This window comes from Pogoniulus pusillus, chromosome 11 (genome assembly GCF_015220805.1).
Source record: "Pogoniulus pusillus isolate bPogPus1 chromosome 11, bPogPus1.pri, whole genome shotgun sequence".
NCBI lineage: Eukaryota > Metazoa > Chordata > Aves > Piciformes > Lybiidae > Pogoniulus > Pogoniulus pusillus.
In genome coordinates, this window is record NC_087274.1 from 22154347 (window position 1) to 22298525 (window position 144179).

The 144179-nt window shown below is 39.2% G+C and overlaps 1 protein-coding gene across 2 annotated transcripts; it reads left to right on the forward strand.

Moving 5' to 3' along the window:
- The first annotated feature begins 2865 nt into the window (after positions 1 to 2865).
- Positions 2866 to 55714, forward strand: RAB28 (RAB28, member RAS oncogene family). Of its 2 annotated transcripts, XM_064151437.1 has the most exons (8): positions 2866 to 3274; positions 9518 to 9614; positions 13025 to 13113; positions 19027 to 19156; positions 44416 to 44519; positions 47474 to 47551; positions 53706 to 53806; positions 54721 to 54806. In XM_064151437.1, the coding sequence occupies exons 1-7, from the start codon at positions 3197 to 3199 to the stop codon at positions 53799 to 53801; spliced, it is 672 nt and encodes a 223-aa protein (XP_064007507.1). In that variant the 5' UTR covers positions 2866 to 3196; the 3' UTR covers positions 53802 to 53806; positions 54721 to 54806. The 2 variants fall into 2 exon arrangements, with proteins under 2 accessions (XP_064007507.1, XP_064007508.1); XM_064151438.1 differs by lacking the exon at positions 53706 to 53806 and having other exon boundaries at positions 2873 to 3274; positions 54721 to 55714.
- The last annotated feature ends 88465 nt before the right edge of the window (positions 55715 to 144179 follow it).

The window sequence follows — 144179 nt, forward strand, 5'->3', positions numbered from 1 at the left end:
TTCTAAAAACCGACATGCTGTCTCTTTTCTAGACAGTCAACTGCAAACACTGATGTTTATCTGTATTGAGTAATCTTTGTAGTTCCAAAATCGTGCTTTAACACAGAAATGCTTATTTAAATAGATCAGATACACGGTCTCAAGAAAACCTTAAGCCCATGAATGCTGTATTCAAGGCAAAACAGTTCTTTCTATAGGTCACTCGTTTAGTTGATGATATAAACCTTTAATAAGCTTGAGTGATTTGTGGAGGAAAACTGAATATAGTCTAAAAAGAGAATTAAGTTTGAGGGTGCATATTGTAATACATAAATTTCTCTGTCATTTTTCAGATGAGAATAAATGTAGCCTGGAGACTTGGAGCACCTTCCTTCCTAACCATCCTGCTACTGCACATGCAGTCTTAATCCCTCTTGATTTTCATCTTGGGCACTGAATAGAACCCTGCTTCTCCCAGATGCACCAGGAAGCTTCGACTTCATATTTTATGTTCTTTCTTAATGTATCTGAGAAAGAATTGGCAGAAATATGAGCAGTTCCAGAAGCAGCGGTTTATCAGTCACATGTCTGCCCTGATGTGAGATGTGAAGCTTTTATATGCCTAATGTTAACTGTAGAACCATTCAATACTATAGAAATCATAAAGGAAAATTCCACATTTGTCCCCGTTGCTTGTCCTCCCAAGAAGTGCTGTTCATCTGAGCCCCAATACTGATCTTGCTGAAGTTTCCAGTTAAGAGAACTTGTTGGATAATTAGACTAAGAGATGATTTGAAGTGGAAAAGAGTTGATGAGTAACACGCTTAATTTGTTTTGAAGTACGAAGAAAGCGGCAAAGATGTGTGTCTGGTTTTCCATTAGAAATTAACATCCTTTCTGCTTTTTTTCCTTCCTTTTTTTTCCCCCCTCTCCCCAGAATGACATTGGCAAAGCATTTGGCCTCAATTCTGCAAACACTTGTATAGATGAGTAATAAAGAATCTTCTTGATCCTGCTGAAGATTGAGTAAAATAGTGTACTTGTAATACTGGAAACTTCTGAGATATATTTTGTGAAGGAAACTTGAAAGAGACTGAAACAGGAATGATTTTTATCCAGGCATTACATAAAGCTGTAGGACTTATTTACGTACTTGATACACATGCATAAAATGAGTGCATAAATGAGAGAGGATGTTTTGTGCCCGTTGCATGAGTTGGTAGAGCACAGACTCCCCTCGAGCCCAGCGCTAATTGCTTCTGTTTTAACTAATACATTTTCTCTTGTGTTTGGTACTGATTGGCCTGTGCCTAAGATCATTTATAACAAATTCTTGATGACCCCAATTGATCTTCCTTGCCCCTGGGTGACTTAGGTGGCCTGTTGGTGCTCTTCAGGAAACCCAAGAGTGTGGAACACACACAGTTAAGTCAAAAGCAAGGAGAAACAATAAAAAAGAGCTCCCCAAGGAATGGCCATAAAGTACCCCTAATTCTAGGTGCACGAAGACCCAGGCAAGAAGTTGCTGGATTAGGGGAGTGTTGGTGGTGGGAGGCGCTCAGACAGGGACCTCAGGAATACAGGTTGGTGAATGTGTAGACAGATTGGACCTCTCCAGTATTAGAAGGGCATCAGTGGTGGGAGGCACTCAGATGGGACCTCAGGAACCTCAGGATGGGGCGAGGTGCTGGAAAGGCTAAGGGCTCCAAAGGACAAAGGAGCAAGAAGACATGGATAAATATACCTCCTGATAGTCCATTGATGGTAATGGTTTCTAATTGAAGAGATGTAAAATATACTAAAAATAGAGATAAAGCAAAAATGATATAATATTGCATGACAGAATGGCCAGAGGAAAAGATAAGACCCAATGATCTTTATTGGCCTTGATATGGATGGGTTTGTCAAGCTCTGGATATATATGCAAATAGTAAGGAACTGTTTAGTGAAGAGGAAAGTGATTATGCTGCCTGCTGGAAATGGCATATTTGGTCCAAGGATGTTATAAAGGTATTAAAAATTAAGACTGAAAAGCAGGATGACGATCAGGATGGGAGGAAGACTAAGGAAAACAAGTGGGATCCTTTAGATTCTCTTCCTTCCACATCCCCCCCTCTAGCACCCCCTTGGCTGGTCATTAGGCCGACAGCACCTCCCGCATCCCCTCCTCTACCACTGCCCCCTGATGATGGCACCTCCCTTGGTGCCACCCCACAGATACCCTTCTAATCCAGATCCAGGAGTGAAACCAAGACGTAAAAAGGGCGTTAGAGTGGAACCGAGAGAAGTTAGGGTGTTAAAACTAGAACAGGAGGCAGATAATAGCTCAGAGAGCGAGGGGGAATCACAGGAGGCCACCACGGGAACTACCTGACTATATCCTCTAAGGGAGATGTCACTGGGAGGAAATCAAGGGGGAATAGCCTGTGTGAACGTTCCTTTGAACTCTAGAGAGATAAGGGTATTCAAGAAAGAGATGGGAAAACTTCTAGACAGTACTCTAGGAGTACCAGAGAGGTTTGACCAGTTTCTGGGACCAAACACCTATACATGGCAAGAAATGCAGTCCATCATGGGGATTCTCTTCACCTGAACAACTAATTCTGCCCAATTCTTGTATGCTAGTCCTGAGGGGATAGGAACATTAGAACGTGACTGTCTAAGCCGCATACAAATGCAGACCAAGGTCTGTTGGGACTTAGAAGAGACAGAAACAGCGAAAGGAGAAGGACGCTCCGCAGGGCTGGGAGGAGGGCGCGGCCCCACAGCACACGCCCAGCGCAGCCACTACCCCGCCCCGCGCCCCCTGACCCCGCGGCTCTTGGTTACCGCGCGGGGCGTCGCTTCGAGGCTAAGCGGCAGCTGCGCCGGGCGGAGACTTGGGCAGAACCATTTCTCTAGCCGCTGGCAGGGGGAGGCGGAAGTGAGGGTGTGGTGAAGGCCCCCTGCTTGCGTCCGCAGCAGGTGTTGGACTTGTTGCTGTAGCGCTCGCCCGCCAGCTATCCGCTCCCCCTTCCCTCCGCCCTCGTTGGTTTCGTCCCGTGCGGGCAATAGCGACGGCGGGCGCACGGAGAGAAGATGGCGGCTACGGCCCCTGCAGTGCTGCCGGCTCTGTGACCGCCGTGCTCTCTTCTTTCTGCTTTCTCCTCCTCGCCCCTGCACCCCATCCTTCCCGGTTGCCCTTCGCCTCGTCTTCCCTGCAGGGCGCGCAGGGACCATGTCGGACTCGGAGGAGGAGGAGAGTCCGGACCGCCAGCTCAAGCTAGTGTTGCTGGGGGACGGCACCACTGGCAAGGTCAGTGCTGGCCTCCGTCGGCAGCCCCTTTTCTCTCGCCGCGATGTCCTGAGGCCCCTTTCCGGCCTTCTGCCTCAGCGCTCATCCTGGCTCTCCCGGTGAGGAGTGGGCAGCCCACGGCTGCCTTTGAAATCGCCCTACCCGGCGGCGTGACGCCGGCTGAGCGCGCCTCCTTCGCTCCTGGCCCCGCACCGCTTCTCTCCGTTGGCTCCCCAGCGTGTTTGGGGCGGGTTTGTAGCGGAGAGTTAGGACGGGCCTCCATCGCTCCCTGGCTGGCCGGCAGAAGCGGATTCTTCGCCGGGGAGCTTCTCTCCGCGGCCGCCGGTATCCGCTCGTGCTCGGCGGGGGTTTCTGTACCCCTGCGGCACCCGAAGAGTCTTGGTCAACATACAGACGTGTACGACTTTAATCCAGTTCTCTTTAGCCTTAATAAAAGAAGCCGCTAATAATGTTATTGCTGCGGTGCTGCCTGGTATGGAGTTTCTCGTCGATCGCCGTACGCTGTTGATGGGTGGCGAATGGTTTGGCTGCGGTTGCTGGAGTAGCCCGAAACTGTTGTTGGTGGCTGCCAGTGCCCAGGAAGGGCCTGGGGTGGGGGCTGAGGTGTTTCGGTTCCCTCCGAAACAACGAGCAGGAAAGGTTGTTTAGCAGGATCTCCGGAGTGTCTTCTTTTCAGTTTCAGAGCTAATAACCTCTGCGTGTGGGTAGAACAGAGTTTGTCCATTTGAGTTACTGTTTCAGAGTTTGGAAGAACACTTCTAGGTCAATGTAGTGTTTTTTTTGTGGTGACTTGTACTCTCCCCCCCCCCCCCCCCCCCCCCCATCTATAATAAACATATTTGAGTAATGTTGTAAAAGTTTGTGAGCAAGTTACACTTTTTTAAAAAAGAAAAATGTGATGGAGACCAAAGAATATAGATAAGAGGCTGCTTTTTTATCCATTAGACTAGTCACTGATATTTACTATGCATGTGTGGACATATCCATTACCATATGTAGTCTGAATCCTCTTGTGATGTATGCTTGAAAGTAGTAATTGTGTATTGGAAGAACACTTTTTTTCCCCTTTGATCTTTAACTTTTGAAGATGCAAGGAGGCAGAAGGTCTGCCTGCTTCACAGGCCATATGAAAAGTAGAAATGGTATTAAAGGTCATGTAAATGCCTTGGCTGCTATTGGTAGAAATAAGTGGTGTAGTGAAAATACATGCATGGTTTTGCTCTCTTACTTTTGCGGAGCTCTGTGAAGAAATAAAACATTTCTTTTTGGTCTCAAGTGATTCAAAACCCAGGCTAAAGTGATACTATGTTCGCCTGAGTCAGTAAATGCACAATTCCAAGCAACTATGTGATGAGAGGTTAATAAATGCATAGGATTGACAGCTGAAGTGCTGTTTCACTAGTAGCGTTCCCCAGGAGTTTTCCATTCAAACTGAGGAATCCTTTTGCTACTGCTGTTCAGCACCTTGTGGCAAGACCTCTTGCCAAACATGGATTTTCAAGCATTCTTGAGTTTTGATGTATATTCCTGCTGATTCCTACCTCTCACTTGGGAGCTGCCACTCACTGAATCTCCTGCTGGCTCTAGGAGCCCAGTGCCTCAAGTGCAGTTTATTTTGCATGAGTAGCAGCTGTGCTATGGTGGGCTGCTTTTCCTCCTGTCCCCCCTAGATGATGCTGTAATAGAGGCATCTTCCAGCTGTCCTAATGGCCCAGCAGCAAACTCTTGCAATAATAGATTTATTGTAAAATCCTCTAAAAATAAAGAAGTGATTGGGTAATGGAATGGAAGGATAAAATGGACCTAGTGCTATTTAAAGCATCTCAGAAGACTAAATTGTTGAAGTTCCTCTCCTTTGTGGGCTGCTCATTCTGCTTGCTTGTTGAAACGTGTATGTCTATATGTTTTCAACTCTCACCAGTCTGCTCTACGTCTGGTTTACAGCTGGTCTTTGCACACACACGTTTAGCCTCTCATGTACTGTGTAAGATGTTGGGGTTTTACTTCCTCTTGCTGGAATTATCAGACAGGAGGAGCGTAGGAAAAAAATTAACGTATCTTCAAAATACTGTATCTTGTGTTTTGTGTGAGGTGTTCACATCTGACTTATTTTCATGTGTCACCTGTCAAAAACCCTCAAAATAAAAACACAAAGGGGGAAAATTATTTCCTCCCTCTTTGCCATCTGGTATTGTCCCTCAGTTTTCCAGAAATAAAAGAAAAAAAAAAAGTCTGAGTCAGCTGGCCAAAGGTGTGAACTTGCTTTCTCTTTCCTCTCTCGTTATTTAGAAGCATTATGATTTGGGTTCTGTGTAAGAGTTGGTGTCAGTTTGAAAACAAACCAGTGTCAGTTCAAGTTGAGGGTAATGTTTGTGTTTCCACTAGCTAGGAACGATACTATTCCATGAGGCAAGAGAGGGATGTTGTGCCTCTGTTCATTAGTTTTGTGGTGGTTGAATGAATAATTGGATACTTAGAATGTGAAGGGTAAGCAAGAGCCAAAGAGAGAATTTAAAAGAGAAGAAGGAATGAGGGGAATGAGACAAAGTGGAAACTTAGTATTATAGTTAGAGATGTTAAGGAAGTGCTAAATTGTAAAGAAAAGTTGAGGACATCAAGATTGGTTAGGAAGAAGATAAAAGGGAATAACAAACTAGGAAAATCATCTGTCAAGAAATCAGAAGTGGGGACAATGTGAGATGAAAATAGCAATTATTAATTGCAGTTTGCTTTTTAGTTTTGGTGACACCAAGGTACATATGTACACAGAGCAGTGCTGTGCATCTAGATTTTTAACCAACCTGATCTTCCTGAGCCAGAATTATTGCTCCATTAAAATAAATGAGCATTGGTACTAATTGAAGAAACCATGCTATGGTCCAACTGTTTCTACTTCTGCAGCACACAGATTGGTTTTTGTCCCAGTTTAATACAGCCTGCTCTTACAAGCCCCCTGCTCCCCACACAGATGAGAGGGAAAGTAACACTCCCCCCCCCTGCTCTAGGTTGACATAAAGAGTTGAGATTAAGAGTTCTGCTGAAGTGATACAATGCACAATTACCTTAGCCTGTTTGCAGAAGAGTGCAGTGAAATGCAGGAGCAAGGCGGTGTCAGAGCTGGCTGCTATTGCTTGTTCTGTTTGACTTTTTCCCCTCTATTTACTCAATATGCAGGTGTTTAGGAGCAGCTTGTCAGCAGTTTATATTGTCAGTTGTTGGCACTGAAAGCAAGAAATTCTTACCTGACTTGAGAGGTTTAATTTCATCTTCGTGTGTTTCCTAAAAATCTTACCAAATATCCCATTACAGTTTGCCCTTAGAATACTGCCATTTTTTGTGTATTATTGCTTACTACTCTCTTGATTGCTGTATTGTTAGAACCCGCAAACGTTTTTGGTTTGTCTGAAAGGAGGGAGTTTGTAACATCAACATTCAATAATATATGTTGCTATTCAGAACAGCATATGAACATTTGCCTCGAGTTATTTAAGGCAAATGTGTGAACTTGCCGTGGCCTAATGGAGAATCTTCTGTGACAGTTGATGGTGTAGTTGTCTTAGAAGGAATGTAAAGGAGCAAGGCCTTCTTGATATCACGCTATCCTCTGATCTCTATGTCAATGGCTGACATTTTATGAATGGAGCATAATCTGTTTGGGCTGCAGTCACTGATCACTTGCTTTTCCAGCCACAGTTCTACTGAACTGTTATGCACCTTTCCTTATTTTGCACATGGGTTTTACTCAGCGTGTCCAACAGGCAAGCCTGTTATGCAGCATCTTTTATGGCAAGCGTGGCAGGAGACAATTTTAGGATTGAAGTCAATATTTGCATTGTAGGGGTACTTAAATATTTATGGGCATAACATCTTTTGTTTACTGTTGTGTAGAAGTGTGAATTGTTGCTCTTAGTATTTTTGTGGATAAATGCTTGTTCTGTGGATAGAGAACTCTGGTTTGTTAATCCAACACCACCTTTGAGATCTAACATTTAGTAGGAAAAAAAGTTAAAAAGAGTTAGTCAGTGATTTTCTTCTGCAAATTCCTGTGCATTCAAGAGTGCAGGCGAGGAAAACTTTGCCATGCTGTTGATTACTTGCTGCTCTTATTGGTTGGCTGTTAATTGAATGTATGTTATTTGTTTTTACTAACACTCTTGGAAGTCCTTGGTGAACATTGAGTGTCACAGAGTGATAAAGCTAATATTTACTGAGCCCTTAAAACAAAAAGGGAGTGGTTGCTTATTTAATGGGGATCTAAATTAGTGTGTGGGAGAGTATAGAATGCCATGATATTGTCAGATGATATTTTAATCTGTACTCCTGAGTACTGGTTACTTTCAGAAAAGGAAAATTTTAAGGAGAAAACTGTATTGTGTGTTATTGCAACATTTTTATTCTTGCATGCATCCTTAAGGACAGATTAACAATACTGTCTTTGTAGCCTTGACATGCTAATTATTGTCATTAAAAGAATCAGTTCGACTGACTTTTTCAGTACTACTGTCTAAATCTGTATTGAGTTTTATTTTGTGCATCTTGTTAGTAATACTCTTACATAGCTGCAGGCAGAAGAATTTTCTCATGATTCATGCTCTCTGGTCTTCACCCTTTGCACAGTGATATAAATACATAAGTATACTCACACTATTTCTAGTTTACTTGCTGTTTTCTCCTGTTTATTTATTTATACTCCTCTTGGGACTTGGGTTCAGTGAAGTAAATGAAAATGCTGCTGTAGTCTTTAATTGATTCTTTGGGTTACTTCCTAAACATATCTTCTGATACCAAAATATCATTTATTCTATATATAGAACAAAGATAGGAATCTAAATGTGAATCGAGAGCCAGCAAAGAGTAATCTTTTGTTATTTACTTCGTAGGTAATTTAATAGTGAGTAGATGCTTGCCTATTGATAAAAGAGCTTTAATGCTCAAGCTTTGCTGATCACGTTTTCATACAGAAAAGAGTAAGTTCCTTTTCCTTCCTGTCTACATTTTACATTATTAGCATCACTCAGATCTGTTCTAACCATGCTATTAATGGAACTTCCCTATTCTCATTTGTCAGAACTCTTGGCATTTTGCCATGGCATCTTTAAATGCACTCTAACCACAGTTTCTATTGACAATTGATGCGAGTCATCTCTTTGCGTCTTGAAGAACAGAAAACTGGAAAAAAAAAATCCTTCTTGCCTGTTTGGGGTTTTCTTACTCAGTGTAAGCGTTTTGCGAGGCTATTAGGCTCCCCACCTCCACCCCCCTTTATATATAAATTCATATTTAGATTATTTTTTCCCTACAGTTTATATTTTCAGATGTCAAGAGATTTGGAAGTGTATGCTACTAATTTGGTGTGGCATGTATCTTATTTATGTGAGATGAATTTTTAATATAATATTTATTTTTCCCCAATACAAACTTCTGTATTCTCTATGGTTGTACCTCTCCTTTCTTTCCTTTCTTTTACCATTAGTTTTTTTTATTCTTTGCTTCCACTTTTCCGTTTTTAATTTTTTCAATAGAAAACTTTAATTGTTAAAGACCATAAATGTCTTACACAGGTTAGTTGTGTATCCTTTCAGCAGTGTGTAGTAAAAGCTGATTATTAGGCCAACAGTGTAATGGTCTAATTTCATAAATCACAAATTCAAACTAATGTTTCCAAAGTCCTGCAAATGTGCATCCTTAACATGGGCTTAGTTTTTCCTGTGTGCGAGAAAGTACACTTCCAGTCTGAGACATCATGAAATACCTGATCCTGAAACCTTGACTCCTGCCCCATTCTGGAGCCTCTCTGGAACTAACTGTACGGTGCAGATATCTGTTCCCTCCCAGGAAGCTGATCTGGGATCATGGTGTTTTGTACCAAGGAGGACCTTTCTTTTGGGAAGGAATGGTTTTTAAAAATATTAAATACTCTTAAGGTATGGAAAGTGTTACTCAGATTTGTGTCGGTTTGAGCACACTAATGATAACTCATTCAAATCTGTGTAGTGTTTTGTGATCTGAATAGCATGGTATCTTTGAAGTACCAAGGAAACCTGTGTCTTGCTGTGCTTTTACATAAATTAGAAGCCTTTGCCGCCACTTCTCATTATGTTGGAGTTGGCTGGAATGCCTGGCAGTCCAAATCCATGAAAGCTGTCATCTAAGAAGTGTCTAACTGTATTTCATAGTAATGGTTTAACATCAAGTGCTTTTCTGCTTAAAATGACAACTTAGTTTGCTGTTGTTCTGTTTTAGACATCCTTAGCCACACGTTTTGCCCAAGAAACATTTGGAAAACAGTACAAGCAAACCATAGGACTGGACTTCTTCCTGAAAAGCATAATGCTGCCAGGTAAGAGAATGAAGCTAACACTGGGCAGGTATAAGACTGAGAAACAAATTCTTCAAAGTAATGTATACTAAATAAGCCTAGTACAGTGTCTTTGCCATAAAAGTTAATTAGGTTATTAGAGAAAACTTATTAGTACATTCTTGCCACACGCCAAAGGGTTATGCATTTGCAACTTCCATCTTTAAATAAAACATTAAATTCAAATGAAAGGAATGCTGTCTATGTTCATGGGTTTTACTATCTGTCCTTGAGTGTGTTGCCTGTCCATGTGGATAGTGTAACATGCAACAATGAAAGGAACTGTAAGTATATTTCTTGAGAAAGTATGTGTGTGTTGAATGAGATTATTTTTTTTTTCATAAATGAAATATACAACTTGTATTTGAGTTGTGTGAGAGAAGTATAATGCAGCTATGGATTTGCAGTGCTCTAATATGTGAATGCTGTTTTATGCAAGGCAGCATGAAATTGCTGGCATTTAATAGACCACTAAAATTTAGGGTCCCTCGGCACTCATAAAAATACAGTTTGAGCATTCAAGATGTTTCACTTCACGACGGCAAAGAAACTATTTAGATGCCAGTTGCAGCACTCTGCATGGAAAATGCAAAGAAATAATTAAAAAAGAATAGTTGCTGGTAGAAGTTTATCTCTGAACAATTAGGAGTTTGATTTGTGCTTGCTCAAAGTGTGAAAGTATTTCATTAAATACGATTTCTTCTGGCTTCAGAAGTTAGAAAAAGTATTTGTCATTAAAAGCTGTAGTGAGATCTGATAAAGTTGATGCAAGTTTTGTAGTTCTGTCTGTTTTTTCTTTTGAAGGGTGAGAAGGGAAGCAGACTCAGAAATGAGGCTTTTAGCTATAACTTGAAGTCATAAGAAAATATATACAGTTCTTGGTCTTATTTTGTTAAAATTATATTGCCAATAATTCCTTGATTATGTTTATATATTAAGTGAAACAGAATAACCTTTTCAGACTATTCCTGCATTCACTATTTTGGCTTGGCCATTTCACTGTAATTTTTAGTATCTGGTGAGTGATAAAGTACCAAATTTCAGTGCTTATTTCTCCATAAAATCAACGGAATAATTTTTATTATTGTCCTGCTCATGCCTCTAAAAATACCAGTGTGCATAATACTTAACAGCAGTACTTGCAAGCGGAATGTGTACACAAATCATGCAGTGTGCATGCTGAGAACCTGCATTTTGCAGGTTTTTTCCCAGCTATTAGTACATTACTGAGACTCTAAATATTCTTGAGTGGAAAATTTGGAAATTGATCAACCATGGGTTCATTAATGTTTTGCTTTCTTCCAGTTTATTTGTAATGAAAGCAGGATGTAGATGGAAATAGCATCAAAGCACCAACAAAGTCTGTAAATCTATTTTCCTAATTTATCATTATTAAAATAGTAACATTCCTGAAATGTATTCATAGGAAGAAGCATTTCTCTGTAGGTTATAATTTTGATTTTTTGCCTGTGTGTGTTGAGGTGTATATGAATTTCTGTGATTTATAGGTGAGGTGAACCGCTGATGGGGCGTGAGAGGGGAAGGAAAAGGAGTGTGAGGGGGGTGACATTTCTCGATACTGGAATTGGAAGCAGTACTTTAGTGGATTTGTCTAATTTCTTGATTGGTTCTGGGATTGCAGAGCTGCTGTTTGCTTGAAATGTTAATTCATACTGCTGCACAGATATGATCATCTGTGTGTCACCAGGAAAAAAAGCTTTCATTTCTCTTATTTAGTAGGAGAATTGATGAATACAGATGCTTCAGCATTTGCATTTTTCCCCCTTCTTTATGTGTAAGTAAAGAATTTAGGAGTTAAAGTCACCGATTTCTAGAATTGCACAGGAGTTTACATTAGGCCACATTAGAAATGTGTTTTAGCTTGTCAAAGTACTGTTTTCTAGTATTTCTAGATTTCTAGAATTGCACAGGAGTTTACATTAGGCCACATTAGAAATGTGTTTTAGCTTGTCAAAGTACTGTTTTCCTGTCTTTTTGGCTTTTTTAAAATAAAAGCTCTGTTTGTCTCTAGTTGTTTTAGTAACTGATGCAGTTTTGCAGTGAATAATGTAAATATTTTACATGGTGAAACAATGTACTTTAATACAAATAGTGAATTCTTTGAGTAATTTTGAACAGTATGACTTAGTGTTCAACTGTTGACAAATTTTCTTCATGCAGTTTGGTCAAAATATTTTTTTCTGAAGCAAATAATTTTCAGTATATTTATTGATGCAGTATCTTGTATAGTCTGGATGCAACCACTGTGGTTGGATTAACAGCCTGAAATATTGGGTTCTTTCTCATTTGACTCTGGAAATTGTGATGTGGAATTTGTTGCAATTTTGATTTTTTTTTACACTAGAAATTAAGGTAATGGGAAATTGTGATTATTTTTTGAGTCTAGAGAATTGTTACTAACATGCAAGTCATTTAGGTTAGAAAAATTTTCATCAGACCTTTCTGTGTTAGAGTTTGGTGCTTCCAGGTAATCAGTAGTTTTGAACAGTTATCACTGTGCCAAATGAGCCAAATGATGCTTTTAATATGGTTGTATGCTTGTGCTGACATTCATTGCTGTGTGTATATGTTTAGTCTGTGGGTTTCTGAGTTGTTAGCTTGTAGATGTGTGACTTGCAGGATATGAAATATTTTGCATTAACACTGATTTTTGTTACTTTGTTTCTGAAAACCTGTTCAGATTCTGCATAGTTTAGAGACTGTTTAAAGGGGGAGCTGTTCGTAGTATAGGTACTTTGAAGATTAAATTATGCAAACATGAACAAATATAGTTGCTTGCTTTGGGGGGGTAGGTGGAGTTAATAATCGTAGTTTGCATCCTCATCTTATATATGTGCCAGAATTTCCATTTTTTAGTGCCAGCTATATAATTCTTTTAGTCTAAGAGCATCAATACCAAAATGCAGTTACTGTGCAGATTTTCTCTGCTGCTAGATTTGTCAAGATTTGGAGGTATTAGGGGGGGAAGGGACACAGAGCATGAAAGAATGTGGTTAAGTTGTCATTAATTGTATTATGTTTCAGTTCCAAGTACCACACTATAGAACTTTGTAAAGTTTTACTCCTTTCTTCAGTGAAGTTGTGTAATTTTCATTTGGGAATGTTTTAGTTTATGCAGTTTCAATGCTCTTCTGTTAATATTAAATATGTTAGTATTTAATTGCATTTAATGACTTAGCTGAGCACAGGTGATTTTTTTTAAAATGATACAATCATCTCTGTGTTGAAATGTAGCTCCTATTTATTTTTATACTTGTAAAAAGCTGTTACTTTTTTTATACTATCAGGGGAGGTAAGAGAGTTCTAGTATATCTTTAATTTGTATCTAATTTTTCCAGGTTTTGCAATATCTGTGCCATTTTCTTTTTCAGGAAATGCAAATGTTACTCTTCAAGTGTGGGATGTAGGGGGGCAAACAATCGGAGGCAAAATGCTGGATAAATATATTTATGGAGCTCAGGTAAGGTATCAAAGATGATCATTGTATCAGGAATAATTATGTCAAATTGACTGAAACTTTCTTCTTAAAATTACACATTTTTTACAGGTTGTTTTGTAGATCTGAGAAAAGTTGAATCTCTGCTTAGTTGCTACTAATACACCAAGTTTAGTTTTGGAAAATGGTTAACTTCTTAGAGTTGCTTAAAAGGCAAAGCAAAGGTGCACGTTTGTACATTCAAATAACTCTCAAGAACAGATGTATGCTTCCATGCTTTGTGTCTTAAGAAAAGCAATCACAGTAAATAGTAAAGGCTATTTGGATATCCACATGGTAGATATAGTGGCTGCTTTTAGAACAGATGCCTCCTGGGGGGAAAAAGTAGAAGGAGGAAATTAAGGCCAATCCTACACTATTAAACTCATACATTCAACTGGGGTTATAAGAGGGCAAACAAAAGGAGGCAACCAGGTCGCTAAATATTTTTGTTAGGACTTCTATTCAGTGAAAATTAAATTTATCTTGAAATTAAGTAAGCAACTTAAAGTGAATGGTAGGATTAAGCAAGAGGTAAATATTAGAAAAGTATCTTGAATTATGAGATAATTTAGGAGGATGCCAAACTTCTTAACATAAGTGAAACCTAAACTCTGCTCTTGAATTTGGAGTATGTAATGAGAACAACATGTATAACATGTTTTATTATATAATGTTTATCCTCAAAGAAAACAGATGCTTCCAAGCCATAGCAATGTGGAATCCTAAAACTTGTATTGGACAGAAACACTGTAGTAATAGGACAGCATGGGAATCACTAATTAAGGAGATTTAGATTTATTAATAGGATAAAATCAAATTTATCAGCTTAACATTTTGTCACATTAAAGTGTCTACATGTTTTCAGCTGTTCCATCTGTTTTATTGCATTTTCTTATCTTTTTAAATAAAAACCATTTGCTGCCTTGTTAAAGCAGCAGGAGAAAGCAGCTTCCAAGACAAGGAATAATTTGATCAATCACAAATTGTTGCTACATGCCTGAAGTAAACTCAATGAGGAAATAAAAGGCTGTTAGCTTTTTTTGTACTGAATTTGATGATAAACTTAGGAGTTTCTTATCAGCAATAGCAGGTCAAAAAGTTAGTATCAGTGTCCCAAACTCGAGGAAAAATTGATATGGGTAAGCCTAAAGTCATGGAAGTTTAGTTTTCAGTCATTCTGAATACCTTAACAAAAAAACTATGTAAATCTTGTCTCCTTTAGTCTCCTCCAAATGCTCATTGTGACCCTATTTTTTTGACGAATGAAGGGCTGCTCTCTCTCCCATCATTGCACATACTGCCAGTGCCTGTAGTAGGCTTCTTATTATCAAAGCTGACTTGTAACAAAGTATGTTACAGCACCTGCTAAAGACACATAAAACTATGTTTATTTTCATCTATTAATGAAACACCAGGAATAATTCTGATGAACACTGCTCTCTGCTCTTTTCTGTGCAGAAGCTTATTTCATGTTGAACTTCTGTAGCTTTGCAGAAGAAAAAGAGAAGTACAGCGAGTAATAGTATTTAGAAAGAAAAGTCATTTTAAGTACAGGTAAAATTTCCTGTGATTGGACAGCAAAACAGCAAAGAAGTAGCTGGGAAGGGCTAGCATGGAATTAGCAAGGATAAATTGTGCCCAACCAACCTGATTGTGTTCTGTGGCTAGATGATTGGCTCAGTGGAGAGGAGGACAGTGAATGTCATTTACTTTGACCTCAGAAAGGCTTTTGACATAATCTCCCATAATATTATTGCAGACAAAATACAGAGAACCTGACTGCGTGGGTGAACCACAAAATGACTGAGAAACTGAATGGACAGCTGTATTCAAAGGGAGATGATCCATAGCTCAGTGTCTTACTGGTGCCTGGATATAAGTTGTGTTCCTTAGGGGTTGGTATTATGGTGATATCTTTTGTTAATTCTTTGAACAATGGAACAAAATGTTGTTTGGAAGTTTGCAAACTATACCAAGTTGGGGAGGAATGGTCAATATGCTGGAGGGTAGGGATGCTATTGAGGCAGACCATGAGCAGCTGAAGAATTGGACTAAGAGGAACCTTGTGAAGTTCACTGAAGACAAATGGATAGTCCTGCGCCTCTGACCTAATAAACTTTTGCAGGCTGGAAATCAGCTGGAGAGCATACAACAAAGGGTTGTGAAACTGATTAATGGGCTGGAGCATTTCTTCTATATGAAGAAAGGCTGAGAAGGTTGGGACTGTTCATCCCAGCGAGGGAAAGTCAGGAGCATCTTACTAGTGTGTATAAATATCTGAAGAGAAAGTGTAAAGGAGATGGACTCTGGCTATTTTTAGTGGTGCCCAGTGACAGGACAAGAGGCAATAGGTAGAGAACCACAGGAGGTTCTATCTGAGTATCAAGAAACACATTTTCTCTGAGAGGGTGACCAAGCACTGGCACAGGTTGCTTGGAGAGGTGGTAGAGTCTCTATCCTCTGAGATACTCAAAAGCCATCTGAATGTGATCCTGTGCAACTGGCTATAGGTGACAATGCTGAAACAGGTGCCTTGAAGCAGATAATCTCTAGATGTGCCTTCCAGCCTCAACCATCCTGTGACATGGCTTTGGAGAAAAGAAGATAGGGGTCCTACTGGAAAAAAACAACAACAGTTGAATAATAGTCATCAAAGCACACTTGCAACAGAAAAGCAAACTGGGTACTTACCTGCTTAGTAAGAATGAGATAAGCAAACCAAGGAAGGTGATTATCATCTTTTCTGATGTTTTTGAGGTTAGATTTGGTATGGTGTGTTCAGTTTTGCATTCCCCAGTACAAGAAAGTCTTTCAAATATTGAAATAACTAGTGAGAGTTGCTACAAAAGCAGTATGTATCCTTAATGGTGTGTTGCACTTGGTCAACAGGTGTAGTGGAACTGGGATTTTAAACATCTTGTTTGTAATTTCACAAGCTGTCCACATACATATAGAGTAGATTATTTGGGTCTGCTGTAGAAGTCATGTTCATCCGCATATATTCTCCAGTGTAAGTCATTCAGATTTCAGTACATATGTAGAATAGCTTGCAGCATGTGTACAGTGCATCATGCTGTTATCCAGTATTTGCAGATACTCATAGCCTTGTATGGATTTCATCTGGTTCATTATTGTGAGGTTCAGAAGTCACAAGTGTCTGAATTCTTGGTTTTCCTGTTCAGAAATCCAAATATAAACAGTCGACCTACTTAAGAAATACCATGACCATCTGGAGATTGAAATTTTGAATTTACCATAACTGAGGTTATCTGCATTCTAGACTTCACTTGATCTTGTTTGAAACTCGATCAGGATACCAGAGGGAGTAAGTAGAGCTTCCACCTATACTTTATGGCAAGCCTTACCACTGGAGGTTTCCTTCTCTTTAAATGAGAGCTGAGTCAATTCTCTAGGATAAATGTTATTTTGTTAAGTTACTATTAAGGAGCTATTTCTTTCATTAAGTTCCCTGGCTTGTTGTACCATCTTTTAAAATAACAGTGCCAGATATGGTGATGGGAACCTACTTAATTTGCTTGCACAGTTGTGGAAATTGTAATTCCCTTGTTTTGAAGCAGTTGCTTTTTTTCCCACCCATTTTCCCTCTGATGTTGCTCATACAGAAGAACATAGCTGCTGCATCCCATCTTGGTAGCTGAATTTCACTGATGGGTCAGAAGAACAAAGAGCTCTTTGATCTTTTTGAATAAAAGGTGCTAATAACCAGTTTTCTGTCCATGTTGTGTTGTCTCAGATCTGAGAGAGGAATTGTATAGTTAGTTACCACAGCTGAACCGATAGACAGCAACTCATTCAGTCACGTGTTTGAGTGACTTTATCCTCAGTATCAGCAAAGACAACAGCTGTTAAATGTATGTAGAATGTAAACTTTTTTACAAATGAAAACATAGCATTTCTGCAGATGTGCAAGATACCATTCTCAAGTTACTCTGATAAAATCAATATTCTTTGAATAGAAAAAATAGGAACTTATTTCATGAATATTAATGAAAATCTGAAAGTTAATTCCTTTGTACTAAAGTCAGTCATAGGATGAGGGCAGCTGAGGATAAACCTGAAGAAGAAAGCATATGGCTTTAATTAGTGTTTTTTGTAGCTTTCTTTTACTGTGCAAAACTTGACACTTTTCAGATGTACATTGTTTAGTGTGAATATATTGTCTGGTTACAAGATGTCCATAAAAGCAGTTCTGTTGTGTAATAGCACTGCTGCCTTTGTGTGGTAAGTATTTCAGGACTGCTTCCATCTCCTACCTGTAATTGCTGCTCCTGCCCATATATCTAGTTTAAAGTATCTTTAAAAGCTGGCATACTTCCTAACTTACCTTGTTAATAGAATAAAGGTACTGCAGACTCTACCTTCTCTAGAGACCAGCAAATCATTTCTGCAGCATTCTGTTTCCAGCGACCTGTTTTTGAAAATACTCTCTAATTCCAAAACAAAAAGCACTCACATATGCACTAATAAAGGCAAAATATCTCTAGCTAGAGTGCAATTATGCAAGCAGGGACTATTTGCCATGTTGCTGGAGACTAGAGAATTAACGTGCTGTTCTTGGCATGTTGTCTGCCATGTGTTTCAAACCCTTCCCATGACAGGGAAATGCTTTACTTTTGTGTAAAAAGGGTAATGTTAGTTTTCTATTGTAATTCCTTATGCCTAATAGGGAAACGACAGCTTTTATCTTCAAGTTCTATACTACACATACTGTAAGTTTGTGAAAAACGTGGATTTTTATGAAAGCATTGAAGGGATTTCTCTGTTAAAGAAAGTGAAATAAATTTTAGCTTTGGAGTTGTGATGAGTCCTTCATTAATTATCTAGATCATACTAAGTTGCTTATAGAATACTGTTATGGCACAAAACAAAGCAAGAAGGGTTCTGTATGAGCTGAATGCTGTGCTTCCATACTTTGCATCTCTAGGATGTCATACCTGCCACCTTTGCTGTGTAAGTATAGCAAATCTTGGCAAGATTCCTAAAAAGAATAGTGAAGGAAAGAATATACTTTAGAGGTAATGCTTTAGGTCACGGAGAAGGGCACTGAAAGGAAGTTTTGGTGAGCTAATTGTGAACTGTGATGATTTCTTCCACACCATATCTGCTGTTAATACCCTTTCTTTCAAAGGTGTAGGTAGGCTGCATTTGGCTGGAGAGCTAGCATTTTGATAAAGAATTAGTTAGAAACAGAGCTGGACAGCCTTAAATGCTCAGGTTCTATTAACTTTCTCTTGCGTCTAGCTCTGATGAGACTTTTCAGTGCTGAGGACGGTTTAGATAGTCTGCTCTGCTTTTCTGCAGCCTGGGGAGAGAACTTGGCTGCTGCTGAAAGAAGCATTCCACATGCTCTTTCTCATTTATAACTTTCAGCCTTATGTCTTTTTTTCCTAGCTTTTGCAATACCTGTCCTATAGCTTAAGTTTTTTCCACTGAGCATTTAATAACATCAGTGTTCTCCTTAGAGCAAGGCTTATATTATGAAAGACAAATACATACATGCACAGGCATTTGAGCAAGTATAAAAATACTCAGAAGTTAACTGAGATACAAGTGTGGAGTCCTTTCTGGGTTTTCCATAAAGTATATGCAGTTTGGAATGATTCTAATATAACTAATTGTGCTCTGTACTGAATTGCCATTTTTTTTTGTCTTTGTAGTTCTGTTAGCATCTGATTTTTGGAACACATGGAATTTAGGAGAATCACTGTAATATGTTTATTGTGAAAACTTAATTCCTTTATTTCTCAAAGGATACAATCCCATCATGTGTTAATCCCCTGTTTTATGATAATAATAACTTAGATCAATGCAGATTTTACTATGCTAAAATATTTTTACAAGCTGTAACATTTTAAATTGTATCTCTCTATTTAGGGTATTCTCTTGGTTTATGATATTACCAACAGCCAGAGTTTTGAAAATTTAGAAGACTGGCATAATATGGTAAAAAAAGTGAATGAAGCATCAGAAACACAGCCACTTGTGGCCTTGGTTGGAAATAAAAGTAAGTTATGCACACTTAAATATTAATGGAAATACTCTGGATGTTGCTCGCTGTTGAAACAATGGCACAGGGTATGTAGCTGTAGTAAAAGGAATCTGGAGACTGTCTTGTGTGTTCCAATGACATATTTGGATGTACGTCTTTATTCTGGTTCTAGGCAGTTAGATGGAGGGTCCTGTTGCATTATACTTTACCTACTCTGCAGCCTCTGTCAGTGTTTTCTGTATTTGAAGAGCAGCATGGAAGTAGAGAGATCTCTTTCATGCATGTTTGATTTGTTAGGGCTTCAGGATCTAACCATGGCACACATCTAGAATGCAGAGAACTAAGAAGCATTCCTGTATCTAATAACTGGTCTATTTCATGATTCTATATGCTAGGAGATTGCTAAATTACCGCTGTGTATTATTTCAAGTAACTATGCTGCACTCCAGGCCTAATACTTATGAGTTGTTAGGCTTTTTTATGCTCTCTGAGGCTTTGCATGAGGTTAATTTCCTGTTGTTCTGGGATTTTTTTAACCTGTCCTCTTTTTGATTATCAAAGTATGATATAATGGTTCTCTACTGACCACCAAAATGTGCCACTTTAAGTAACTATCACATGGTTAGTTCCCTGATTAGCTGGAATCCAAATTCCCTAATTTCCAGCTATGAAATCTTAAAGAAACATCCTTATTAGCATGCCTGAGGTCTTGATCTTGGCTCTCTTACCCTTATTCTATTGAAGATGATTAAAGCAACATAAAGAAATGATAGAAACAAAGTGGTGGAAGCAGCTGTGGATTTTTTTTATCACTGTAAAAATGTTTATTTGAATGCAAAACCCAGATTGTTGGGTTTTGACTTTCCAAGTGATTTGTATGCATGTCCATATCTTGAGCAAACCTGAAAAAAATGAGCTCCTGCAGCGAGTCAGTATTGTTTAACAGCATGTGTAAATAACATAGAGACTGTGGTGCTGTAACTTTTTATGATATTAATTATGAAAGACTACTTATTTTCTTGGAAGAAAACAGAGAAGCTCTTAGAGTTACAATATATAAATAGCACTTCTGAAAGTATAACATAGGCAGCGTTGTATTCCAGCAGACCAGAGTCAATAATACAGATTCTGTTGAAATAGAAGTGAAAAATATTTTTCACTGATTTATATTTTGCCCCCAGTTTGGACTTCCTAGCTGGAGTTCTGCAGATCTTATGAAGTATTTACAGTAAGGGGCTGGAATGATAACTGTAAAGGTAGAAAATCAGACACTGATTTCCATTTGAAGGAGTTTTATTTCTGTTACATGCCTAAAACATATCTACTTCTCCTGTGTATGTAACTACAATTCTTTATAATCCAGATATTTTCTTGGGAGCATGTGCAAATAGAATGTGGTTTTGTAGAATCATTTCCATGTGAAGGCTGACACTGACTAGTGAAGGAGCTTTCATTTCATGAAAATAGCACACCTTGTTTTCCATCTGAAGCTGTGCGTAAAGGAAAAAAGACTGTTGCTCTTAGGTGATCCTCAAGGATATTTGTTGTGCACCCAGAGCATATAGGAGATGCTGTTTGCAGAGGTCATTTTTTTGCATGATAAAAATGAAGCTTTTAGAAGTGTATTGCTTTTCTGAGTTCTAGAATAAAAGAATGTCTCGGTACTTTAGTGGCCTGTTAGAGCTAACTGTAGTCAGGCTTCTATTGTTAGGTACGTTCATACAGAAGAGCATATTATGAAAGGATAAAGACACGAGTAGTAACGAGTTCTTCAGGTGGAATCACTGCTCAGAGTAGCTCAGCTTCTTTACTCAGTAAGTGATGAGAAACCCGTGCACAATGCAAAAGCAATAATAGCTAAATGTTTGGTAAACAACAAAAGGAATTGTAAAATTGAATGAAGACTTTTTCTCTCTTGTTAACTGTAAGCCATGATATTTTGATAATCCTAAAATTTACAGATGGCATTGAATCTAAAATTTAGCTTTCCTTGTAAGTTCACCTGCTGTATTTTAATCTCATTTAATATGAAGTATGTCTGAAGTGTACTTTGTTGCTGAGACCCCTTCATTTGCAGCAGAAATAAGGGAGTGAACTTTATTGTTAAGATTAACAAATGTTTCTGAGTTTCAATGCAGTAACTTAAAACTTTTATAGCTATATTGCTGGCAAACACTTTGACTTACATTGTGTACTGTAAACAAAACTATAGTTAGCAAGGGAATTAATTGCATATTGTGAACTGAGAATCTTTGCTTAAATTTGGTATTGACAAATTTCAGTAACACAATGGATCTTCTGGTTGTTAATGTGAATTAGAGAGGTTTGACTGTTTGTGACTGGTGTCTGTCTTTCCTTGCTACCTCGACTACTTTATATACTTCCCTCTGCTCTAATCTATAAGCAGTCTCCTCAAGTGTCATACCCACATTTTCAGTGGATATATTGTAAACAAAAATTAACCCAGGTTGCATGGGAACTACAGTCACTTTGATTTATAGCCACTGAGATGGTCTTAGGGTGGTGGTTATCTCTGGCTTATATAGAGGGTAGGAATTATCAGGTACCAGTGTGTAGTGGAAGGAGGAATGATTCCTATTCTTAGAGATATTAACCAGATCCACTCCTCAATAAAGACTAATAACTCAGATTTTTAAACAGTGGTCATGACAGATAAGGGCACAGAGGAGAATGCATCAACCCTAATTAAGAATGTTGACCATTTGTTCTTCTTAGCCATGATTAATTGACCTTGGAGTGCTATCTCTTAACAGGAAGTGGTATGCTGTTACATTGTGATGTTTAAAGGTTACATTTTAGTGTACCCTTTAACTTGCATTTACATACAACCTAAACTGTTTTTATCTGTCTTATCTGAGTGCTGAAAGAAACATTTTCCATCCCAGATACGAATGAATGTTTGGTGTACTGTGTACTAATGTGATTCTGGTGGCTAACAGGATATATCCATTCTGCTTTTGGACTGTTTCTGCCTTACATACTTAGTCTCCCCTTGGAGAATTTCTTCATTAATGCTAATTTTGAGATTCTGGCTTACTAAAATTCAGAACTGTGCTTTCATTCTCTTATGCCTTCCAACCTTTTTCATCTGTGTTCTGTTCTTATTTCCTGTGGACTTGCACTTGTTAGGTCCTTCACCTCCAATCAAGACAAGCGTTGAGCAGCAAATGCAGACTCCTGTTGTTTTGAGTCTTGCTTGATTATACTAAATTTCCTGTATGCCTCATGCATGCTCCTGGGATTGGAGGGTAAACTACTTACATGTAGAGACTGCCTTAAAACGAAATCCTTGTCCTGTGCTACAGTCAATTTAACAACTCATTTGAATAAATGTAGAATGCTACTCTGTTTTAAAATATGTGTAGAATGTTTGTCTCCATGAACTTGAAAGATGAATAGAAAATTGCAATCTGATGGATTTGTTTGTTTCCATGGTCCAGTAATTTAAAAAAAAAAACCAACAACAAACCAAACAACAAATCCAAACAAACAAAAAAAAAAAAAAACAAAAGGGAGAATCACAGATGAAATGATCGTTTATTCACCACGATAAAGTATTTCTAATCCAGTGTGTCATTGTATTACTTTAGGGATGGAAGCATCCTAGAAGCATACACATTTTTGAATGACTTTATTTGTCTGAGCAAGCATCTATTTTGTGAGATTTTTTCATACTTGGCTTAATGTTAATGATGCTGGCTACCATTGCTGGTGAATTGATCTATTTAGTTATACCATCACTGCTGAAGTGATCTATTTAATTATGCCTGTTAAATTTCCTAGTGGGCAAGTGTACTGCACTGTGATATGTGCCACAGAGAGATACATAAACAGAGCCTAAGCTCTAAGTGTCATTCCTTAGAATCATAGAATCAACCAGGTTGGAAGAGACCTCCAAGATCATCCGGTCCAACCTATCCCCCAGCCCTATCCAATGAACTAGGCCATGGCACTAAGTTCCTCATCCAGTCTTTTCTTGAACACCTCCAGGGACGGTGACTCCACCACCTCCTTGGGCAGCCCATTCCAATGGCAGAATGCAGCTGAGCTCACAGAAAATAATGCTGAGAAAAGAAGGAATGTTTGTTGCTGTAGTGTAGTATTTACTTAGACATATTCCACTGGCTGGGAAAACACCTGGCAGAACAGCTCACAGGATCTGAGTGTATGTGTTCCATTCTGGCCCAAATCCTCGTGTAATCTACCGTGAGAGTATCTGTTGTATTTGGTTCCATATCAACCCATGCTATACTTGCAGCCTTCTTTCAGAACCCTTCATGAAGCAATCTCTTGGATGAGAAGTCACAGTGTACACAGCAGCTGGTTCAAGTCAGATTTTTAAACTTCTGGACTTTATTCCAGTGCTGCAGCCATTCCAGGAGCATGTACACAGGTTCGGTTGTGATGGTGGTTCTCAAAAGCCAAGTGGCCTGTGCTAAAGTAATAATGGAAAAAATGGAAAGAGGAAATATTTTCTGTCATGCTGCTCAAAAGATAACACAAGGCAGAAATTGCATTGCAGTGCAGGATTCTGTAGAGGGATGAAGATAAAGAATATATACATCGTGCGCAAAGAAGATATATTTTGCTGTTAAACCACTTGTCTGAGTTTGAGATTTTTCTGAGATAGATTCAACCATCTGATAGAAACAGGTGTAATTATATGAAAATAAGTTAACTTGCATTCATTTGAACCAGGACAGGTTAAATCCTGTACCAACTGCTTACTGTTTTCTCATTCAGACCATATGGTGCTTTAACAAGAAACTGAGGATAATCTTGGCTTAGACTAACTGACAGACAGTTCTTATGTTATGCTTTTTTCATGTTAGTGACTATGAATAACCTGGTTTCTTTTTCCTGTACTTAAAGTCTTGAAGCTGCACTTCAGTTTTTTATTTGCACATGTAAGTTTTGCCTGCTAAGACCAACCAAGAACTAAGGTGAAGTTCAAGGAGGTGGGAAAATACTGTTAGTGTAGCTGGAACTCAAACATCAGTGTGACAGAAGTGCCAGTAAATAACATATTCTCGTTCACTAACAGTTATGCTTAAATTCAGAAAAATCTTTCAAGATGTCATTGAAAAATGGAACTAGGAGTAAACTGTTTAAATACAAAGGTTAGAACAGTATATTTGTCCTGTTTTTGTACTAATACACAAATGAAATGCTGAGAGATCTCTCAGTGTTTCCATGGATTTTGTCTGCAGTTTATTTAGCAGTGCAGACATACGTCTAATAAAAAAGATGCTACATAAACCATAGTCCAGGCTGAATGTGCTTCTGTTTTTGGTTTAGGTAGAAATGTTTTTTCTGGCTGCATCCTTCATACTTAGGTCTTCTTACAACAAATGGAAAGCCCTTAATTGTACCTAAGGGAATAGTTAATCTATGGTGGACATATGGTGGACAAAAGCTGAGTCTAGTAAACGAAAAAAATTATAAACAGAAAATGTGTGAATGTCTGCAGAGTCCAAGAATCATGGGAGATAATGTATTGTGGGATTGTAGCTTATGTTAATTTACTGTTCTTTTCTAGTAATATATTAATAGAAGTCAGTGCAGCATAAAATATGTATTTTCAAAACACAGTCAATCTCATGTCAATTTTACCGGACTGAAAAAATTACCTATAGCACAGAAATTTTTTGTTTGTTTTTGGCAAGTTGTACTGCTCCCACCTCTACTGTATGACACAAATGCAATTTGATTTCATTAGTGGAGTGAAGTTCTCTGAAATTTTTAAAAGTTCTAACATTGATTGGGGGCAGTTAATCAGTGTTAACCCTGAGCAGCTCTTGGGCTTTATGGATTCAGGCATTATATGTGGTTGCACTGCTCCAGCAAAAGGTTAAGTATTAATGGAAAATGTTCACAGCTTTTACTCAAAGAAAACATGTTACTTGTAAGTTTTCTTTTGATTTTACTTTTACAGTTACATTGAAAGTCTTCATTCATTTAGCCATCCATAAAGCAAATATTGTTGCACATGCAGTGGATAATAAGTCTTTTTAGGACTACTTGTGTGGTATGTCACAGATCATTAACTGCGAGTAACCACCTGACTTGAGGGAAGTCTGGAAGCATCATTACAGTGAAATAAGCTTTTATTTCTGTATCACTGCAGTACATTGATGTGTAGGAATGTCTCCATTAACTACTGTGGAAATATATTCTCATAGATTATTACTCAAGGAAGCTGACGAGAGAGGATAACCAAATTTCAAGTGTGAATAGGATACTAGTATTAGTATTTCAAAGTGGGGAAGAGACAAGTGCTATTGTACCATTATTTACCTAATTAAAAGCTAGATAAGTTGGTAAACTAATCTTTTTGTGACGCTTCACAGTCCGAGTCAGACTGATAGTAACAATTGTATATTACTTATGTACATGGCAACTCCACCAAAATGCATATAGTAGTTGAATATATTAACTACTCTGTACCTACAGAAAGTGTAGAAGTTTTTTCCTAATCAACAGGGAAAAGTTATTTTTTTCTGTTTATTTTAATGAAACATGGAAATGTAACATTTTTAATTGGAGGTAAGCAGTAATTATTTCAGCTCAGTTTAGGGGATGAAGGATAACCTGTGTTAATAGGGGAATAATTATAATGGGTAATGTCTATTAATATGATTAATAGGAGTTTGTAACATGAAAAATGGAATTCTGAAACAGTGTCCTGAAAATGTGAAGTCTTTAGATTAGAGTTAGGATAATAATGTGAAATTACCTGGTCGTGTTCCAGTTTCTTCAAAGTAATTTGCAGTCAGACCCTTTAGGAGCAATATACAGTAAAGGATAAATGAGCATTCAAATCAGCCTCTCTTAATGGCGTACTATGAGTTGTGTGCATGCAGGTTTCAGAAGAAGGAGAATGATGTGGAATGCATTGTATGTATAAAATTTGCATAGTTGTCAGCATAGTATCGTGTTTGTGGTTACGTTGCCGTTCTGCAAGGTTAAAAGTGATTGCGTGAAGAACAGCAACAAGTCTTTCACAGCAATATTCAGTAAGCAATGCTGTAAAGAAATTTTCTAGGAAGCATTGTATAAAACAGTTGTGAAGTATACAAGTTCAGGCTGTAGAAAGGTTCTGGGTTTTCCTTGACATTGTTTATTGCATACTCAGTTCTTGTCATGCTGCAGGAACTGAAACAGCAGTAGTGTTAGAAAGTTAATTTGGAACAATTACTGACAAAGTCTGGGCTTAATAATGTTTGAATGTACATGTTTGAATTCAAATGTTTGTTGTTAATATGAGGGATTTTGATTTCTTCAGTTGTCTCAAGTTAAACAGTGGAATTAAAGGAAACAATGCAGTGAAAGAATAAAGAACAACCATTGTAGAGATCACTATTGTCAGTTAGTGCATCACCTAGTTAATAATTAACTTAAAGATGACTTCCTCTTACACCAGAAATTTTACAGCTTTGTTTTGAGAGTAGTGTATTCAATAGGTTTTTAGAGAACAGGTACTGGTGTGGTTGTATGTTTGAGTGGTTGATCACTCGGGCAATAATGCTGCTTTCTGAGCACAACCAGTACTTTTTCCAGCTGCTTTATAGTGATATCATGGAGCTTAAAATGTAATCTATATGGGTAAGCCACAAAAGCCACTATATATTAAAGCAGGCTCTGACAGTAAATCAAAATTGAACAGCTGGCAACACTACTAAAGTCATAAACTTATTTATTAAAAAAGCTAAACAGGAGAATTATATTAAAAAGAGAGGAATATGTTCTACAGACCAGTGGATGTAGCTTAAAACCTGGAAAGTGCTGCAGGTTAAGGGCCCAATTTATGAACATCTGTTCTGGCAGTTTCTGTGAGATTCTCATGTTCTTTACAATAAAAGTGTGAAACATGTTTTCCGCCCCACCCCCTACTAATCATGCTTTTCTGCAGTTCATAAAACTTGCCTTGAGCCTTATGCAACTGGGCCTGTCTGCTTTACACACTTGCTAGAGTAATTACTATTAATGAAATTGTAAGTACTATAGCAATGTCACAATCTCATGGTATAAACATAACCTGACTGGTTCCAAGAGGTCTCACTGCCTTCAAAGGCGGTGAAAGAACACTGAAGTTTCCTTCATATGTTTAAACTTAGTGTGGCAATGAACTAATAATGGAAGCAGGTCACTAGAGAACAACATGAACAGAAAAATGTTTTGAACGTGTTTTCTCTAAAGTTGAAGCTTACTTCAAAATCATCTGGTTTGCTCTTTAAGAGTCACCACAACATGTGTTCACTCCTGTCATCTCAATTTTGAACTAAACGATCATAGAATGATGAGTTGCAGTGTTTACACTGAGTATTACCCTCCATTTTTTTGCTCATGTTGACATATGTGTGAGGGTAAGCTTTAAACTATTCTTGATCTGCTTTGAGAAATGAAAAATCCTGATGGTATTACTTTATTGATGAATATGGTTATGCTTTCTTTCCATTTTCAAATTGATTAGTTTCACAGTGCTGTGCCTTTGTTTGTTAGGTTGCAGAACCACATGCTTCTACAGTTGTTTAACCTGAGGAGAATCTTCCAGCTAAGAATCTTCAAGCCACAAAAACCTCTGTGTTCCTTTTAGGAGCTAGCTTCTCATATGTTTAGAGTCATTCTGACTGACAGCAGGGAAATGGAAGAGGATTTCTGTTGTGCTTTGAGCAAACAAGTGTAGGAACAAGGTTATTTTCTATTTCCATGCCATCCATTTTTGAGTATTTTATACTGTGGGTGGACATCTGTGGTCTTATTTGTAGTGAACTTTGAAGGTTGCTTGGGCATTTTTTTTTCCAGCTGACTTGTGGAATATTAAGGAATTGTATTACTGCCAAATGTGTATTGGTCATTGATAGGTCCTTCTGCCTTTTCATTGAGTGATACTTTTGTAATTGATTTCACAGAATCACACAATGGTAGGGGTTGGAAGGCACCTCCAAACCTCCTACTAAACCAGGGTCACTTAGAGCAGGTTGTACAGGAATACATTCAGGCAGGTTTTGAATGTCTCTGGAGGAGACAGCCTCTCTGGGCAGCCTGATCTGGTGTTACATCACCCTAAAGGTAAAGAAGCTTTTCCTAATGTTCAGACGGAGCCTTCTCTGTTCTAGTTTCTGCCTGTTGCCCCTCATCCTATTGTTGAATATCACTGAAGTGTCTGGCTTCAGCCTCTTGACACCTGTCCTTTAGATATCTCTCAGCATTGTTAAGATCCCCATTTATGTGTGTCTGTAGTGCTGGGGAGCAGTACTGTTAGACAGCTAAACAAAGAGTGATGCTTAACCACTTTGCAGTTATACAAATTGAATTTTCTTTCTGCTCTAATATTAAACATGTTTTGTTAATTGGTGCACTGTGAATCATTTCGTGTATTAATCTCAGATCTTAATGCATGGTTTTGTCAGCAGAAGGTTCAGAAACATTAATACTATATTTGCTTTATCGGCAAATATGTGTGTTTACCTGTGGTGAATTTATTTGTTATCCTGGATGTGTTAAAGTGCACAAATGTAATTTATATGCACCTGCACAAAATGGTATACTGGTGACCATGGCAGGGGGATTGGAACTAGATGATCCTTGAGGTCCCCTCCAGCCCTGATGATTGTGTGACTGGGTGGTGTTTGTCAAACTGCTTTGGATTCAGCGAGGAACTAACCTGACAGAAGTCAACTTCATACTGTCTTTGATGTTACAAAGCTTTGTGTCCAGAGGAACCCCAGGCAAGGATCAAAGTTGTAGAATTTCTTTTTGGACCTGACTCGTGTGTTCTGGATTCCTGGTTCTGATTGGCTCAGATGTTCATGTCTATTATGGATGCTTTGTTCCTTATCTTTGAGTCTTGTATATTGGTGGACAAGGCAGGCAAACAAATGGGTACAGTGCTAACATTTTCACTTGCCTCTGTCTCTTAAGCTCTGCTGGCCAGGCTGAATTACTTGAACTTTTTTTATACTGTTTTTTCCCCTTTTTGCGTCTGGTGCTTTGTGCTTGGTGCAAAGAGAATGCTCTTAAAGTTGTTGATTTTCTTTCTTTGTTTATAGATCTTCTGGGACTGGTGGTTGATCAGCCCAATATGGATGAGGTTTTTGTTCTTTTTAATAGAAAGCAGTCATGTTTTGAGAAGTGTGGGTTACTTTGCTTACTTTTTTAGTATATTAGACATCTTGTAAGAATTGTAGCAGCTTCTCTGACTAAGCTTGATGGATGAACTACTAAGGTCTTTTGGTTTAAGTAGTTGTACTAGTGCACTGGAAAAGATTTCTTTTGGAGCTGTTACAGTCTACAGGCTGTATAATCCATGGGGATTAATGTGGCATTTCCTTCATAATCCTATGTGTTTTCTGCCTTAAAAAGACTTTTATGTTTTTCCTAAGGGTTTTAGTGGAAAATACCCTTTAAATACGTAGTGATATCTTGAATTATTATATTGTCATTTTGTGCTTTTGTACTTAAGGTGTACAAGTAGAATTAAAACATGGCATTTTTGTTCTCCTTTCTTTCTGGAGGGTTTGTGTTTGTTTGAATTTAGCATCTAGTGCCATGTATTAAATAATTGGAACAAGAGGGCAGAATTTTTGTGAGTATGCTGGTTCCTAAAAATACAGCCTCCTGGCTGGTGAGATTTTCATGTGTGCCTAGTTGCCCAGTAGTTGCTTTTGTACTTTAAAGGTCTAGGAATGCCTGTCTTTATCTTGCCATTGCAGATCTGGTTCTAAATGTTTTGCTGTTCCAAAAAGATATCTGATTGCAGGGGGTCACAGGTGTTAGGGGCTGGAAGTGACCTCAAAAGATCATCTAGGCCAACCCCTGTGGCAGAGCTGGGATCTAAAATTCTTTTGAGAACCAAACCAGCAAATTAGTGAGCTGGTTCTGAGCTCTGTGTGTGAGTTCTTCTGTGTTCTTTAATATATTTGGGAATAATGTTTGAACTTGTGAAACCACTTCATTCTGGAACTAGTTTTGGGATTGCTCTGGGGGCTATCCACCATAGTGGATAGCCAAATTCTATTAAATGTAATTTAACTTAGTTTTGCAAAACATTTGTGAAGAACCATAGAGCTACCTTCCCATTATCTGATAAAATCACTTAACTGTGGTACACACTTAGTTTTGTGAAATTTATTTTGTCTGTTTATTCTATCTCACTTCTTGTTCTGGAATTCTTTTCCTTAGCATCAGCACAGCTGCATCATCCATTTCCATGATCCTTTTAACCTCCACTTTTAATTAAAATAAGAAAAAGGATTAGATGCTGTTTAAAGCTTCCCATTTAGTTTGGGGAAAATAAAAGTTCACATCTAGCTTAGGCGTGTGTGAACAGCTGTTAAAAGCCACAAGCAAAACGATACTTATAAAAGTGGTGGGGGGAATTTTAAGAGCAAGCTGCCAGTTTGACTGTACTTTTCAATAGCTCTTTACTTTCAGCCAAATGGTTTTAACAATGATTTTCTTTAAAAAAAAAAAAAGTGTGTTTTATAGAAGCAGCAGCCCAGGCATTTAGGCTAGTGGTAATAGGAGGCAACTTGCCATTTCTCTTTAACTTTTTATGAAATTTTTCTTTGAATGTGGGGAAATTGCTCATTAGAGAGGTTAGAGGGGCAGATATCCAACCTTGCCCACCCACCATGTAGGTACATCTGTCCTCATCTGATTCTAATGAGGGATCTTGCTTCCTGGAATTCCTGAGTTCCAAGACTAAGCATGGAGAGCTAATACTCCCTTCACACTGGTTTTGTAGGCATTATAGTGCTGTTTATGACTTAAGCATTTTGAATTAATGATAGGGTTTCTTTTTTGAGTCAGAGTTACCAAATATGACCAACCAATTGGACAGCAGTTTGCAGGGAGTTTATCAGATGTGCAATATTTAAAAGCAAGAGGACAGATTTAAACTGTTGTCAAATTCACTTTTTGTACTACAAGGAATTATTGGAATTTTTTTTTCCTTCAGGAACAATTTGTCTCTTTATCAATGAGGGGAGGGGCTACACCATCATATGCTGCCACCTAATAATCACATTTATGCATCTCTGGTACCTGGATGGGCAGCTTTCTTGAGGCTGTCCTAGCTGGTCCTTTCCATAAGTGAGTTGCCATTGCTGCAGTGCCTTCCCCGAGGTTATGTTGGTATTGTGAACAGGTGTGACCTGTTTCAGCATGTTACCTTTTGGTATGGAGACTGAAATGATCTGTCTTAGAAGTGTAACAAAACCAACAAATACCAACTGCTGAGTTAGAGTTCCCACACCTGTGTTAGACCTTCAGTATCACTTTTGTCCCCAGCTGCGGCATGGAGTTGAGTGTTTTGGATTGGAAGCTTCACTATGGCTTCCATTTGACACATCTGTCTTTCTAATATGCCCAAGATTTTTCTTTGCATGGGCATCTAATGAAAATGAGTTAGGTGGCAGCATAAAATTTTGAAATTATTTTGTCATTATTTTATCTGTGAGTTTAATATGACTTCACATTATTAGCAAGGAATAAATCTTGTTAATCACTTTCAATTTCTTGCATGTCTCATTTTTGGTTAGTTAGAATTCCATGAGAGTTTCCCACTACCATTTCTAAAAGGAAAAGAAGCAAGGTGGACAATGAAATGACAAGAGAGTAATTTCCTTTGACATCCTTGGTGTCTAACTGTAAAGCTCTCACAGGACTTCTTGTGTTCTAGGACTAGACCTTTGGGCATAGACCACAGAATTGTCCTCAAGAAAAATTTAGGTGCTGGTCTCATACACAATGCACATAGTAGGTCAACAGTGACCAAGGGAATGAAACAGCTTTGAGGAGAGGTAAAATAGATCAAGTTCTTTATCAGTAGGAAAAAAGACAAACAGGTGTATAAAAGAATGAGAATAGAAAACGATTCTCCAGCATCCTTTCAGTACAGCCCCCAGGAAATATCGTACTTTTTTATTCAACAGCAAGTTTAAAATAAACAGTCAAAGTAATTTTTTTCATACTGTGAATTAAGTTGAAGTCCTGCACAGAGTTGATTCAGTTTGGTGACCCAGCCTAAATGAATAATGGGATGAGTTCTTGTTGGAACAAGCTTACAGATTATTGCTTTTATTCTGCAGTGACACTACCCCAAAAGAAGGTTTGGAACTGCCAGGATTATCCATTCAATTTGCAATTATGGTATATTAATCTGCTAAAGAAACTACCACACTTCAATTCCAGGCCAACCCCTTCCACTGAACCATCTACATTCATTTTTTGGTGTGAGGTTTGGGTTTAATTTTTTTTTCTTTTGTATTTATGTGAGAGATGGAAAGAGGGAACTGGATTGCTCTTCACAGCAGTGTCTGTGAATAAGGACCCAGCTTTGTGTCTACAGAGTATTTGGGTCTTTTGTGCATTGTATAGGTTTGTAGGTCTTGGACAAAGTTGTTAATGGCCTTTGTTCAGTCCTTTGCAGCTAGCCTGATGAGTTGGTTCCTCTTGCTCAGCTGAGACTTGTTGATATTGTAAAGGTACAGTACTAATAGATTCTATCTTCATGTGCCCACTGTTTGGTATATTTAACTTGTTTGGGAAACTAGTGACTATAAATATTGTAGAAGAGCTTCTGAAACTTTCCTCAGTATCTGAATCAGTCATGGCCTTTTATCAACTAATGAAGTTTTGGACAGAAATGTTCACATCATGATAGAAGTTTGTCAGGAAGAAACAAGCTCCATGCTCATCCTACTTGGAGACAAGAACCAATGGAGACGAACCAATGACAGAGGTATGATTAAAATTCAGTTGTGGGTTGGCTTGTTTTTTTTTTTGCCTAGGTGACCAGTAGGTGATAATGAAAGATGAGTTGGCAAACGTGAAAGAGTTCTTTACAGTCGCATTTCTACTGTCTGCTTTGAAATCATCTTATTGTTGAAACAGACAGTTTGAATTCAGCTTTTTGCTCTGACCCAGTTTAAGAAATAACTGACAACTTTTCTTTCAGTGACCTGAAATTAAAACCAAACATCTTCTCCTTTTCTAGTTAATCAAAGTATGTTATATTTCTTTACTAAGCAGTCTTTTTTTATATATAGCAAGTAATTTAATATAAAGTTGACTTGTACTATTAATTTTTTAACTGCCAGTTGAAAGCACTTTGGCTTGGTAATAATTAGCTACAAAAGCTTCCAAATGGGAGAAGAACTGGGCTGCTGTCAAACAGGATTTGATGCACATGGAACAGTTAAGCAGTAATAAATTGCCTAGTAACTGAGTAATTTCACTCAGATATGTGCCAATCTTGCCTCCACTCTGAAAAATGTTTGGAAGAAGAACTGATGTTTAAAATTGCTTAATGCTGGAGGTTTATTGTAATAGCAGTAATACTGACTTGGCCTGATCTTTGAATATTTAAGGCTTGTTTTTTATATCCCGGCAAATGATTTCATGTTCACTTATAATTTTTGTCGTGGGAGAGCTCCCAGAGGGGCATGTAGGAGAAGCACTAAATGTCTCCAACTCTATTACATCTGCTGGAAGCCAAAGTGGGATCGAGCATGGAAGGTCCCTGGTTCTGACCTGGGTTGGGTCTGTTAGGAGTAAGTAATGGAGAGTCAAGGCATTACACTTGAGAGGATAGCCACTGTTTTAATGTGGCTGTTTGGCATGAATTCAATAGAGGCATACCTGTGGAAATGCTTATATATATGGATACAGCAGAAGCCATCAGGAATGAAAGTATGGTATTATAACTACCTGAGGGGAGTTGTAGCCAGGAGGAGGTTGCTCTCTCCTCTCAGGTGGCCAGCATCAGAACAAGAAGACACAGCCTCAAACTACACCAGGGGCAATTTAGGCTTGAGGTGAGGAGAAAGTTCTTCATTGAGAGAGTCATTGGACACTGGAATGGGCTGCCTGGGGAGGTGGTGGAGTCACCGTCCCTGGAGCTGTTCAGGGCAGGATTGGATGTGGCACTTGGTGCCATGGTCTGGCCTTGAGCTCTGTGGTAAAGGGTTGGACTTGATGATCTATGAGGTCTCTTCCAACCTTGGTGATACTGTGATAAGGAAGAAGTTTGGTATTACAAATTCATTTCCATGGCTTCATGGTATATTTACTAGGAGATGTTGCTAGGCATTATTTTGAGAATACTGTTTTAGGATCTGCTGTATAAGAATAAAACTTTCTCTATGATGTTATCATGTCTCCAGATTTTACTGTTTTTGGAAGGAATTACTTGTACAACTGCACCTAGCTTGCAAGATGCTGTAAAATTACTGGCAGAACTACGAATGTATCTTAATATTTTGTTGGTGTTTGGTGAGAGAGGTAGTTTGGGCTTGTTTTTTTTTTTTTTCATTCTGTCTATAATTACAGACTGCAGATGTCCCTTACTAAGGAGATTTAGCTTTTCTTATGCAGTGGTGAGACTGACTTCAAGTTGCCTGCTGTTTCAAATGCTAACAAAGAATTCAGCCCTTGTGAACTCATGGAGGCTGTAGGTCCACGATCAGTTGATTTTACAGTGAAACCAGTTTACAGCCTGAAATATGGCACTGCTGACCCGTGGGAAATCAGATCTGTGACTTGATCTAGGTTAAACAGAACATTGCAAAAAGAAATGGCTATTTTTAACATGGATCACCTCATAAGCTCATACAAGTTGCATGGTCTCCTAAGTAGGTGAGAAGAGAATAATGTGCTGTGGTACGAGCATGGGAATGAACAACCAGGAGTGGGACAGGTTGGTGAGATTTTCTGAGCTTTGCTGCTGGTGCTGATAGGTTTGAAACTGTGGCTGGAAACTCTTGCTGTTGATGGCAAAAGAAGACAGATGTGAGTGATTGAATGTAGAAGCTAAAAGTTGTCATATGACCTTTCATTAAAATCTCAAGATCTTGAGTTTATGAAGTTATAGTGAGATTTCTATTTTATGACTGTCAGTCCAATGAGTTTGAATTTTAAAATGATAAATCATTTAGTAGTGATCTTACTATCTAACTGAAGTGACTGTGCCATGCCCAGGGTTTGATACATTCAGTACTGGTGTAGCAAATCCATCAAAGTTAGAGGAAAATAGTTTAAAGATAGGGAGAAAAACTGATCCCTCCATGGCTTGCAGATATATTGGACTAGCACCATCTTCTGAATGTTTAGTACATTACAGCTTTAAGTCTTCACTAAGGTATTAAAGAACATTAGAAGAAGTACTTAACTTTGAATTTCAGTAATCACAATACTGTAGTATCTTTTTTACACTCTGGGTTGATGAAATCATCAAATTAAACCAAAGCAAACAATATCTATGATCAAATTTTTTACACTACTTTTAACCTCTGTCCTAAAATGTAGATTTAGTAGTATGAGAAGGGCAATTGTTTTGTGGGAAAAAAGGTATTGAAGTCCAGCAGTTTGTCACTAGTAGCTCAGCGAAATCAATTTAAGCAATTCAGAAAACTGATAAAAAAATGTTTCATGTTGAATCAAAGAAGGAGGCTCTGTTATTATTTTTCTGTCAGCAAGTCATGTTTCAGAGTGCTGAAACACTTTCCTATAACATTTATTATCAGAAGGTTTGAAAACTGCTATCAAAACCAGTAATGTGCAATCTGAGGAGATATGCAATTTTTTGGAGTTAGGCTCATAGAAATTAATTTATCCAGAGAAGTTCATATGAACATTTAAAATACATATTGCAGTCATGCTACTGTTAAAATACTCTTACAAGTTTATAAATCAAATAATTTCATGTTTTTACCCTGTAAAGGGAAGTGTTCTAATGGTAATAAAAAAAGAAAGATTGTAAATTATGTAACTTTTTTGTTTTGTTGGAGTTGCTAAAGTATTGGCAATTAGAAAATGACCTATCCCTTGAAACTTACTTTTTTTTCAATGACTGTTTAATTTCTGTGCTTGTGAAACAAGCTGCATCCTAAAAGTGAAATACAGCACTCTTACTTGTAGAAGCTTCCAAGAATGTGAGAAATACTGCAGCTAAAGTTTCAGAGGGACAAAATAATGATGACACTTTGGTGCTCTGTTTTATTTAAATTATGGTACTTAGCAGGATTGTTATTTCTTTGAGATTGTCGCCCTAATGCTAGTACTGTGTCATTTATAATTCCATCAGACGTTTCATTTTGGTGTGTTAGAGTGTACCTGTGAGGACTGGAATTCCAGCTGCTCTTGGGCATCCTGGATTATAGTTTGTGTGAGTGCAGGTTTGGTTTGGTTTGCTTTCTGTGTCCTTCAGTAAACACTTCACAACTGTGTTTGCATGTGGTGCTGGTCACTGTGACTGCTCAGTGAGTTTTTGTAACTGAATTTATATAGAAAGAAAAACCCATTGGGGAGGGTGTTCTCCTCTCAGTCATTTTCTTATTTCTCCATGTTTTCAAGAAATAGCTAAAGTGATATTTCACTTCAAATTAATAGCTTTAACTTAATAAGGGAGAAAAACTAATCACCATTAAAATGCAGCACCAGCTATTATTACTCTGCTTTAACAAATCTTCTCATACATTTGATTTGTTATGTCCTCATAGGGAAGCATCAGCAGTAAAGTGTACATGACAGTGAGAAAGTAAACACATGCTTGCAATCAAATTAATGTATTTCATCTGTCTTCAACTAATAACAATCTGTCATGCTATCTATCTGAGAAGGGGCATAAACAGTTTATTTTGTGTTTAGAATAACTTCCTGGAGGTAGTTAATGTGACATGTAGTTTGTCTGACATGAGTATAACCAGATCAACACTCTAGATGTTTTCTTGATAACCTAAAAAAATTACTGACAAAATCTGTACTGAAACTATTATTTATATTTCAGTTTGAGCTTCCTTAAATCAGAGTAGTGGCACGGTTTGCAGGATTTCCATGAAAGAGTTTTCTTTGCTTGGCAGCTTCACAGTTTGAGTGTGAGAAAAAGATTGAATGTGTTAATAAAAAAGGAACTGCAAAAAGCTGAAATTTGCTCTCCCAACATTTAGGTTTGAATATTTAAGAAGCATGTGTTTCTAGTAGTTTAGAAGTACCAAATCCAAACTGACGTTTAAAAAGCTAGTAATACATAAAGTCTGATAATACTGCAGAGTCAGTACAATTTGTTTTCAAATTAATACTTTCTTTTTTGGTTTTCCTGCATAATTCTGGTTAGTCTTTTAGCAGAAAATGTTAGCATCAGTTTTTTTTATTTACACAGAAAGAACCTTTGTGTCTAATCAGAAAATGAAAGTACCCTTGCTTGAGGTTTGAAGTAATCAATTTAAATACACTTTAAAAACTGAGACATAATGAAAGCTCCCTCTTTAGTGGGTGAGCAGTAGGTTACTGGGAAGCTGAGTAACAAAAAGATGGGCAGGGTTTTTTGTTGCCTTTTCTCCCTATTTTCTTTGGAGTGGTGGCAAAATTAGCATTAAAACCGGATTATATTATGGCTAAAGTGGTATCCGAGAGGAGTTCCTTCTGGCCAGAGCGGTGGAGTCTACTAAGCTGTGCTCTGCTGTGGGGCAGAGATCTGATAAACTGGGTAGTAAATCCTGTTGCCCTCAGTGTTGCTCCTAGTGTTCATCATTATTTCAGATCTATACTGTATAATAGTGCACACTTGTCCCATATTAGAGAAATCCTTCTTTTATTCCCTTTTTCATGCACTTTTGCTTATATGTGGGAGAAACAGAACCTTCACACTCTGAAATGAAACTGCCTGCACTTGCTGAGCAGTGTGTGGGGATAGTTCTAACAGTATTGCTGTCTTCAGTCTGAGAGGTTTTCAGGTGCTCAGGGTAGGCTTGCTCTTTCAGAAATCAGTCTGAAGTGATACCAAAAAGATAGAACGAAAAAAACATTGTCCTATATAGCCCCTCCCCCCCCTTTTTTTGTGACCCTGGAGCATTTTCAGAAGAGAAAATACATGCATAATTTTAAGCACATGTAAATCAAATTAATAAATTATTAAAGCATTTTACTTGTCATGCCTGTGTGGGCTAATCATGATAGCTCATTATTTAAACATTATGTAATTGTATACCTTGTGTGAACAGCTGCAAATACTTTGCAGAGAGATTTAGATTTCAATTTTTTTTCCACAGCATACTATAAAAGAATATATTTTTATGTGGTACCAGAGATTAATACAGCTGTTTACTCATAACTTGAAAACTACCCTTAATTATATTAAAACATGAAGTTGTTATAATATGCATGATCCCTACAAAACTAGGTAGATGTAAATTCATTTGTTTTAATGGAAAATACTGCAGTTATCAATTAAAAAATACTTAAGCTTTGCCTGTTTAGTAGCAAACCCTCAAAGTTACTGCAGTTGCATGGAAGATGGTTGGATTTGGGTGGAGAGGCCTCTTAATGAAGTTCTGTGAATTGTCTCTTCCATGTGTCTAAACCATATGCATGAAAAGAAGGTGTTGGTGCTAGTTATCACTGGTATAACCATCTAAAGTGACTGTATAGTGCCTTATAGTTTGCAAGTGTAATCTCAGGATCCAGGAGAAGTGCCAATAAGCTATTAAGCAGACTTGCCTAATGTGCATTTTGCATGTCACTCAGCTGTTTGTGCTCTTCTGAACAAGCACTATTGCTATTTTTTCAGCTGCTTGGAAGTACCTGTACAAGTTTTATGTTTGTATTTCTTCCAAGGTTACCTGAAAGGACGATTCATGCACAATGAATTTTTTCTGACTTCAGAAAACCCTAAAAAACAACAAAACTCTAGTTTAACACAGAGTTTTTCTCTAGTGGTATTAGTGAAGAAGAAGCTGGCAGCCCTGTGGGAATGGGACATAAATAGCCTGGGTTGCAGCCTTTACATTCTGCATAAGTGATGTTCTATTGTCTTTATAGAGTATGTGCAGTTATTTGCTTGTGTGACAACAGTTAAATCACAGTATGCTGTTATTACATTTTTGGCATGTTGGAAGATTACAAAACCAGAACATTCATCATTCCTCTAACCATTGATATATATTTAAAATACTTACTGGCTTTGTGTTTGTACTCTTATATCAATCTGGTAAAATGTTACACGTTTTAGTAGAGCCTTAATGTTAAGACAGTACAGCTGTGGGATTTGCTATCACACTTTACTCCTTGAGGCAGACTTTGGTGAGCTCACTAAAATGGATTAGAACAAATACAGTGAAGTAGATCAGCTAAAGAAGTTTTTTTAGGCTGCTTGACTGTTTTTGACACATTTGTGTTGTGATGGACTGGAAATGATCATTTGTCCCTGCACAGTGGTGCTAGGTAGCTTGCTGCAGGCCTTTTTTGTCTAATGGAACGGCACATACATATCTAAATACTGTAAGTGAAACAAACGTGGCATTAATTTATTTATCATGAGTGGTTTCAGGGTCTCAAGTCAAAACCAGCAGAATTATTCACTCAAGACTGAATTGCTGCTGAATGACTGCCTGGGTAGTGTGTGGAGCACCCATTTGTGTTCTGTCTAGCACTTTCTAGTGTTTTTCCGTTCTGTCCCTGCTACCCTTAAACAAAACTCTCAGTGGCTTGCTCTCGAGACAAGTTATACAGAGATTGGAATTTGAATATTTAGGTTGTCTCAAGTGTTTACTTAGACTTTTTGTACTGCTTGGTATCAAGCTTTGCAGTCATTTAACATACAGTTTTCTGGCTTGAGTTAGCACTATCAGCTTTTCGTTGCGAAGTGATGTGTGGCAGCAATTCAAAGGATGAAGAGATTAGTTTTTTGTATACATCACCTGAAGATGTGACCCAAACAAATTTCTCTGGTCCTAACTTAAATTGACTATTTTCTTCTTTTCTTGTTACTTTGTCTCCAAAGAGGTGACAGTGTTTGCATCCTTCTCCTCACCTAAGGTCTGCAGTGTTCTTCTTAACCTGTTTTTCTTTTCAAATCTTCAGGAATGCCTTAAAGGGAGGATCCTTGGGATTTCTGTGGGAGTTCATGCTTATGCCCTAGATTCTGTTTCATTTTTTCACCTCACCAGGTTTCTGTTTAGTTTCACCTACAAGCCAAACTGGGCCACGAGATGCAAGTAAGCCTTACATCAGGCACTGATGGTTTCATCTTCAAGAGGAGACTTTCAGTTGCATCTGTCTGGCTTGGTGGAAGTCATGTCTGAATTCCTGAAGCTCCTAATCTATTTTTGTTGTGCCAGTATCTTTACGAGATACACGTGCATACAAACACACATAGATCTATTAGTTAGCGAGCAGCAATTTCTCTTGCTAACTGTACTTGAGATCACTCTTCACACTAGACAAGGTTAAAGGTGAATGTTTAGTTTTATTTTAGAGAAACAAAAAGTTGGGCTCCTTGCTACTTAGAAACAGTTGCAGAGCAGGAATATTAAGGGAATGGAGATAATTTGTGGGGAATGTTCTGCAACTATGTATGTGGGTTTTTTTTGGTAGTTGTTGCAGGAGCTGTGTCAGTGTGTTCCAGGTGTAAAAATGAACAAACTACAGCAGCCCATGTTGTGGATGCTTTTTTTTAACGTTTTAGAAAGGGACTTAGAAATTACTCTGAGGGATGCTAACCCTTTTTCTGTCCTAATGAGGCCAGTCACAGAAACAGTACTATGACCTATCTCCTACTCACCTGTTGTTTGTGCTGTCCCTCTGTTTCCCCTGATTTCAGTTTCATTTGGTTTATTTAAGTGTTTAAATTAATGCAGATCTACAAAGTGGTTCCTCTGTAGTCAAGGAATTAGCAGTGTACTATGGCATTTTAACTACTGCTTTGCTAACTTACACTTTAACTGCTGCCTTTCCTGCCTGCTGGTCCTGTTTTGAAGAGCTGTAGAATATTAGAAATGAGAGATCAAAGAAATGCTCACTGCATTCTGTAAACCCTACACATCTTGGGCTTGCTTTAGCTTCTTTTAGGTTGGACTGGATGATCTTGGAGGTCTCTTCCAACCTGGTTGAATCTATGATTCTTGTGATCAGAGGAGATAATTTAGTAATGTAGATCTCTTATATCCAAGCCCTGAACACAAAGTACTCGTTTGTAACATGTACTTCAGAGATTCATTGTTTGCAAAGAGTTAATTCTGTTTTGACTTTCTTGAGAATAAAATCCCTATGTCTCCTTTAGACATCCCATTGTGAATTTCTAGCCATCAATTTATATTCTACTTGGTATTAATTTTTACCCTGGGTTGTCATCTTCCTCACTCCCTTTGGATGAAGATGACTGTACTGTCTGGCACATAAATTTCACCTTGGGCCTTTTGCTAAATGTTTGTGTTTGATGTGTATCCAAGTCTTGCAGATTCTTTCTTTGAGACCTTTGTTAGATATGGTCTATCATAAGCATTACCACAGTTCAAATGTCCTTATTTCACATCTTAATTTCACTAATTCCTTTTTCTTGGCCAGTGCAATGTTATCTAATCATTTAGAGTATTCTGCAAGATCATTTTCCTGGTCTGTAAAATCAAGCTGTATTTATGTATCTGATTCTCCTTCTTATGTGTCTTTGCCTTTTAACTTTTCATGGCTTAAATGCATTCTAGTATTGTCCTTCATCTCAAGATATCCCTGCTGTTAATTGGCTCATCACATGAGCCCACACTGACTAGCTGTTAATTTTCTTTCCATAAAGTCCCCTCATTCTTTATAAACATCATCTTTAAAAAATGATTTTTCTCCTCCAAATCCCTCCTTAAAAGTCTTTCTGATGTGATGTCTAAATAAAAACTGGACAAGACTTATCTCTTGGTGTCTTAAGAATTCTGTCTGTCTAGCTGACTAGCATCAGATGTTCAAGAAAAAGGACTGGAGGGTAACTATTCAAACTATTCGCTGTGTGTTTTCTGATCTTCAGTAACTGTCTGTGATTGTGCCCTTAGCCTGTGGCAGTGCAGAGTAATTTGTGTTAGCGTAGTCATCTTTCCTTGACTGCAGACTGCAGCTTTCTGGAATTAAATATTTATTAATGCTTGAAACCCTTTTCTTGTACTCACACTGTGCCCTCTTTCATTGAGAGCTAATGTAACATGAATTGCCTCGCATTTACTGTGGGCTGGGAGTGTGCACATGGACAGTTACCTGGCAGTTATCTCAAATAACAGTAACCGTACAGTTCACAGCGGACTGCCCAGGATTCAGACGGCATAAGGTGAAATGCTTGGAAGTGGGGAGAGGGTCTGAGAATTACAGAAAGCTCAGAAACATAATTTTGCCTTTATTTCCTCTTCCAGTCTTTTAGAGCCTTAGGATCTTGTGTGCTTTTAATTTCTCTGCAATAGTGAAGTGTATACTCCACTGGTCATATTTCATTCTTGATGCTTCTTCAAACAGAAAAACAGAGGTGTTTGAGGGTTTGATTTCTAGTATGGCATTTTCGTCCTGAAAATTCAACAGAATCTTAGCCTGCTGTTGTGTCCTTCCACTCCCTGTGCTTCACTTCATGGTGAAGAGAGTTTGAGAGCAACCACTTGTGAGCTTGTTTTTATGGACTTACGTGAGAATGTTGTGCTATTCTAGAGGGATACAGTGTAAATGCTATTTATTCATCTTTATTGCAATAACATGTAGGCTTATGAAGTTTGGGTACTGCTGAAGAAATACATTGAGTAAAATTTGCAGGTAAAGTTAATGTTCCTTTAAGAGCTCATCAGATAAAAATAATGAACATATATATTTCTTTTTCCCCCTAAAGTGATCTTACCATTGTGTTTTCCAAGCTGCACTTAAATCTAATAGGTGAAAAGTAAAGAAATAATAGCTAATAACTATATATATATATATACATATATATTCTAAGTGTTTTCAGCAGAGACTCTCTTCTGTTAGTTATGTTTTAGAGAGAATTAGAACAGCTGTTGTGTAGAATGCATGAGTTTTAAACAAAGTTCTTACTGGGTTTGAGTTTTAGTAAATGTATTTGTTCTTTTGTGTGTGTGTAGCTATCCTACGTTTAGTGTTATGAAAAAGTGTACTACAGACATTAGTGTTAATAGCTTAGTATTTTAGTCCTTCACAAATTAATGCTTGTGGTAACTTGGGTGATTTTAGGCCTGTTCTTATAAACAAGGTCTTACTGATGTGCAAGAAACAGTAATATGTAGCAAAAACTCCACGTTAACCAAGGTAAGCAATATAAATGGGGTGTAGGAATCCCCTGTTAGCCTAAAAATCTCCAAGAGAAAGTCTCCAGAGCCTACAAATTAAAGACCTCCAATATCATTTTAAAATAAAGCCTTTTATGTAGTAGGAGAGCATTTTTCCAGCTGATAATCAAATGACACTATTATGCAGGCTTCCTAGATTTGCAAATTTACAAGTTTTTACAAGTCAGTTGGGTCCCTTCCTCAGGAAATCAGTTTAAGGTTTTTTTTTCCTGTATTGACTCAAAGAGCCTGGTTGTCCTTAAATCCTTCTGAATATATTTGCCTTATAATTTGACGGCATTGAGTCAACACCCGAATAGGAACTGTAATGCAATAAAAAGAGAAACTGTTCAATATAGTTTCCAGTTACCTTGAGATCAGATTTGGAGAAACTGGAATGTACACAATAAAACCTGTGCAAGACTTGAGTGCCATGTTGTTTTGGAAGCAGCCAGTGCTTTTCAACATAAAATAGCATCGGGAAGCTTTGCTCTGCTTCCAGTGGTTGTGAAGTGATAAAAATGAAAATGCCTGTGACTCTTGAAATATGCATTTTACTGGGTTTAATTTTCTGAACTGTGCCTTTGTGGAATCAAAAGCTTCATGTACAAGTAACTAAGCATCAGTGTTTTCCCTCACTTCATTTTTTATTACCCTGAATACTTTTGCTCTCCCATGTTCTGCAATAAAGTTCTGTATAACTCACTTACATTTTGTGCGTAGAAAAGATGTGTAGGTTCAGATGTGCTTGGTGAGCTCCATTTTGTAAGTAAAAAGGCTTCAAGATTTCGCTGGAATCTCCAATATGTATCAAGCCTTCAAACAGAATGTGTGAATATTTAGATGCATTAGCAGTAAAGTTGCTGCAAGTCGTTTGTGTGCATCCAGGAATAAATTTGACCTCTGTTTCAGGTAATAACTTGTTGTATTTGATGATACAATTTTAATTGTTCTTTCAGTTACAATTACCTTTTAGTTTTGCCCAGAAAATTAATCTGATGTCATTCCTTATTTTTATTTTGGCAAATGATTATGAAAAGAGAGAAATTCGTATTTGTATACATCTTTTAAAGAAGAGATTACACCTGACGTGTTTCCAGTGAATAACTTCTAAGGCAGGTAACTAAAAGGACTCCATTGCAGTAATTTTTCCTGTCTTCAACTTGCTTTTAGTTGACTTGGAACATATGCGCACGGTGAAAGTTGACAAGCACCAGCGATTGTGTCAGGAAAACAATTTCAGTAGCCATTTCGTGTCGGCCAAGACAGGAGATTCTGTAAGTAAGACAAAAGCCTTTGAAGTCTGGTACAGGTCCCCTTTTTTTTTTTTTAATACACCAGTAATTTTATACTTCACCTATCAAACCATTGAGAACTTTGGCTGCAGCAGCTTCTTTTTCCCTACCTAGCTGCTTGAAAAACCAATCTTTACGTGATTATACTTTATATAATTACACTACTTCTCATCTGATTTGCAGTCTGAGGTGTAGATTTTGGGTATGTGTCTCGTAAGACGTGTCTGGAGAACAAGTCTTGTGAGGAGCAGCTGAGGAAAACTCGGAGAGTTTAGTTTGGAGAGGAGGAGGTGGCGAAGGTGAGATGTTACTGCTCTCTGCAGCTTCCTCGAAGGAGGTTGTAGTGAGGTTGGGTTGGTCTCTTCTCCCTAGTATCACCTGATAGAAGGAGAGTAAATAGCCTTGAGTTGTGCCAGGGAAGGTTTAGATTGGATATTAGGAAAAACTTATTTACTGAAAGTGGTCAGGCACTGAACAGCCTGCCCTGGGAAGCTGTGGAGTCACCATCTCTGGAGGTGTTCAAAAAGTGTGTAGACATGGCCCTTCAGAACATGCTTTCATGGCCATGGTGGTGTTAGCATGATGGTTGCACTTGATGATCTTAGGGGTCTTTTCCAACCAAAATAATTTTATGATTCTATGACTTTAGTATGGAAATAGTCCAGGTTATGCATGAGCATGAAAAAAGAGACCATCTGGATCCATGTTTGCTGTTAGCCTGTAGTTAAAAGTATTTCATCATTCCCGATGGAGTCCCCAACTATAGCCCATCAATATAGAAACTTTCACAGTTTGGTAGTATCACAAGAAGACCGTGTTGCAATGGAAGTTTTCAGTATGGGTCCTGAGCCGTGAGACACACTCCCTCTGCAGGTCCATTGAAATTCAAACATTCTGGTATTCGTAATGCTTTGCAGAGCACATTTTTGAACAGTCTTTTTGCCTCTGAACTAACTAGCTTATTTGTTTTAGTTGGAAGTGTATGGAAGAAAAAGATTCTTTCTCAGTTGACTGTATCAGTCAAATTAAGTCACGTTGTGGTGTTTTGCTTGATTTCTGTCATATATGCCTCATGACTTTGTCATTCCCATGAAACAATCCTGTATCTGTCTCCTTAATATTACTTATGACAGCATTATTTATTTTTGTGTTATTGAATGGTAACACCACGTTCAATTACCTGGAAGTATAATTCTGTAACACAAATGGAATAATTTGTTTTTTTAAGATCTTTGATGAAACTTCTACGTTGGACTGCCTGATTTCATAGGATAATACTTTTTCTGTGAAGTCTGACAATATTGCTGTTACAAATGCAGTGAGTCATGAATCTGCTTATAGTTTGTGTTAAATCCTTGGCACAGTCTTTTTGTTTAAAGTGTGAAATTGTAGGAGTTCTCTGCATGCGGAAAAACCTTATAATGCTTCACTCAGTGAAATGTGCATCTGATAAAATTTATTCTTTTCTCAAGAGAACAGCCTTTTTGTGGGATTAGGTAATAGGAAGAAAAAGCAGTTCTTTTTATAAGGTTGATGTTTAATATTACAAATTGTGAAGATATCTTCATTATGTCTTTTTAGATGATTCATGAATTGCAGCAGCATCCTGCTGTATAAAATAATTGTGTTTTTACTTACTGCTTAAAATCAAAAATAAACCTGAAAATATTAACCACATATCTGTTCAAGTGTCTACTAACAAAATGTGTAGTTTACAGTAGTTAATTTTTAGTTTCAGTATGGATGTAAATTAACTCTGTCACTGTTAGCACACACTAACCTTTCCAAATCTTCATTTGCTTGGGTGCTAGTGCAGGAAAGACAGAGTATTTGCCCTAGGCAGTTATTCAAGAGGAGGTCATCCATTGCTACTGTGGATATAGACTTAGAGTTAAGATAAATGACTTGTTGTGTTTACCTCTGATATTTCCAACAGCCTTATTTGCAAAAGACAATTTTATATATGTAGAAAAGCCCAGATGTCTCCTTAGGGGAGAAAAGGAGTAGAGCAAACTCTCTTACTGTCCATCAAATTACATAACTAAAGCATTGAAATTGTGCCTGCTGTTCTGTGCACAAAGCATCCTCTTGGCAGGTGGTCTAGCTCAGTACACCTGAAATCCTGGTGTGGGTTAAAGTAGGTCTCTGGTAAAGGTAGGCATTTTCAGGTTTTCCTTTCTTGCTGTGTGGATGCTAGTTGAATAGATCAGCACAAGATCAAGGAGTCCAGAGGAGAGAACTTATTTTGGAAGCAACCACGTTTTTTGATTGTGCCACTAATTTTCATCTCGGGTGTAAGAAAAAATTGTATAAATCGAATTTTCATTGAAAGTTACTAAAAACTGTTACACAGGCCTTACCTTTTGAGGGTGGCAGCTGCAGGCTGAAATGCAGTGTTTGTTGGTAGTTTAGATTGTGAACCTAATTGAATAACTGTGTAGATATACTGTGTGCTTGACAGTAGTGTTTAGCAGCAATGCAAGCTCCTCTTTAACTGCTGTTCTTTAATCTCAGTTAAAATGCATCTGCCTCAACAGTAAGATTGGCAAACTGGATTTAGATGAAGTAAAGGAGCAATATATATTGGTGTTAAACATCAGTGAATACCCCTATTTGTATTTTATAGCACTGAATAGTATTTGTGAGGTGGGTTGTGTAAAAGGTTGTTTAAACTTGGGTCCCTGGAGGCAGAGTAGAAATGTTGCTTGACAGTGCAGCATAATGTTCATTCCTGGTACTATTGTTGAGTTATATTTTCCAATTTTTAAACAAAATTGATTGTACCAGATGAGGTTATTTTCAGATCTGTTTTGTGCAGGTCATAATTTTGTGTATTTCATTGTTTACAGTTCAAGAATGGTTTGGTGTATTGGAAACAACCTCAAGGATATCTGTTTTTAATCATTTAAGTGAAATTTAATTTTTTTTCCCCATAGGTCTTCCTGTGTTTTCAGAGAATTGCTGCTGACATACTTGGCATCAAATTAAACAAAGCAGAACTGGAACAATCACAGGTGATTTTGCACAACTACATGTTCGTTCTTAATATTTTATCTAGCATTTAAAAAGAAAATCTCATTGCACATTAATAACTGTTCTTTAAAGCAAGCTGCATCTGTTGCTCTGAAAATAATTCACTGCAGCTTTTTCTGAATATGACAAATCCTTATTTATCCAGGACAACTAGCTTTCTGAAACAAGAAAATCTATATTCAAAAAATCAAGAAAAAACTTTAGTTTGAGATGTCTTTGCTTAAAAACACTACTTAAAATTAGTTTAGAAATGTAAACGTTTTTATGTGTGTCCATATGCAGGCATCATGGAAGGTACTCATATATATATACACATTTACTGTACATTGATATCAGATACAGTTTCTGTGACAACTGTTCTTAATTCTTCAAGTGTTTAAAAACAGTTTCACCTTAGAACACCATAAATGTTAAGCTTCTGTGTCTGGAAGTGCTCTAAATTGATCTTCATTGCATTCATACAGGAGAAAATACTACTTGTCATTCAGAGAGTCAGGAATTAACTATGTTAACTCCTATTTTTCATTAATCTGAGATTTTAGTGTTCATCGTGAGCCTGTGTAATACAGGACTCAGAAGTCTGTATCTGCCTCAGGGACTTTGTAAGGTTATATTTCCCATTTTATTCTGATGGTTCAATACACCCATTCTCAGTGGCAGGCAGACCTGAGGAATTGTGCCTGGGTAGCTATTACATTTCTCTGGCATCTGCAGTTATTTTTCTCACTCACCAGTCCCAAATACAATCTCTCCCTAAAGGAGCTGCATAGTTTCTGCCCTTGCATTTTTGCGTTTTGTTCATTGCATTTTGAGTGTTACTTTGGGGGTTTTATGCCATTTCCTCTGCAGTAAGAAAGGGCTGAGAGAAGGAAGAATGTTTCCTAGCAGTAGGTGGGAAGGTTTGCCAAGAAGCTTGTCCCCAGTTCTCTTACACAGATTAGCGGTGAATTAGGGATGTGAATGTAGCAATTTCACTGTGAACACACAGCAAAGCCTTGCTGCATGTCCTGCTCTAAACTGGAGCAGAGCTTTGTTGCAGTTCGTGCTATTTAGTGCTTGCTTCATGCAAGGCTCTGGGAACATTGGTTTAGAACCTTATGAATGAATTGGGAAGAGATGTTTTCACTAGTTTAAAATCTTTGCATTGTAACTATATAATTAAAACGTGAGTACTTGCTTGGCTGTATCAACCACAGCTGGAAGTCACTTAAGTTTTTATCAGTGTAAGGAGATTAAAAATGTGTCAGTTGTTCAAATAAGCAAGCAAGAGTTTTTTCTTATATAACCCTTTTTCCTTTACCACCTCCTTCTTCCTAGTTCCTGCTTCTAAAAATATTTTTCCTGCCAGTAAGGCTGTGTGCAGATGTTTAAACCAGAAAGTTTTTATACAAACCCAGTTTCAATAACCTCAGAAACAAAGAGTATACTACTGAGGCAACCCTTTCTGTAAAATGATGTCTGAGCTTACAATGCAGTCATTTTAAATTTACTTGCTGAACAAAAAGCTGTTCTAGTGGTGTAATACCCTGGAACTGCTAGTGATTACCAACGTTAAACAAGTACCACAAAAGAGCTGAAACCTTTTTTTTTCTTACAGCTTGGTCTCCTGCTTTTTGAAATACACAATAAATATGTAATTTATGAAGGTGTTTTGCCAAAGCAGTGTTTACAATCTGTGATGAAGTGGTTAACTAGAAAACTGTATTGCAAATGGTAAAATATACTTACAGTGCCTACCTAACAAGCAAAGATAAGCAGCTTCAAATAGCTGCAGTTTATAGGTAAAGAAATATTGAGTGTGTCTTTTCAATAATCTTTTACTGCTAAGATTATATCCATCTATTGTTCTGAGCTCTATAATTATATTTATATAAATAATTCTACTTTCTTTGGTTGTTTAACTAGCACTGGATCATCAGTCTTAAGACCTTCTGTAATGTGGTGTTGTGTTCTAATAACTTGAATGTAAGCTTGCAGATAGGTATGCAAATACTTATGATAGATACGGGTATATAGAAAATCTAGCTTCCTAAAAAAACTCTATTTTTAAGGTGTTTTTAAAGTATGAACCTTGATATATCCCTGACTCAAAGCCAAGTTGGTATAAGCTTTAAGTAGGTTTTCTCCTACCTTAGTATTATAGTTACAGAATTAATTTAGCAAATTATGGAATGAATTTCCTCCTACCTTAGCATTAATTACAGAGTTAATGCTGTTGAGCAGCTCAATGGAGTATTTAATGTGTGCATCATACAAAACTGATATTATGCAAATTGCAGTAGGAATAGTCTAGAAGTAGTTAATGTGCATAAATTAAATACTCACTTCAGCCTACGTGTTATTATTAATGTGAATCCAAGCTAAAAGAATTGAAAAAAAAAAAAGTTAAAAAATCCCCAAACCAAGCACCTGAAAAGCTGAGAATGATAACTAGAGCAAAAGAAACCAAAACAAAAAACCCCAGACCAAACAACCTAAAACAAACAAAACCCAACCAAACAAAAAAGCCAAGAAAAGAAAATGAAGCTAGCAAATGGAATTGAACAGGAAAGAAACTTCACTGTTCACCAGTCAGGTACAGCAGGAGTCACTGCATGGTGCTGCACTGTGCATGTAGCCCAAGAGCGAGAGCTGGAGAGCAACTGCCTGATTTTGCACATCTCTGCTAATGGAGCACAGTTTCAGTCTACTCTAAACAAGCAGCAGTTCTTTGTTACCAGTAAAATGTTTGCTTCCTTTGAGAGAGCTGTTTTGAGTGGGTTGTAGGAGTTGCCCCAGTTTAAGTCAGTGAGAAACCAATGGGAATTCTATTGGAGTTTCTGTCTCTTAGCTGGATCTTAAGGTTCATTGTGGTATGGAATCAAATACCCTGGTCACTTCTTCAGACAGAGAAGGAAAAGTCTCTACATAAACTTGGAAAAGGAAAGCTTTAACCTTCATATCCTCAGGGGGATGAATAGAAGGACATTTCTTGAGGCAAGTTTATGAGTCTGCAGTGGGAAAGCCTAAGTGAAGTAGTGTGTAGATGCTGTTTCCCAAAAGCTGGTCTCTTGGCTGGAAAGAGGTGGTGTTAGATGATGTTGCCATTACTGGGTTTCTGGTTTACCACAGACCTTTTTTATGACAGATACAAGTCCCTTAGTATGGTGGTAGTGTTTTGGGGTTTTTTTAATTTCCAACTGCAAAATGGGCACAGGCTTCCTTAAATTACAGAGCAGTTATGTGAATGCGTTCCTTAACATTTTAAGGCATTTAATACTCTGGCTATTGGACTGTAATAGTAGATAGATAAATAGGTGGATGCTAGCTAAATGCCATAAAAACTCAAAAGCAATATGGTAGTGTGACTCATCCTTAAATCAGTTAAATGTGCAAGTGTTGACTTGGGTTTAAACTTTATAGAAAGAGTAAAATACTTGTTGCATGTTAGTAAAAAACTAGCTGGACTACAGCTTTGAATTTCCCATACTTTGTGGAATGTGTGATTTCCTCATGAGAAAGTTGTTACTTGAATAGATTTGTCAGGGAACAACATCTGATTCAATCTAAGTGGTAACAAATTGTAAGGTGAAATACTGAGTTTGTGTAAAATGCCAACAGTGAAATGCTGTAGGTGATTTATGTTTTACTCTGTATATCTTCATTATTACTGATTGTTTAATATTGAGAATACTGTTTAAAAATTAACATTTTTCATTCTCTGCCTGAAGATCAAATTTCTTGTGTTTAAAATCAGTTGTAATTATCACAGTCACTAGAAAGAGCTTAGAAGTGACTCACAGATGGTTAGAAATAAGTAATAACTCAAACAAGTATTTGATTTTGCGTGAATGGGCTTTTGAGCTTTGATGTTTGGCAGAACTGCAGAAGTTCTAGTGAAAAGTAGGTGGGGTTCTTGGTTCCCTTCAAATTAATAGCATAACTTCTGTTAATTAACTGCAAGAAGAAGCCTTAGAAACTGAATTATTTACAGTGTATTATTATAGAAAACAGCTATATCAGTTTAAAATATGAATGCAACCCAAGTTACTGCCCTTTTGCTGGAATTTATCACTTCCACAGCAGAATCAGAAAATGGAAGGTGATCATGTGCCTTGGCCACATCAGGGTGAAGTTGAGCAGCTTAGCTTAAAGTGCCGCTGAAAGTTGTTTTTAAGTGAAGCTGCCAGACTTTGTGCTGAAGCGGATGAGGTGCAAGCACACGTTACATTCCACCAACTCTCCTTTGGCAGCAGAGGTCTCCAGCAGAGGAGTAGGACAGACATTTGGGGGTGGTAAGTTTTCAAGCTGTCTCAGCTAGAGCTACTAAACCTTGTCTGTTAACGTGCTGAGATGACTGCTAATCGAACCTTCATTTGAACAAAACTGTGGTGATACAAAGAACTAGATTACTCTATGCGTGACTGCAAAGTAAAGCATGTTTTTGAAGTGGAATGGTTCCAAACTAAGAAAATAGCAGATTCCTCAAAATACCTTCCCTTTTTAAATCGCAAGGGCCTGATGAAATTTGAGGAAATAGCTCCTTTACTAATCAAATGTTTTTCTTTCTATATTTTTCACTTTCAACCGTAGTGTAAAAACTGCATGGGGTACAGCTTTGTTCCTTGGCATTGGCAAGAGCTAGCATTTTTGTCAGCGGTGTGTAGTTTTCTCTCTCACGAAATGCCGGTTCAGCAAACGAGGGCGTGTGTGCCAACTTCGTACAGTAAAATGTTTGGCAGATAAGTCAGAGCTGGAATTCAGAGCACCTGTGCCAAGAAATGTCTCGTTATTGACAGCGGCTTGAACTGCGGTAACGATTTGCCCTAGAAAGTGGTGCAAAGAAGGCCAAGTTTTTAATTATCTTGAAGTTAGAAGAAATGTTGTAGTGGAATGGTCTTATTTAGATGAAATTCCTTTAGAAAATCCAAGTCATTTGTGATAGTCAGTTTCTTGCTACAGTGTGCCTAAGCATGGGTCACTAAACCTGCTCGTGTTTACATGATAGGATTTAGACCAGTGTTTTGAGGAACAATTAATTGCCTACTGATTGCAATTTTTTTTTCCCCCTCAGCTCTAGTCAAAAGATTGGTATGAAGAAACTAGGTCCTGTGAGGTCAGATAACACTGTTTAATGCTGAAACTCCTACTACCGCCTTACATGGGATTTGGCAACCTTTCCCTTGATAACATCAGGCTAGGAGTCCACTAAATCATGAATGTTGTCCACTAGATAAGATAATATGAATGTAATCAATTAAACTCAAGGAGAGTACATCAGCAGCTAATAAATCCATTTCCTTACCAACCAGTTCCGTTGACACTTAAGTTTTATTTAGAGACATAGTCTTTAACATAGATTGTTTAAATATTGATGCCTTCAATAATACTCATTTTATCCATTATGTATTAATCTTAAAAATATGTTGTGAGAACCATAGAATTCTGAAGTGTTTAAGAAAAAGAGAAGATTTAAATGGTCCAGTGTATCTTTCATAGCAGAGCTACCTCCTCTGTTACTTCTTGGCTGGAATTGTTCTGTGGACTTTTCCTTCCCCTTACATGAAGACCATATTACTAGTGAGAAAGCTTTCAGCAATTTTGTTTGTCTTCAAAGGGGAAAACTTATTTTTGTATGAAGTAAAGAAAAATCAAAGCTTATAGCACCCAGATGTGAGTCTGTTAATTTATGCCACTATTTTTGGTTACGTATTTAGTTACAATGCGTTTGTTAAGTACTGGAAAAGATGTATGTGTACACCTAATGCAGTTGTTACAGTTGTTGATAGGAAGCTGATTAACCACCTTTGACTTGAGTAGCACATTGTCTCCTTTTCTTCCATTGAATTCTGTTCCTTCTCTTCTTTAGTACACTTTCATTTACTGCATGTTTGATTCACTTTGATGCTTTGAAAGGGCATGTCCTTGATGAAGCTTGAGAAAGAACCCTGATGGCGATGCTTTCTGCTAGACGTGTTGCTCTTGTATCAGCATAAGACCTGAAATAGAAATGCACTTTTGTTTTGCTTCTGCATAGCCTTTTTATGCCATTCATTCATTCTCTTCAGCTACTGATCAATCTCTTTCTTTTTTTTCCTTCTCTTCTTACATTCTTCTCCTTGCCCTCTATCCATTATGTTGATACATGACTAACAGCATGTTGTCAGGGCAGAACTAGTGAACTATCCTGAAGAAGATAACCAACATCACAACACTTCCAACTGCCAGAGCAAAGTCTGCTCAATGCAGTAGTTCAGGTATTGATGGAAAACTTGGGTGTTTGGGTTTTTTTTTTTTCAAACTGCATTGCTTTTACATGAAGTAACAACTCTTACAGTAAGTTCAACTGGAAAATAGTATTTTGTATCTCTTTGCACTTACCTTACTTCACATTACTTTGGGACTCTGAGTATAATTACACGGTGTTTCTAAGAACTAGATAGGTCATAGAAATTTAGAAACACTTCATGTTACTTTGTTAGGAAGGTCCTTCACTGCTTTGTATTCAAAGTGTTACATAGCTGTCTCAAATGGAAATAGGCACAAAACTGGAACCTCATTTCCTTCTCCTCTTGTAGGAGAGACCATCTTATCAAATGATTTATGAATAGAAATGGGTAATACCTGTTGGATCAATATTGAAAAAGTATTTATGATATGTCTTCATTTAGTCTTTAGTCAATCTGTCTATCAAAGCATTTTTGCAATAGGGCTAGGTTTGAAAATTGCTTTGAATTCTGTCTGCGTGCTCTTGTGAAGCACTTGGAGTAAAGCAGGAAAGACAAATTTAAATGCAGGTACAGTTTGGGCAGTTAAATGGTGCATACCATAGTCTTTGTAAAGAGATATGGCTTTGCTATTTCCACACAAATAACTTTCATGGAAGTAAAACTATATTCATTAGTTTTGCAAAAAAAAAAAGTAATGTTCCACTTGCAGTACTGTGAAAACATAGTGAGGCACTTCCTTCTGCTTAGCAGGGATAAACCGGTGTTTAGAATGAGAATTAGTGCCTGATAAGGCTTTCTGTAAGGTAATGAGAAAAATCCTAAAGGGTGTCTGTTTGGACTAATATCTTTCAGTTCATATTACGTAGCAAAATATCTGTTGATTGCTTTGCTGCCATGAAGATTACATTTTCTAATTGTTACTGTGTTTTCTTTTATGACAGAGAGTGGTGAAGGCAGATATTGTCAACTACAGTCAGGAGCCTGTGGCAAGAACCGTTAATCCTCCTAGAAGCTCCATGTGTGCAGTTCAATGACTGTGCTGTTCTGTTTTGATACCTCCAGCAGTCTCCTACCTTGACACGGGCTCTGGGATTCCCAGGAACTTAGTTTTTACTGGTGACCATCACAACAGCGCAATTAGAGGTTTCAGAAGCGTGTTGCACCATTGTACATTGAGAAGCACCAAGGCAGTTTTTTGACTGGCTGAAGTTCAAACATGAGGCCACACACTTTGAAAAATTAAGATCTATGTTCTTTTAAATTATATTTAAATAAAGCAGTGTAACTGTGTGTATATGTTTCCTTCTATCTGACTGGTTACTGGAATTAAAAATGGTTGAAGAAGTCCTGCATTCAGAATGCTTTTGAAGACATCACAATGGAGGGATGTTTTGCCAAAGCACATAAAAAAAAAACCCAACCTTTTTTCCTCCCCTCCTGTGATCTGAACTGACACTCAGCAAAACATAAGCTGGACAAGCTATTGGTGGAATAATTTGAAGCACATAACCTCTTTTATCCGAGTATAATTTGGAAAGTATTCTATTAACACATATATATACACATAATGCGATAATGTTTAAATTGTACCCAGTAACACTGCTTGAAATAAAGTGTAATATAAAACTAGTTGCTTTTCAGAAGTCTCAGGTTGTCTCCATGGATGTTCTGAAAGATGGTAGTGTTTTTGTGTATTTTTATTACCACTTCAGCATTATTTTTGCAGTAGTAATGTGCTCATGTCTTCATGAATATAGATGAACTTCAGTCAACAGTTTGGGTTGTAAATGTTGAGTGATATATTCAACATGCATTAGAAAAACTCTTGATGGATTAACTGGGATCAGTCATTTTTAATAACTGAATGATTTTTGGCCTGGTACTCTTCTTTCTAGTTCAGACTAAATGACAAATAAAAAGCTGTCTGCTCTGTGACCAGCACATTTCTCTGTTCCTTTTCTAGCAGTCTCTTTCAGACATGAAGTTCTCTGCTGCACAGCTGAATAGAAAGCCAGGGAGAGAAAAAAACTGACTTGATTCCAAACTAGAAGTCTTTTTCTATTTTAACTTTAGGCTTTCTTATAAAGTACAACAACAACAAAAAGTACAAAATTACTGAGGCTGTGTAAAGGAAGCTTATATATTGCAAATTAAAATGGTAAGATTCTTTAGGTGAATGTCCAAGAAACTGCTTAATAGTTGGAACTGTTAAGCTATTAGTAGTTTAATAACATAGTTAAATCATTTTAGCTATGTTAAAAAACTCCAGTGTTGCAGATGGCAAAAATGTGGTGCTTTATTTTCTGTTTCAAATTCATTGAAAAGCTGAGTTTTAAACCATTCAACATGCAACGTGGTGCTAGCTTTATAACTACCTGATAATGATTTAGCATTGGAATGTGTTATCATTCAAATATGGGGAGGTCTAAGAATCAAGCTGAGATACTGGAATATTACAATACACTGAGGTAGGTGTGGATTTGCAGTGAACAATGTATTCCAGAATTCCCCTGTGTGTTCTTGCTGCTGCCCCTTGGAGTTTATGTCCCGCTGCATAACTCTATAGTTAAATGCAACTATAAGGTGAACTATTTCTTGCTCCCACCAGCCAAGAACTTCTGAGCAAACAAGTTTTTCTGAATCAGCTGATAGATTTACAAATGTATGCCTTCCAAAGCATGTGGTAAGTTTTTGTGTATGGTGTGTTTTTTTTAACCTTCAGATTTCTTGGTGTGTTCATGTCCTAAACTCTGCTCCTATGTTCAAATATTCCTGAGCGCTGCCTCTTCTCTGAGGGGATGGCTTAGCTGTGTGGCTGGAGCCATCATTCTCTAATATATGTGAGTCAACTTCACAGTCCTGCTTTCCAACTTGTATGTAGCATGGTCTGAAAAAAAAACCCCACAAACTGCTTTTCTCGTAAAAGCTTCTGTGATCTGACTTTGCCCAGAAGATTCTTTTTCCCAACTTGCAGAGCCCATTATTACCCTGAATAATGGGAGACTTTAACTCTTACATTCATTGCATTTAGGATAATCCTACAGCGTGAAGGCTTTGATACATGTCCCGGTCGAAGCTGTTTTACAGATGGATGTTACGTCTCAGTCTCATCAGGCTCTTTTATTCTCACTGCCTGTTTCTCTAGCTGTCTTTGGCTTGAGCATTCTTTTGGGGTTTATTTCCATTGATCTTTTCACCGTTTTCTGTGTCAATGCCTTGCCTCCTCTGAAGATATTTTTGTTTACATTTTCAAGCTGCTCTCATTCTTCCTCCCTAACATACAAGTGTATTATTTACTCTTAACCAGGAATCTCTTGTCTTCTGTGCCCCCAGCCCCTCCCCTTGCTGCCCCTCTTAACCTCCTCAGATTTTCTGTATTGTATACTGACTTCCACTCTCCCTGCCTTTTGCTACCCTTCCCGCCCTATTTAGATCCATTACCTGTCCACAGTTTAATCCTTACAAATGAGCTTTCCTGTTTCTGCTCAGCCCTGGGGACCCCACCTTGAGCCTTGGGATTCCAGCTGGAGTCTAAATCCTTAGCAGTGGTAGGTGCCTTTGAAGTGCTGCAGCAGCTGTGGTTGAATATTTGGGGGTGCCTTTGCCGTCACTGTAACCCAAGTTCCATCAGGCTGAGCAGAAGGGTCAGGTAATTCTGGAGGATTAAAAGCAATGTGGGAGAGGGAGTAGACACTGTTCTGCAGAGAAGGCATGGGCTGATTTGAGATGAGAGAGAGAAATCTGGTCAGAGAGGTGTGTAGTGGGTGGCAGGCAAGCCCTGTGCCCCTCTTTCTGTAGGTAATATCTCAGTAGCAACCCACTCGATTCACAGATGGTGGGGTTTAAGCATGTTCTCCATATTAATGCACTTAAAAGTTTTTTTGCAAGGTGAGAACTGGTTGAATACCGCAAACAAATGAAGTGAAATAATGCAATGCCTTCCAAAAGTGAGGTGACAGATGCTTGATGTCTTTTGACATGGGGAGCAGGGCTGGGGTAGGGAGGAAGCATATTTTTTCTTGAAGCTGAGGCCAGGTGAAGGGAATAAGCATGTTCAGACCCTGATCTTAGACAGATCTGCACTGGCGAAGTGATTTGCCTGCTCAGAGCTGTTTTAACTAATCATTTCAGTAACAGCTCCACAGCTACAATTTGTAAGAGGATGTAGTGGACACCTCGTGTCTGACTGCATGTTAGATTCCTAGTGCTTTTAAGGTGTGTGTTTGAAGTGTTACTGGACTCATGCAACGGCTTTTGTGGTTGGATGATTTGGTGGGGTCAGATTGAGCCTCTTTTACAAAGTGGTGTGATGGTATTTTCCCTTGCAACCAACTTGTTGTGAGTGCCAGAACCTATGGTAACTTCACGATCTCTCTGAACACACTGTTCTTTTGACAGTTCATAAAAGTTAGGAGAGGACAGGGGGCTTCTTTGGTCACCAGAGTAACCTTAAGAAACTAGATTCAAAGGACAGGTAGGATGTCACTAGAAAAATGAGAAGTGTGCTCTTTTGAGAAAAGTGAGGATGTCTGTGCCATTGCTAGACATCTATTTACCAAAACCCACTGTTCTTGAAGCACTGTTTGTGTTTTACTGGAAAGAAGGGATTTTGGATCAGAGAGCTCCTTTTAAATGCTTGTTTGCACTGGCAAATGTACCTGACAGTGAAATTGGTAACCATCATTCACTGACAACTTTGTAATGGAAAGTAGCTTGATGATACTTGAAGACATTTTGTTTTCTAATAATGGTGGCAATATAAGGTTTTTTTTTTTTGTTGTTGTTGTTTGTTTGTTTTTCCTTCTGACAGTTATGTTAGGAAAATGGCTGCTTTTTCACAAGGGAAGATTTGTAACCCTTGCATGGCCTTTTCATATAGCTTGTAGTGGAGAGTAGTGCTTAGAAAGTGTCCCTGTTCTATATGTCACTGCAAAGACAAACTCTGTACCTATGCCACACTTGGCTCACTGCTCTCAGCTGGCCTCAAAGCTGCAACTGACTGAAAGCAAAACAAAATCCCCCATGGCTTTGTTGTCTTCAACCCTTTCAAAATAAATCATGCTATATCTGCCTAGAACAGTATGAGCCTATTTGTTTCATCATTACCAGGAGGCTAACATGCTGTTCCTTACCATAGTTAACAGCTTTATATTATTGGGTGTTTTCTGCAGGAGACTCATTTCCTATTTAGAACACTTGCATTCATTTCTGATGTAGCTTGAAGGTTTGCATGATGGGCCTGATGTGTTTAAAGCTGCAGTGAGTTTAATTAGAAATTACATTTATGAAGCTTGATGTGATTAACAGCTTTACCTTCTTGAACTGGAGCATCATTTCCCAAGCTAAAAGGCTGTACTACAATGTTGTATTTTCTTTCTCAGCCCAAGTATTACTGCTTAACATATCATCTGATTTCTTGAGGCTGCCTTTATTTGAAACCAGCTCCTAGCCACTTAAAACGTCAAAGTAGCTGAATGCTGCTGAAAATGAAAAGCCAAAATGTATCCATGTTTGCACAGGGGTAATGGCATACATGTGAGATTAAAACTGCAGTCCAGATAATTATCCATAGGAAGCAAATTTATACTCTTATTTCAGATGCTATGAATAGAATGTGATTAGAATTTAATGTGCTGTAGTTTTATTTGCAAAATACACAGGTCTTACATAAAACCTCTCTTTATAAAGCACTCTCCAGAAGCCTTAGGGATCCCTGTTTAACTTGCAAATGCCGAAGTTTGATCTTCCCCAAATAGAAGATAGTGAAGCTCCTGAGTTCCATGAACTGATTTCTATTTTCAGCTTCCCATAGAGAGCTGACTGTTCAGCCAAATTAAACTTCCCCCCCCTCCCCTTCTCCCTACTCCACTTCATCTTCGTTCATTTTGGCACCATTTTGAACTGGAAAGCTTCCAGTTAGTTAATTGGCCATTTGCCTTGTTTTATGTGGGGGTGATGTCAAGTGCTGAAATAACCAATTGACTGAAGGCAATCTTGTTTCAAAGGTTGGTCAGAACCAAGCCTCAGAAGGTCCTAATTTCAGGTTTGTTTTGTATTTAACCGCTGCACAACGTTCCTTATCCAAGTGGCCAAACCTCACAGAAGAATATAGTTTTGAGGTCAGGAGCACGTGTTTGCTCAGGTACCTCGTGTAGAGCACTGAAGGCTCTCTCTACCTCTACTCTCTAATGTCATGCTGGCAATCAGTGCTTTCAGTAAAATATTAATTCCAGCCCCCATTTAAATAAGAAAATGTGATATGGTAATTACACTTTGGTCTAGGAAAGTTTTAAGGATGCTTATATTGTATGAGGCATCACTGGCATAGGTGGAAGTGTTTAATACACCTTATCCTCTATTTTGCTTTCTACTTATTAAAAAAAATATTCTTTAGAATGATGATGCTTATAAGCATAAAATAAAATACCAAACTTTTAACCTTAGTTTATGCCTCAGAAACCTGGTCCTGCAAAGTGCTGCAGGCAAACATTTTTTTTCTTTTGATAGCTGAACTCTGTTTCTGTCCTTGCCTGGGCTGATCCATACCAGGTAGCTTGCAGGATCATGACCTACTAATCCTTTTTGATTTCTGGTGGGCTTTTAAAAACAAAGTAGACCAGGCAACATCAAAGGAGGATTTAAAAGACACACACCGTGCCCTGAGAAGTAAATGTTGCTTTGGAAAGCGTTCAGTCCTTTACAGAGAGGTGAACGCTGTGGTTCAGTACTATCCACCAAAAGCACTTAAGCATATGCTCAAAATTAAGCATGTAGTTAAGTTCCCTTGAAGTCTATGTGATTTAAGTACACACTTGAAGCTAAATACATTCTGGCATACTTTGCTGACACAGAAATTCTGCCTCTATTCAAATGAATGCCTTTGAGGCTAAAGTTTTTCCAGGAATTTCAGTGTTGTTTCTTAAATTGTCTACCCATTGTGAAGGGTCTAAAGCAAAGCCACTCCCAACTTGAAAAAAAAAACGAAAGAAAGATGTTTCTCATAGTCAGTTGCTTTTCTGGTACTATTGCCTGATGCATGAGTGATACAAAAGTTTGGGGAAAAAAAAGGAAAGCAAAGGCAACATGAAATGTGGTTCAGTTGTGTGATTAGAGTGTTGACTTGACATTGGATGAGTTGCTGTGCTTGGAACAAAGGCTCCTCAGATCCATAATGAATCAGAAACAGAGAAAAGAATCTGGAGACGCTTGGCAGGTCTTATTGCAAACTGAATACTGACTGATAGTGCAAGAAAACATACCAAGCTCCCATTTGTAGTGTCTGAGTTGCAGCTCTGACATGGAAGATAAACAAGAGCTGGTACTTCTTGCTCAGATTTGGGGAGGTATTTGATCAGCATCCTGGGAAAAATGAAGTGTGATTTCTGGACCTGTTCCAGTATTTGTCACAGAATGGTGAGGCAATGTTTAACTGCATAATGGAAACTGGAGAGAAAATTTGACATCCCACTCATCAATTCAATTGCCTTTTTATCTCCCCACTGTCTTGGAAAGAGAGCAAAGTGTAAAACAACATTTGACACAAATGGGCTGTCTGTGCCATTTAGCAGCAATTTGCATGTAATTGGTAACAATTATACAGACAACCCATTTATAACAGTGAGTGAGCTCACAACTAAGCATAAACTACAAGAAAACGAATCATGTCCCCCAGGAACCACAGAGTGATGTAAGGAAGGAAATGGAAGTCTTTCACTTTTTAGCCTCTTTCCTTTTTTTATCACCCAGAAGTTCAAGGGTGCAAAGAAGTCCTTACTCAATAGGTGACACTCTCAAATTAGAAGCACAACTTGTTTGTGCCTATGAAGTTTGAATATCCTGAAGAGTCTTAAGAGAGCGCTCCCTAATTTTTTTTCCACTATGGCTCTGATAATCTTTTTGACCAGCCTTTGAAAGTCAGAGTTCAGCTCTGTCTCCATGCAGTCAGCAGCTCAGCTGATGAGATACTTTCCCAATCTTCCCTATCAAGAGCAGCTAATGGGCAGCCTGGTTGCCTGCAGCAGATGCTGGGATGACAGCCAGTGGTGACTGAAGCTCAGCTGGACATGCATGAACATTCAGCCAGATTTTGCAGTCACAGAAGTGTAAGTTAGTTGTTTGTAATACAATTAGTTTGACTTTTATGTGTCACCAGCAGCTGATTTCCCCCCTCCCTCCCCCACTGTCTTTAAAATAAGACAGAAATTTGTCCTGAGTTAATACAGTGCACTCTCACAGTCCCCTCTCCCCATACATAGATAGGAGGGAAAGTAACACCACCGCCCTCAGCCTTTGGGTTGAAATAAAGAGCTTTACTGGAACTGAGATAACACAATGTACAATTAGCCTAGCTTACTTGCAGAAAAATGCAGTGAGGTGCAGAAGCAGAAGCCAGTGACCTGCTCTGAACCACAGCCCACCCAGTGGTAAGGACCAAAACCCTAAACCCAAAGAAACTGGAAGCAGCAACCAGAACAGGAAGCCTCTTACGTTCCAATTTGAATTTCAAGCTCCATAATACTTAGCTCCAGCCAGTACTTTCTTTTTGAAGCTGGTGTGATGGCAGCATGGCATTGAATAGCACCTAGCAGATTCATCTTGGCCTGTGACCCAGCATTTCATGTCCTAAGGAGATAGCTGACAGCATGATGAGGAAAATTTGTGTCCCTCACCTGGAGTGTTAAAAGCATGAGCAGTACAAGTAATTACAAGAGAAAAGGCAGAGGCTCTTTGATTCAGGACTGTTTCTACATTAAACTGCTGTGGCCTTGGGTTCTACACTTTGGCCACCACAACCCCAAGCAGTGCTGCAGGCTGGGGACAGAGTGGCTGGAGAGCAGCCAGGAAGAGAGTGACCCGGGAGTACTGGTAGATAATAGGTTGAACATGAGCCAGCAGTGTGCACAGGTGGCCAGGAGAGCCAATGGCATCCTGGCCTGGATCAGGAATGGTGTGGCCAGTAGGACAAGGGAGGTTATTCTGCCCCTGTACTCAGCACTGGGCAGGCCACACTTTGAGTGCTGTGTCCAGTTCTGGGCTCCTCAGTTCAAGGGAGATGTTGAAATACCAGAACGTGTCCACAGGAGGGCGCCAAAGCTGGCGAGGGGCCTGGAGCGCAGCCCTGTGAGGAGAGGCTGAGGGAGCTGGGGGTGTGCGGCCTGCAGAAGAGGAGGCTCAGGGCAGAGCTCATTGCTGTCTACAACTACCTGGGGGGAGGCTGTAGCCAGGAAGGGTTGATCTCTTTTCCCAGGCAAACAGCAGTAGAACAAGGGGGGACAGTCTCAAGCTGTGCTAGGGGAGGTATAGACTGGATGTTAGGAGGGAGCTCTTCACAGAGAGAGTGATTGGCATTGGAATGGGCTGCCCAGGGAGGTGGTGGTGTCACTGTCACTGTCTCTGGAGGTGTTCAAGAAAAGCCTGGGTGAGGCACTTAGTGCCATGGTCTGGTTGATTGGGCAGAGCTGGGTGCTAGGTTGGACTGGATGATCTTGGAGGTCTCTTCCAACCTGGTTGATTCCATGATTTGCTAAATTTTAATGAATAATAGGCACATAAATGGCTAGGGGTTTATCCATACAGCTACACAGTGCTTCATCTCCTACTTGGAGTTGGGACTCCTAGTTGCAGTCCTGCCCTTGCTAACTAACTGGCTACCATTTGCACTCACAGAATCATTGACCTTTCAATTAGCAATTTCTGAGAGTCTTACATCTGACGATACTTCAGATTATCTTAGATCTAACTTTTTATCCAGACCAGCTGAATAAATGTTCTGACAAGTCAGTGGGATTTGATAAAGCTGAAATGAGCCCAAGCCTTTTTTTTTTTGTCAGTATGCTGCTAGGGTTTTCTTAAAAAGCAACCAAACCCCCCCAACAACTTGATAGATTGCACTTTGTATTAAAGTTTCGTGCAGGAAAACATTCTCTCTCTGCCTTGTCCTCTGAGTGAGGAGGTGGGGAGCCTACCCATAAAGACTGAGTGCCTCTGGTTTCTGTGAGACCTTTAGAAGGTGACACTGCAGAGGTGTCTCTTGGGTGAGCAGTTAACATTGCCTGCTTTACATGAAAGGGTCTTGCTTTCCTTGGCTCTTTTTTTTTTTTTTTTTGCTGGGACTTGGCCCTTAAAAATGGTTCAGGGTGGAGCACCCTAACCTTGGAGAAGTGTCTTTTGCAAGTATGGGCTTCTCTGCACCCCAGAGGGTATTTTTAACCCTATGTGTGCTTTCCCTCTCCGTTTGAATTGCTTTTATGTGGAAGCTGGTGCCTGCCTTTAGGAAAAAAAAACTATCATCAGAGCTGCTGCAACTTCTGAAAAGATTTAAAGATTTATCATCTTCCAATTCCCAGCATCCAGTTTGTCAGAACTTTGCCAAACTTTGACTGTTGTTTCTCTCCCTGGGCTGGTCTTTGGCAGTTGGAGAGAAGCTTCATCACAAGGGGCTCAAGAAGTCAGGAGTACACCCCACTTTTTGATTTCACTTTTGCTGTAGTTAGGACTTGGAGCAAAACCTTGTTCTTTAGGTGTGGCTGAGACCAAGATTACAAGAGAAATTGTGTGACTAGGGTGGGAGACTGTAGAAGGCAGCAGCCTGCCAAAGGGATTGGGACCAAGCAGAGTGACAGAGGAAGGAGACAGGGACGCTGTGAAAATATGTGCGTGGTTGCAGTGCTCGGTTACTATGGCGATGTGCAACACCACGTTCACCACTGATGAAATGAATCCTGCCCTTATAGCAAGGCTTTCATGCAGTAAATAACAGAATGTGTCACACTTTGCTGGGTGAGGAAAGGAGAAAACGTGCAATATCTTGGGGAGGGTTTCTTTAGGGAAGGAGTAGGCGGTTGTGTACTGGGGAATGGTGTCAAAATGTGTGTGCATGAACAAGACAGCACTGTGCTGGAAGAGGCAGCTTGAACCCTGCTTTCAGTCTTTGACTTTGGAGCCTTAATGTTCTTTAGAACCAGACTTGGTAGTTAGATAATGGCTGGATTTGATGATCTTGAAGATCCTTTACAACTGAAATGTTCTATGATTGTTCCATATGTCTTTTTTGAGTATAATATAATGTAATATACATGGATATTATATTCAATGTATAAATAAATATCCTGTGGTGGTGCCATGGCTGCTGCCCTGTGATGTTTAGTAGACTTTAAGGCAAATTATGTTACATTTCAGTTGTGTTTTCAATTAGGTTGAACTAACAACGTTGTTTAAAAAGGACCTTCTCAGCTTTTTAAAACACATCCCTCAAGATTATTACAAGTTACCACAAATGGATTGTGCTGAGGATGTGTTCATGTTCTTAAATTCAAGGAGTAATCTGTGTAAATTCATTTTAGTCCGTGGGTTGTTTTTTTTCCTCATGCTGGTTGCTGCAAGTTATTCATGCCATAGGATCATTTGCTGGTTTTGCACGTTACTCTCTTTGTTTCCTCATGGAAAGCTTAGGACTGAAAAATGTGCTATTTTGTTCTCTCTTTCCAAGTTGCTTAAGGATTTGCAATGATGGAGTGTAATGATGTCATATAAAAGCTTTTTGGATGTTTTTTATTTTATTTTGTTGTAAATGCCAAGCTTGTGTGCATGTATCCACGGTTTGCATATGACAGCTTTTGGTCCATGCCTGAACCCGCTGGCTGGCTCTGTGCGAGCAGCAAGTTGTGAACATAATGCCAGCAGTATCCAAGGGCTAAGGGAAAAAGCAGGGTGCAAATACCAGAGTGATAAATCAGCAGAAGAAATAATCATCAGGGCAGATAATATCTGCAAATAAATTTTGATGCATTTGCCCAGCAGTATTAAAGAAAAGATGTGGAAAAATTAACTGCTGTGATTATCTGACAAGCGAGCAAAATTGCCATAGTCACTACCAGTTAAGCTCGGAATTAGTTAGTCATAGCAGACTGAAGGGTAAAAAAAAATTGAAGTACCAATACGAGAAGCCAAAAATAACTGCAGATAAAACCGAATATTTAATTTGATTTTTTTTTTTTTTTTGCTTTCTCTGGCCTTCTTGCCCCTCCCCATCTGGTATTAATTTTGATTTGATTTGATTTTAAATAATCTTTAAGACATCAAGGGCGCTAGGGCTTTGTAGCTTTAGAGCACTAGGTCTGCTTTTCACATTGAAGTGAAAAGAACACCTTTGAAGCACGCTTGTGGTTCTGAAAGGAATATCCCCACCCTCTCTTGTAGAGTGGAGGCACCTCAGATGTTTTAAAATATTGGATTGAGATGTTACATTTGAAAGTGTTTTGGAGCAGTTTTGTATCCCCCTGAGCTTTGCCACAACCTTGATGGGGGTGCTGCTGACTCAGAGAGAGATGGAAAGGTGTATGTAAGAAGTGGAAGACATAAATTAAGTTCCTTCTACCAGCCCAGTGCAGGCTGGGTTGTGCTGCATGTTGATGGCTCCTTAACTGTCATCAAAGCTCCTATTACTTCTCAGAGTACAGAATGATGAAGGTCACAACCAAGAGACTGTGTTTCTGTGCCAGGTTTTCTTCCTATGGTGTGCCATTTGTGGTACTATAAAAAGTAGGAAGCCTTCCTTGCCGCTGCAAGGTACCCAATCTTCAAGCATATTATGGCTGAGGTATGGTGGCATGCTGCTGTGCTAGAGAATGAGGCTTTGTTTTAAGGGTTGCCTAAATAGTGAATGGATCAAGCATTCCACTGAAACATGGTGCTCATTCTCCTAGCAGGGGAGAGATGCAAGTGTTGTTCTTTCCTTTTGCTGAAGCTGTTTAGGCTGGTCTGTAGGAAGATGCCATTACTCGACTGATCATCAATACTTCTGTGTAAGGAACAGCTCTGACCATCTCTATAGGGCTTGTGGGACCTCAGCTGGAACAGAATCCCCTTCCTTGGTGGCACCAGCAGTTCATCAGGTGAAATTTATCTTATGTTTGTGTATGAGGGATAAGTATTTTATTATTATTTAGAATTCAGGGTTTTGCCATCCACTTGCTTGTGATTCATGGCATAGTGAAACTTAGTCCTGCTGGGTAACCTTCTCTGAATGGCTCAGTGCTGTTTCTGGGTAGAAGCACAGAACTGGAGTCAACTGGATTTGAACAGCAAACTTGAGAAACATGCAGCTTCTAATAGCAGATTACTTCAATGTGCCTAGCAGTACCTTTAAGACAAATTAGCTATTTTTAGTCCTGTCTATCATAAGGAATTTTACATGACAGGTAGCTGATGAGGCATAAATTGGCATTCTTCAGTGTAACTGAGACGATCCTTCTTTGCTTCTAGTCCTTGCAGCCCCTCTGCTAATCTGACAGCTCAACAAAGGTGACTGGTGTCTCTGGCTTTTAAAAGAGTTCAGGTGATCTAAGCCCAACAGCTGTGTGTTTTCTCCCAGGAACATCTGGCACTCATTGTGGTATGTATTGTTGTATGTTTTGTTTTACTGTGTGCCAATACTGTCTTAAAGCTACTAGAAGGCCAAAGTTTATTTTGGCTAAGTAGTCATCTATTTAGAATACACAATAATATAAAACTGCTCATTTCCCTCCAAAGTCCTGCAGCTGTTTTGGTAAGTTATAAAGCAAAGAGGCAAAACTAGACAAGAGTAGTGATAAGATGGATTCTTTGGTGCATCTGCAGCAGACTCACAGCTTGGGTGGCTGCAGGTCAGATATAATAAAGGAAAACAGATTGTTTCACACTGGTATCCATCACGAATAGTAACTCAGGACAAATATTAATACTAGTGAAATCAAAGCTCTTTGAGTTTTAAATGGGCTAGTTACGTGTAATAAACTACTTAAAACATGATGAATAGCTTTACAATTGTAGCCTCTTAGGCAATTAAATGACCATTAGGTAAAATTTTATATCTTTTAAATTACCAGAATGAATTATTTTAAGTTCAGTGTATCAAGGTGAAAATGCTGGTGGCACCAAAGGTAAACCTGCCACTGGTTTATATGTGGAAGGTTTTCCTGGGCAAGGCATGGTGTGATAGAAAAAAAGATTCAGCGAGGTAGGCTTTTATTAAAATGACTCCCAAATAATATCTTGCTAACAGAAGAAGAAGAGATGAATTTAAATAACAAGTAAGAATCTCCACCAACATGGTAAATTTACACAACTTTAGAATCATAGAATCAATCAGGTTGGAAGAGACCTCCAAGATCATCCAGTCTAACCTATCCCCCAGCCCTAGCCAGTCAACTAGACCATGACACTAAGTGCCTCATCCAGTCTTTCTTGAACACCTCCAGGGTTATTTAACCAATAAGTTGAACCTTCAGTCTAAATATGATTCCTGAAAGAAAAAATAAATGAAGTCACAAAAGCTTTGTTAGTGGGTCTGTTCTGCAGAAGTTGGTATTTAATGTCTTAGTATGAGTTTACTCAGTGGTCTGCCATGGAAACTTCAGTCGATACGTCCCTTTGTTTGCTTTCACATATTCATCAAAACTTACAGAGCAGCTCAGTTCTGTGTGAGACAAAAAATGGAAACAGCTCCTTGCTTCTTGAGTTTAGTGCTTCAAGGTGGAAAGAAAATGCGCACTGGGAAACCCATTGGAAGTATTAGTTTTCAAGCTATATTTTTAGGCAGAAGAAGATGGAATTAATTCAAAAGTGGAGGTGGCATCATATTTATCATAAACTCAGCTTTTGTTTCTCTTGTCTGAAATGTGTCAAGCTGTCTGTTGGAGCAGCCATTTCAGAGTTCTAGGTCCTACAGGACTTGCCTTCTTTGGCTAAGCTCTAAGATAAAAGAAGAAAAAGGCAATTTAGCATAGTACAGAAACATGATAGCAATTATATATATATATATATATATATAGTAAGGAGAAATTAGTTTGGGACCAGAAGTATTTTTAAAGGGATTCTGCCCTCTCTAGTTGGAAGTTCCATTAACTTTTATGCTAGTGTGGAAAACAGACACAGCCAGAAATGGGGCAGCAAGAAGACACTGTTGTCTGGGCAAAGGAGAGAGCCAGTTGGTAAATGGTGCCTTGGAGATAAAGACAAGCTCTGCTCTTTGTTGGAACTGCTTCACATAAAGGTGTTAAAAGAAAGCAGTTGTGGCTATTTGTGTTAGATGGATTGCAAAGGAGACGCATGGGAAAGTTGGACCGTTTTAAGTGTTCCTACATTGTACTTACACTTTCAAAGCTGTTCTCCTGCCTTTTGGGTAAATAATATTTAGAAAATATTTATAACATATACAGTCAGCTTGATGTTTAGGTCTTTCAGAGTCTAGGGGAGAAAAAAAAAAGGAAGTAGCAGTAGTGTTAACATAGTTCAGCCCTTGTGTACTTAAATTGTAAACTCATGGAGGAAGAATTGTACAGGGATAGGTTTGCACAGCGTTGGATGCAGTGGGTTCCTGGCTTCTGTATCTTATTATACTACAACTAGCAGACAAGAAGCATAACTACATTACAGTCGCTGTATTTTAGAATTACAGTTCAGACGGTAGTGATCAAACCGGTGGTAGAATGGGATCTCAGTCTGGTTTTGCACATGTATAATTTGAAATCAAATCCTCCAATAAGCCAGGAGAACTATAGCTGTAGGGGGAGCAGATGATCAGAGTTCAGAGGCCAGATAGTTAGTGGAAGGAAAAATGGGCTCTGGGCTTTCCTTTGTTTCACCCAGATACATCTGTAACACACACAAATGAAAATTGTCGTAGTTTGGCCAACTGCTGATTCCCGCTTCTCTCTCTCAACACATGGCTGCTTTCTACTCAGCAAACTACAGCTACTGTTACACCAGCCTTGGCACTTCTCTGCTTACCCTCTCCAGTCACTGCATGTAGCCTTCATCCCTGGAAGGAAAGGCTTTTCCTCAAACCTTAAACATGTTTAAGTGTTTTTGGGTGCTGTTCTTAACACCTGAGCTGTTGTTTTAGAACACACAGGGCAGTATCTTTCCTTATCCAGCAAAAAAAAAAAGACAAAAAAGTGTAGGGGTTATTTTTATTTGGTTTATTTGTTTTTAATGATAAAATGAACATATTTTGGTGATGCAGTGTAATTAAGCAGGGACATTTGTTCACAAGCTCTTCCTATTCTTCCATGTATGTGACTGAAGCAAGGGTGATTGCATTTTCAGTGCTGAAGAGAGATGAATATTTGAATAATATCCATCCTGGTCATTCTGGGCAGCCTCGATAAAATTCATCTTCCTGTCAAGAATCACAGGGAAGACCTCAGCTCTGCTGTTCTGCTTGCTCCGCTAGATTGGGAAACCCACCAGCTCTGCCCACAGGAGGAGAGCAAACAACAGCAGAGATGAAACCCTGAGTGCATGTGAAAGAGGAGAATTTTGCTGAAGGCATGTGAAGTATCATGGGAGGCTTAAGATAAATGTTGTTTTTGTGTTTGGAGTGCAGCTGTGGAATATCTGACCTCAGGCTCGATAGCTACCAGGGACTTGGAGTTTCATCATTTGATGGTATAAAGTTTCAAGGACCTTGATTCTGCACTGCTAACATTTTAGATGCAGTGGATGCTGCCTCCAGTTCTTTAGCTGAATTTCCTGGGAGGCAAAAACTGAAGCACTTTCCTTCTTTTGCTTTTTAAATTGGATGTAAGAGACTGACACTAGCTCCACATGCAGATTGATTTTAAGTGTCACTTCTCAAAACTGTTTTTCCACAAAGCCTACAGAAAGAGTAACAGGCACCTGGTGAGCTGAGACTGCTGCCCTTCAAGATGACTTGTCCACTTGTATTTGTGATTTCCCATCTGCTTTTGTCTGCACTCCTCTGGTGCTGGAATTGCACTTTTTCTGTCACAGGGGTGGTTGTTCTGCTCAGGGCCAGGCTACACTCTTTGATGTCCATATCCAGCACTTATTTTCCCTGCAGCTAATTCGAATACAAACAAAAATGAGTTTATCAACACCCCAGGAGCTGCAGTCAGCACCCTTCACTCTGCAGATGCCCGTGATTACTGTTATATGTGCAGGCCAAATCCTCACTGTGTAGTTCCTCTTCGGTGTGTATTTGTGCTCACATCCTTCTTGCCACAATGCTTCACGTTACCAGAGACTCGGGACTGTAATATTTTCAGAGGAGAGCAAAAGATATTCCCTGTCTCAGCAGGATGCACAGCCTGAAGAGACACATTTTGACAGATCAGGAAAAAATGGTACTTGTGGCTTTACCTTTTTTTTTAATAGCCACTGTGCAGAGGTGATATTAGCTTGTAGAAGTGACTGCTTAAAAAATGACTATATTCTCTAAGAGTTCCAGATGAAGGATGAGCTCTGTACAAGCTCTCTCAACACTGGACACTTTCTCTGGAGTAGGGTACAAAATCCTTACACAATGACTCAGTATCCCAAATCCTGCATGTATTGCTTGTAAAAATATTCTGTGCTGTTTGAAAATGTCAGTCAGTTCCCATACCTCTGCAAACAGGTTGACATCTTTCCCCAAGCAACTGAATGGAGAACTAATGTTGTTTAATTTAAGACCCACTTAGATATTCAGCTGAAGCTTTACACTACTAGGTTCATGTTCCAGTTCAAGACTGTGGTAAAAGAGCAGGGGGAAAGAAATCAGTGCAAATGCAAAGCAATCAATGTAACGGAGTGCTTCTCTCTATGAAAAGCAGATATAGAAGTTGAGAGCGATAATCAAACAGGACTAGGAAAGGCACCTATGAAAATATCAATATTCTCTGTACTGTAGGGCCAGCCCCTGTGTTGGGTGTGGAGAAATTGTCTTACCCATGAAGGTTTCCAGCTAATGGCACAGTTAAGAAAACACCAATTGGCCCTTATATAATAAAAAAAGGTTTAAAGAGGGAAGGAAGGAGAAAAAAATTGAATACTTTGATCCCTCAAATTACCAGTACTTACCAGGAAGATTTTTCAAAGGCTTCACACTGGGTGAACTTGTCCACCTCTTCACATCAAGTTTGCTTTATTTCTTCCATGTTCTGATGGAACAGTTGCTGTGTGTCCAAGTCTGGCAGGCTGAGGCGGGACAGTGCTAGCTTTCAGCACTTACTTTAGAGTCCATCTCCTTTGCCCATTTCTCACCCCTCCTCACTGCATAATTTGATGTGTGGCAACTTTAGTGCTATTTGTTACATTTTAGATTGTTGTTTTTTTTTTTTTTTGTTAAAAATATTTTTGCAAGTATGTTTTGCTTGCTTGTTTTCTTGCAATATGTTGCTCATATTCCTTACTTGCAAAAATTTATGTAATGAATTGTTTCTTATGCTGTCTACAAGGTAGCTATATCCAAAAGACTCACGGGGAACAGCTGAAGTCTGGAAAATTTCTTCTGCTTTCAGCTGAGCTTTCCTCTGAACTTTGCCTTGCATTGAGGGATCTCTTTTCTCTTCAAAGAAATGTGGAGTGTGGAAGCTCTTGGAAAGCTGGTTGGAAAATCCAGGGACTGATACTTAAATGAATGCTCTCAGTTCTCTTCTCCAAAGAATTATCATTTATGGACCTTAATAATTTCTTCACTTTGTTAACCAAACTAGTTGGGCAAGATCATTGGTTTTTTTTGTCTGCATCTACTGATTCTGTACTTGTGTCAGCCTGACAGGAGAGCTGAGAATAACCATGCTTTTTGACTCCCAGCATCAAAATCTTGTAACAGTCATCAATCTTTTCATCCCACAGGCCTAGATTTTACTTTCAGGATGTATTTTAACTGACTTGCAATATAGCAGCACCCCTCCCTCTGTATGGGCCCTGATACTATAATCCTCTAACAGTATTTAGGGGCAACAGTGTTCTGATTAGCTTCCAGGGGTGATTAATCCTTTTTTTCCTCCCCAAATGACAGTTGTTTATATCATTGGTAGTGCTATCAATTCTGACCACCCTTTTCTTATCAGTTGAGTCCTTTTTCAACACCTGGACCTGGCAATGGATTTCATGCATCAATGCCTAAGAGCTATTTTAGAGCCATTAACCACACCAGTGCTTACAAATAGAAATGTTTCATTCTCCAAGCAGCCTCCTGCTTTCCAGTTCCCATATTCCCCTTCTTTGCCTTCCCTTCCCTTACTCACCTTGTCTGTATTACCTCAGATTGTTTTAAAGTAACCCTGTGATTCAAACTAGCCTGGGATCTTTGGCAGTCTGTTCTGCCTTTCCAGTTTCCAAACATGCATTGACTTCCAGCAGGAAAAAAAAAAAAGGGGGTTGCTTTAGTGAGACTGGCTTAAACATCTGCCTCCTCCTGGAACTGTCTCAAGCTGGAAATCTAACAATGCTGTACTCGGAGTTGGCCAGTAGGTGTCAAAATAACCTGGCGTTTGAGCAACTGCAGGGTGGTGCTCATGGGAAACTGATCATCTGTCTGTCCAGGGCTTGTGAAGAGCCGGGCTCAGAGAGCATCTTCTGTCCTTACCCAAGAACAGAGCTAATGTTGCATCGACAGAGGGTTTGGCACGCCTGTAAATAAGAGTTTTACAGACGATGTCTCAAGTCCAGTGAGATCAGTAGGCATTGGGAATTTACCCAGGGTAGAGGTGTTGTGGAAAGCCAAATCCTTCCCTGACTGCGTTTTGCTCTCCCCCGGCAATAGTTGAGCAAATTGGACACATGCTTGTAGTGCTGCCTTAAATTGAGATGAACAATTTGTTTTGCTGGCCTCACTGACTTTGCTTTCAGTCCTTTTGTTCCACCACATTTGACCTTAAACCTGACTTTTTGGGATATCTCATACCTGAGAAGATGAGCTTTGCCCTTAGGGATGCAAGGTGGGCTGTGCCGCCTGTAGCATTCAGCCTGACCCTGCGAAGTGAAATACTTTAGCTCTGGCATTTGGTGTCTCACTGAAAGCTGTGAAACCCCTGTATGTACTCAAGGCATTTGGGTTATGACCAGTTCTCATGTTCCCTGAGCAGTTTAGAAGACTGAAAGAAAAAAAATTGATTTTTTTTCCTTTGTAGTCTTCAAACTCAGCAGCTTGCATAGCATCCACCTCTGTGTTTGTTCTTTTCAGCCTGAAATGTACCTACTCATTAACACACATTCTACAGTCTCAGTTTACTGTGATGAATGCAAGCACAGGCTTGCTGTCCTAGAAGTCCATATGCTTGTACAATCCTTATTTAGGATTGTAAAGGAAGAAGTTTAGCTGAATCTATCATTGCATATTGTGTAAGTCAATTCTGTGTGCCTCAGTTGGGTAAATGAAACAGGGCTAGAAACATGAGCAATGAACAGAGATTTAACCAGTCTCCTTTGGGAGTGAAGTTTTATCTTGTTTTCTGCTTTCTTCAAAATGCTGAAAGTGAGTCTGTATATGGGTGACCTGGTCTTTGAGGAGGGTGCTGCTACTATTAATTTCAGTTTATTTCAAGGTTGGTTACCCACATGTGGGAAAACAGGCAGCCCTCTGGCTTCAATGGGGATTCCAGGCACAGTTCTGGCTGTAAGATTGTTTTCCTGAAAACCAGCTCCCTGCCTTTGTTCACTAGCTATGGTAAGTGAGAGAACTAATGACTTAACAGAGGCTTCACTGGAAAAAAAAAATCTGCTTCTATTTGAGGTTTTCATTGAAAGATGAATTAAAAGCAGTGCACTGCAATGAAATGAATAACAGGCAGGCATAGATTGGTCATAAAAGCAGTCAGGCTGAAAATGAGATAGTTACCTCCCCTCAAAGCAGTGAATTTCTGAAACAGTCTTCTAACAGAATGAATGGGAGAAACAAAACCTGCAAAAACAAAGCAAGCCACAGAGTATCTGAGGTGAATTATATAGGAATAATTACCTGAATTTGGCCTTGTGAGAGCCAGGGTTGGATCTGATGACCTGAAGGTTCCTTCCAAGCCTGTTTCCCTTGGAAACAATACCTGAAGCCATGTGTTCCCTCTCTGATGCCACAAAGCCTTGTGCTCATGTCACAGGATTTCCTAGTACTGGGTACTGTGATGAGCAATTGACTGAAACCTGCTGGTAAGAAGATGTCACACACAGAGCTACAGCACTGAAACATATCGCTCAGCAATGGGCAGCTCGTCAAAGCCAGGGCTGTTTATTGTTGGTTTGACCTGTGCCAGTTCTGCAGCTTATGTATTAACAGCTTATCACATTGTGGATTCCTTCTTAGCCTTGATGTTCATGGGGGATTGAAGTGGAAAATTTGTTTTCGCTTAGTATGAGATCAAAACAAAGACTTTTAAGTATGGGGGAAAAATCAACCCTAAACAAGTCCACAAAGTGCCTTGGTAGGAGCTGAACCAAAGCACAGAGGCCAGTTTTAGTGAACCTCTTCACCTGAGCAGAGTGATGAGGTATGATTTGAGAGCTCTAGTTGATGAGATCTCAGGAGGTGGCACACATCTGATGGATCTGTTGGTTCCTTGACCTGATGTGTAAACAAAAATTATTTTAGTAACAGTTTAAATAGAAATATGAGGTAAATTAACTTCTATGCTTTCAGCTTTCACTTATTCCAGATGAGTTTCTGATCCTGATGCCATGCTAGAGCAACAATAAAAAGTATTTTTAATACCTTATAGTAGCTGCCAGTAATAACACTGGCTTATAATGGAGCCAACAAATACTGAAATTTGAACAATTTGTGAAGTCAGTAGAAAATGTGTAACCACATACTCAGGCAAATAGGCTTTTCTTACATAATAATCACCCTACTCTTATAAAAAGCAGATGCAATTTCAAAGCAACAGAAAATGTGTGCTGCATATTGGAGTACTCATCATCTCCTCCAAAGTCCATGGCTTCGTGTTTACTGTCTCCTCCCTTCCCTCAGTGAGATTGTTTTCTGGTCCCTCTCTTGCCCCCCATCGAAGGTGCACACCACCCACCACGATCATGCTCCATTAAGCTCTTGTGCTAAACAAAAAAGTTCTACAGAGCTTTCATTTATCAAACTTCCCCCAAAGTGCTTTATGCATTTCATCAGGGATTTGCAAAACTATTCACAGCTTCAGAAGCACAGCACTGGAGCACCGTGATCGATGGGGGAGCAATTCAATAACCCAAAGCTATTGAGCAATCCTGGGTAGTGGTTTGGGACAGGAAGTGAGCAAGCAGAAGATAATGATCTGAGGTAGTTGATTAGATTCTAGTTTAAAACGGGTTGGGATTTTTAAGTGCTCCTGGCATTTGGAGCCTCATTTTTTACGTCTCCTTCAGAAGATGATGGTTTTGAGAAAAACATAGCATGTTGCTGAGGATTGAGTCAGGCTTGTCCCACGCAGGTATTTTACCTTGCAAGGAGAGGTGAAGTGCAAAAATATTTCATTATCACAAAATACCAGATTTATTTCTATACACTGACTTTATAGAGAGGATGTTCCACTGATGGAAATTGATAAATACACATGTAAAATCATGCACAGGATGGAGAGTACAGCTTCAGGGCAGACTAGTGCCTGTAAACAATGACACCTTCTTCTCTGGACTTACCTCAGTGCTCTCCATCCAAACGGCCACAGCTTACCACTGGTTGTCTTAGCTATCTTATTAATTAAAATGGAAACGACTTCATAGGCAACATTCCCCCTTCTCTGCATCAGAGCCAGAGGTGGTGTAGCATGGTGTGACCTTTCAATCATGGAATAGGAAGAGTTTGCTCTCGCAAACAGCCCAGGACCGTGTCAGCCTGCTCTCCTTTATTCTGCACTGTGGATGTTTGGAGAGCTGCCGTGTCTCCTCAGCTGGGTATTCTCATTGCTTAGCACATTCCCTGCAGCCCCTGACAAGAACGTTACTGTGGGAACAAGGGAATGTCCAAAGCACACGATGTTCTGGCAAATCCCAGCTGGCAGGCAGCCCTCTGGGGTCACAGCTAGCCAGATGTGACGTGGGCTGCTCTAAATCAGACCACTGGCAAACTTGAAGGACCAAGAAATTTTTTGCTGCATCCACTTACCCCCAGCAGATACTGGGGCAGTTGAGGTTAGAGGCTAACATGTGCTTCTTAGCAGTTTTGAGGTGGAACATTGATCACTAGCTTCCATGAAGAATTGAGTGGTTTATTGATATGAGAATCTGTACAAGAACATGTACATGAGAGAGGCAATTATGGATACCTAAAGCATTCATTCAATCCACAGTTTCTATCACAAAACTAAGGGGCTGACAATGTTTAGTTTTATTTGACTGATAGTTAAATGAGACTCTTCTTGTGGCTAGTAATGATGAAGTCACTGTAACTAAAAGTTCATTTATTTCTGAACCTCGTAACCAGGAGCAGGGCCCTGTTGTGCTAGGTTATTTATAAACATGGAATAGAAGAAAATTCTTCCTGAGTATTTAGTGGCCAAAAGGGACAAGACCTGACATGGACAAATAACCAAAGAAAAAGTGAAATAACTAAGCGAATGTAATCAGATGAAGGAGATGATCCACACAGTCCCATGATAATAGCCTTTTGCATGATTTTAGGTGAAATTCTAATTACTATGAACAATCTCTAACTGTTTCTTAAAATGATTTTGTTTCATTGTATTCAAGCAAAATAATATTGGCATGAAGACTGCAGAGTTTGATCAAAATTCCTTCACTGAAGTTTGTTAATTCTTAAGCAGGCAGTATTTGTCTTATCTTATGAAACCTTCTTTGCTATTTAATATCTCGTTAGACCAGCCATGGTTTTTTATGTCTTTTCACTTTCTCTGAGTTGTGTAGGTAGTTGTGTTCTCATCACAACCCTAGTCAAGTGGTGAAGAATAAATAGTAGGTAACAAAGATGAATGGAGTATCACAGAAAATAGGTGTCTGATAGAGATTCTGCTGGAACCAAGGAGTGGATTCCTATGGAGCATAGAGAAAACAAATGGAGAAGTAATCTTTCAGTTCAAGTTGCAAACTTTATGACAAATTAGTCTGCATAATTCAACCCACACAAACTCTCAGTTCTGAGGCACAATGGTACTACAATTTTCAGACCTGGAAGGGGGTTATTAGTTGAAAAGCAGTTTTATTTGAGAATAATAGAGCTGTGGTCTTGATGTTATTGATTACAGCAATTTAAGAAGACACGGGTGGTATTAAGGAGAGAATAAATTATGACAGAGTGTAAGTGTGTGTAGATGAGGCATAACTGTATAGCATACTACCTAACAGTGCCATATGACAGTAAATTATACACTGGTTTTCTACTTATTGCCTAAAAGTACTGCAGCAGTTCTCTGACAATAATTTTATATGATTAGAGAGCAAGAACAGAAAGAAAGAAGAGATATTGTGTCCTATGGTCTTCTGTACAGTCTAGGAGTGTTGCTTATTTACAGCATATAATGCTGCTTATTTTGTATGTTGATGAGTTTGACTTTCATACACAGCAATAACTTTGTCTGGATTGCAAATGTAGCTCTAGTTGCATTCTTCTAGCTGCTGAAAGAGATGGGATTTGATACTCATGTGCTTTTTCCTTCCTGAGCAATCTCTCTGAGACATTTATTTCTGGCTGTGAGACAGAGTATTTTCCCTCTGTATCTATTAAATATACAAGACTGTTGAAGATCAGTTTGACAGAAAGCAGAATTTATATGTAAGTGACTTGCTTTCATCCCGAAGACTTCACCAACACTAGGAGAGAAGTTGAGGTAAGTGTTCACCAAAGGCTCTTTGATGAAAGGCAGAAAGCTAATTGAACCAGCAAGGGCATTAAAGACAAAGACATGAAGTGATGGACACTTGGAAGCTCTTGATGAAACAAACACCTCTAATATTTTGATGATGTATGAAGAAAGCAAGAGACATACTTTATACACATACATTTGATGTAGCTTGGCCACAGGGAAAGTCACTCCTAAGTAGTGAATGACACAGAAACGCAATAGAGATAATAGATTGTGCTGAATGTATGGTTCCCCACACGGAGGAAGGCCCTCCTGTAAGTGATTTTAGACAGTAATGGGGCTGTAGACTGGAGGGAAAATGGAGATTAAACTGAGAGATTAAAATAGGTACTGATGCTGAAGGAGAAAAGAAATAGGCAGAGTACAAAGCCCTGGGGTCTTTTGAGAAAGTGGAAAAGAAAGGAGAGATGTCAGGCAAGGTATTGAATGCCTAATAAAAAGACAGACAAAGTCTGGATGCAAAGAGGAGAAGCATGCTGAAGAGTTTGTAAAGGCAGCTGAAATTTGAGGAACAGCAAAGGCAGAGCAAGAACATCTGGATTCAGGTAGGAGGTGTGCTTCACTGTATCTGGAAGGACATAATTTCAAGGGAGAAGCCAGAATGGAGTGAAGGGTGAAGTCAGTGGGGAAGAATTTAGTACGACTGTTCACAGCAGCTGTTGAAAAGGCAGGATAAAAAGATGGAAGCCAGAGGGGGTTTGTGCCTTTCTTCACGCAGTGTAGGCGAGTAAGGCATGCTCCTGTCCAAAGTGTGAGCAAGCTGGTGTCAGTGAGAGGTTAAGCAAAGGAGAGTAACAGGACAGCAAGGAGGATGGAGTGGATCTCCGTCCGATAGAGGGAGTCAGAGGGGTAGTAGCAAGTTACTGTTGCAGAGAGAAGGAGGAATAAATTTAGTATTAATAGTCTCCTCTTCAAATGTGCTCTGAATTCTCTTACAACACTTCTGAGAGTCTCCTAACTCCCTGATGTCACAGGCAAGCCTACGCACAGGCCATAGGCTCCTCTTCAGTTAGCATACAATGCAGACTGTGTTCTAGTGGTGTGTCCAATACTCATGTTCAAGGAAGGCTCTGCTTTTTATTTTCAAGGACTTGGGCTTTCAAGGTTGTGGTCTGAGTGCCAAAAACAATTCATCAGGAACGCTTTACAACTCAGCAATACAAAACCTTTTAGGATACAGATCACCCACAAGACAGAGTTTGGGGAGGAAATATGTAAAGCACTGGTTGACCTCTGCATGATTAATGGTTTTTAACACATTGAACTCTGTTGCTTGCAATGTGAATTTCACACTGGCTCACCCAGGGCTGTTTATTTTTATTTTTGAAGGAGAGGGAGCCTCCATTTGTGAAACTTTCATTCATATCAAAGTTAATGACAGTCCATGTATAACAGCAAAATATTTATACAGAGACGCAACTGTCCCAGCTGATTCTACCTCTCCTCAGCAGTTTGTTCCTTTCAAAACCAGCCTTTAAAAGTTACAGACCTAGCAGAGTTGATGTCAATCATCTCTGTCATGAAAGGATCATTTATGGGTTATAAAGCTCATTTACTGAACTAGAGCACTGAGTGAGATCTCTTCTACAACTATAAAGCCACCCAGTTCCAGCTCCTTCAGTTAAGAATAGCCTGAGTAGGGACCTCTAATGATCCTCTAGTCCAAATCCTGTCTCTACACATGAACTCCTACATCTAAGAGCATTGTCCAAATGCTTCATTAATATGGGGACCTTTGGGGCCCTGCCCACTTTCCTGGAGGGCTTGCTCCAGCACCTCACCACTCTCTCAGTGAAGAACTTTTTCCCAAAGAAGTATTTTTTCTTCCATGTGCTAGCCCAGCCCAAGTAACGGTCAGTAGAACTGATTAGGTCAGTGGGACTTATAGAGCTTGTGATGGTTTGGTTTGCCCCCCCACTCTTATGAAATCACCCAGACTAGACTCAGCTGGATGGAAGTTAAGGAAAGAAGCTTTATATTCACAGTTTAGCACAATGTACAAGCAGATATTTACAATATATTACAAATATATGCAGCTATATACAGAAATACACGAGTTAAAGGTAATACAGAAGCACAACACCCCTCTCAGAAATCAGAGTCTTCAGGAGGGTCTCCCAAACACCCTTCCACCTTCTTTCCACCCCCTTTACCTTACCCCAGAGTATACTTTATGTGCAAGCTGAGTTTGGAGGATTGGCAAGGGGGATTAGAAGCAGGATTGGTTACACAGAAGGCGGCCAGTGAGAAAAGCACAGACATCGACTCTGATAGAGACACACATTCTGTCTTACCTGTGTTTGTGTTCTTGTTTTTATACATCTCAGCAAGCCTATGAGTGCAGTAGACATCACCACTGCTTCCTTTTCAGAGCCTATGATCTAATTTCTTTCATTAAATTATTCAAATTTGCCTCAAATTAGCACAGAGCCTCAGAAACTGAACAAGAGTTATGAAAACTGCACCTCTAGCGTACCTATATTCTGCTCAGTGTTTGGAGCAATGGGCTACATCTATTTGCGTGTAGTGAGTGAACTCATCCTTTCTCCTGCCTGCTTACGCCCAGCCCACTCACCAGCCTTGGTACCCTTCTCTGGGCATATTTAAGCACCTCAACATCTTTCTTAAATTGAGGAGCCCAGAACTGGACACAGAACTCAAGGTGTGGCCTGACCAGCACTAACCGGGACAGAATGACCTCCCTGATTCTGCTGGTCACACTATTCCTGACACAGGCCAGGATGCCATTGGCCTTCCTGGCCACCTGGGCACACTGCTGGCTCATGTTTAGCCATCTGTTGACCATAATCCTTTCTGGGCTTAGCTGCAAAGGGAATAGGCTCTCTTTTTTCAGCAATATTGGAAAGAGGGAGAATAGATCAGGTTGCTAACCTGAGAGAGAGAGAGAACAGATTAGGGGCCTGTTGCTAATCATGAATCATACATGCAGTTAGCTGGTAGGCTGGTTCTCTTCCAGAAGTTTCTTCATCAGTTCAAAGAATTGGTGCTCCATCCTCCTTCGAATTGCTTCAATGTGACAGCAGCAAAAACCAGGAGCAGTGGAAAACCTGCTGTGTTAGAAAGGTTCTGGTACTACGTGAAAAAAAGGAAGGTGGCAATTGTTTCCTAAGTGTGTTGCCTGGTTGACCACTTATACAAGCAAAAAGCCCAGACCCATTTCTGTAAGCTCATACTGTCCATTCATCTCCCAGTAAGACACTTTCCATATTTCATCCTTGCTCTGACCAGTGTTACTTTTTAATCCTGAGCTGCCTTTAGAAGAGTGAATGTGTTACACAAGGCTTATATCAGGTAATTCAAGTTCTTTAGCAGCTGCTAACTTGATAAAAGAGAGGAAAAAACCCAATAAATTTTGATTCTCCTTCCTTCTTTTTTTTTTTGTTCCTGCAGGTGTTAGACTCCAACGTTTTTCTTAACATCATGCAATAACATATTTCATAACTGCTAAAGTGCAAGCCATGTTTAGGCTCCTTAGAAACAAAGTTGTTGTTAGAAGTATTGCCTAACATTTTGGACCATTTATTACCTGCTCTTTCTGTTGTGGAAATCAAGCAGTTGAAATCTGGAAAGTGATAATTTACAGGAGTATCCACCACTTGCTAGCTTTAGGTGGTTATTTGGAGTCATGCTGTTATGACACAGTACTGAGAAATATTAACATAGATGTAGAAAAACAGAGCTGATAATTTTTCAAACAGTTAATACTGCAGTCATCATCATAGCACCTCATCCCTGTTTTCTACACAAACCATCCTGACCATGTTGCCTAAGTTTTAAATATCAGGCACAATCTAGAAAGAATTGATGTAATACAGAAATATTGATATCTTGTTAGCTGACCGAGGCCAGAGAATAATACAATGTCTCATCAGATCTACAGAAAATTGTTTTTCCCTAGCAGCAAGGTAAAGCATGCAAGAGTCTCTCAACTCCTGAGCTTTACCATGTCTTCTACTTTTTTTTTCCAAGGGTTTTCTGGACTGCATGTTCTTGCACAAGCATGAAGATAACCTCTAAAGAAAGCATGGAGGATGCCCACAGACACAGAGGGAATTGGTGAGAAATGTAAATTTTGGCAGGCAAAGAAGATAGCAAAGGTGCTGAAATGAAAGGTCATGTTTCAGATGAGGTAATTGCCTTGTGATGTCAGTGTGCAATGGAATGGTTATGAGAAGGGTAGAGGGAGAAGCACAGTCAACATCTTGAGGTTCATTTCAGAAGTCAGCAGTTGCCGAAGACAAATCACTGCTCTGCTGAGCTGTGACATGAATCAAATATCTAGGTTCTGACAGCTACAGGTCATTAGATGCATTCTGTTTACTCTTTTATTGTTGGAAAACAGTAGAATAGAATGGAAAGCAAATGAGGTTCTCTAAAGAATACATTTTTTTTGAGTAGTTCGATTTAGGAAGACAGATATTTATTTCCTATTTAACTGTTTTCCAAACAAAAGGGCTCATTCCCAACCTCCCCCCCCTTTTTGTTTCCAAAGCAAAGCTAATTTGTTTTGAAACTTTAGATGAGTTGTGAGGGAGGAAAACCCATAGATCTAACAGGTGAAACAGCAAACAGGATGAGGCATTCAGTTGACCACTGCTGTTACTTGTTTATTAATGTTGCATATGCCATGGATTTTCATCTTGTTTTGGAGTGACTGGCTCTTTCGTTGTGCATGAGGCAATGCTGACATCAGTGACAATTTAATGAGGATCTGTTTTATCTGTGCTCAGAGCTCCTGAGTTTGTACACATTTGCTGCTTTTTGAAGAAAATAGAATGAAAAGTTAAACTTTCTTTAAGTTTGGGTGCTGCAAATTGGATATAGATGTGAGAGCTATTAAAGGTGAATGGACATTTTGATACCCAGAACACAAAGGATGTTCTGTTAAAGCTGTCAGAATATGTAGGAGTGTAGGTTTCTGGTGACCATTTGTAAATGGAGGGTGAGTATAGTGGCATAATACAGACAACATATTTCTGGAGTTAACAGAACGCCATAGTGTCACCTGATACAAATCCTGTCTACTTCTGGTTCATATGTGCTGCTGAAGCAATAGTAAGAGTACTGCTGTGTGTCTGTTTCCCTCCTTCCCGCTGTGTTTCATAGCCTGAAGTCACCTAAATTCAGGGTCTGGGTACTGCTGAGCCCCTGCAAAAAGAGTAGTTACTGGTTGATGCCAGAATCAGAGGTGTTATGCAAAAGGTGTTTCTTCCTACAATCTGATCATTCACCATGAAAGCTTCTGGTAGTGAATTTCAGCTCTCATTTGCAGCTTTAATTTCCCCAAAAGTATTGGGCTTTCTTTCCTTTTAAGTCTCCCATCTTAAGGTTAATCACTAACTATTAATTAAAAATGAAACTCTGGCCCACTATGTCTGCTTCTGGAAAAAAGGAAGGAAAGAAGGAAAATAATTGAAACCTCAAATAGAGAATTCACTTCCATTATTGAATTTTATAAGGTGATATGTGGGATATAAAAGTCTGCTTTGGGATCACACTCTTTTGTTTCTGCTCTCTCTCATCTGGAATGAGCTTGGACTATCTGTGTTATGGTTTGGACTGGAGACAGTTTTCCCCTTTCTTTAAATTGGTGACTACAGGATGTGGCAGTTCTGGTTATACTGAAAATTGCTGTAATTGTTATCAGGCAATAAACATTCAATATATTTTTGTAAGATGTAGAGCTTAGTGGAAGTTTTCCAGTGCTTGAGAAAATAACTGGAAGAAAAATGGAGTTTGGACTTTGAGTGCTGAGAAAGTTGGCCTGCCTCATTCTGTTAAGAAACTGAGGATTACTTTAACACTCACGGCAACGTAAGACATGTTCTCAGCTACGAATGAATATGGATGTCTTTCTCATATAAAAACACACTGTAAGCTGTGCAGGAATGCATACCTGTCACAAGCACAACTGCTGTACAGAAAGCAGAACAGGAACATGAATGACATGTTCTTACAAAGGACAACTTCCCTCTTCCCTCCTCTCATAGGCCATATATGGGCAACTTCTACGAAATGAGCCTTCAGGAAAAACTCTCTATTGTGCATTCACCTTTAAAGCAACCAAAAGATAATGCTTGTGTAATTTAGGTGAGAGCTCTTATTTATTACCCTGAAATTACAGTCCTTTTTAAAGTACTCCACGTGTGTAGATGGGAGTGAAGATTCTTAAGTTGTTAACATTTGATCTCCTCTGATGATTAATCAGATCCAGAATGTAGCTTAAATTAATATGTTTATAGAGTATTGTCTAAGAGTTTCACTTACAGTCGTGCTTTGAGACTGTCTGTACTGAAGGAAACTAAATATAGGAGCGCTTGTTTTCCTTTTGATTAAACACATTTCCACCGGATATTCCCTCTTACTTTAAGAATTGATGATTTTAGAAAAGGCAAAACTAATTCAGAAATCCTGTAAGCATTTTATCAGCCTAGCAACGCCCATAACTCACTCACTTGAAACGTTACAGGATGGGAATTAGGTTCTTGGATTAAAAAGCTCCCTTTTAAAATAAACAGGAGGAAACATAAGGGAGAGACAGAAGTGTGTAACTTGTTTAACATTTAACAAGCCTCTTGATCTGTTTTCTGGACCAGTTGCTATGCTTTTGAAGATAAAAGCATTTGGTGTGGGGGTGGTTTTCATGCACTGGGAGTTGAGAGAATTTTAGTTCTTTACAGAAGCAGGAATGTGAATGCTTGGCTTTGCCTCCAGGGTGATCTTTTGACCATTTTTCTGAGTACATCTGGGAGAAATCCAGACCTCACTGAAATCAGTGAGACTTTGCTCGTTGCCTTTTAACAGGGCCAGGATTTTGTCTGTGAATGTTCAAGATTTCAGTCACTGGCCAGCTCCAGTGTAGCTACATTTAAGCTTTTACTTTTTTTACTACTGCAAGTTGCCTCATCCTGGCCCTAAACTGCAAAATGACTCCCAAGAAATATTCTCTCTGGAAAGTACATTGTTGATGATCTTAGTGTGGACTCTTGTTAGCTGAAGCACACCAGCATTTGGATGAAAGATGAGGGGCCCAGTAATAAAGTTTGAACATTTGCTGGGCAATGGATTACATTAGGCTGAGCTTTGTCAAAGCGTTGCCTTGTAAACTTTGGCCAGGCAGTGGGAAGCTTCTGCGTGGGATCCTAATATTAAACAGAGGACCATATTGGTCCATGTTGGGATCTCTGACAGCACTGTAACAGAAGTAACAGTGATAAAGTGTCATCCAAGAGAGACTGGAAGTGTGTGGGTCTCTTAACAGAATGGGTTTACTTTATATCACATCTGCAGAGAGAGAGAGATACACAACTGATGCAAACTCATTCAACTTGATCCTCTGACATGTTTGTCTCTGAAATAGTTTGAAGAAAACAATTTACAGAAGTCAGTTTGAAGATGCAGAAACTTGAATATGTCTTTCAAAGTCGAAAGTTATTGCAGACCAGGATCTTGAGGTCCCTGATGTCTAATTTGTGTCTGAAAAAATGGAGCTGGAACACAGAGTCACCTATCTACTTGTAAGCAAAGCTAAAGAGGTGATTCAGTGTTCTTGTGCATTGTTTATGTCTAATTTCTGGGCTCTGCTTTCTGGAAGGGCCAGCATTCCTGCCAGAATGTTGTCTCTATTCAGTTTGCATTCCCTTTACTTACCACTGGGCTGCTGTCTTTCCATGTCTGGAGTTCATAGATTACTTTCTCTGAATTGCTTTAAGGAAAACTAGGGCTGAATGTAAAGTGAATTTCATAAACCCTTCCTCCGTGATATATCTTCAGTGGAAGAGGAAGTCATCTTCCCAGACAACTCAAACAGCATAATTCATCCTAATGGTTTATTCAGATTTCAGATTACCTTCTTAATACAGCTATAAGTCAGTTGCACAGTCGTCTGATGGGTATATATTAGAGCAATATTTCCCAGAAATCTCCACCAGTCACAATATGTTCCATACTTTTGGGGAGTTATGTAAAATTCTGAGATTGGTTGTGATCTCCTTTTGCTATCTGCACAGTTACTGGAGAGCATAAAGAAATAGGTGGTGCTTTGCAGTCTTTCTGATAATATGGGAGAGTTGAGAAGGTAGAGTTGTACTGAGTACAGAATGAGGTAGAATACGTTGGAAATACTTGTTTTTAATTGGAAGAGTTGGGTTTTTTTGACAGATTAGAGTGGGTACTATCTGATCTATGACTCTCAGTCACTTCAAGATCAACAGACATTTAGAGTTCTGAATACTCTCTGTGTATGAAATTGGATGTTTAAAGTGTGAGCCCTCAAGAAGACATGTAACTCAACCCCACCAGCTTGCTCTCAGAGTCAATAATTTGTGTTTTGGATTGAGCATGTTCAGACAATTTATGTGTGGCTGCATTGTGTGCATTGTGTTCTGCTCTTCACTTTGTGTTGCCAGATTGCCACTCTGCTATTCAAGCACAGGAAGCAGAAATGTTCTTTTGGCTTTTCCTTAGTCTCTGTGCAGCCTGCTGCATGTTTGCCACACAAGTAACTCTGCAGCAGGTCAAAGGGAAAGTTGGTAGCTTTGCACCTGGGACAGCTCTCTGCAAACAGCGTAGGCTATTCCCATCTCGTTCCTGGCTGGCCAGGTTCTTGTGACTCCTGTGGCTTTTTGCCTCCTCTGTTGACTGTCCATGACTTGGTCTTCTTGGCTGTGGCAGAGAGTCCCAAGGGCATAAAATGGGCTTGAGCGTGTGCTGTCTTGTCCAGACATGTTGACCTGCCTGCCTGCATTGCAGCCAGAGGCGGGAAAGCAGGACAAAAGAAACCCAGGCCACCGAGGCCGGTTTAATCCGGTCGCCTGAGGGGGGCTTCATAAGGCCCACGCCCCTGTCGCGTGCAAGGCCTGTGCGCCCCCACTTTTGGAGGAGAACAGCCTGTGGAGTCTCCCTTTTTTGGGTCTATTGGGTGATTGCCAGAGGTGATTGGGTGATAGTGTGGCCAGCGAGGCCATTAGCCTCGGCCATTGTCCTATAAAAGGGGGTGAACAGGTGAATAAGGAGCTTGCTGCTCGTTCGTACCTCGCTCACCTGCCGCTCGCCCGCCCATCGCCTCAGCCGCCTCAGCCAGCAGCCGGTTCCACATCGCAGCCCACATGGAATTCACCACAGGACTTCCACTGAATATTTTCCTGCATACGTTGTGGGCCACCGACATTAAGACTGAGGACTAGTGAGTATTCTGAATTCTTTATTCTCAGTTGCTAAAGGGATTTGGTTAACCTCACAAGCGGTGAATTAAGCTGCCAGACTCTCTAGCAAAGGCATTTCTAAAACCTCTCAAAATTCCTTTGTATATAGACATTGTGTAAAATAGTTCTGCTGACTGCATCCAAGAACTTGTGTGGATAGTTGTAAATAAGTTTGGGGGAATTATTTTGTATATAATAATACATTATTTAGTAACTTTTGAATCGGCCTCATTGCATTTCACCCCAAACTCAGATTTCAACTAGCCCCTTCGTACCATTGGTTCCTCTATTCTTTTATCTAGAAGAAGCATTGGGAGGGAAGCCAAAGGGCTGCTTGCAAGTAGACAGACTCTTTCAAATAAAGGAGCAAATGGTCTGAAGTGGCTTCAGGAGGGATTTGCCAGAGCTAGGAAAACCTAGATCATCCAGACTGGCTCTACGTTCCTTTCACCTCCTTCTGTGAGTAATGCAAGTTGTTTACTTCTTCGCCCCTGCCCTTGCAGAGACCCACTAGGTGTTCATTTCTCTTCTCACCTCCTCCTCTCCTAGACCTCTCTTTGCTCCTTGGAGAAAGTGGGAAGAGACTGGGGAAGAGAAAAACTGCAAGGAGAAACACTTTCACTCCTTTTCCTTGCTGGATCACATGCCAGCAGGGGCAGAACCAGATGAAGTGACTGAGTATGGGAAAGAGCAGGTCACTGTGACATGTACAGTAAACATCTCAGACTGGGCATCAGCCTGTCCCAAGACACACCCTGAGCAGTGGCACCTCCTTTGCTGCTGGGATCCGTTCCTTTGGTACTGCCTGTCTGTTTCCATGCAGTACTCTACCAGAGATTTCAGCCGGGATTGATTTTAGAATGAATTGGAGCCTTAACTTCCTTTTCCTTAAATGCTTCTCTAGTAATTTTATCCTTCTGTTTTAAAATTTCTGAGTAATCACTGGAATGGAGGTTTATTTGATAATTTGCAGTTTGAAGAGGAGTTTGAAAACAAATTAATCTCATGAAATGGGAAGACACTATGTAATCGTCTCAGACATTCCAAGTTTCCTCTCAATATTTTACAGTCTTTTTACTATTTACTTTGTATCTCTTTCCTTGAAAGTGTTTATTTTGGGAAGGTCAAACCAAAATTCTCCCTATGCCTCTCATCAGCTGTAAGACGAATGCACACAGTTGGAATAAGTTCCATTGAAGGTCTCGTGTAGAATAAACAAAGTCTTGACTGAAGGCCTGACTCATGATAGATCTTTAATGGCTATTGTAATGAAAAAGTAGTTAACATATTCTCCATCAAAATAAAAAGCTGTAGTTTTGCTGTGGAGTTAGCAACACATCAAAATAGTGGCAGCTAAGAGAGGGATTTGAAGGGCAAGGCTGATATGGAGCTCATGGTCATTGGAAAGGAGAGTATTAGCAGCTGTGTATTCATTAAAGAGGGTGATGCAAGTGTGCTGGGGAGGTCAAGTATGTCATGGGGAACTTTGAGTATTATGGGCCAGGTTCTTCAGACGGAATAAGCCTACAGCAGTGGGTGTTACAACAGGGTGTTGTAAGCGTGCAGTCACCACTTCAGCTTTTGTAAGTTGTATCATACTACCCTGATGTAAAGCAATTTTGCCTCAAATGTTCCCACAGTCTGTGGGGAATCTTGGGGGGGTTATTTTGGGAAGGGAGGTTTGGTATTTCTACAGACGGAGCTAGAGAGCAGGGAGATGCCTGTGAAATTACTGCACATCCTTAAACAAAGCAGATCTGTTCCCGCTGCCTTTTCTACTTGTGTGACAGTTAGCGTAACACTTGGCAGTCAACAGGCGCGGCATGCTGCTCTTGTCATCGTGCGGTGGGGCAGGAAAACTGCTGACATGGAAAAGTGCAGACAAAATCAAGCAAAATGATTCATGTCTTGGAAGGCTGTGTCCTGGGGAAAGATTAATCAAAACTGGCCCAGAGAGCTCAGGAGTAATAATATGCATGTATATTATAGTTTCTGGGTGATAGAAAAATATCTTTGGATGAGTTGGGCCAGACTCACAGATGCTGTTTTAGGAGGTGGAGTTATTATTCTTCTCTGTTAAGAAAGATCTCTCTTGTAAAAGTCTAATCTCTCTGAGAGTGAGTGGCTAGGAAACCTGTGCTGTTTAGCTTACAGACCTATGGCATTCACAAACACCTGAAGGAGGTCTGAGTGGAAAGTCCAAGAAAATTACACTTTCAGGCCATTGCTTAGTGAAGGAAAGATGCTATGAGAGCTATGGGACAAGCTTATCAAAAGGAAATAAAACACTTTGGTCCTTGAAGAGTTGAAATATCTGAGAGTGGTTCAAACTGTGATCTCATTCTTTGTGGTGGTAAAAAAATTAGAATTCTCATTTTAAGAAGATTTGCACTGATTTCAGTGTAGACCTAATTACCTTTGTGGTGAAGAAGACAGTGGTTAGAATGGTCTCAGAGATTTAGAACTAGTTGCAAGAATAAGAGAAAAAAAATCCTGTCAACTAACAGGAAAATATACACAAATGACCTGAGAGAAGGGAATGTTTTAGACCAAATTTCTAAGGGAGTATATCTAATTCACTGAGTACAATTAGAGCATGTTTATCCTAAGAAACTTTTGAACTCATGGCCATGTAAAACTAAATTTCTGTCACTGTTTTCTCAAAATTACAAAGTTCCTGTTTATTGTGTGAAAGCTAGAGCTGGGAAAGACATTGACACACCTATGGATGGAAAAGTTTCAGCATACATATCGTGGCCAGGCAAAGGGCATGCATAGTGTTTGGAAACAAGTGTGTGTTGCCTCTTGCTTGACCTGAAACTGATGGATATGAGAGGGATGAAGGGGAAAATGTGGATTGCAGGGAAGGGAATTTATCAAAGGAGCAGAAAAAAGAGGCTTGGGCTGTTGCAGTATGGAGGGGAGAAAGACGTGAGGCACAATCTGTAGGAAACTAGGCTTTATTAGATCCACTGCTTTCGGAACAACTTGTTTAAACTTCCCTTGTAGATAATTAAGTTTCTAATGGCACTGTGAGATAGGCCACCTGCAGAACCCTTGGGCAGGGGGATTCACAAGCATGTATGGTTCAAAATAAGGCCTCATGGAAAACTAGGCAAAATGTGTTAGAATAATATTTACATTCAGTAGCATTAAGTACATCTGTTTGTTATTAGTGGGAGGCTGAACTGGCTAAAAATCTTCCACAAGAGAGTGACCCAGCAGCAGAAGGCCAGGTACCTCTGACAGCTTTTCTACAGCTACCAATAGAACAATTTTCCAAAGCATAAAGATTTCTCTATCAATGCCAATTTGAATACAAAGGAGAGAAAATTTTGGTTACTGGGTTTTACAGATGTTTTAATTCTGACCCTTTAGCTCTCTAGTTTTGTACTTACTTTCTCTGTTACTCCCGTGTTTACATGGGTGTGAAGGTTTCATACAAATCAAGGGAGTGCAGCTCTGCTGGAAATCAGTGCAAGACAAAGAGGATCAGCCTGATTGAAAAATCAAGGGTAGCAGAAGGCAGTCTCAAACATAATAATTTTTAAATCTCCTAGAATGTTATTCAATGGAAAAATATTTTTGCACCTCATTTAGTCAAAGAAATATTATTGCATCTCATTTAGTTAAACAGTGGTGCAAAACATCAGATTTTAATTTGTGCCATTCAGTTTAGTACTCTTGATCATAACTTTAATGGATGAAGATTGTACACAAAACTGCTAGCAAGGACTACTACTTTCAGTGTAGTTATGATGATCTAATCTACCTGGAAATGATGTTTACCTTCAAAGTGGAAAAGCTTTGGCATAGCTAAGAACACAGCCTAAATCTTTCAATCTTGTGTCTTAGACATATGTATGTATGTGTATGCAAAAACAGTATTGTGGAGATGAGCTGCTCTTGTTTAGGTCTTAGGAATCCCACTGACCTGAAATTCAGGCTACTAGGTTAAATTTCCTGTTCCATTACAGGTTTGTTCAACATTGAATTTAGTAACCATCCCCCTAACTTGTAACTGTTACATGTTTGTTATTAATATAATTTTGTCTTTTCTATTTAAATCTGAGAGAATCTGAAGGACAAGGAATAAAAGACTTTGGGTATATGTGATTATAGATAACATACAACACATAAACCCACAGTGGCCCCTCATCTTTGCTGATCAACTCTTTCTAATTTGAAATATCCACAAGTTGCAGAGAGATCTCTAGCTCTGAAAGCCGTTATTGCAAACAGGTTATTGTTCTTTTTCCTCTACATTATTAAAAACCTCCTCATTCATCCCCTTCTCAGGTTTTCTTTTAGCTTTCCCTCTAGATTCACACTCACTGCCTTGCTCTCTTGCCTAGTGTCTGCTGTCTCCAGCACTGAACATTTGTGGTGACTGGTGTTTCCTGGCCAATCTACCTCCTAAGTGGTCTTCAAGGTATGAACATGCTTAGAAATTATGTTACTCCTTTGTTCACACCTGTAAATTCTTGTGCTATACACTCTTTGGGATGAAGGATTCCACAGCATATGGAAAGCCAATTGATAGAGCTCGGCTCTGCTACCCAGCCACACTCAGTCATCCAATTAGAATTCCCTATGGTAGCGTGAGGCAGCTTCACAGGACTGGCAGGCATTATATAGGGGCATTAAGGGACTTGTGTGCCACTCTTGTTGGAGACCAGGAGACACCTAAATGTATCTCTGATGGCATTCAGCACTGTTACTTGCTTACCTCACATCGTACAAGGAGACATTTAGTAATTATGTGGCTTCCTACAGTTAAAACCTGCCTCATGGAAATAATTCCTGAAGAGAGGAAAAAGCAAAAATTCTTTTTGATTTGACCAAATCTGGAATAAATCCATCTCAGTTATGCTGAAAGAAAAATGAGCATTGGGAAGTGAAACATCTCCAAGGAGAATTAACACAATAAGAACAGATGTAAAGAGCTGTGTGTGGAGAGCTTAGCAGCAGAAGTAACCACCTTATCATGAGGCTCAGAGTGTTGTTTTGTGGTTTAGGAAAAGCAAGTAGGTATGACCAAAATGACTGTCCTTTGGGAAGATGGAGTCAAAGGGCACATGCTTGAGAGCCACAAATATGAGCTATTCAGAAAACAAACACAGAGCTCGAAACTAAAATGTACAGGTGAATGAAAAGATGACCCTGTGAAAAGCACAAATGAAGCAAAGGAAGGTGATGAGGTGTGTTTGAAACAGTGGCCTCATCTCCTGTCTAAGTGCCCCAGAAGAAGAGCAATACTGGGGCTGGGATCCTCCAAACCCCTCCAGTCTGCATGAGGCTGTGGGACACAGCTGCTCATTTAATGACTAGTAATGTGGGTGGGTAATGTGTTAAAAATGTGCTGGTTTCTAAAGCTGTGCTATTTAAACAGCACAGAATGGCAAGGCTTTGAAACAAATCTTAACTTTTTATAAGCTGTGTAGCTGCCTGAAAAAAAAAAAAAGGAAGCAAATATTCATTCAAAAATGGGAGACCACCTACTTAAAATATAACCCTGCAAAGTAAGAGAAACATTTCTTAAATATACTCAAATACAAGCCGTGAGTCACCCTTTTGCTTCTATAAATTTGTGTGTAGTGTTTCTGGTGAAAGCCATTTGGTTTCAGAAAGGTATGGATCTGGTTCTTTTCTTCTTCTTACTGACTCCTACAGTACAAAGTGGGTAACTCATCAATTCAAGAACTTAGAACCCTCTGTCTTCCTGCAAGTGAAGGTTTTCTCCTTTGATAATGTGCTCTCTGATATCATCTCTAGTCAGTGTTGCCCCTTTTTTTCCCATAAACCTTTTTCATGCTCATATATGAGCTGATGGTTCTACTGAAATAATTATTTTTCAAACCAACTTTTATATAAGTAAGGTGAACAGACCTACCCCTTCCTTCCTTCCTTCCTTCCTTCCTTCCTTCCTTCCTTCCTTCCTTCCTTCCTTCCTTCCTTCCTTCCTTCCTTCCTTCCTTCCTTCCTTCCTTCCTTCCAGTTACAATTATTCTCATTTTGTTGTGTGGTCATTCATCTGTTACAAACCCGTCACTGGTTTCCACATGTTGCTAAAATGTGTTTGGATGAGGGGATTAAGTTACTGTTTCTAGCTGTGAGTTTGTTTGGTCACTTGGACACGTTCAGTGGGATTTGAGATCCTAAAGTCCGTACACAGCCTTCCAATTGGAGATTTTCTGTTTTCTTTCTTCACTCTGGGGGACCTCACACAGACTTTCTCCTGTGAGCCCTGCTGCAAGGAAATGCATGTAGCATCACTTTACTAGAGCAAAGTGAAATCTCTTCAACCCAGCTCCTGGTATGCACTGTCTTTGGCTTATTACTTGAGGTGCCTCGCCCAGGGGTAAAAGAGAGAAAGAGGTATCATGAGAGCTCTGTCAAAACCTTCAGTGTCCATTGAAGGAAATGTTTCTTGAATAATTCCTGACAAAACTGATTTGGTAAGTGAAGCCCATCCTTACTTTTGTTTGAGCTAAAATTGAGGAACTGGGAGTTCAAGTAGGATGTTTAGCTATGAGTGACCAAAGGAACCAGTTTCCAGATGGACTCTCTTGAAGTAATGTTCCCTATTAGAATTATTTCCTACTAATTACAGCACTGCTTTGTTACTGTAAATGTTGTAGGTACTGATCAGGTCTTGTTTTAGCCAAATCAGCAAATTCTATGATTTAGATTCTGCTCTTCCTTAGAAACTTTTTTGTTGAGGCCTTCATATGACTGCTTTTTGTACTTGAGCACAGTTGAGAATGATGACTTGTGATTCTTAGCAGCTGCTGAAAATAAACAGCATACAGCAAGTTTGTGTGCAAACAGGGATATTTACGTTACACCGTTCTGCGTAATTGGATTTGGGCACAGCCTTGTGAGTGAATCCTTAAGGCAGAGATTAGCAATCTGTTTAATTTGCTTGATTAGTCCAGTAAATATGCCTAAGCAGCACAGAACTGAGGTGATGATACTCTGATCTTCCCTCTCAGTGGTGTTTTCTATTACACATCATGCCTCAGGCATCAACAGTGTGGCCACATACTGCTGCAGTAGGACAACTACCAGCATGGGCAAGTGTAGCATTACGCACAACATGAAGCCATGCAAGTCAATTCTTTCTAGCCTGTTTTCAACAGACTGGTTCTCTGGAGTATTCTGCAGTCATGTCCTTCCGATGCACTTGAAGAATAAATTAATTTATTTTTCATTATGTGGCAAAAACTGAGCTCAGCACTTCCTTAAGACTTATGGTAGTACAACGATGAAATGAAGAGAAAGAAGAGAAGCTACTGTTTCTTTACAGATGTTGTATATGATGCAACAATGAATGGAAATGGATGCTCATGAAATGGAAACAGGTGAATTCAGTCTTTGCTCTTGAGTGGGAAAGTGTCTGAATACTTGTAGTAGTATTTTATCCAAAGATGTGGGTATGAATTGCTGGCACATGCAGTGACTTCCTGAAACCACTGGGCACCCAAATAACTGAACAAGCATGCCATGAATTTGAAGGTAACTTTCACATCTAGGGCCATGTATGTGCAGGCAATTACTTGTGTGAATGTGCTGAGGAAAACAGAATGTAAAGTCTGCTAGGCAGCCAATAAACTTGAATTGTATCTTTCTGTTTCCCTCAGCCAGGAAGTCACCCAGCTATTTTTAAATCTGTGTCCATGAGCATAGTCAGACATAAGGCTCTTTCTTGAGGAAAAAAAAAGGACAGGAAAAAAAATTAAATATCTTGAAATGTCCTACCTCTGTTTATCTCATGCTGACTCTCTCTTTCTGTCAGAGGGTTTACAGGTTTTTCCAGCCTAAAGGCATGAGGCCAGGAGTTCTTTCCAGAAGTCCCACGTTAAAGGGGTGTCTGTGTGGCAAGAAGTGAGTATTTCACTCAAGTGTGTTTACCACTGACATGTAGCCCATCTCTTGGCAAGCTCCTGGGAAGTTTGCTAATATTTAGATACTAGAGGATGGTGATGACAGTAAGATGAGATCAGTTTGTCGTTACTCTCTGGAGTACTAGACCATGACAAAACATGGGTGTATGGACTGTTCTCTGTTAGCTGCACTTTGCAAATGGGAAAAGGAAGATTTAATATCTCTTGAAGGTTTTACATGGAATCCACTTCTGGTTTTTCCCCCTGTTAATCACTGTAAAAGAAAGCTGAGCAGGTTATTTAAATCCCTGGACTTTAATTTGGGCAATTTAATTTTCTAGCTCTTGTGCAGATGTAAGATGGGATTTTGTACAAGTTACTTAAAACTCAGTCATTCAGTAGTAACTGTGTTTAATGTGATTATTGTAATGTAATGTCTAACTTGTACATTCCATAGCACAAATGAAAATCCATCTACAAGAATTGCCTGAAATTAAAGACAATTGCCTTTGATATCTGACATCCCTATGATGTCCTGTTACTGGATGTATGTAACATCTTTGTAGCACCCTAATAAACACCCATATGCTGATGAAGTGGACTATCAAAAAGATATGGAAGTGTCATGTGAAAATAGGAGAGGAATGGGGTAGAAAAGTCAGAGAGAAAGGCTGATAATGGAGATCTGGGCTAGTCACTAAGTCTTTGATCTTTACTTGATTCTAATACTGGCATTATTCACCTGTACCAGAGTTTTTCCATCAAGGAGCTGGAATGGGAAAACATGCCTTTAGCAGCTCACTTGGAGAGAATTATGAAGCCACTCTCTACCCAGTCTCCATATTCCAAAGACTGGCTGCAGATCTGTAAATCTGGATAATGCCATAAAGAGTATTACACTATCAGGGATGACTCTTCTTCCTGAGGAATAGAATTTTGACAGAGCCGTGATCCCAGAACTTAAGAAGAAAGGAATAAAATAATGAATTCTTCTTATATGTGGTCATTATAAATGGTTAGATAATCTGAAATATACTGAAGTTAACATAATGAAGACATAGGAATTTTCTGGAGAAACACATTACATCAGAAAATTCCAGCTTTAGAAACAGAAGCTGTTTGTGAGAAGAATGCAGTTTAGTTAAGTCTCCTAATGTGAAAATTTGAAGGACGTTTATGGAATTATTGAAATATTTTCCTGACCTTTCTGGAAGCAAATGCATGCCTTTTCCAGAAAACTTTTAAGATGAAATTTAATGTACTCTGAGTCTTAAAAAAAAAACCCAAACAAACAAAAAGACTTCTTGATCTGCATTTCTGTTCTGTGGAAGAAGAAGACATATGTTCAATTCACAGTTTTCTTAAGGATTATTGTCTAAGCATGCACTCACTTAAAAAAAAAATGTAGTAAATGGGTGATCACAGTTTAGAAGTAATACACTTTTGTGCCAGAGGTAAAACTCCTTAAACTCCAGGAACTTGGGCTGCTGAGGGGATATGTGCTGTTGCATATTGCTGCATGCGGTAGAGTTTCTGTTTTGGTCTGGATTTGGAATCTACCATTTATGAGTAGCTCAGTAACTGAATAAATCCAGAAGATCTGAGATGTTTTCAGTATCATGTATCCTTGACCAGATGCAACTGAAAGATATGCATTTATTAAGGAAACCAAGTATTAATGTTTTTAAATGCAGATTGAATGTATAGTTACTTAATATGTGTATTGCTGATACTGATAAAGAAGAACTTCCATAGATTTCTGTTCTTAGTGTAGCATATATTAAAAAAAAATGAGAAAACTCTTTTGCCTTCTCTCTAGATGAGGGCTGTCAGGACCAGTCCAGCATTGCAAAGCTGGTTGATGTTTCTGTTTAAGCAGCAAAGTAAATAAAACACGATCCCTGGAGAGGATACCTCTGCCATGTTCCCTTGGAAGGCTCCTAATTGGACAGAGGCACCCTCTGTCCATGCACAGACACACACGGGGAGTTAATTCCAGCAGACTTTACAGCCACCTCTGCACAATAACAATAAATAATGAAATAAATGCAGGGCACTTTTGCTGGTTGGTTCTCAAAGCAGTCTATAGAACACTTAAACAGTAGCACATTGATTTTTTTCTCACCCTTGGAGTACAGCGATCCTGTGTCAAAACATGGCTGCCAGTTAAAAGCACATAGTGAAATTACACAGCGTTTAGGACAGGAATTAATACCACAGTAAAACTTCAGGATGTTTTTAAGAATGCAAAATATAAGCAGTATTGAATATGAATTATGCCTTTTTTTGATATATGTCTGTCATTGCTGTTTGACTTGAGAGCCAGAAGGGAATTTCACAGAAAATGGCTCTGTTCTCAATCCTTGTTCATTTAGCCAAGGAACTTCTCTTGCTCTTGTGTGGTTATCTTTTACTTTCAGTACCAAACTTCTTATACTGTGCATGGTTAACCAATAGTTGAACCTGACCAGAGATGGAGAAGCGATTGCAGTATCGTTGGCTAAATCTGTTAGTTTTACCAATCTAACTGAATATCAGCGTCAAAGAAACAGAGGAACTCCAAATACCACAGGGAACAATGATCCCCAGCTGTGCTTGAACAGCTTGTACTGAAGCCTGTGCTTTCAGAGCTTAGCTGCCCTTGATACCTAAACTAGGCTGATGGAAGTCATCAGGGCACATTTCTCTCTCTTGAGCACACTGTGCAACCTCTCCCTCCTAAACTGGTCTTGAATATGTGTCACAGATAGCATTGAACTCCTTTATATATGATACCACAAGCTGTCATCCCCTTTCCAGGAGCTTGGAGCTATCACTTAAAAGGCTGTAGTATTTCTTCTTTGAGCCAAGCATATTTGTTTGCATTTGCTAAGATTAAATGCAGATGTTTGTCACTTGAAAATCCTGGTATCTTTTGGTACTTCTACATCCCTCACAATATTTCTTTTCAGTGAGGCCAGAGGTGCAGTGATGATTCCCATAGTTTTCCTTTCTCTTTTTCATGTGTGTATGTGTGCACATCTTCTATCCCAATTATTCAATTTGTGGGAGGATGTCTCTCTTTGTTTTTCAAAGCCCTCTTGCCAGTAGTAACTTAGAACTTTTCCTAAACTCTGAAATCTTGCACTGGAAGCTTGAATTTGAGTGCTTTGTGGTTTCTAGCACCAAGATGCTTCTCAGCACCATGTTTTCCACTGGCTTGTCACTGACTTGTTTATAAGAAACCGATAGGAAAAGGTTAACAAACTTGACCATGCTTTTGTTTTTCAAAAGTTAAGGGGACAAGCATGTAAAAACCTGAGCAGTTTGTTTGTTTGCTTGTTTAACTCCATTCATATTTTCCCTGAGTCCTGAAAAATATTCTTGATAATGAATGCTCTACCACTGAACATTCACAAGTAATACATTTTTAGAGTCTTACCTCAGGGAAAAAAAATGGTGAGATACTACTGATTTCCATTCCCAGCAGTTTAAAGATGCAGGGGCTGGGTGGGTTTTGGTTTTTCCTCATGGTAAGCTCTAATGACACACCGTTAGAGGAACTACTGTGTGTTCAGTAGTGAGGAATGAAGCTCTGAAGGTCTGGAAGTTTGGAAAAGTTCAGATGCCTCAAAATGCTTGGATTCCTCTCAAAATTTTTTCTTAGCTGTATAAATCTACCACCCAGTTGTCATCCTCTGAGGAATTAGCAGAAAAAAAAGGCCAACATATTTATAGGACAAATCATTTGGCTGATCGAGAGAAATATGTTAGCAATATTTTTTTATTCACATTTGAAAGAAGAACATTTCTTCCATTGCAGTCAGAAGTCAGGGCTGCAAGTGGGCTCGTTCCAGCAAACTTACAAAAGCCTTTTTCTTTCTGCAGGCATTTAGCCACACCACCATGGGCTGTGATCTTGTCAGTTCTCATAAGCTACTAACACCAATGGTAATAAAATACTTTCCCTCATTATAAGATGTACATTTCCATGAGTTGGTTTGGTTCATCTCATAGATGAAGTGTCAAATCTCTCTCTCTTTTTTTTTTTTTTTTTTTTTTCCCCAAGCTTGAAGAACAGTGGAAGAATGTTGAGCAGCTTTCTGACTATTAAAGCTAGTTGTATGACAAGAAGCCATTTCTCACAACTAATTCTGTAATGGCAAAACTTACTTGGTACCGATGTAGCCTGGAGGGATGGTGGCACCTTACTCTCCTAGTGAGGTAAGCTAATTAAACACAACAGGATCAAGCCCAAAATCTATATATGGCAACTCATAGTGCAAAATTTACATCTTTTGAAATGCAGCCTTGTATCTGGGGTAATACACCAGAAAAGACAAACTCAGTGTGAAGTCTCTCTTCTTTCCTATATAAGCAATTATCATTCAGGTGGATTTAAAAGGGCTTTACAGCATAGCTCATTTACACAATGTGTTAATGTGTATTACTTCTCCCACCACTGAAAGCCAGCCACTTATGAACTGAAACATGGCATCTGTTCAACAGCATGTAGCAGCAAACTGCAGCATGGCAGGCACTGAGCACAGCTAATATCTCCAGCTGAAAGAGCCCAGACAGCAGCAGAAGAGAGAATTTCAATTGTATAGTGTGTCTTTAGGCAGGACTTGCAACTTCATGTGACTCGTGATAAAAATAACCTGGGGTTGTCAGTTATAAGTGACGGGGATGATCTATATCCTGAGCCTTGCTTAGATGACACTATTAATGCTGTGGTACTCCCTTGCACTGTACTGTGTTGGTGTATCCTTGTTGACTCAAGCTTATAAACACGTTGCCAGCACTACTAGCAAGAGCAGATGAATTTTCTTGTCTTCAGTAGACCCTGCAGACATAAAAAGAGGTCAGCATCTGAGTTCTTCTGACAACTCTGTTTTAATTTGGTAATATTTCAATTTGTAATACTTCTTTGACTAGGTAGGTTGTTAGAGAGATGCATTTGCTGCTCTGCAGTGACAGCCTCTCTTCCTGTGAAAGCAAAGCATTATGAATGCAAAAGACTTTTCTTGCTAACACCGTTGAGAGGATGGAAGTTCTGGTGGGAAAACTTCCAAGTGAAACTTTGGCTTCACTCAGCTGGAGTGGCACAGCCTCCCTACTAACAGCACTGGGATTTTTTTATCCCCACTCCCCCTTCTTCTTTAAAAAAAAAAAAATAAAAAAACAAAAAACCCAAACCCACAAACTTCCCTGTGTCACAGCTCTGTGCAAATATTTCCCATCTGTCAGCTGGCTGATCCAGTAATCGTTTAGTGCCGGAGTGTAAATTACACAAGCAGCAGCACGCACACAAATATCTGACTTGTACCATTCTGTAATTTGGTGAGGTTTGACTGCAGTGAATTGGACTGATTTTAAATGAAAAACTTCATTTTAATAGCTGTATAGATTCAGTGCTAGAAGGACTATTATTCTGTCTCCCATATTACTCCCTGCCAATGCAGTGTTTCACTTGTGTTTTAATGGTGCCTCGCCTGCTGTTTGCTTCCTCCGTTTGCTTTCATTTCTATCCAGTCTGCTGTCCTTGCTCCATGAACTAGATTCTTTGGGTATCAACTGTCTTTTTTTTAACATCTAGAATATGTAAACAAATTAATTTATAGTGTAAACTCTTGTTTGGTTTATATCTGTAATAGTGCTCTTGAGCAGCTGAATGTAATGTTTGGGATAGGGTAATAGCTAGAGAGTATTTTGATTGTAGGGAATTCTTCTTTTCCTTCAAGGTGGTAGGAGTGCACTCCTCAGCACAACACTAGTTGAGCATATGCTGGCACTCCTGGGGGGCAGGAGAAATATAATGGGGGTTGTGGGGCAGGGGGGCTTGGATTTCTGAGACTTTTTTAAAAGAAAAACTTTTCAGAAAACAATGCTTTGAACAGCCTTGGCTGCAGGTTTCGCTCTCTATTCCTGCCTGCATGCCTGTGTTCATAGGTTTTCTCTGCCCCCTCCAGCAGTGACTGGGCTGTGTAGGGCTAGAGGGCAGGTAGTGAGCTGGAGGGAGGCTGAAGCTGGCTCTGGACTGCAGCTCAGGGAGCAGAGGACAGCAGCTGTGAGTAGCAAGAACTCTTGCTGATGGAGTCACCTTCTCACAGCTCATCACCACTTATGGTGTTACTTTCTCTGCACCCAAAAAGATTTGAAAATATCTTCATAGACACTTTTTCCAACCAGTCTTTACACTGATTGTAACAGCTCTCATGTAAGCCTTGTGCTTGCCTCCTTTCCATCTTGTTTTCCTTTCCTTGATTTCATATTTTTACTAGGATTTATGTATTAGTCTTATTTTGTCTTACATCACCTCCTTTATTTTAGTTTCTTCTTCTCCTGTCTCCTTCTACTCCTCCACGTTTTATCTTTGTAGTAGAGTTGCAGGCATGGACATTCAATGCTGATAAAAAAGAATAGAAATGGTTTGCACATTGAGGCCTGATTAGACTTATTTGTCCTTGCTCCCTAGCTCATGTTCATCCTCTCTTTCACAATGGTATTGATCATAAAAGTGTTTATTTTGCCCTGCACAATACTGTGAATGACTGTAGTATGTCATGAGCAGATTCAGTCACAAGAATTGAGGCACTTGTTGGGTTATGGCTGGCAATAAATGTTTTGTAAATCTGACATTTGAGATGTATTGCTTTGCTGCTGTTTCTTTTCTTCTTTCCTTCCTTTTTCCCCCCTTTCAGGAAATAAAAAGGATGCAAGCTTTCTTTCATGGGTTCAGACAATAATTTTACCTGTGTAAAAGAATCAGCTGTTAAAGGCAAGCTCTAACCTTATCATCAGGATTTGAAAGGAAAAATGTCCAAGCCCAAGAAGCAACTTGGTCGAATTTCCACTTAATTAGACCCATTAGTATATGAATTGGCTGAGCACAGCCGTGACAAGAACACCCACCAATGCGGACCTGCATGTCATCACTTTTCTAAGTAAGTACACAGGTCCCTACAACCTTTCCTCCTCTGGGTGGCTGCCACAATCCAGAGTTAGTGGAGCTGGTTTAGACAAGGATCACCTGAATCAAGCTGGCTGAAAGCAGTAGGCAAAGCTTATTCTGTGCATCTGCCCAAAAGTTTCTGGGTGGTTCTGAAGTATCTTTGGGGATGACTGTGTGATTTTCTTTAGGTAGAAAGAGTATCCCGTGTAGGCCAGTAGTCCTTGATCATGCATGAAGGTGCAAAATGCATCTCCCTGCACCTGCTGGAATAAAACTGGCCCTAGACTTTGTTTTATAAAGCTCATTTTATTGTCCCTGTAGCAGTTCTCTAGAAACAGGTAAGAAAGTAAAACGCTTGCTGCAAGTTGCAAGGGGAAAATGAAACTCCTGCTCTGTACAGAAGAAGCATAGCAATTCTTTAACTATTTTGATATAACTCAGAATTATTTACTATAGCAATTATTTCTGTGAGTTCAGAGTAATTGTAGGACTTCTTTTTCCTGGCAAAACCCTGCAGAGATAAAAATGGTTCTTGCCACATTGGTACAGTGGCAACCACTGCAAAGCAAAGTGATCCCCTGAGATGTGAAACTCAGCAGTTTCCCACTGAGTGCTGGACCAGCTGTGGAAGGAGGAGGAATAGAAGGTGATATGAGTTAGATTTATGCTGATGTATGAGGTGAGTGTAGATTTTTGCTTAGAAGTTGCTAGAAGGTCATGGTATTTTACCTACTGAGATTTATACATTTGAAAATGAACCTCCAAGTGGAATGTTTCCAAAGTCTAATAAAGCAGAGCTATGCTCATACACTGACCTTGGCAAGCCTGCAGGTAAGTTCCACAACTTCTACCACCTTATAAACACTAAGATGGGTTATATAGAAAAAACTATAGAGGCTCTATTTAGAGACTTATGGTAGCAAGTAGGCAGAAAAACTTCAAAACCACCAATGTAATTTATTGAAGGTCTCAACAGGAATATATAGGAAAAAATTCTGTCTTCCACTGCAAATATTCCCCCAGCATGCCACTCTACCCTCCAAGAATACCCAAGACTTAAGGCAAGGGATGGGGGAACCACGTAAAACCTACTCAGTAACACCACTAAACAAAACTCAAAGGGTGAACGGAACTCTGGATCTGTATTTTACCTGATTAGCTCAGAAAGGAAGCATACGGCTGAGAGGTTTTTCAAGGTACACTTTACTGGGGGTGTAATTGTATATCATGGTTGTAGACAACGCAAGACAACAACCACTGGGACTTTGACACAATTGTAAATGTTTTCCAGCCTGTCTTTGGATTTCATAACAGTTCTTAAAAGTTCCTTTTCTGGATCCAGGTGGGGAAAACACAGGTGAGATCAAGCGGTTGTCCTTAGCTCCAACTAAAATGTAGGTAATGCTGTTTTAGAGTTCAGGACCTCTGTCTTCAAGGAAGAAGAACATGCCCGAAAAAAAACCCAAAGTACAGCCCAGAAGTGGAGTTTGGACCACTCCAGGGAACAAATTAGAGCAGTTTCAGGAAATGGCCTCTCCCACCAGCATCCACCCAGCTTGCTGATGCAGCAAGGCACCACGACTCTGTCTGTGCTGGCTCTCTGCCACTCTTGAACTCTAGGAATTTCTAGAGTCCAACTTATGCTGCCTTTACTGTATTAGGACAGCATGAAGAGGCCACAGTAAGTGATGCAATTATTTATCTGTAGAATTCCAGGAAGTGACAGGAATCACAGCCCTCACACCAACTTGTAATAATTTTGTATTAAAGCATCATTAGGTTTGTCATTAAATAATTTTTAGAAGTGTTTTTTTTTTTCTTTTTTCTTGAATTACCTTTCTAGGATCAGCAGAAAGCCAAATAATATTTACAGAAGCCAGATGAAAATGGTGGTTTAAATTTTAGTGTACCTTTTTAGTATGTTGTGGGTTTTTTGTACCTATACTTTTTATATTTACATCTGAAAAGCACTAAAAGAGACTCTTCTAAACAGGTAGATGCTGGTAATGGGTCTACTGTGTTTACATGGAGCTTTCAGCTCTAATAAACCTGGATAGTTACTGCCTTTATGAACTTTCAAATTCTATTTGCCCCAGAGGTGTACAATATTTGGACATGGACTATGGAAATGACACTTTGGGACTGGTTTAATGGCCGTAGGTTGACAGTTGGACTCAATGATTTTGGAGATCTTTCCCAGCTGAAACAAGTCTATGATTTGGTGATATTTTAGCATGAATAAGAGTGCACAATATGAAATCAATAAACCTGTGCTCTTTGAAGATGCCTTAGCAGTGCTGCTGAAAGGATGAGATAATGAACATGGTCCCAAGTGCAAGAATTTTTGTGTGCTAGTTTGAGGCTAATTGGAATATTTTAATGAGAAAAAAATAGATTATAGGCTGTGAAAAGGAAACAGTGATGATGTCTACTTCACTCGTAGGCTTGCTGAGATGTATGAAAACAAGAATACAAAACACAAATAAGAGACAGTGGGAGAATTAGTGTTGGTCTACGTGTGTGTCTCTGTTGCAGTTGGTGCCCGGAGGTGCTTCTCTGTAACTGAGCTGTCTACTTTGTAACCCCCCTTGCCAATCCTCCAACTTCACCTTGCAGGTAAGGTATATTCTGGGATAAGGTAGAGGGGTTGAAAGGTGGTTGGGAAGCCCTCCTGGGGACTCTGATTCCTGGGAGGGGTACTGTATTTACGTATTACTTTTTACTTACGTATTTCTATGTATATATTTGTAATATATTTTAAATATCTGATTATATATTGTGCTAAACTATAACTATAGCTTCATTCCTTAACTTCCAGCTGGCTGAGTCTAGTCTGGGTGATTTCATAAGAGTAGGGGGAGAGTAACTCTCAAACCATCAAATTTTGTCACAGAATGACAATGTTTTTCCCTAGTTTTTCCTTATTGTTTTTCCATAAGGTTTTTTTTTTTTTATATATATATTTTCAACTTAGCAAGATGTACAAGAGATTACTACTCAGCTTAGAATCCTGTCTTGTGTAGCTCCAACTAGATAGTCTGTACTTTAGGGCTAGTTTTAGTTTCCAGGAGTAGTGCATTTTGCTGATTTGAATTGTGGAGTTTTGCCAGCGCTACTCATAAAGTGGACTCTCATCTAACATAAACTTTTTAGGGCTTATCCTACATCTGCAGTTCACAATTTGTGGAACACACAGCCCATGTGCTGGGGTTGTATGGAACTCCCAACTGGTTTCATTAATGTAGTTTTCCAGTTTCGTGTTGGAGATCTACTTTTGTCCATGTTGAGGGATGTTTTTGCAATGATTTTGGCTCTTCTAGCAGCAAATTGTTGGAATGGTGGAATTTATACTTCATTATATTAATAGAAAAATGCATATTTTTTTTTTCTTTTCCAAGAGTCATATTATTGCTCTTGTAAAGGAAGCATCATTCACCAGATATTGATCCATCTCCTCTGGTTAGAAGGGCTGGTCCATGAAAGTTTCTGGCACAGCAAATAGGAAACCTTCTGCATTTAAATGTAATTGCTCTCTCATGAAAACAGAGAATAGTAGCAAAGAGTTGTGCCTGGTCTCCACACTTTTTAGCAGAAAAGACTGAACCTTCCATGCAGCTGTTTTGGTTTGGGGTTTTGTGGTTATTTTCGGTTAGTTTGTTGTGTTTTAATTTTTTATCTGAGTAATACAGACATCATAAAGCCAATTTTAAGTCAGGGACCTTACCTTCTTCCGATACTCACTTGAGTCTTGCTGACTCTATTGAATTTGTATTTTGGAACTAAGGCCTGCATACAAATCCCAAATTGCCTTTTGTTCAAACTGTGTGACTGTAAGCCCACAAACTGCTGTGGCTTCAGTTTGTGCCAGAAGAGGCATCCTGCAACTGTGATATGTATCAGCACAGATCTGTTTGTCCGTCTCTAGAGAGAGAGGACCTGCCAGATGCATTGAAATCCCACTTCTCCTGCAGCACTTAATTTGTCTCAAATCAAGCAGATAAGATGAATAAGAAGAAAACCAGGGAGGGTAAATGGTATACTTAGACAATAAGAGAGGCAGACCTCATAGTAGTGCCCTGAAACAACATCTTGGCAGTCAGACTTTATCATATTTTTATGTTGCGTGCCTGCCTAATCTACAAAACAACCTGCAGCCACAAGCAGAATCTTCAGGACTGTTTTGTAAAATGCAGAGTAGTGGGAACTGAAGGCCTCATTACTACATCTGTCTCAATTTTTGTGATTGAATGAATCTCAATTTCTTCTCTGCTGCACATTTCTTCCCTGGAATCAGCTGCAGAACATGTCCGCTTTTTGTTTTGCCCTCTATTTTCTGTTTATCATTACCTGATTATTAATGTGTGTTGCAGAGGGGGAATTAACTGATGCGAGATGATATTTCCCCAACATTAATATTGTTTATTAATTTTGATATTCAGAACTCTTGCCACCCCTGACCATGAATTTTAACGTTTCAATTCTTACATGGTCATGGAAACATTCTATGGATAATATCTAGATCCAGTAATAACCAGCAAAATACATAAACGTTAATTGAAGTGGAAGGGAAGGTTCCTGCAGTCAAATGCTGCTTGCGGTCAGTATGCCGCTTGCCCAGCAGATGGGCTCAAGAAGCTCTTTCTGCTTATGGCAGAAGGCAATGGAGGATTGCAAAGAGGCATTTAAGCATTTAGTCACAAATTATTATTACCCAACTCTCAGGGCTTAGCCACAGCCCAGACAGCGCCCAAATGCTTTCAGGGAACTCTGTCTTGTTAGATGTTGAGACTCGAATCTTCCCAGCTTCTGGGGAAAGGACACAGACAATCTCTGACCTTGTCTCCTGGCTTCTTCTGGATGATCTGTTATGCCCAGAACTTCTGAGCAGGACTTTCTGTATAGGCAGGATGTCATGCATCTCAGCATGATGTCACACTGACCATACAGGTCGATTGTGTGCAGGCATCCAGGATCTGCTCTGGTAACTTGCGGCAAACAATAAGGCAGCAGGCAATAGCAGCAGGCAACGGCAGAGTGCAGCTGAGCACAGCAGAGAAGCATGGCAAAGAGCAGGGAAGCAAAGCAGGTTGTTCACCTGTGTATCTCCTTTTATCAGTGTGGGCCGAGATGAATTGCCCTTTGGACATGGAATAGCCAATCAGGACGGCAGTTAGCCAAACCCTACCTTATTAGGCTAAGCCACAGGCTTTTCCCTAATCTGGGAAAAGCACAGGCCTTGCACTAGGCAGGCACAAGCTAAGTGTGTGTACCTTACGCCACAGGACCCTAGGCAGGCCAGTCTCAGTGGCTCCAGACTCTTTTGTGTCCTTTTCCCATGCTTGCCTCTCTGGAGCAGCAAAAAAACATGCCTAGGAAAGACAGGACATGTGTAAGCCTATTTTGGACCTATCAGGCCCTGCTTGGTGATGCCCGATGACAGGACAAGGGGCAATGAGTGGAAGCTGAGGCATAGGAAGTTTCATGTAAACATGAGGATTTTTTTGCACTTTGAGGGTGACAGAACACTGGAACAGGCTGCCCAGGGGAGTGGTAATGTCTCCCTCTCTGGAGATATTCAAAACCTGCCTGGATGTGTTCCTCTGTGATCTGCTATAGGTGATCCTGCTCTGGCAGGGGGGTTGGACTGGATGAGCTTTCAAGATCCCTTCCATTCTGTGATTCCCTTGGAGATCAAGGAAGTCGTTCTAACTTCTCTGGAAGGGTGTGCATCTTCATTGGTAACATGTTGTTCTAGAAGAGAGCTTTTGGTGCAAAGAGCTGCTTTTCCTGAATTCATTTGTGTAATGAATTCTGTGCTATGAGCTGAAATTCACCAGCCTGTGATGGGGCAGCATACTCTATCTTGTATTGCTTGTGTTTTACCTATGGAAGTCCTATGTGGATTGAACAGTTTAAACACACAGTTCATAAACTTTAGTGAGAGATAAGTAATTCACTATTAAAGAATAATTAAAAGCACTGAAATACTGGACTGAGAAGCTGTTGTCAGCAGTTGTGAATGGAGTGTAGGATATCTTGGCAAAGCCATGCAACAATCTGTGACATGACTATTTGGGGAATAAAACCTGCTTTCCCCATTTTTATATACCTGCAATGTAGCACACAACTGTTAGTCTTTCTGATCCAGTTGTTTTGGGAGAGATTAGAAAGATGTTTGAGATGGGTAGTGGGTGCTTTGTGAAAAAAATGAATAGTCTCAGGGCAGGTTGAAGCTGTGGATGTCAGAAAGTTCAGACCCCTGACAGGGAAGCTGCTACTCAAACTTTATAATGAGGATCTTTTTCCCTGTTCTGACCTCTCTGCCCAAGTCTGGCATTTGACTTTACAGCACATTGGTCAGTTCTCCAGTCAGCATTTCCTCAAACGTTTACAGTTCCACTTTAAAGGTGGAATTCTCATCCTGAAGATGATAATCCTTCATCATGTAAAATGACCGTGCTGTAATAAGATCTTCTTGCAGGGTGCAAATGTGTTATTAGGTGTCAGTCTGCAGGCTCAGGTCATCCACCAGCTGTTCTACTGCACAGGTTGTATTTTTTTGCAACATTTGGTGGAACATTTCAGGACTGTGGGATTATCTGAACCAGATGTGAAAAGCCATCTTCCTGACACAAGTGTGCAATTAGTCATAAGTGATTACCCATGACCCCTTATGTGCAAGGGGAGGGAAACTTAGGGTTAACTGCTGTCTGCACCTTAACTGAAGAGGGCTATAAAAGTTCCTCTTTTTTACTTAGACTTCAGCCAATTTTGCTTTTGAGATTTTTTGGGTACATATAAGCCATGAGAAACCCAGAAATTTGAGTCCTACTTGGAAAATACTAACAAAGCCATTGAGTCCTGTTTTTCCTGTACCTTTCTCTGTTGTTCGCAGTTACAAAGTCAGTGAAACATCACGGGCTGTCACAAGTGAAGGGATTGAATCTAGTGTCCCAAGGGCAAAAAACAAATTAAAGACCACCCTCTGGATAGATAACCTTTTTCAAAATAAAGTACACATCATTTTGAGTTACTTCTGCCACCAGCTGCTCCAGTAACATGACAAGGGGAGAGATATGAAACTCTTGCAGGGCTTTGCTTGTCAGCATCAATACCTTAACTCCCTCTGGAAACTGATAAGCACTGGTATTTAAACCCAAATGGAAACCTTAAATGCTTCTGGCAATCTACATTTTAACTTATGTTCTTTAGTTGATTAATGATTTCCATTTTTAGGACTGGGGTTCATCTTTACCTCTCCATCATTATTTTCATATCTACTTTCCCTCAGTTATGAGTGTAGGCTGCAAACTGGTCAGAGGTCTACATTTATTTATGCAAGAGCCACAGCTCTGACACAATGTAAGAGGTAGCTGGTGCTATGTGAACTTCAAGCATCAGGTGGAGATATAACCTCCCACAAGTTGCAAGCTGTTGTCACAGAAGGTAGAAGCAGGCAGTCAAAGACGACCAAATTGAATTGTCTTTTTTATATTCTCTTCTCTTCAGCCAAAACTGCTTCAGATTTATCAACACTGAGCCTTAACTTGTTAGTTCCCCTCTGCTCCTCTAACACAGGTAATCAACAGCTAATATAGACTGAGGATGCGGGAAAATTGAGTGGTATCACTTACCTTCTGAAGATGTTGTATAAAAGCAGAGCTGCTCTCTCACACTTTCAGAGGACCCATGATCAAGGAACACAGGATAAAGCATGTCTTTCATGAGATCTTCAACTGCAATTTTTTAGTTTGAAAAAGAGGAGGCTGAAGGGAGACCTCATTGCTATCTACAACTACCTGAAGGGACATTGTGGAGAGGCTGCTGCTGGTCTCTGCTCACAGGTAATTGGAAACAGAACAAGGAGGAATGGCCTCAAGCTGAGATTGGGTAGGTTTAGATTGGACATTAGGAAAAAAAAAAATCACAGAGAGAGTGGTCAGGGACTGGAATGAGCTGCCCAGGGAGGTGGTTGAGTCACCCACCCTGGATGTGTTTTAAGGATGGTTTGGATGTGGTGCTTAGGGATATAGTTTAAGGTGAATCTTGTAGAGTAGGGTTATAGGTTGGACTTGGTGATCCTAAGAGGCTTTTCCAACCTGGATGTTTCTGTGATCACAGCAGTTGCCAATGACTGGCTTTGAAAAAGGTTTGCTGTAGTTGGTGAGCTACCTGACAGCAGTGCAGCTCCTGGAGCAAATCCCAGGCAAAGTGCTAGATGTTCCCCCACAGTCATGAAAACCATGAGGAGCGGTGCAAACAGACCAGATTGTATCTCCTAGCCTATTCAGGTCAATAGCATATGGATTGTGAGGCTCTGTGAGAGCTAACTCACTTTTGTGAATGGTGGAAACTTGAAGTAATGGTTTCTTAAGCGTAGTGTCTTTATGGGAAACCAAGAACCTTCCTTCCCTCAAGGAAATATTTAAAAGCTTCACCAGACTACCTCTTCTTCACCCACCACAGTAGGGTATAAACAACAGCTTGACCACTAAAGTATTCCAGACAGTTTTGGATTCCCAGTATCAGCCAGGCTTGGACAGAGAAACTTTGTCATTTGTCCTCTAGAGAAATTTTCTTTCCCTTCAACAGTGGTCAGATTCTTTCTGAATCTGCATGTAAGATTAAATATAAAGAAACATCTCAGTTTAAATGTAAGCCTTTCATCATTTTTCTTGAAGTATCCCCCCCCCCCCCAGGTGCTTACCATCAGGGCAGTGCTGCATGAAACACATTTACTTCTGAGTTTTCAATCACTGCTTGCACTGTAAAATTTAATGGACATCAAGGGAAGAATATTTGTTGGTCAAACAACAATTTTTTAAGATTTATAGTTTCTATCACTCCTGGTTATGACCTTACCCTCCATCCCATCTACTCCTCTCAGCATGCAGCTGAATTTTTCCAGTTTCATGGTATGCTTGAAGTTCTTCAGAATTCAGTATTCATACTGAGTTCTGACAAAGTGTTGAGTGTTCGCTCAAATGTTCAGATAAATATTAGACCCTAGTGTTGCCCTCCAGATGGAGAAAAATATCAAAACAACCTTTGGAGGCAAGGTCGACTTCTTCCAATGTTTCCTTGTCAACTATGACAGCTCTATCCTGGCTCTGCATGTGTAGATCTTGATCCATCTCTGCAGCCAAAAAGTTCCACATACAAACCAAGCAGAGGATGTGTGAAGGCTGGTGACATCTCTGTGGACCTGGTCTCTGGGTAGAAAATGAGATGCTGTTCCAGCAATAAAGGGTTAATGTGAGTAAAAGAGAGCTCTGACTGTAATTTCCCTTTGGCAGCTTAGATACACATTTTGGCTGTGGGAGCAGGACTATCGAAGCAAACCAGCCTGTTCACCTCCTCGGTGCTGTATGTGCTGAAACCTTGGGGGATCAATGCTCTTGTTTGGGTTTCTTAAGTCCTGCCAGATCAGGGCATTTAGTTTGGACCATAAGAGAAATAGAAGCTGTTCACAAGGCTTGGGTCCAAATTTCCACACTGTCTGCTGTGTTTGGAGATCAGCGTGGAGGTTTGAGCCTGCTATAAAAGTAGAGAGAAGAGAAAGTAATGTTTAATAAAGAAGTCAAATGAACAGGAAAACCAGGGAATGAACCCAAAAGGTGTCCATCCATGTTCTTGGACATCATAAGTTAGGAATAGAGTAGCACTAAACAAAGAAAAATGACAGACAGAAGAGTACTGAACTCAAAGGTAAAATGAAGTCAGTTTTCAGTGGTGGTGTGAAGGGGAAGGTGATCAAGTTTTGACTGATTACTCACCTGGAGTTAGAAGTTAAGACTAAGGTCCTCTTTGACAACTTCTGTCTCTAGATGTTGGAGCTTGAGATAGGAAAGGGGAATGTGGTAGCTCTCAGACCCCAGTCTTTCACCAACAAAACATGAGCAGCCCAAATCTCTCCTGTGGAACTACTCCTGAAGTTCCCAGTTTGAGTCCTTTATGAGTCTGGTTGGAGAAAATCAGAATATGCCAGATGTGAAGAATGTGAAATTTGGGTGATGAGGCTGATTTATGTAAGCATAAGACATGGGTAACAAATACTGTCATGTTTAATGAAAGATTGGAAATTGGAGAATTAGAAAGTAAAGTTTAATTGAAAACAACATCATCTCTGTCACCCTTTTGAATCTCATGGCAGAAATTACCATACCCATTATTTTAACTGGAAAATTAAGAAGAAAGGCCTAATGGTTCATTATAAAGGTGGTGTAAATTTTACAGTAGTATTTAACAGCTCAAATGCCATAATAAATGGGAATATCTATATGTTGTTACATAAAAGCCTTATCAGGAGCAGAGTGCTGGATTTCCTTCTGAACACTGCTTCTTTATTTGCACTGTCTTTCCAAAAGAGCTAGGGAAGTACTTCAAAACTTCAAGTTGCTGCTGTGTCAGCAAGAGGTTTAAATACCATTAAAGCCCTCTTAATTAAAAAGAACAAATAATATTATGTGCTGTCAAACCACAGAATGTAAATGATGACTGACTCACCTGACACTGTATCTTTAGCTCAAGACTGGCTGCATCTGAATGTGTGGGGCACTTTTGTTTGCCTGTCTTGGGGCTGCTGCTTCTCTGCTCCCCTCGCAAGTTTGTTTTCCATTCTGTTTTCCATTGTTTAGGTAACTGCAGTAATGGCATTCCCAGGGCAATGTTGGCTTCCTTTGTGGAACAGGAAAGCAAAAGCTATTTCAAACCTGAGCTCTGTTCATGTAGAGTACCCTGCAACTGTGGCAAATTTTCATGAGGCTAAACATAAAATGATGCTTTCTTCTGATGGCCAGGGAAGGGTATATATTAGATAGTCTGATCTGTAATCCTTGGTGTTAGATTATTTATTTGTTTTAGGCAATGAGGGATGTTATTTGATCCTTTCCTCACTGCCATTTGTCTTGCAGTCTATTCTGCAGATGCACTGGGAAAAGATTATGGTCCTTCACCTCCCAAACAAGCCTTTTGTTTGTTTACCACTGCTTTTGCACAGCTTTCAACCCTGAATTTCTGCGTGGGCTTGGGTAAATTTCTATTCTCCTTGAAGCTAACCAACACAAGAATTAAGTTATAGAAACATCACTTTTTTTCCTGTGCACCAGTTAATTCACTAGACATATAGATGCATGGTATCTGAGTAGACACATCCATTGAAAAATAATTAAAAACAAAAGATGGAAGGTTAAATGAATGTAAAATACCAAAACAAGACCTTGAAAATACTCTTTGCAACTCCTTACTATGTGGTTTAGAAGTATTTACAAACAATCACAGTGGTACATGCACACGTGTGGCTTTCTGAAGGCTATAAGGCTTGTAAAACAATGTTACCCTGCCTTGTTGAAAGTATTTAGTGCTTTCCTTTACATCTTCATCATCTTTAACTCATTAATCCTCACCACACTTCCCTGAGGAATGGCAATATTACCACCATTTTATATGTAGAGAACTGAGGCAGGGAGACATTGAGCCTGAGCTCATAAAGGAATTTCATGGTGTAAATCCTCCAGTTATGATGCTATCAGTGGGACTTGGATGCCTGGAAACCTCTGTGATCTGTGCAGAATTTTTTTTTGGCCAAGGAAACACCAAGAGCCTGAGTCAGGCAGGAAACTGGAGCTGAGATTGCACAGAGATGTCAGGTTAGTGCTGGAGGCATTGGGTGGCATTTCTTTCTGCTGCTTTCTCCTCTTGAGGTGCCCACATCTCAGTCCTCCCAAGCATTTGCTCATATAACACCTATGAGATAAGGTTGCATGAACAGGCTGAGGTGTTTTATCTTGCTGTATGTTCGATAGCTCTAGCCCAGCGTCCTGACTGCAAAGAAGGAGCTCTTGCATGTACCTGACAGCCAGTTTGTGCCAAAAGTTAAAGTAGGAGACTAAAAGTAACATACAGCATAATCTGTTATGAGTTTCAAAATGTGGAATGTTGCTGAGCTACTGATTTTTTTCCAAACAGATTTGTGCATGCCCAGTCTTTGTGCTGTCCTCAGTATTTAAGGTAAGCCATAAGGTTAAAGTCTGTTGAAAACCAAAAATTTTTAAAAAATTATTAATTTTCAGATTTTATCTCCACATTCTGTAGGTGAAAGCTGTCAGTTGCATGAGGATCTTTTGCTCCTTTGCTCTAACAAATTGTCACTTGAAAAAGTTCTGTAATTCCTTGATTCTTTGCTAGGAAACCATAGGAAAAATGACATTTTTGATCAGAAATCCCAACTGAAGTATCACCATTTCATTGCTTACTTAGATTAAGCTAAAAACATTTGTCATTAGGAATGCAAGAGGTAATTTCCTGCCAGAACACTCAAACCTTTGACATTTTTCCTTCAAAAATCCTTAAATGTGTGGTAGAGTATCAAAGGCTTTTCCCTACCATCAGCAGCAAAGGTCAATGGTTTCTGACAGATGCATATTTGGCCTGACTTAATTATGACTGAGTGCCACAATGTTTTATAACATCTGTTATCCAATGACTAAAAAATGTCTATAATTTTATTTTTTTAGAGGACCAGCAGTTGAAAATGAAGATTTCAGCTGGGAAATCTGAACTGGCAGAAGGAAAAAAAAAAAAAAGTCCTTCTTTTTCCCCTGGAATATTTCTAGTAATTGCTATAATTTTGAAGCAACTCAAACTTTAAAAATTCCCACACGTGGCCTTGACAAGGTCAGCAAGGCCTCAGTAACTTTTATGTTTCCTGCATGATCCCTGCAGGTTAAAGAGAGGGCCTCACTGAAAGGAGGCCAGCCTGCAGAATAAAAGCTTTCCTACAGCCCCCAGGAGCAGCTGTTCCTGGGCTGCTCTAACCGCTCTCCAAAAAAGGCCATTTTCACAACCTGACCAAATATCTACCTGCTAGATCATTAAAATGTCAGATTGCTCAGGTCACATAAAGTGTTTCACAAATGCCTGGGCTCCAGCATTGAAGAGTAGAGGCTGAGCATGGTTGCCCTTCCTCGGCACAGCTTGCAGCCACTGCACATTATGCTGTATCAACCTGAGGTTGTTGTTGAACATGATAGTACTTGAGCATCTTTGTGCAAATAAATGCTAATCAGCTAATGTGCACTGAAATTCATGGAGCCCTCCTGAAAATTTTGGAAGAGAATCTGTTTTGTGTTAAAGTCATAGTTTTAATAGTTATTTACCTTTTATTGTTGATTTTATTATTTGTTGCTCTTTTAGTAGAGCTGTGATTTTAGACAAAGATTCCGACATGACTGCCTTGTAGGATGGGCACATTAGGAGCAAATCCTAACCATTCAGCAGATTTTTTTCATGCTCCATAACACTCACACAGTATATATTTCAAGTGCAGTGTTACACAAAACAGTCCTAAATCTGAGAACTTCTGATGCTGAGGCTTTAGGACTCTGCTTTCAGTGCACAGTGTCCAGAACAGCAAAAATTGTGATGTTTGAGTCAGAGTTGGGCAAAATCCTGACTCTGAATCGTTTGCTACAAGACAGCCAAGTTTTACCAACTTGTTTCTATTTCTGGTCTTGTCCAGACTCCCTGTACCATCTGGGACAACTCATTTGACCTCTAAGACTCACATTTATCAACTGCACCTTTACACGTCTCATAAGATGCCAAAGGCATGAACCTGGGCACCTACAAGGCTTTCAGCTCTCAGCATAGTCTATCAAGACAGCCAAGGTTGCGGGAAGGTCTGAGCCATGCTACTAAAGCTTGCAGCTGCTGAATAGAGGTAAGCTAAGACACTACTCTGAGAGCTGATGTTAAGTGTATGAATACATGACTCAGAGCCTCACTTACTTACCTGGAAAAACTAGCAAAATGCTTTGGTGCTGTGTCTGTCTGTTGCCAAAGTCCTTACAGTCAGTACCAGGCAGATTGGTGGTGTTGTGCCTGTCAGAGATGGTGCAAACCTTGATTGAATCCTCTCTCCCCTATAGCAGTCTTTTAACTGAGGTGAAAGGTATCCTGAATTCTCTGTTATGGTTTGTGAATCAGGCAAAGGATTTTCTTTCCAGTCAAGGGTGCTTTCCGAAGAGCTCAGGGCTTCTCATACAACTGAGCTGAGTCATTCAGACTTGGAAATGTGTCTACCTCAAAATGCTGAATACTCTTTTGAGTTGGGTCTGAATGAATGTTTGAAAGCTTAAATCTCAGAACAGTAGCTCATGGGTGGCTTTCTTTGACCTTGAGTCTAGTAATCCTTACAAGATCAAATTTTACTTCATTGGTTTTCAGGGAAATTTCTCTGTGCTTTCTCTCTGCATTTCTGAATTACTGCTAAGGCTTGTGATTGCTCAGTTACATGCAGAGAATCCCAGTCTAGAAGCAGTAATAAGATCTGAGGCTTTGCACACGTTTCAAGATTTGGGAAATGGAAACTTTTCTATTAAATACAAATGCATATTTATTACTCAGCAAATCACAAGTAATTTTTCTAAGTGGCAAGTTCAGGAGTTAACAACTAATGGAGTGACATGTGAGGGAAATTACAGACCATTTTAGAACTGCTGGACAATTCATCAGATCTTGCTTCATTTGTCATGTATGTACAAAAGCTTCTATACATTACTATGCTCATGCTTTACTGCACTAGAGCACTCTAGATGGGGATGGCTTTGATTATTTCCTTTTCCTGGTGGACAAATATTGAGCTGCTATTTAGTTTGAACAGTTTTCTTATTCATACAGTTCTGTCAGTGGCTCTAGCTGAAATGAAAATTAAATATTAGATAGTTTAGTAGAAAGTAAAAGGGAATGGAGTTTACTGAAGTAGCTAAAGGGGTTGAAGAGATTAAGATTCACTATTGGCTGGAAACCTTATAGCATCCAGAAGTATTACCTCATTGTTTATTAACTGATTGTACAGTAATAGCAAATCTGTCAGCATTACCTTTTAGTTGCTATTCACAAATAATGGTAATAATAATAGTAATACTAAAAGATATGGAAATGTAGCTATACCTGCTTGGTAACATGACAAAGAACAACCAGGATGCTGTGTACTAAGTGGTTTTGCCAAAATGTCTCATGAAAATAAACAGTCAAAGCAGAGCAAACTCTTGGTACTGTTTCTGTATCTCAGTATTATCACTTACTGCAGCAGCACCAGCTGAGGCTGAATCTCGCTGGAAAGATAGACTCTGTTATTTGGCCTGAGATACACTGTTTGGAAAAATTCAAAGTGCACACATTATAGACAATGACAGTAACACAGGGGAAAAAAAACCCACTTAATTTTTTAATTCATTAAGTAGTAATTTCCATACTACTTCACTTGTTTTCTAAATTTATGCATTGCGTGAATTTAAATAAGAGTGTTATCCAGAGGACAATTTGAATTTTCAGTTGTTCATTTATTTCTCTCATTTGAGACAAGGAAAAGGCTGAATACCATGCATGTGACAGCAATCCATAACTCCTGGCAGCAGGTAAGGTCATTCAGGCAGGGGGAGACACAGACCCTCGTTTGCTTTTGGATGTCAATGGATTCTGGTCCATTTGAAGCCTAAGATAAAATCCTTACCCAGTTAAATGGAGTCAGAGACTTTAGATGTGGGTGGCTGTTAATGATTTCTTTCAACCATTCTTTTCTCTTGTTTACGTTCCTGTACATTTATGTTTCTACTGGCAGTGTTGAATAGCTGATTTTCAGTCTGACCAGTTCTGTTTCAGGAAGCTGGTATCCATGAGTGGGAAAAGAGTGAAAGAATACATTATATTACAGGTGATATGGGTTATGTATGTCAGGCCTCTATTCTTAGGACCAGGGTCAAAACCGAGGTTGTAGATTAATTGTGTAACAAGGTGTCAGAAAATATTCCACAAATAAACAGAACACGGTTAACTCAACACTTTGAATTTATAGAAAGTCTAAATTAGACCCTTAAAATAACATGATTATTGCTAAGTTCTAGCCTGAAGCTAAACTGGGGTTCTACTCTGAATGAAGGAGCTCCCAACTGGCAGGAGCTTAAAAGGTAATTTAATATGCCACACTACTAGAAATAGAACAGACTGTTTATTGGGACATGTTTAAAAAGGAGAATGCAGAATAGTTTTCTGATCTCACTGATATGTATTTCTACAAATAACACCAGAAACGAGTGAAATCCGCTTTATGGTTTGCAAGAAATCAACTGGACAAACCCTGAGTTTCAGTTTGAGCAGTTCTACATATACAGAGCACTCCCAGCAGAATCTTTAAAAATAAGCATATATTTCCCCAATGACATCATATTTTTGTTATCTGCATTGTACCACAGTATTTTTTTTTTCAAATAAGAGACAAAGAGAGCTACAGAAAAGCTAGAGACCATAACACTTCAGTTTAGTTCTGTTTATTCCTACCACTGGGTTTAAAATATTTTGATTATGCAATGATGTAGTTAAAAAGCAAGGATGGTGAGTACTTCCAGGGCTGAAAAATATCTAAAGAAGTGCAGAAACTGGACTCATTGCTTCATTTTCCCTACAGATTATAAGGAACAGATCCATATACTTGCCTAGTGAAACATTTAAGGGGAAACAGCAAATTGCAGAGGAGGAAGAGACCTCCAAGATCATCCAGTCCAACCCATCACCCAACCCTATCCAACCAACTAGACCTGGCACTAGGTACCTCATCCAGTCTTTTCTTGAGCACCAATGAAGATGAATCTTTTAGCTCTCAGTGAAATCTTTAGTTTTATCTTTAGTGTTGTTGTTGGGGTGCTAAAGCTGTTTCTGTTAATGCAGTGTGCCTGGTGGAATGGGAAAATAGCTAACAAGAATAAAGAAATTGTATGTGGTAATATCAGCACATTTCATGTGAAGTAGCAAGTAAACAATTCCAGATTTTAATGGTTAATGATAATTAGAGTCTACGTGTGCTGATCAATTTCTTATGTAATCAGTGAAGACTTTGCTTCTGCAATACCTATGAGTTTATTTTATTGATATATATAATATTTATTCATATATAAAAATATTTATTTATACTTATATAATCCCTATTAAGTGTATGTGAATGTGAAAGGTTTCTCTGGAACTAGCTGAACTTAACTGTTCTGTGGCTGATAGGCAGGAGCAGCTCCTTTCATTTGTGTGCTGTTTCTAATAAGAATCTGCATGAAAAATCTGTGAATGGAATTTGGCATTGGGTTCTCACTTGGTTTAGTTTTTCTTTCTCAACTGCCAAAAGAAATGAGAATGTTCTGGATTATCCACTCTCACAATTTAATTAGAAAGGAAGAAAAATAACCACTAGTGACATTGATCATCAAAATGCCTCTACCTGGCTCAGAGCATGGAGTTGTTTTTAAAGTTGTTTTTAAAAGGGCACAGGATGAACACAGAGGGACAAAATATGCCTAAGAAAAGATGCACCTGCGGTATGGAGCATAATGAGACCTTGTTTTGGGGCTAGAGGAGAAGACATTGGTATACAGAAGTATACAGAAATGCTGTCTAGATTCCTACAGTCCTCTGTGGGCCACCTTTGTTCACAAGCTTTATTTTCATAGCTTTTGCAGAGGCATCACATCCATGTCCAGCAATGTATCAACCCAGGATCCCAGCTTCTGTTTGCAACACTATTATCATGTTAGCTGCTTCATTCAGGTAATCAGCCTAATCTCCCTGTTTTCAATGCTGTTATAATGACTTGTACCAGCTAAGACTTTAGATGATGAATTGCACAGGATTGCAGTAATTTTATTCTCTGGGTATGCTAGCTGCTACTACCACAGTCACTGATACATCAGAAAGTTTTGTTCATGAGCATCTAAATCACAATTATCTTCCTTGTCCTAGGCAGAATTTACCTGTCAATATCTTTCCTCGCAACACAGATTGAAGACAGTGTTGGGAGATGTGTTAACCCTTTCCAGAGAAAGATTTGCCTTTGTATTCAAAGATTTTAGAATGCCCTTGCAGATGCTGAATGGAGAAGCAAAACATAAGATTTGAGAATATTTCCCTTGACGTTACAGTTTACATCTTTGCTTTTCTATCAGCTTGCCCTAAGGAAAACCCAAGTAAGCTGAACAGGAACCACAAAGCCAAAGTTAATGTCAGAATTTTCCTAGTAGGAGCTCAGATTCTAGTCTTTTAGAGGTAATAAGGCAAAAGAGACAGAGAGATGGAGCACTCCTTAAACCAGCGGTTGCTGCTGTCTCCATGATTCAGTTCAGGCCATCCACCAGCACAACACTGTATTTCCATCCTCTGCTTTCACTGGAAGTTGTGCTTGGCATGACTACACTCTTAAGAGCATTTGGACAAATAAATAACATCCCTCTTAATTATTTATTTGCCTTCAAATTTTAATCAATATTTGTGTAATCAGTAGTAATTTACTACATTCCTATTCAAAGAAATTGGCACAGTGTTTACATATAATCACCTAATGTAGCTGTTTTTTTTAAGCACCGGGTTCTAAATACACATAAATTCAGCAATTATCACTGGAACAAATTTTAGACTTTGAAGTTAATTACACCAGGAGGAGTTTTCCATAGCTGAAATTAGAAAAACAAACAAACAAACAAAAAAATACTTCATTTGCCCAGCTGAGGAATCTGACTGTGACTTTCATGCACATGTGGTGGGCGTTGGAATTTTGGGGTGAAAAATGTATAACATTTTAGGAAAGCTTTCAAGTGACAGAATGTAGGGCTTCCCTCTGCCACATGTAAGTGTACTGTTTGGCTTGAGACGTTACAAAATCTCCCTTTGCCTTTCATTGGTTTTGCTTCCACATAAAACAGCTAACCCAAATACTAAATCAAGTGCTGATAGTATTTCACTCGTTTCCTACCCCAGCAGCTGTGGACATCTCTGCCCATGGTGTCTAAGGCTATTTGTTAAATCTTTCTAACTTGGTTTACAAGGACAAGCCTATTCACCTGAGCTGGAGTTGATTTAAATAAGTTCTCTGCCACTCTGCACCAGAGCAGCTCAGGGATATGTCTTTATGCTGTGGTTGGTTAGAACTGGGAATAAAGTGCCAAAGTCAGCAGCTGAAATAAGTAGAGTAAATCAAGTTAAGAGGGAACAGGACAACATTTTGGAAAAGGAGGGAATACAGGGTAAAAACATTACCTAGAAGTTCAGGGTTAAGATGATGAGATATAAATTGATTGGTATTTCCTGGGTTTATAAGGGCATACCCTGATGGATGACATCATCACCTGCTGGCTTTTTATGTTGCCGTGCGCCTGCTTGGGCTGCCAGGATGATGCAGATCCTGCTTCCCCTTTGAAATCCGCGGGAATGTTATCTGAACAATCCTTACAAAGCCAGATTCTGTACAATACTTTTTAAAAAGGTCCCAGGTTATCCATGCTGATGATTGCAGCTTGCCTTAGTATCAGCATCTACTGTATATGTGCTTCAGGCTCGTGTGAGACATGTGAGCTTTCTGCAGTTTAATTACTTGGGTTAATGCAAATTCCCAAGTGAGAGCACACATTTCTGATTCAGTGACTGCTTAGCTTACTTTGTTCCCAAGTGACGCAAAGTTGCCTAGAAATAAGCTAGATTTTAATCAAGATAAGCCTTCCATTCTGAATTCACATTTCTAAAGTCTTACCTTTGGTTTAACTGACACAGTCTGTAAAGCATTTAGGTGATGAATATTTAACAAATCTAGAAAAAGAAACATTATTCTTCAGAGAGAAAATTTTAAGACCACATGATGCAAATATGGGACATTCAAAAGGAGGTTGGTGTGGCCTGAGAGTAACTGTGAGGGCTGAAGAGATGCACCATTGTACCCACATAATGTGATACAGAAGCCTAAAAGCTCAAATATGAGGAAAATTCCTTCCCTTGTTGCACCAGCCTTACTTGTGAGATGCCTGTTTCTCCAGATTTCATTCAGCAGTGCTTTGGTGAGCTAGTTTTTTTTTTTTTTCCTGTGGAGATAGAGGTGGTTAGAAACAAGCAGCTCTCCACAAAAGTGCCTGCAAATGTACTTCATTACTGGACCTCAGAGAAAGAAAATATAAGAGAAGCTAACAAAAGGCATAGATGTTCTACCCAGAAACCAGAAAGTGGTCATGGAACAATGATAAAAGTAAAATATTTCACAGATTCCAGGACTGAGCAAGTCTGGTGGGTTGGAGATTTGGGACTAGAGGACAAGGATTGTGGCAATCTTTCCTTTTGCACTCTTGTCCTAAGATTCATCAAGGACACTGGAAAACCAGGCCCAGAAGGAGTAAGTGAACAGAGTATTGCTGTGCTTTCATAGGTTTCTACTGCCCAGCCATTTAAAAAAGATGGATTTCAAATTTTTAATCAGTTTGATTTTATTCTCTTTAAGAAAAAAATCATTCCTTGAATTAAGGAACAGTGTTCAGTTATGAGCTTATGTTTTCTGAATGCCATCACAGACAAGATTTGGTGCTACTGGCTGTTGGCTCTGAGCAAGCAAGCATTTGTATCCCATTGTGCTAGTTTGAAGCTAGGCTAGAATGTTTTGGTGAGAAGAACTAGATTATAGGCTGTAAAAGAAAAGCACTGATGATGTCTACTTCGCTCATAGGCTTGCTGAGATGTCTAAAAATATAAGTCAAAACATAGATAACACACTCAGCATCACTGTCGCTGGGGCTGCTGGCTGAGCTGCATCTCTCTAACCTCATCCTCCATTTTGGACTAACTCTGCTTCCTAACCCCATGGCTGAACCTCCATTCTTCCTTGGGACTGGGGTAAGGTTGAGAGGTGTAGGGGTGGTTGAGAGCCCCTCCTGGGGACTCAGGTTTCTGGGAGGGCTGTTGTGTTTCTGTATTACGTTTTATTTTGTATATTACTCTATATAACTGTATATACTGTAAATATCTGCTTGTATATTGTGCTAGCTGGAAATATAAGCTTTGTTCATATTTCCAGAGCCGGCTGAGTCTAGTCTGGGTGATTTCCACAGTGCAGGGGGGTGGGGAACACCCAAACCATCACACCCATCATCTGCTGCCTGTGACATGCACAAGAGAGAGACTGGAAAGTCTAAATGTGAATCTGATCCGCTGCGAAATCAATAGTACCTATTGAGGTTATCAAAGCCTCTTCACGCAGTGTGTTTCATATGATCCCTCACTGGCATTATGGTAATGGCTCCTAAGTAGTGCACGAGGATTTGCAGCTTGGTGTGGGATTAAAATAGAGGATTGTGCTAAGGAATCTGTGTTCATTTTCAAAAATTATTAGGCACAGTTGGAAACATAGCTGAAAGCAGACTGCTTTCATAGAGCATATTGCCAGAACTAACTGCTTTGATTTCTTAAGACTAGATGATGATTGTTTGATCATTTTATTAAAAGGGGAGAGAGAGAGAAAAAAAAAAAGTCTAGGTGTCAAAGAGTTTCCTTATGTCTAAACAAGTGTTATTAACTTCAATTATGGCTGCCAGGTGGAGAACTGTGCAGTTCTTTTACCATGTTTCAAAATATTTCATTTAGACATTTTGGAAAAACATACATCCCTATTCATAACCCCTGTTACTGTTCTGATTTATAGGTTTTGCTCCACTGTAAATCATTCAAAATGAGAAAAAAAAAAAAAGAAAATACATTTTATGGCATCAAACTTACATGGCATCGTGCCTGAGCAAAGGGCAGGAGGAATGTGATTCTTATACTGCCAATTACTATCCAACTTGATTTTTAATTTTTTCTTATTTTTTTTTAACAGATGGCTGAGATATCCATAGAGAGAAAGGTAAAGTACATTTACTCTTTACTTAGACTTTAAATTAAAAATACAACACCCTCGTCAATATTTTTTCCACTCCTGAGTAGTTAACTTATTTTTTTTTCTTTTAAATTATACAAATATTTGCATCTGAAACACAGAAAAAAAAATTGGTTCCAGGCCATGCATTTTAATTGCTGTGGATGGTTAAATGTATCATTCATTTAGTCTGACAGGCTCTTGAAGAAAAAAATGTCTCAGTATTGGAAGTGGCAAAGGGAGAAGTGTGAAATCTTATCATTTTTAATTGGAGAGAGAATCTTGAACTATAGTAAAACCATGGCGTGTGTGTCCTCTAGACAGGAAGGGACTTTGGATGAGGGAATATGATATTACATTAAAAAAAATTCTACACATATTCCCTACTACAACTTATCAATGCCAGCAAATGACAGAATCATAGAATCAACCAGGTTGGAAGAGACCTCCAAGATCATCCAGTCCAACCTATCACCCAGACCTATCCAGTCAACTAGACCATGGCACTAAGTGCCTCATCCAGTCTTTTCTTGAACACCCCCAGAGATGGTGACTCCACCACCTCCCTGGGCAGCCCATTCCAATGCCAATCACTCTCTCTGTGAATAACTTCCTCCTAACATCCAGCCTATGCTTCCCCCAGCACAACTTGAGACTGTGTCCCCTTGTTCTATTGCTGGTTGTCTGGGAGAAGAGACCAGCAAATGTCACTAGCCTGACATGATCCCTGGCTATGAGGTGGTTCTCTTCTTTTTCTTTTTCCTTTTCTTTCTTTTTTTTTTTTTTCCCAGAAGAAATTTCATCTCATTTTGATTGTGTCCTGTAAGACATCAGGGCATCATAGGCTTTGATGTAATTTTAACTCATCCCAAAATGCAGGAGCTGTTTTACACTCCAGTTGAGGTAACCAGTAAAGCCATTCTAGGAAAAGGCAGCTCAGTACTGCAGCAAAGTGCTAATAATTAATGTTTTAAGGAAGCTTTGAAACATGCCCAATAGCAGAAGTTCTTGAGTAGTATAAGGTGTGAAAGGCAGCCTCTAGTGACTGCACTGAACCTCCCACCAGTCATCAAACCCAACTCTTTCCATATGGACCAGGGACACTCTTGCATCTTTGGGGAATATTTTCCTTTAATAATAATAATAATAAACCAAAATACGATAGTAAAAAATGTAGTAAAAGGGATTGACAGAAAGGAAAAATGACCAAGCCTTGTTTTCATTTGCCTCTGTTAAATTAATACAGTCAAATTAACTGTATCTGACTTTTTAGATGTGTTCAGATTATAAAACTGTGATTTTTTTTTGGTCTCCATGTATTGATTGTATCATGTTAACAGAGACATTTTGTGATATGTATGGTTTTATCTCCTTTTGATTAAATGTAGTTTTCTTAGAAATACCTGTTAAAATCCTTATCTATGAAATGAAATTAGCATTGCAACATCTGATCTCCATGTTGTAGGTAACAAAAACAATATAAATGTTAACAACATTCCCTTTAAATACAAAATCAACTATATTAAGTACCTTGGGTTAAGATTTTAGCTTCCTCAGATTTATGGTAAGAATTAAACATCCTCTCTTGTTGCATTTACAAACATAGAGCTTATTAGATGGAGGAAATTTTTTTTATCATTAATAGGTCACATTAATGTGATAAAAATGTCTACACTCTCAATAAATTTTATTCTTACTTTAAACAGTTACCACATAACGTGTTTATCCTTCAAAACTCTCAATAGTGCTTTTATATGCTCCAATTGAAATAATAAAGAGCAAAGAATAAAAAAAGAAGCAAATTAATCCTCCCCTGGGGAAGGCGAAATGAATGTCTTGAAATTAAACACAAAAACTGCCTTCTAGGAAACACTTTGGTGTAAGGGACCTGTTGCTTCTGCTCTGCATAGCTTTCTTAGCCATGACTTCTGGAGGCAGAAAGAACCAAGAGGCTTTTTTATCTTTGGGGATGCTGATTATCAAAGCAGCATAGAATGCAGGAGAGGAAAAAAATGGATGAGACTCATCTGGCACACAGAGTTGTGGCAACTCAAAAAACTTTTCCCTCAAAAGTTCTGCCTGAACTTTGCATAATTTTGATCAATTCCATACCTAGTTTCTTTTGCAGTAAATGCCAGGCTTCTACTGGACATAAACAGAAGAGCTGTCAAACCCTGTGTTGATTAGGCAGTGATTCACAGCGTCTAAATCCTGAACATTGCCAAATTCATAGAGAATTTGTTGGTGGTCTGCAGAGAGCAGCCTGGTCAATCTGTGTGGGATTTATTTCTGGTTTCTAGCTGCTGCTGCATGTGTTCAGTATATTTGCTGAGAAATGAAAATGTTCTGTGCCATTCTAAAGTTATATGGAAACAAGGAGCCAATGATCTGTTAAGATAAGGATCAAAAAGATGCTAACCATGCCTGTGGTAAGAAGTAAAACTGCTGTGTTAGAACGACATTGGTCCGAGTAGTGAATGAAGCAAAGGGATGAAGCTGAGATGGCAGAAGACTCAGCTTCCAAGGACAGTGTGAAGTCAGGATGGGTGAGGAAAAGGAGTGATGTGGTCTATGGGAGGCAACGAATTCATATGGATATCTGCAGGAGTGTGCAAGCGAAAAGAGCATGTGAGGTAGTGACTGAGTGACTGTGCAATAACTGAAAAAATCCCAGACTTGCTGGAGTTGAAGACTGCAGACATTTTTTACAGTTAGAACTGCCTAACAAAAAAACTTTAGCTAAACTGATAGATTTGGGTGGAGAAATGAATTTTTCAACGAACTTTCATTTTGAACAATTGCAAGTGAATCATGGAATCCTAGAATCATAGGAAGGGACCTTTAAAGGTCATCTAATCCAACCTTCTCACAACAAGCAGGAACATCTTTACATCAGATTGCTCAGAGCCCCAGCCAACCTGGCTTTGAATATTTTCAGGGAAGGGGTTTTTATCACCTCTATGGGAAACTTGTGTCAGTGTTTGTCCACCTTCATTATAAAAAACCCTACCTTCACCTTTATTATAAAAAGACATATATGTTATTTTTTCTCTAAACCCTTTCCACAGCTGTTGTTGAGCTGCCATAAGACAAGTCTGGCAGTAGCAGCATGTTTGCAGTGGTTGCAAATGGGAGGACAAAGATGATGATAAATTGGATTTCACCTTGATGTGCTGGTTTATTTTTCAAATTTTCTTTCAGGAAGTGTGTAGCATTAACCATACAAAACGTTTTGTTACAGTAGTGGCAAACTAGTTTTGGATTTAGGAGCAAGAATGAGGTTTAATAGCAAACCTTTTCTCACAGGGGACAATACAGATTTGAGACAGAACTTGAAATATGGATGGATCACTATCTTAAAGTGGTTCTTTAATGAAGATGGAGGAGTTACCTTCACAAAATAGTATAGCTTTACTCCTAGTGTGCAGCCAGGAAAATGATTAGTTATTATTGAATTTGGAAGAATAGGAATCCTTGGCACTGTAATGTTCAAAAAAATACATTTTAAAATACAAAAGAATACATGGAAAGCAATTTTTTAGATCCAGGGAACTAGAAATAATACACCTGTAAGGATAATGAATGTCATAATATTGGCACTGCATGGGGCACTGAGCAATTTGTATCACAGTAATAGGTTCTTTCTTCCTATTAATTTGAAACAAAGCAAACAATTCCTCCCAATCTTTGTTGCTTTCCTGGCTCTCATTTATTGTTCACCAACTCTTTTCCTTTGTGTTTCGCTTTTGTTAACTCTTTCTCTTCTGTTTCTTGTCCATTCTCTTAGCTGTTTCCCTGGCTATGATCCACCTCCTTAGATTACCTCAAAAAACCCCAAACAAACGAAAAAAGGAAGAGTGCCTCATGTCCTGAACTACAAAAGCAGTCCAGCACCAGAGTGTGATGTATTTCACTGACGGCCTGTAGTTCAAAACACGCAAGTAGTAAATATTTATGTATTATATTCAGTCATATTATATTTATATTTGCATTAGATGGTTATGTTTTTAAAACTCTAAATCAAATCCTCCACCAAATACAGCAGCAACAACAACAACAACAAAAGCCCTGCCTTTCCTGTTTGGAATTTGTATTTTAGACTCATTCTCTTGCTCTGAGCCCTAAACTACTGTCTGTAATGTAGCTACAATAATTTATGTCTTCACTTTTGACACAAGTTTTACTTTTTATTATCTAATCCCTTCCAACAGCAAGGCAACTTGTTGTCTGAGTCCCTGAGTGCCCGTACTGATTGAACTTCACCTGGATAATTTTCTGTGTCCACTTTGCAAGGCTCCATGCCCCACTGGCTCATTTATGGCAGTATTGATACCATACATATGGTATGGATGTATCTCCTTTGATGCTATCACTGGGAATCAGATTATATGACAAAACTGGCCAAGGGTCATCCAAACTGGATCTACTTTTGCTAACCCTGTAATTAAATGAGCACAATGAGAGCCAGCTCATGTACAATGTGGGATGGGTTTCTAATGCATTACTGACACAAATGCCAGTGAAAGATGAAAAGTAAAGCCAACACTAGGCACATGTAAATGTAGGGTAACACATTGTTCAGCTGGCTAGATCTCTTCTGAGCCAGTTTAGAGAGGGGAGGTCTGAATCTGAATTGCTTCTTTTCCAACTGGCCATGTCAGCTATTGGATACAGGAACTGGGATTAAGCACATAGGTTGTATCTTAAAATAAAAATTAAAAAAAGGAAAAAATCAACAAAGCAAAACAAAATAAAACTATTTTGCTTCACTGAGCACTGAAAAAAAAAACCCAACACACTTTTAAATGATTCATTGTTACTGATATTTTTCAATTTGATCACCAGGCCAAGGTGCTTTGTAGATATGAAACCCTTAAGTGTGAGATTTCCATACAGGAGTCCCCATGCAGCTGACAGCTACATTTCAGGGCTCTGCATACTGAAAGTGCAGAAGACTTCTTCCATTTCCTGAAACCTGAGGCTGTGCAAGTATGCTGTCAACAGAGCAGTGATTCCCTGTTGGTACACATCCCATAAGGACAGCCTCAAGTACTTTCTATCTAGAGCATATAGCATTACTGAGTCAAAATACCCCAGAGTTTCTCAGTCTATAGTTGCACAGTGTAGTTATCCCACTCAGTAGATAGCAAAATATGGTTTTCAGAATGAGAGTCTTACTGTATTAGTCTGGTAAATCCCTGTGTTATGATACAAAAGAAAAACAATGTTCTTGTTATTTCTGGAGGTTTAGAGAGATTAACATAGCCTGGGGTACAATGGTACTTTTCAACTATTAATTCTTCTAAAACTCATTGAAAGTAGCATTCAAATCCAAGACAGATTATATTGTATTCCACATGTTTTAAACAATGTTCTGGGGGTAAATTCAAGGATAAAAGTTCTTTCATTCTTAATCAAAAATAATTAAAAAAAAAAGAAAGTAAAAAGAATTAAATTTAGAGCTTATAGAGTTTACTTAACTAAGTCAAGTGAACAAGAACGAAACACTGAACAGCATTTGAAAACAATCATCTCTGCTTTACAGCATAGACCACAAAGTTCAGGCAGCTGCAGATCAGCAGGATGAACAGTAGAGAAGCTCAATAGCTAAAGAATTACATTTATGCCACCATCAGAGACTAAACTAAAAATTGGAAGCAGATTCCTTAAGGGGAAAATAGAGAAACAGGAGCTGGCATAAAAACAAAATCATGGGGCTATCTACACGTGCTGCGTTCTCAGTTGCACTGGTTTGCACAAGCAGTGTGTCATGTGGAGGATATGGAGAGGAAAATTAGCAAGTCATTAAGGAAATGACTGTCGAGCAGTTCGTGATATACTGCCAACATCAGCTTATTTGCATTGCTGAAGGTTGAAATAGGATGCTACCTGCAGCCTACACGGAGGGAAAGTGATTGACACTAATTATTAATCTGCTTATACCTGTAGGTTGCAGTATTGCTCTGACTATCATGGTGAGTGGGAAGTGGAGATAAACAAACACACAAAAAGATAAAACACATGTATGGCAGCAAATGAGAATAAAAGGCAAATTAGATTTATGATCCATTAAGCAGGGGAAAGGTTAAAAATGGCTGTAGTTACTGCTCATGGGATAACCTTAGGAGGAGACTGAGAATCTGGTGTCTAGAAGTTTTTCTTTCACTCACTTCTTTAGGTATAGTTTTGTGGTGGTTTCTTTGCTTCCCCTCTGAGATGAAAATAAAACTGCAGAAAAACACACACAGAGAAGTGAAAATACCTTTGATTACTTTTAAAAATCTGAACATTTATCTTCTGCAATAGCCAAGTGAAGAGCTTGGCCTTGCTGATGTAAGTGCTGTTGCAAACTATTTAGAGTGACTGTAAGATTTGAGCAAGTAATATTCTTCTTCGGTGCCTGGTGTGTTGTTTAAAGCTCTACTCCTGTATTTCTCATCCTGGTATATCCTCCACAAGTAGTTTATTTTCTAGGCAGCTGAACTCCCTGACTGACCTATAAAGCAAAAATACAGCTGCTGTGGAGTCTGACACCGGCAGAGAAGGTGCATGAGAAGAGTGTAGTATTTATCATTTGCCCCTCTTCTGCAGACAGCTTATGTGTTCCTCCTGGCAATTCATTATAACTGCTCCTCACATAGAGGTAACTATGATCTTCTGTTCAGTGACTACACTTATGAAGGCATCTGCCCTGATCAGTAGTTAGGTAAGCACTTTGAAATGTTTTGGTCGGAATGACATTATATAAACAAATGTAGTACATCCTTCTTCATATATCTCACAATATTTGCTCTAGGATTTGACTTGTGGAAGGTGCAGTGGATTCTCTTGCAGAGTTGCATTCTTCAGCCTCTAGCACAAATATCTGGATGCAGATGAAGATTTGTTGGAAGTATGTGCTTAGGAGAACCTTTGCTCATGCCAGCAAAGGATGGATTTGTCCTATTTGCTTTTCTGCATAACAACAGTAGTGATGGCATCTTTAGTTTTGGGTTCATGACTCTTCCACTTAAAAAAAGCCACAATGTGTGGGTTGTATCCAGGATATAGGACACACTATGTTCTGCAGTAATTCCATTACTGTTCACTCTCTTAAAAGATAACTGATACTCAGGTGGCCTTTTGATCTCTTATTTCAGCTTGCTGCAGGCCGTTCTCTGCAGAATCACTTTGTGATCTGTCACTGGTCCCCACAGGGCTGTAAGTTCCTTACTTGGCTGTGGGTTTGGCCATGTCAGTTGGTTTTCATGTGGCAGTCAGACTGGCTACAGCATTTCTTTCCCTGGAGTTAATATACTTCCGCACCCATAGAGCTGTTTCCCTCATGTCCTTTTGAGTCTTTTCTATTAACTGTGTCTTAGAATTTTAGTGTTCAGGCCTGTTTCCTGGTTTAGGTAAGTCTCAGTTATATCATATTTCTCCTTAAACACACAGGGTGCAATTTCAGGTCTGTTTTGTTTTGCCTTTAGGTCTACCTAAACCTTTTTTTTCTCTGAGATGTGATTGCTCCTCTTCTGTTGATGCAAACTTTTTGTGAATCAAATTTGGTAGCAGTGTCTTTCTTATTTGAAATCCTCTGGCCTGTGAAGCAGAGAGGTCCTCTCAATGCATGTCTCTATGAGATGCTGTGCTTTCTGGCCAAGGGGAGCCATAACAAGCACTTGCATGTTTGAACCCAGCCAGGTGTCTCTGTGAGTTAGCAGCATACCCACTCGAAAGGGTTACTGGCTTAGGAAAAAAAAAAGTATTGTAAAGCAGCCTATGGGAAACCAGTCCAAATTCCTTACATGAGGTTCTACTTTTAGGCCACCAAGGAAAGAGGAGTGTATCTAGTTCAGCTCTGGGGTTCATGGGCACAAATATTATTCCTATAGGGCCGATAGTCACAAAAAGTGCACACGCTTGGTCACACCTGCTTCCACATTGCTCTGTAATCCCTGGGGTGGAGCAAGGAGTGGTTGTGTGGAATCAGGCTATTTGAATTTTACATCCTCCCTTACCACATGGTTACTGCAGGATTGGTGGCCTCCTGAGAATGTGCCTCTGTGGCTAAAGGAAAAAAAGTGTACTGCCAAAGAAAACATGAATATAATTATGCCCTGAGTTGGTATGAATAGTCTGAGAAAGACAGGCAGAGCCGTCTGCCTTGTCAAAATTCGGTCATATATTTGGGGGATTTTCCCTATTGTCATATCAATCAGCAGAGCTGATGTCAGGCAGAGCTGAAAGTTTCAGATTGCTCATTAATTCTACTAAAAAAAAAAAAAAATCACATTGTTTTCTCCTTTTCCTAAGAAAAGAGTGCCAGCATGTTCAGCAACACTGTGATAGCTGTGCTTGCTCCCTGTGTCATCCCTGGTCTGCTGCTCTGGGCCAAGAGGTGGGTGAAACTCTGGGCGATATCCCTGCAGGACGGCTGCCATTCATAACAGTGAAATCTCTCATGTAATACGAAACATGTGAAAACTGCACCAAAAGCGTCTTTAAATTGCTCTACTGCCTCTTCCCCTGACTTTCTGCAGCTACACAGCAACAGCTAACAGCTTTGGCTGAAGATTTTCAATTTGGTGAGCATCCTTGGTTGATTAGTTTGTCACACTTTGAGGCAGCCTAGCCTTATCATGAAAAGCTGCGTAGGGTTCATCAGGGTTGTCAATAATATCTAGTACTACATATTTTCATTTTCTGAGGTAGTTTTGTATTAATAATCTTGCAATTTGTTATGCTTATGGATGTTGACAGACACTTGCTTTACCAAAGTGCTTAAACTCACACGTCTCTTTAAAAATTGTGCAGTGTGACTGTGGAAACTACAAATGTAGCTCTTTGTGCTCTGTCAGAGAAAGGTGAATTTCACAGATAAGCATTTTTGCACTTGGCTAGTGAAGAAAGACGTAGGTGTTGAAGCCCTTTAGAGAAAGTCCAGGTATGCAATCATTATTAAAGTGCCTAACAGTATCAATCTCTCTTTTAATTGCTGTTATTCAAGGTAGTTTTCAAACTGCCTCTCAATGTCAAACCATTTTCTAGAGATATTGACAAATGGAAGTAATATTATTTAAGGTCACAACTTCTGTCAAAATGAATTCCATATGTCATTAGCTCAGGATTCATTTATGTCAAGGGAAAGGTCTGATCCTTTAAATTTTGTATACCAAGTACAGACTTCTTTCAGGTGGGAATTTTTTGGTGGCCTAGTGAAGTAAAAGGCTGGAATATACAGAGTTAATAATGCAAAGTCTCCAAATGGACACTGTGATCAGGAAGGGCCAAAGCATGTTCTCTTGATTTCTGACCTAATGCTTTATTTCAGCCTGTAGAAGCCATAGGTACCACTCAAAATATATCACAGACTCCCCGAGAGTGGTCAAATTACACGATTACTTAAGCAAACCCCTGGGTACATGTGTGTGCATTATGTGCTCTATCAGTGCAAAAAAAGACAGCAGGCAAGACTAAAAAAGCTATGCTTTTTATTTTGCCAAAGAATCTGTTGCACTTTGCAATGTTTAAGTGGGCTTATACAACATAAACATTTGGGACATTTAACATATCAAGCTCAAATAAAAATGACACGCAGATCATTCACTTCTGAAGCTGCCTTGTGTTCAGTTATTGGAACACTCCATCCCTGTGGTTTCCGAAATATTATAAGTATATATTCCAGATTAAACTTTCTATTTTCCTCAAGGTAGTGTTGCTTTTCAGCCCTCAATGGCTTGGTTTTTGCTAAAAGAATCAGGTCCTATCAGCAAAATCAAAGGCGATTACACAGCTCAGTAGTCATTTAGGATTTCTGTGGCTCAATTAAGCATGTATAGCATGCCACAGCCACTGAGACTCTGTTTATTCAGTGAAAGTGCTCTGTAATTTATTTAAAATAATCCATCTTTAACAAATAAAGAGGCCATTGACTGGCCATCGCTGCAGGCATCCATTTAAATGCTGCCTTCTTGATGGTCTGTTTTGCTGGTTTAAGTTAAATACCTGACAAAAGTGATTCAGTTTTTTTGGAAATGAGATTTGTATGCGTGATGTTTATTTTCTTTTACACCAGTAATCAGTTAGAATTTCTCTTTAGCAGATTGATCATTAAAAATGATTAACGCTATTCACTCTGATAATAACGGGTTGTGACTGTCAGCTCTTTGTGCATGTGTATGTGTTTAGAACTGCTCACAAATTGTGTCTTTATGACATTTTGCTAATTCTCTTAGACCTATTACTGTATATATATAGAGAGAGTTAGATTAGATGACTATTGGCATGACAAAACCTCTTTTCTTTTCCAGCGTGGAGTTTGATTTCTTTTTCTTTCTCTTTTCCCACTTGACTCTTTCAAGAATGAGTCATTCAGCTAAGCAACACCAGCAAGTTACCCTTTAGGCTTGCCAGCACTAGTGGATCTTCTCTCAGCATCAAAAGATTGCAGTCTGAGTTCCTGGTAAGTGCTGTTACTTGTTGCACTGGAACATGACCGACTCAGAAGAAGCTTTTTCTCTGTAACGAGAAACAGCCATTAAAAACCGTTTTGGGAATAGAGCAAAGTATAGTGCTAAATTTCCAGTGGAAAGGCAATAGAGAAGGCTATTGGTTAAAGGGCTGCTTCTTAGGGTTGAGGATAAATAAAACTCTGGTAGCCACAATGGCACCTCCTGTCCAGCAGCCACACAGTATAGCTGTGTCTTGTCCTCTTTTCAGGCTCAAAAAAACAAGCCACCAAGAACACCACCAACCTCAGAGGAGGTGAAACTAAGCTGTTTGTGTTATTGAATAATGGCTTTTTAATGGTAGTCAAACAGGATCATGGACAGCAGTCAATATTTCTTTATGTAAGCATCTAAAGAGAATATGTCTCATGTTCACAGGAGAATTTCAAAGTCAGATCAGCATATGTGCTTTGTGGCAGCAAGCTTATTCTCACACTATTCTTTTTTGGTTTTCTTACAGAAGCCTTCCTAGTAGTTCATTTGTACTTGCTCAGATGAGAACGAATTTTCAATGCTTGTTTGAAGTATGGCTCATTCTGTTTTAAACACAGAGATTTATTGCAGAGCCCTGGAGACTGTAACACATTTATAGTCACATGGGTTGTCACGTTTTCACATGGTACCTATGGTTGAAGAATGAACACAGCTAGCTTCATTCTAATTTTCAGTTGCATAGGGCAATTTAGTTGGTACATGAACATCTGGAAAGGAGACAGAGAAAGAGAGATGTTGTCTCTATTAACATGTGTATATTAATATGTGTATTAATATACACATGTCAATTTGCCCTTAATTTTAATAGTTATCACAGGTGCATAGAAAAGCTATGAAAGTGTAGTGAAAACTACCCTACAGCTTTGGAGATGGTGTAAGTCAAATTTGAAAATGCTTCTGTAAGGAGTTCTAATTTGTCTTTAGTTCAGCATTATCACATCTTTTAAAATGGTTTGCTACACTTTTGATATTCAGGCTTGCATTTGACATGTAATTGAGTAAGCGATCATCTTTAAAGATGTTAGATCAACCAGCATGGGAACACCACAAGCTAAAGCACTAGCCCTTCACTTAGGCCTCATGGTTGTACTGATGATTGTGACTGAGTTACAGCTGTACAGATAAAACTGAGGAAACAGAATCCTGTTGCCACCAGGGCTGGATGATAGAGAAACAATCGCAGACCTGGCAGTGGTGAAGTTGCATCTCAATTACTGTGTTCAGTTTTGGGCCTCTTACTACAGCAAAGATGTTGAAGTAGTGGAGCATGTCCAAAAAGAGGGCAAAGAAGCTGGTGAAGGTTCTAGAGTGCAAGTCTTATGAGGAGAGGCTGAAGGAACTGGAGTTGTTTCACCTGGAGAAAAGGAGGCTCAGGGCTGACCTTTGCACCCTCCTCAACTCTGTAGTGAGGTGGGAGTTGGTCTCTTCTTCCAATGAACAACTGACAGAATAAGAGGAAGCAGGCTCAGGGTGCACCAGGGAAGGTTTGGATAGGGTATTAGGAAAACATTTCTCCAGGGAACGTTTAGATAGGGTGTTAGAAAAACATTTTTAGTTGAAAGGTTGTCAAGTACTGGAATAGGCTGTCCAAGGAAGGGACTGAATCACCATCCCTCCAGGCATTTACAAGATGTGGAGATTAGGGACATCGTTTAGTGGGGGACTTGGCAGTGTTAGGCTTACAGCTGGACTCAAGGATCTCAACAATCTTTTCCAGCCAAATGATTCTGTAATTCTGTAATTCTATGAAATACCTGAGAATGAAGTCTTCATCTCATCAGTGGGCACAAAAGATATTCAACAAGAAACATGGAAGAATATGGTAGCCTGAAAGTCTGTGTTGCTGTAGCATGGTGTCTTAACTCTGTAAATAGATATCTAGTCCTCTTAGTGTCCTTTAAACAACAACAACAATGAAAATCCAAACAGAAGCAATGTTCTTTCATTTGAAGAACAAATGTGGATGGTAATGCTTGCTAGGGAATTTGCCTAGAAAAAGTATGCATTTGTGCTCAGTGCTTTCTGCCTTGGAGGATGCAACCCAACTTTTCTATTTGACCTAGGAGGATGTCTTGATCAAGGAGCATGTATGGATGGGATCTGAACCCTGCTGAAGCTAAGGACATGCAGCTCTTCAGTTTGGAGGGCGTGTCAGACATCTACTCACTTTGGGAGCTTCCAGGTCATGCAGAGGTATGACTGCAATATTTAGGTACCTCCAGCATTAGAAGAAAGCTGAGCCTGTTTAACTGTAATTTATGACTTGGATACCAGATTCCTGCTTTGTGTAAAGTACCCTTTGATCTCAAAGGGCATTGAAATGTATTCTCCAAGGTTTAGCACAAGGAGAAACTGAGGTACCTGATGCTGAATCAATCACTTAAGGTCACATGAGGCAACAGGGGAAACAGGGAGAGAGAAGGGTAGAAAAGCAACCCAACTGCAAACCTCATGTCCAGCGTGTGGGATGACGTTGCTGTCCTGAAAGGGATCTTTGTTTGAGTGATGAAATGTAGCACCTTGAGAAAAGGTAAGAAGACATTAAGAACACAGATTTCCTTTGCACTTATAATTCAGAATGTTGCTTTTCATTCACAGTGGTGCAACTATATTACTTTGGTGAGAAATCAGGGAGAATAGAGACCATAGAGCAGGAGCAAGCCTGTGAGTATACATAGGGAAGAGAAATAGAAATTATGCTGTATGAGGCATTGGAAGCCTTCCAAGTATTTTTATTCATTATTGCTATTTTTATGTGAAGGGAACATAGGCCTTCCAGGCCTGGCTGGTTTGCCTTGGGCAGAGATTTTAGCAAGTTCTAGTCCAAATCCATGTTTGAGTCTATGTTGTGCATATGCCTGCCAGGTATGTGCACGAGGTCCAGGACATGCTGCTTTTTATCTACTGCTGCTCACATTTACCTCTTCCTCCTTGTGGTGCAAGGAGAATTTTATTTAGTCATATGATATTTGACTTCCAAACTGAGTAGTATTTTAAGAAGGGAATTCATCAGATAGACTTTTTTTTTTTTTATTGAAACACGTGTAAAAATAAGAAGTTAAGTGATTAAAGGACATTTTAAAGCTGAAAGAACTTTTTTTTTTTTTTTTAATGAAAATAGGAATTTATTTTTTTATTACACCAGCTAGGGTAAAAGTGCTGATTTTTAAAGAATTTGTTACCATTTCATTTGGATTTATGATACTCAGGGAAAAAAAAATAGGCAAGAATAAATGTTTTCATGAGACATTAAAGGAATTTAACAGAAAATATTATTGAGATACCTTTTCAGAAACCTGTCCAAAATGCAGTTTGCTAACCATTGCATGCAGGCACACTAATTGTTAGGTTATTTCAGGGGGAAAAAAATATCCTGTAGACAGTTTGAGAGAGATTACAACATTTATGGCTGTTGCTTATTAATTTGTGACAGCATATCAGTCCCATCGTGGAACTTCAGAAGCACTTAAAGTTTCCTGCTAGTAAACTCTAGTGATACATCACTTATCTTCTTTCACAGAAGGGCATGAAATGCTTTTGCAAGGATATCAGGTAGATTTTATGGTTTCAGTGGCTTCTCACAAAGCAGGGGAGAGAAGGGAATCTCCTTTTGGTCAGGTTTTAGAAGGCAGAAACAACTGCAGAATGTTTTACCATAGAGGCTTGATGTTGAGTTCAGCTTATTGTTGCTTTGATGCTGATGTCAAGTGGATTTTGATTGACACATACTCAATCCATCATATTTAAAATAGCAATAGTCACCATTCAGCCTTGGCAGCCCAAACCAGAGAATGGAAACCAGAAGTTCCTTTGCTAACAAGGGTGTTTTGGAGGAAGGGCTCTTCAGATCTGCCCCAAGAGGAAGAGATGGGTGAAGAACACAGCCGCATTTGAACATGGTTTGTAGTGTGCAAGTCCTGTGCATTTAGGACCCTGGTCTTACCAAGTACTAGTCAGGCTTCATGTGTGAAAAAAAGGACACTGAGGTTTCTGTAAGCTCAACAACTCACTGACGTGAGTAAAGCACAGCTCTTAGCACCTGTGCCTGGTGAAGACAAATTCTGTTTCGCTCCAGCTGCCTTCCAGGCAGCTTTATGTGATATTGTGTGGCAAAGCAGTTGAGAATCAGTAAGAATGCACTTCAGGAACTTATCTGAATAATTAAACAACTACAGCTGAAGTGCTGCAATAATCTGGAGTTCTTGTGTGGGCTTTCCATACAAAACATGGCAATAAAAGGAACATAGAAGTCATCTTCCTGTAAAAATCTCTAAAGTACTTTTCTGTAGCAGACCACAAATAAAGACCAGATTTAATAAGAGAAACTACATCTGGGTTTTTTCTGCACTGCAGAAACCCAGTGGAGATCCCTGGGATTTAGCCTTATGAATTATTTTGCTGGGACTTCCACCTAATTTCTAACTGAGGGCCTGTTGTGCAGTACCCAGATGGAGCCCTTCAGGTACACGAGGCAAAGGAAAATGGAGTGTGATGGGTAGGAAGGCATTTTCTACTGCCTTTAGTTTTTCCCAGTGTTTTCAAACCAGACATGCTTTAAAAATATTTAGGGAAGAGATGATTTGTGAAGCAAATAGCTCAAGGTCTAGTGGCTTGATTAGCCGCATGTTTCTTCTGAAAACAAAACATATCACACATAAAGGGAGTCTGGAATAAATTATCTGAACTCCATCAATAACTTCAGTGGAGGATCTGCCCCACTGTGCATTTCCACATCTTCTGGAGGGTCAGTTAAGATGCATGGTTATGAAAGCTTGAGCCAGTGCTGCAAAACTGTACACCTCTAATTACCCGACAGTGGTGTTAGTTTTAATAGGAGAGCAAACTATGAGAAGTTCTTTGGTTTTTCAAATGTAAATATCTTTATGAGAAAGGCAAGACATACAGCATTTGTGCTTGCTCATCACAGCTACATAAGTAAGGGGCAAAGCAACACAGAAAGTATGGGGAGAAAACAGGTAGTAACTCTCCATTCTGTTTTGAACCCAAACTATCACAAATGAGTTGCTCAGGGCTTCTTTTAGAGAGTTGTTTTGGAAGTAAGGGCAGTTTCTTTCTCTCTCTCAAAACCCTACTGCCAGCCATCTGTTGATAATTATTGTCCAGCCTCTGCTGAGAACTTGTGATATTTAATATTTCCTCACCACTTGAACAAATAAGCGATAATAACTGGAAGGTACCTGACCACAGGAGTAGAAAGACACATAGCATGAAAGAGGCAGTGTACACCTTGGGTTTTGCAAACAGTTTAGTTTTCTGTTTGCCATAAAGATAAATATGAGTTCTTGTGGGTTTGGAAATAGGAGAGTTGCAATGTCTCTGGAAAAAAAAATAATTGCAGATACCAGCTTAAAAATGTCCATTCCTGTTTGTGTTTCTTATTATTTGTAATTTACATTTTCCTTTCTCATAGAAATTGTTGGGCAGTCTATTTATTTGTATGTTGAATATTTAGGGTAGGTACCTTGATTTTCCACAATATTTGGTATTTTAAATTGTCAGTGGTTTAATAGTTATATTGAGCCATATGTAGTAGGAGTGATGGAGAGCAGAGATCACTACATTTAAATTAGAAATGGTCTCTGAATTTGTCCATAGTTGCTGTTCTTCCTATTTATTTTCTTCAATTTCAATGGCAATTCAAATTCAAGTACTTGGAGCTTCACAAGTAACTACTCCATGATATCCATGATGTGATGGTCCCAAGTTTGTGTTAAAGATGGTCTGACAATATTATGCATGGTCTGACATTTCACAGACTCTGGAACGTCAGTTTTGTTGGTGACACTGGACAGCACTTTCTAAGACCCCAATCCAAGATTTTCCAAAATTTTTTCTGGACCCACAACTTCAGAACTCTTCTGGTTCCAGTTCTTTGAAAGTCTGTTCCCTATCAAAGTGCCACAGAGCATACTGAGCTGGTAGCAAGAAATTTGCTTCTTGCTTTGGAGTGCATGGCTGTGGATAATTTGAATAAAATCTCAGCAGGCCTTATCCATTATAATATAAGTTTCATGATTTTTTTTTTCATACTGGTTTCACATGTCGTCAGAGAATCCACTATGCACAAGCCTGAGTGCCCTCACCTCAGAGCTACTGAAGTTTGGAGGAAGTCATGGTTGCAGCTACCTCCATCACTGAGGTGACTTCCCGAGCAGCTGCTCTGGAGCCTTTCCTTGCTCACTCTTAGCTCCACCACCTGCACACAGGTTGATCTCCCTGACCCCATGTACAAATAGCAGGAATGCTGACTTTTAATCCTTAGTTGCATATGCATTCCATATAGTTGCCAGGTGCTGGTATTAAACCCCCTCTCCCCAGTAAACCTTTAAATTTTATGGGTGTTTCATTATCAAATCCAAAATAAAACCACTGAACAGGAAATAGTAATTCTTGAAGGTTCTTGCAAAATCAATTATATTATCCCTTGATAATAAAAAAGGAACCACAGGTCCCTGATATGGGGTGAATTTCTTAACAGGTACAAAAAGTACAGCACTTCTTTTAAAGAAATTTATTTGCTGATGCGATTCTTGAAAGTTGTTTGCATCACTGAACATTTGCTTTCCATTTATATTTATTTTTCATACTGCTTGAAAATGAAGCAGCAAACCCCTAAAGGTGCCTGTTGGTCATGCATTGCCTAATTTTTTTGTATCTTTCCCTTGATTGCTCTGAAGGAGCAAAAGTGAAAGATTCCTGGGCCATTAGGAGAAACGTCACAATAAAATAAACAGGAATGAGACAGGGGATGGTTAGAACACATGAGAGACTGCTTTCAGTCTATGCTACCTTTTCTTTTTGCTGTTGGAACGTAACAAATATTAACTGCTACTGCTCTGCTGTACTTCATTACATAAATATTTGTGTAAATTCACACTGTGAATATATGAAGTGCTTTCATGGGCTAAGAGGAGAGTTTCCCCATGTGTTGGTTTCTTCTTTATATGAAGAAACGGCACTGTACACGCTGACCCAACTTTCACATTCATGCTGTTCAGCATCAGCTTGAGTTCTCAGCTCTCTTTTCTCCCTCCTTTGTAACTGATTTACTTAGCAAAACCTCTGTTGTAATATAGCAATTTTCAAGTAAGTGTTCCAAGCCAGCATTACAGGATTTCAACTGGAGGCATTTCTATGTCCTACCTCTGTTATAAGATTAATTAATACAGCATGCAAAATGCCAAAATAAATGTACATGTTTCTCACCTGTGGCTCCTCTAAGCCCTCAGAGAAGAGAGTGTTTAGACCTGGGGATTTTTTAATACTCTGCTCTGCTTCTGGCTGTGCTAGTTTGAAGCTAGCTAGAATGTTTTGGTGAGAAGAACTAGGTTACAGGCTGTGAAAGAGCCTGTGATGTATACTTCACACATAGGCTTGCTGAGAGGTATAAGAGCAAGAATTCAAACACAGATAAAGCACTTCTTCTTGGGGCATTGCCTGAGCTGCATTTCTCTCTAGCTTTTCTGCCATCTCTCTGATTAATCCACTTTGCTTCCTAACCCCTTGGCCGAACCTCCATTCTTCCTTGGGACTGGGGTAAGGTTGAGAGGGGTGGGAGAAGGTGGAAGGGTGGTTGGGAGCCCCTCCTAGGCACTCAGGTTTCTGGCAGGGCTGTTGTGTTTCTGTGTTACCTTTTACCTTGTATATGTCTGTATGTAACTGTATATACTGTAAATATCTGCCTGTATATTGAGCTAAGCTGTAAATATAAGCTTCATTCAAATTTCCAGAGCTGGCTGAGTCTAGTCTGGGTGATTTCCAAAGTAGGGGGCTAGGGGGGGCGAGTAACACCCAAACCATCACTCTGGCAGTGAGTGGTTTGGGTTTTATCCTGCTGTTAGTTTTGCAAAATATGCTAGTGGCAGTGTGCCTACAGAAAGCAACAGGGAATTTTATATTAAACATTTAATTATAGTTATATATATATATATATATATATATATATATATATATATACCTGATCTGTTCCTCTGCCCCTACAATACTGTTAGTGTATCTTAGATATCCATGTAAAAAGCAAAGCAAAGCTTTTTCTTCTGTTGTATAAACATTGTTGTAGCCATGGTAGTTAAGGATGTTAGAGAAGCATGGCACATAGGAAGAGGAAATACTGTTATGATGTTACCTTCTCCCACAAACTTTGCTTCTTTATTGTACACTTTAACAGAGGCAAGAAATCCCATTAGGTCACTTTTATGTATTATTAATTCCAGTTCCATTTCCAACATAAAAACCAAAAGAAGTGTAAGGCTGAAATTCAGGTTTCCTTCATCAGAAAAAAAAAAACCAAACCAAACCAAACCAAAAACCCACAACAACAAAAACCCTAAAACAACAAACAGGCAACCAAAAAACCCAAAACAAACCAACCCAAAATCAAAGAAACAAAGAAACAAACAAAAAACCCAACCCAACCAACAACAACAACAACAACAAGACAAAACAAAAAGAAAAGTAGAAAAGCAGGCCTCTATTGTGTTTATGGTGTTGTCTTTCACTCAGAATTCACCCAGGTGAGCTAGTGAGTCTGAAAAAGCACTCAAAAGATTTGACCTTGCTTTCAGCTAATGTATTTTCTTTCAGCAGTCCATAATTTTTACAACTTTCTTCGCTCATTGGAGTAGTTTAGGAGGGACATTAGTCACGTTGTATAAGGCATCTCTCAGCTTTATAGCCTAATCTTTATGCAGGGAAATAAATTCTGAAGAAATTGGTGTATTCACTTCTGTTTTAAAACAGAAAGGATAAGAATAAAGGGTCTTTGCTTTGGAATGGCTTTGCCAACGGGTTGCAAATATCCCTATACTGTAAAACACTGTGATGTGGACCCAATCAGTTGGATGTGGACCAGAGCAATTGATGCCTGTATTTTAAAATAGTTAAAATAATTGGGATCTTCCCAGATTGTCAAGATGTGAGTCAGGTCTAGTGGCTACATACCAGACACATGGAATTGTGAGTGTATTTTAAAAACCTGTTGTGACTTTCCAAAAAACCTGTAAAAAACAGAAGTGGTGACTTACAAATATTCCAGTTGGATCTAGAAGACAAGCAAAGACTTCATTTTTTTCTTATCAAACTTCTCATGCTCTTGGTTTAAATAAAACAAATGAAATGTTTTGCTGCAAATTAACCATGTAGAATACCTTGCTGAGCATCTCTAATGGTCTTATGTCTTTGTGCTGCAGAATAGTCAGCATTACCAGGTTGGTGATTGTTATGCAGTCACAGAATTGTCAGGATTGGAAGGGATCTCAAGGATCATCTGGTTCCAATCCCCATACCATGAGCAGGGGTTGTTATGGACCTAGAATCCAGTCTTTAATGGAATGATGTAGTTGTATCTCAATTTAGACATCTCCTGGGTATTAAGGGCTGCAGCTCACAGAATTTACTCCTCAAGTTCAGGCCAATTATTACTTTGTCACTAAGAAATAAAATGTCTTTTTGTTTTATTTTTCCCTGAGGTTGACTATTTGATTAAATTGACAGAGTCAACTCCTCTGTCAGAACAGTGTTGTTTTGGAAGGCTCTCACAGGACTTGCTGTTTACTATTTGGACTTCTAGTTACAATATCTTGC

Excerpts from the sequence above, each read along its gene's own strand:
- RAB28 (XM_064151437.1), top strand. The coding sequence starts at position 3,197 with ATGTCGGACTCGGAGGAGGAGGAGAGTCCGGACCGCCAGCTCAAGCTA. Across the intron at positions 9,615-13,024 it reads GAAAAGCATAATGCTGCCAG|GAAATGCAAATGTTACTCTT; the intron begins GTAAGAGAATGA and ends TTTCTTTTTCAG. Across the intron at positions 47,552-53,705 it reads CAGAACTGGAACAATCACAG|CATGTTGTCAGGGCAGAACT; the intron begins GTGATTTTGCAC and ends CATGACTAACAG.